The following is a 122,800-nucleotide window of genomic DNA, read 5'->3' on the forward strand; positions in this document are numbered from 1 at the left end:
ACAAAACAATCCTGCGTTTCAAATCTGGATCTGTCTTTTATCACTTACATAGCACTGGACAAGCTATGCAAGCAACTGATACGTGCTGCTTCACTATCTTATGTAATAATATTACAGTTTTTACATGTGAGCTTCCATCTTTCCTATCTCAAAAAGATTTTAGTTTCCCTTTCTAATTATTCGAATAAATCCAAGAGCTTCAGGGGCCTATTTGTTCAAGTTGCTCCTTGCGATAAATGCCTTAGAGAGAAAAATGAAAAAATTAACTGAGGCCCTGGAAGGCCCTATTCTCTACTACCCTTACTGCTCTCGAACCATGTATATTTCCCTTTATTATACCTCTTTAGTTTTCTTGCCTTCCCCTTCCTCTGCTTCCTCCTTCTCCTCATTCTCACAGTCTCAGACATTCATATCACACACACACACACACACACACACACCCCCCTCACTACCTAAAATGACCCACCCTCTGGATCTGGTATGAAGCCTGAATCACCACCCAGATTTCCCTTCCTTGAATAGTGAGTCCCGCTATTATTGGCTGCTGGTGTCTTCTGTGATAAGCACTTCAGTTAGGGTCTCTGCAGCCCACCAGAGATGTTCTAACAACATTAAACCTCAAAAGGGATCCATGAATCTACTATGAGAAAGCAATCAGATAAAGCCAGATTATGGAACATGGCATAACACAAAAGGCCTTGACTCCTCAAACCCATCAGTGCCATGAAAGACCAAAAACAAAGCAAAAACAAAACAAGGTAAAACAAAAGAACTCTTTTAAATTAAAAGAGATTAAAGATACATAAGAAATAAATGCAATGTGGTCCTCAGTTGGATCTTGGATTGGAAAAGAAAAAAGACAGCTATAATAACTCATCACTGGTGAAACCAGGAAACCGTGAACATGCACTATGTGTTATTATATCATCATTTGACTTCATGGGTGTGACCGTGGAATTGTGGTCATTGAGAAGAGTTATCTTCTCAATAGAAGATTAAGGTTATCTTCATAGAAGATAAAGGGGAGAAGTGTCTCAACGTCTGCAACTTATTTTCAATATGGCAAAAAAACAATTAAAAGAAAAAGAGATAAAGCCAATGTGGCAAAATGACATGTATTGGTGACTCTAACTGAAGAACAGTTAAGTGTTGATTATATTAGTCTTACAACTGTTTTTGCAATTCTAAAACTTTTTAAAAAATAAACAACCTACAGAATAGGAGAACATATTTGCTAATACATCCGATAAGGGGCTAATATTCAAAATTTATAAAGAACTTAAAAACTCAACACCAAAATAACTGAACAACCCAATTAACAAATAGGCAAAGGACCTGAATAGACACTTCTCCAAAAAGGAAATACAGATGGGCAATAAACATATAAAAAGATGCTCAACGTCACTGATCATCAGAGAAACACAAATTAAGAACACAATGAGATATCATCTCACTGTCATTATATCATCTGTCATCTGTCAGAATGGCTACCATCAATAAATTAACAAACAACAAGTGCTGGTGAGGATGTGGAGAAAGGGGAACCCTTTTGCACTGTTGGTGGGAATGCAAATTAGTGCAGCCACGGTGGAAAGCAGTGTGGAGATGCCTCGAAAAACTAAAAATGGATCTGCCTTTTGACCCAAGCATCCCACTTCTGGGAATAGATCTGAAGCAACCCAAGACACTAATATGAATGAATATAAGCACCCCTATGTTCATTATTTACAATCAGCAAGATTTGGAAGCAGCCCAAGTGTCTATCAGTAGATGAGTGGATAAAACAACTACGGGATATTTGTGCAATAAAATACTACTCAGCCATAAAAAGGAAGAAAAATTTACCCTTTGTGACAATGTGGATGGACATGGAGAATATTAAGCTAAATGAAATAAACCAGTCAGAGAAAGATAAATACCACACAATTTCACTCATACGTGGAATCTAATGACCCATCTGAACAAGGAAAATGGGCACGGACCCACAGATGGAGAGCAGGATGACAGCTGTGGCCATGGGGGGTGGTTAGTGGAGAGACTGAGCAAAAAGAAAAAAGGACTCCTCAACATTGTGGCGACTGCTGAGGGGGAGGGGAGCAAAAGGGGACTAAATGGTAATGAAAAAAATACAATAAAGATTAAATAAAAAATGTGATGTATAGGAAAACAGGTTCTATACAGTGCGGAGGAATGGTCTCTAAACCTCAATAATTTGGCTCCCAAGAGAGACAAGCACTCCTACTCTATCAAATTAATACTTCTTCCCATATTAGGTTTGGACTTTTCTATAAAGAAGGTGTTTGATGAAGATGCTACCCTTTCCAAACCCAAAAAATTCCTCCCCCTCGAACAAGAGCAGCCCGCCTGCCTTGTGGGGCCATCTGTAAGGGGACGAATGGAGACCGTGTTTCTAGAGCAGGTCATCTCTGTTCAGGAGACTTGGTAATCTCAGCAACCAGAAGCAGCAGCTGCTAGCAAACCTTCTCTGAATTAAAAAAAAATAAAGTTTACCATTCCATTGCACTATAGTTAAATGGAGTTCTGTTTTGTACCATAAAAGCAAGGGGGAAAACCTAGCTACCTCAAATAGTTCTTGTGACAACTCAGGGCCATCATACGAGGCAGCCTCCAGTACCGGGCTCACCAGAGGTGTGAGTCTTATCTTGGGCTCTCTTTTAAGAGTACAACAAAAATACCTCACTGAATATATTTAATAATCTGGTCTTTAACAAACAACCCCCTTGCCAATCCTCACTCCTGTAAATTATCATTTAAAATGGCAGAGAGATCCATCTCCTTTCCATCCCCAATACTCCTCGATAAGTGTGCTTCTTCTTCCAAAGAAGAGGGTGCTTCCCCTTGGGAAACACAGTGGCTCTGAAAGGACGTGTTACTTCCTCCATAAAAACACCTACAAAATTAAAGTTCTAAATTTTGATAAACAAAGAATGCTACACAGAGAACTTCAAAGACCTGCCCAATCACTTCTTGTTAGGCACAAAAGGTTGAGAGATCCGGACAGTCTTTCTTACTTAATAGCAGGGCTGAGACTGAGAAGTGCCCAGACACAGGGCAGCAACAACGTGACCCTTTCTCGCTTCTAAACTTGTGTACTGGTTTCAGTGCGCATTTCCCTGGCTCAGCCAGAGCAAGAGCTCCCTAAGAAAAAGGTTGCCCGTGGCAGGCACAGAAAGCCACCGGCCTGTAATAAAAGGGACGTGGCGCACAAGAGCTCCCCTAAATTTCCCCCATATGCCATGTCATGGACACCAGTATCAGTGGCTCTTCCTGTCCTCTGAGCTCACATCTTTCCACAATAAATACTGAAGCCATGGCTCATGGGGCGGCACCAGGCTTCAGCATCGCCTAGGAAACCGTGAGCTCCAGCAGAAGCTCTACTGGACAAAGCAGCTGAACTTTGTCTGTGACAGGTCGGAAATGACACGGAATGTTCACAAACCATGAGGCTGCCCACCACTACAGGCTGCATAGCATCCTAAGAAAAGGCAAATCAGCTTCAACACAACCCGAGCTCCTGGGGGCATTCACTTCCACTCTCACAGTGATCAAAATGTACAGGCTGATGGGCCAGAATCATATTATTCTTCTGCTCAGCAGTAGAAGGGACAGTGGGGAACATCTCACTGACCAAAACACACAAGAGGGAGAAATGTTTTCTCAAGGCATTCCACTTTGGAGGAGCGGGGGGGCATGCAGGGAGAACACAGAGCAAAATGAAAATAAGCAAGTTTTCGGAGGCAGCTGAGAGTACGGAAAAGGTAGGGGCGTACCTATGCCCCTTCGACTCGAAGAGTAGGTGGATAAACTTCACACAGCTTGTACTACCCACATCCCCATAAACCAACAGATGGAATCTCTCATTGCCAAGTTCTCATGCACTTAATGCTCATGCTAATCAGGATACTGGCTTTGCCAAATACCAATAAACTGCACATTACTGAGGTGAGTATTTAGAATCCAACGCCACACCTTCTGCCTCCCTTCAGCGAGGAAGGCACTTGTTCCACATTAGGTAAACTCCCACAAGAGGCAGCAGGTATGTGGTCCAGCTGCGTAAACGGAAGGTAACTAACTGGTGACCATGAGAAATACAGTCGTCACCCCTTATCCATGGGAGATACGTTCCAAAGCCCCCAGTGGATGCCTGAGACCCCAGACAGTACCAACCCTTACACACAGTTTTATCCTATACATATATATGAGAAAGTTTAATTTATAAATTAGGCACTGTAAGAGATTAACAATAGTAGCTAATAATAAAATAGGATGATTGTAACAATATACTGTAACAAAAGCTACGTGAATGTGGTCTCTCTCTCTCCAAATTTCTTACTGCGCTGTACTTGCCCTTCTTTGGATGGTGAGAGGATAAAAAGGCGTAAGTTGACCACTTCCAGCTTTTCACTGCAAGGTAGCACTTTACGGCTTCTTTTTGACCCACCTTCTTTTTGTCTCCTGCACTTTGGAGACATTAGTAACTAAAATAAGGGTGACTCGAATGCAAGCACCGTGACACCCCAACAGTCCATTTGAAAACCGAGCAGCTTTGGCTACGGCGTGAGTACTGACTAACCAAGCAGAGAGCGTCTACGGCGCAGAGATGCCGGGAAAAGGGGCGGGCGATTCGCATCCTCGACGGGACGTGGGACTCGCGAGATTTCATCCTGCTACTCAACACAGCGCGCAATTTAAAACTTAGAAACTGTTTATTTCTGGGTTTTCCAGTTAATTTTTTGGACTGTGCTGACCATGGGTAACTTAAACCGTGGAAAGCGAAACTACAGATAAAGGAGGACTACTGTATTTACCTTTCCTATACAAAAAAAAAATACAGAGGTGACCCCTGCGGGTCCTTCACATGTATTATTTCACAGGGTTCACAATGAGTACTGCAGCAACTCTCAACCTAAAGGTCAGTCAACAGAGTAGCTACTGTATCAAAATATTAAGGCAACCTAGAAGACAAACTTCAAGAACTCTGTAGGCTATATCATTCTGAAACTTTTCGAAATTAGTCCTTGAACACTAGGCCCCAGAAGTCTTGAGCTGAAAAGTTCTGATTCCTGTCGACCAGCCACCTCAGTGCCTGGGCTTCTTTCTTGGACTGTTCGAAGCTGGGGATCCACATCTCTCGCAAGGAGCTCCAACGTGGAGCCACGGGTGAGAATGCAAACACTGCAGGCTCCGGGCAACTCAGGTGGGTAACTTCCGCCTTCCATCTTTTGGGTGGTAAGCCCTGTATTGAGAGAAGAGGGAAGGAAGAATTGCAAGCACATGCTAAGGAAGCCAGACCCCCCGGTCCTACCCCGCAGTAACAGAACCCAGCATGCACTTTCCCTAAAGCACTTATTTCACTCCATGGAGTCTCCGTAGTTATATAATCAAATAGTTGAAGGAGAGAGAAAATATCTGACACTTATTGAGAATATTCTGTGCACTAGACGCCTTCCTAAGCACGTTACACAGATTGTCTCATATAATTCTCGTGGCAAACAAGTTAACTAGAACTACTACCCCATTTTACAGAGATGAAAACTAAGGCTCCAAAAGTTACATAACTTTATGCCTAAGATTGAAGGCAGTTCTCTCCAGATTCTAAAGCTGCCCCCTCCCTCTTGTGATTTGTTTAGTGATTTATTTCCTTTTCCCTTACATCACACTCCCACTACCATCCTCCCCAGACATTTTAATGTGTTTAATAGAGTTCTTTGCATTTAAATGTTTTTTTAAATTGTGGTTTCATTTTCTGGGCATTTATTGTTAATGTACTTATATGTTATCATGTCTCATTCTGTTTGCTACTTTCTCACCAAGTATTGTTTTTACATGTATTCACGTTGCCACATTTACATCTAATCCCTTGTTTTTAATGTATTTCCTCTGCACTCAACTGTCTCCTACACCAAGATGTGGGCACTAAACAACAACACCTGACATTCGCACAAGACCGTCCAGCCTTCGAAATGCTTTTACGAAGACCTGTAGCACAATGAGCTTGGTCCAAGCTCTTGGTTATTCCCATGGTCTCCTAGCTGGTCTTCCTGACTCCACCTTTGATCCAATGCAGGCTAAACTCAGCAGCTGTTTGCATTACAAGATAAAGTCAAAGTCCTTACAATGGCCTACAAGACCCTTTCAGGATCTGGCCCTCTGATGACTTTCTAAGAGAGGGGAGAAGGAAGGGCGAAAGGAAAGAAATGAGAGGAAGCAAGAGAGGAAGACAGACAAACTCCAGCAGACTGAACACACACATCTAATTTCATTCCCTCCTGAGACACCATTAAAATGAGAGTCAAAGAATTATTCTAAGAAAATACTAACCTGTCAGAACTAGGAGAATGGAAGAAGGCAGAAGAGTAACAAAATATCAGAGAATAGAAGGCAGGTAAAAAAATAGTAAATCACTTAACATATTTTAAAAATGAAACATCAGGCAGCAGTAGGATGAGCTGGAACTGGTCTGTTTTACACTGCAGAGCCCCAAAGGCTCGGAGGCACTGGGCACTCCTACCAGCGCGGCGGGGCCAGCGACGTAAGAAGAGTTCATAGAAAGTCTGCTTCCGAAGCAGTCGGGTGCTCAGATCCCTTCCACTCCCCCTGACCAGGTGTCTTCCTGTCCTTTATCTGACAAAAGACTACAGGCTTATTCCCCAGAGAAATAAAACACAAGATCTCTGACCTGGAGAACAGCAGGCAGAGTTGAGGGCAGCGGTGTGATGCTATACACAGAAGGATTCAGTGAGCATCTGAGTATCAGACACTGAGGGTCTCCGCAATGCTGGCAGCCAGGCCTCACAGCCCAGGCAGGAAAGTGAGTCGTCCTTCCCTGGGGAACGTGACAGGTCCAGAAGGACATAACTCAGATATTCTACAAGGAAACCACCTGCCAACTCACCCTACAACAAAGCTCACAGCCACTGAGCCCTCCCTAGTACTCAGAACTGCCAATCGAACGACACTAATATGGGCAGGTTGCCAAGATTACAAATCGTCCAAGGAAAGTTACTGAAATGAAAAACAGAGATAAAGCGCCAAGAAAATTGTAGAAAACTTCAAAAGAGAGAGAGAGAGACATAAAAGAAGATCAGTGAAAAAAAATCAACCCTGGCTGGTATAGCTCAGTGGATTGAGCATGGGCCTGTGAAGCAAAGGGTCGCTGGTTCGATTCCCAGTCAGGGCACATGCTTGTGTTGCAGGCCAGGTCCCCAGTAGGGGACACATGAGAGGCAACCACACATTGATGTTTCTCTTCCACTCTTTCTCCTTCCCTTCCCCTCTCTCTAAAAATAAATAAATAAAACAAAATAAAAAGAATGAGTACCAGCAAAGGAAATATTAAAATAAAACACAAAAATTAAACCTTAGAAATTAGATACATGATAGCAGAGTGAAAGAATTAATAGAAGGGTTGGAAGACAAAGTTGAGATATATTCCACCAATTAGAAGAAAAAGACAAAGAAATAGAAAAAGTATTTGCATATAGGACCACCTGATAGGTTACTTAACATGAGAGGACCAGTCTCAGAGGACCAATAGACAGATATTAAGAGTTTCAAAAAAGAGAAGGGAAAAAAATCAAATAACTTTTCAAGTTATTAATTTTCCCCAAATTGAAACTCCTAAATTCCATGGACAAACTTAGGCCCACTGAGAGCTCAGGCAAGAAGTCTCTGGCCAAAGTATGGTGCATTTTTATGAAATTTCAGAACAGAAGCAAGAAGGAAGAGATTCCACAGACTCCCTGAGAGGTAAAGTCCAATTCTTAGGATAGTTTTGGATTTCTTGACAGTAACATTGGAAGAGGAAAAACAAGGGTGAGATTCAGTGAAGAAGGTTAACATTAGTGAGTAAAACTTTAAGGAGAAAAAGAATATTTCCACAGCCTTAAAGTATCTCCCCCCCCCAAATATTTCTTAATTGCTGTGGTCATTTTAATATATGTTCCCAACTTATTTGATATTCCTCCTTCAAGGAGGTGAAGCTTAGTTCCCTCCTCCCCCCTTTGAGTGTGCACTGGACTCGGCGACTACCTTAGTAGGAAGGGAAATTAGGAACCTCACGGGGGAAAGCCTATCAGATACCAGCTCAGCCTAGAGATGGAGTCAGCATCACCAGTAATGGCATCGTGCATCTCCTGATACCATGGGAAGAGAAGGACCCTTTCTCCTCTGTGGTATCATTTCCCCAAATCCAAAACCCGTCTTAACATGAGAAAACATCAGACAAACCCTACGTAGAGGGCAGTACTCTTCAAAAGTGTCAACATTATTAAGAGTAAGTAAAGAATGGGCAGACTGGAAGAGACTAAGGAGAAGTGATTACTAAGTACAACCTGGTGTCCTGGAATTGATGCTGGGAGATAGATGTCAGTGGGAAAGCTGGTGAAATACTACTGGAGTCTGTTGTTCGGTCAACAGTAGTAGTTAACATTAGTTACTCACCAGTGTTCATTTCTTAGTGTTGACAAATGGGCCATGATTATGCAAATGTGTACAGTGGGGGAAGCTGGGTGAAGGGGATAGAGAAACTCTGTGCAATACGTGTAACACTTTGCCAGTCTAAAATCATTTCAAAATTAAAAGTTTTTTAAAAGATGATAAAAAACGCCTTCAAAATTCCTTAGAAAAACTGATGCCCATTTTAGTAGTTTACTTACAGCTAAACTATTGCTAAATGTGAGAGTAGAACGAAGGTATGATCTACCTTCAATGTACCCCCGATGTACCCCTCCTCAGGAAGCTGTATGGAGGTCTGGTCCACCCAAACGAGAGAAAACCAAGAAAAAGGGAGAAAAGCAGGCAAGAAACAAAGGTGTCACAACAGGAGGAAAAGACAAGAAAGGCAATTCCCAAAGGGTCGGGGGAGGGAGACCTCAGACTGACGCCCTACACTACCTGCGGAAGGCAGCTGGTACACCTGCGAGCAGGTCACAGCACTCCGCGGGAGACGGCTTCAGCAACTGCAATTGGATGACTGGTACATTTCAACATCTTCAAAGGAGATGGAAACGATCGCCACGAATTAAATTAGTAATAAGTCCACAGAGAAATGAGCAGACAAGAAGACAATCATCAACTAGGGGGAAACAAAAAGCTGTCCAGACAAGGGAAACAAATGATAATATAAAATAAGGTGCAACTCTGAATAACACTCCTAATTACATATACATTGAATATTAAAAAATAGTGCATGAACATGTTATTTAGAAACATTGAGTAAGCACCAAAATAATTAGCTAACTATGGATGTGAGTGCTTCCAGGGAGGGGAAAAAGCAGAAAGTAAAAGGCTACACTTATGTTTTTTTTATTATTTAACTATCACTGTATATAATGTTATATTGGTCCCAGGTGTACATAGAGCAATTCAACATTCACATGCCTTACAACATGATCACACTAGTCTAGCAATCATCCTGTCCTTTGAAAAAGAGCAGAATTGGAAGATTGACACTAGCTCATTTCAAGACTTACTATGAAGCTACAGTACTCAAATGCAGATGTATTGACCAATTCAGAAATTATATGTATTGGACAACTGATATATGAAAAAGAAGCCAAGGTAATTCAATCAGAAAAGAAGGTTCTTTCCAACAAACGATGGGGGTAATAATTGGGTATCCAAGTAAATAAAGCTCAACTCTTACATCATAAAACATTATAAAAATTAGCTCCAAGTAGATTATAGACTTAAATGAAAAGTTAAAACTATAAAATTTTTGGAAGAAAACAGAAGCAAATCTTAGTGACCTTGGGTTAAACAAAGATTTTAAACAGATCATAAAAAAGCATACACTATAAAAGAAAAGAATGACAAACTGGACTCCTCAGAATAAAGACTTTACACTTCAAAAGACACTGTTAATAAAAAAGATAATATTGAATGTAAATGGTAATTTTAAAATTAAAAAAGAAAATCCACAGTCTAGAAGACAACTTTTGTTAATTACAAAATTGACAAATAACTTGTATTCAAAATATAAAAAAAATTCTTACAACTCAAGATTATCAAAACAACTCGGTTCTCAAAAAAATGAGGAAAAGATTTAAAGAGACATTTCACCACCCTGGCTGGTGTAGCTCAGTGGATTGAGCACGGGCCTGTGAACCACACGATCGCAGTTCGATTCCCAGTCAGGGCACACGCCTGGGTTGCAGACCAGTTCCCAGCAGGGAACTCACGAGAGGCAACCATACATTGATATTTCTCTCCTTCTCTCCTCCCTTCCCCTCTAAAGATAAATAAAATCTTTTAAAAAAATTAAAAAAATAAAAATAAAAAATAAAGAGACATTTCACTGAAGAAGATATTGATAACAAATAAACCCTTAAAAGATACTCAACATCATTAGTTACCACAGAAATGTTAATTAAACCACCATGAGATACCCCTATACACCCATCAGAACAGCAAAAATTAAAAAACTGACCACACGCATTGTTATTGAATGCAACAATCATACAATGCTGGTGGGAAAGTAAGATAGCACTACTTTGGAAAACATTTTAGTAGTTTCTCAAAATGTTAAACATACATCTATCACATGATCTATCCATTCCACTTCCAGGTATTTACAGTGGAGAAATGAAAGCCTACATCCTTACAGAGACTTACACATAAATGTTCATACAGCTTTATTTCTAATAGCCAAAACCTGGACATAACCCAGACATCCGTCAACAGGTGAATGGCTAAGCAAATTTGGGGGTTTCCAAACTTCGGAATAAGGAGAAATGGATTACTAAAGCGTGTGTCAGCATTGTGGATGAATGTCAACATTGCCGTGCAGAGTGAGAGAAGCCAGATACGAAAGAGCACACATTACATGATTCCATTTATATAAACTTCTAGAAAACCGCCTAAGTTTTTGTCAAGAGTGACCAAAAGCAGGTGGGTGCCTGAGGACAGGGGTGGAGAGAGACATGAGGAAACTTGAAAGATGACAGAAATGTTTCTTTGTCATCGCAATTGTGGTGATAATGTCATAGGTATATGCCTATGTCATAGCTAATAACAATTGTACCCTCTAAATATATGCAGTTAGTCACACATCCATTACACCACAATAAAGCTATTTTTTTAGTTTACCCTAATTCCATACACTTACATTTCTCTTGACTGCATGCTGTCTCCTATTTTACCTTCTGAGAGGACAGGATCAATGAAAGTTCCTTATCTAACTAAAATTGACTCATGGAAGACTTTCTCCTGCATAAATAAAGCAAACACCGCCAAGAATAAGCCTGTCGCTGCCTTCTGGTTGCCATACCCTGTGTTATCCCTTCCCTTTGAACATAGGTGTCACTCGTTACTTGCTTCTAACCAACAGAATATGGCAAAGGTCCGAGGGTGTCTGTAATGACCGGTATGTCATCACACATTTAAGACTGTAGCACTGGTCTCGCTGGAATCTCAGTCCCTGGCTTGGGCCAGCCCACAGGACAAGAAACTGTGGGAGGCCTCTCTAAGCTGAGGGCAGCCTCGGGCCTACAACTTGCTGGAAACTGATGCCTCCAATCATACAACGTCCAGAAACTGAATCTGCCGACAGGCATGTGTGTTCAGAGCAGATCTGTCCCTAGCTGGGCCCCCAGGTGGAAACCCAGCCTGTCCGACACTTTGACTGCAGCCTTCCAGGGCACCCAGGGAAGCCACGCCCAGCACCCTGACCCACAGAAACTGTGATACAACCAGGACGTGTCGTTTCAAGCCATGACGTCTGTGGGACTATTGTTTACACAGCACGGGTGACACCCTGGGTTCATATATGTGTAAGAGGTGGGGGAGGGGAAAAGCCAAATAGACAAAGGCGAAATGTATCTGATATTCTACTAAGGTTTTCTACATCCAAGTACAAAGATTTAAACTATTTTCAACTGGAAGATAAAAAAAGAATCACAGAGGAAATCAAATTATTTCTTTCAGCTTTTCTTTGGCCGAAAGAGAAAAAGTGAAGAATATATATACTTAAATAGCTTCCTTTAAGGCATGTCTTATAGAAGCTGTAACAAGTCTTGTAAAGCAAATGCGAATGAAAGCAACTGGCCTAATACCCTTTCATTTACTTTCATGGTAAGTTTTGTTTTGTTTGTCAATAATGAGCACGTTAGCATTAGAGAGCTGTGCACAGAGTTCATCGAAATGCAAGCAAAGCCTTGTCATCGACTTCCCTGACCACCACACAGGGAAGAACGTGGAGGTGGGTCTATGCTGAGTGTTTCTACAAAGACCCGGGAGAGGAGGACGTTCAATCACACCCGCCTCAGGCACTCTGGAAATCAGTTAGCTGTTTCTGTTGGAAACACAATAATGTATATACTCTTATCTTTTAAAAAGCTATTTACCACTGTTGTTATACCCTCTTTTCCAGTCCCCAGTAATCATTCGGAAAGGGCTCCTGGGAGGGGCTGAGATAGCCAGGGTGTGTGAGGTTCTTTCAGTTTTCTGTGAATATAATTTCCAAACCTGGAAGGGACTGGAAATATCGAGCAGGCAAGTCATTACCCTCAGAGGTTGTTGCTGCCTTGACATATTTTGAAAATAAATAATTCGTACAGCATGGGCAATTAATACGGTCTCTACTTCCTCACGTGTTTTTGCAGTAGTATGTGTATTTTGCTTTTTGCTGTTATGTGGCCCCATAAATAAAGTCATAAAGGAAGTCATTGGAAATCAGGATGCATTCGCTGAAAAGAATGATGTAATATGAAGTGTTCCAGTTGCTGAACAAGCCACTCAGCTTAAAAGAAATGATTTTACGAGTAAAAATTTGTTTTCTAAAATCAGATAAAACAATTTAAATTTTGCAATCATTAAAATTAGGAAAATAATGTTTCCTAATTTTAAATTTGCCTAAACATCTACATATTTACTATATAAAAACCTTATATAGTATATACTACAATACATAAAAATAATTCCACGTACTGTTTTGATTTATTTTGATCTGAAATCAATATGCTAGTCAAAATAAACACTTAAATCTTTAACAAAATGGTTTGCCTTTGGAGAATTTATATAAAATATTACGTGTATGCAGTAGTCAGGCAAGGGACCAGTGGGCAATAGCCAAGTGCTATGTGGGGGCTGCTCATTTTCAAAAAGAGCTGTAGGCTTCCAGTCGAGAGGGAAGCATAGGTAAACACGGCTCACCTCCTCACACAACCACATCGAAATTACAACTAAACTACAGAACAACCATCACTCAGAACCATCAGAAATCGAGTTGAATGGAAGTCCGGCAACCATGGAGTTAAAGAATCCACATCCATCCAGACTCATAGGAGGGGCGGAGAAGTGGAGACCTAGAGACCTGGAGACGTGGGGATGGGGAGATGCAGAATGGGCTCGCCCCACATCCACCTATGATGAATGAAAATCAAGAGGGATATCCCTTGGGACCTCAGCCCCAAACCAGGCCCCCAGCCCAGGATTCCAGTGCCAGGAAGGCAAGTCCCCATAACTCTAGCTGTAAAAACCAGCAGGGATTGAGTTGGTGGGAGAATTACTTGATTCCCAAGCAATTTCTCTTAAAGGGCCCCCACACAGATTTTATTCAGACTCACTGCCTTGGAGAATCAGCTCAGAGTTGCACCTTGAAAGGCACTAATGGCATATGGGGAGGAACTAAAGTGTCTACATCAGGGCAAGAACTGGGGGGCAGCATTCTCCCAGGCAGAACTGTAGGCAGAGGCCATTGTCTTTTTTTCTGAACCCTCCCCCCACCGAGACCCACAGAGCTGGCAGGTGGGTGCTGTGTCTGAGACTCCATCAACTTATCTCACACTCTTTGCCTGGTCCTGGTGATTCCCTGAGGCTCTGCCCCACCCAACATACGGGCCTACCCAAGACAGTGGCTTTTCCATATGAATGACTTACTTTAACTCATGCTTCAGACCTTCCTAAATCCTCTCAAACAAGCAATGACTGGCCTCAGCAAGTCCCCATCCCCCCATACCTCTTACTAAGTGGCTCTAGGACCAGCACTAGCAGCAGCTGCCACTGGTTCACTGCCTAGCCTTATTTGGGCGCCTCCAAACTCAGCACAAGCAGCAGCCATCTTCCATCTTCAGATCGACTTATAGCTTATGCCAAGTGGCCCCAGACAGAACACAGGCAGTAGATGACATTGGCCTGTACCACATGGGAAACACCAGAAGGCTCTAGAACCCTGCTGAAGTAAGTTCTGCTCTGTGAAGTGGGCCCCTTCAGAGCTTATCCTCCATGGAGGGCAGTGGTCAGAGGATTGGTGGTCAGTGGTCAAAGCCAGTCCTTGTAGTGATTGGCCTGAGTAAATCTCTTTCATTGACCTACCAACAGCAATGAAGGCTCAACTACAAGAGAAAGGTATACTCAGCCCATACAGAGGGTGCATTTTGAGTACCTAGCTTGGGTAGGAGAGGCTGTGCCACTGGACCCTACAGGACACCTACTACATTAGGCCATGAAACCAATAATAGGGTGTCATAGCAGCTCTACCTAATACATAAGAACAAATACCAGGGGGGCTGCCAAAATAAGGAGACAAAGAAACATGGTCCAAATGAAAGAACAGGTCAAAAATCCAGAAAAAGAACTAAACAAAATAGAGGTACGCAATCTATTAGATGCAGAGTTCAAAACACTGATTAGAAGGATGCTCAAGGCACTTAGTGAGGACCTCAACAGCATAAAAAATACCCAGTCAGAAATGAAAGATACACTAGTTGAAGTAATAATTTACAGAGAATCAACAGTAGAATGGATCAATGATTTGTAACATAAGGAAGAAAAAAAACAACCAATCAGAACAACAAGAAAAAAGAATCCAAAAACATGAAGACATTATAAGCAGTCTCTCAGACAACTTCAAGCATTTCAACATTAGCATCACAGAGGTGCCAGAAGGAAAAGAGAAAGAGCAAGAAATTGGGAATCTATTTGAAAAAATAATGAAAGAAAACCTCCCTAATTTAGTGAAGAAAATCGACATGCAAGTCCAGGAAGCACAGAGAGTCCCAAACACGATGGATGCAAAGAGACCCACACTAAGACACATAATAATTAAAATGCCAAAGGTTAAAGATAAGGAGAGAATCTTAAAAGCAAGAGAAAAGCAGTTAGTTACCTACAGGGGAGTTTTCATGAGACTGTCAGCTGACTTTTCAAAAGAAACTTTGCAGGCTAGAAGGTATTGGCACAGCTACTCAAAATGATGAAAAGCAGGGACCTACAGCCAAGATTGCTCTATCCAGCAAAGGTATATCATTTAGAATCGAAGAGCAGATAAAGAGCTTCCCAGACAAGAAAAAACTAAAGGAGTTCATCATCAGCAAACCATTATTATATGAAATGTTAAAGGGACTTATTTAAGCAAAAGAAGATCAAAACTAGGAAAAACAAAATGGCAAAAAATACATATCTATCAACAACTGAATTAAAAAAACTAAGCAAACAAGAACACAGAGACAGAATCATGGATACAGAGAGTGTTTTGATGGTCACTGGACGGGAGTGGGGTTGGGGAGGATGGGCAAAGAGGTGAGAGGATTAAGAAGTACAAATAGGTAGTTACAGAAAAGCCATAGGGATGAAAAGTACAGTCTAGGAAATGGAGTAGCCAAAGAGCTTACAGGCATGACTCATGGACTTGAACCAAGAAGTGGGGATTGCCTGAGGGAGAGGAGAGTGCTGGGTGGAGGGGAGCAAAGGAGGGAAAACTGGGACAACTGTAATAGCATAATCAATAAAAAATAATTTTTAATAATAATAACAATAAATTCCAATGAAAATAAAAACTAATGGTTCTTTTTCTTTCAATAAATGACTTCATAAAAAATTCAGTTATATATAAGGTAGAACCATTCCTGGTACAAGTGGATAAAGTACGTAAATAAACAAATGTTAAAAGCATCTAGAACTTTGAAGACATTCCTAAGAACTGTATAATAACTTAAGAAAAAGAAGTGTTTCAAGGATTTTCCCCCTCATGACTTGAATATTCTCTGCACATTGAAGAGCATGATGAGAAGGAGCAAGAATCAAAGAGAGAGAGCAGTTCACTGATTGTGTCTATGAGCTGAAAAGTTCCCAAACAGCCTATGAGGCATTAGGGTGAAGGCTGTGGCAGAAACCACAGCGTTGATACAAAGGTTAATGGTTAAAGGATGAGATTCAAAACTTTGCATTTTTAAAAAATTTTTTGGCTTTCTTCCCTTTCCTGCAGCTTCCTGACTCACTCACCGCCCAACACCTGCAGCATGGTGTCTTCCGGAAGAGAAAATAAAAGAGTTTAAGGCCTTCGGGAAGGACATGACAGTGAACTTCATGGCAACCTCAAAGGAAGCAGAAGGACAGACCCCATCAAGATGGCTGCCCTAGCACCTTGATTCACTTACCTTTTCCTGAAGCCTAATATTGTCCCACACTTTGTTGCACACCATACACTCAAACGCATCGATGTAGTTGTCTTGGTTGATGTCTTGCACTCCCCATTTCCGTTCCCTGAGAGCTGTGACAAGTCGCTCGTTAGAGATCTCTCCCTTCAGCTTCCATTCCGTGTAGGCCTCGTACAGTCTGTCATCACGGTCCAGTCGTCTGATGTAACCTGCCAGTTCTCTGGGGTGGGAGAATTCTGATACGAGAATAGCACTTCTGTTACTAGGAAGCCAGTCCGTGATGCTGGGGGATCCATAGTACACAGGGACTACCCCCAGTTTCAGGGGTCTCCAGAACTTCTCTGTGATGTAGTCATCACACACTGCATTCTCAAAAGCAAGGATGAACTTGTATTGTGCAATGATCCTATAAAAGCCATCGGCCTCCATGGAGGCTGGGTTTTTCAGCTGCTGAGGGAGATCTTTGTTGTGTAAACACTCCCCATAGGAGTCGACCTCAATGTAAGTCATCAGCTCCCGAACATAGCTGTCCCTATCTGATGGGGGGTCACAGTCTGACTGTACATACACCAGTGGAGCGAGTCTCTTTCGAAGGTTGTTTTTGGACTGCAAAGGGACCAGGTATCGGTGTGACTTCAGGACTTCTATGCCCTCCAAGTACTGGGTAGTTAGTGGCAAGTGGGAATGCCGGCTGAATGTGGCAGTGTAGTTGAACAAAGTGATAACGGGCTGATGAAAGAGCTTGTAATTGTTTTTCGGGGATTCTTCATGAAAAAGGGCCCAGTCGTGATGGGATTTCCGAGGCAGAGGTAAGCTGTCTATGTTAAAGTCAGTACCTAGGAGAAGAAAAGAAACTATTAGTGCATCCAAAAGAATTGTGGTGTTTAAGGTGGAGTCCATCTGGTCAGATTAGAACTCAGAGCAGCTTGAGACTATAAATAAAAAGCATGGTACAGTGTCTGTAAAGGGCCAGGCAGTCAGTCATGAAGATTTCACCCCGGAAACTGCTCCGGGGGAGATTCACTAAGGACAGGTTGTGCGCTCTCACATAATGAAGAGGGAAATGGGAGTGATGTCTAGCCAGGATCTAAAGGGAGACTTTACCCCACCGCCTCCTACAATCGGCTTTTCCTCCTGCGGGTGTTGTCTCAGAGAGGACACAAGAAATAGACCGTTCTTTAAAAAGAAAAGAGAAAGGAAGCCAAAAAGGGAAACACAGTCAGCTTGGCAGATTGATTAACTGAAAAAAAGGTGAAATCATGCGAAAGTAGCCAGAACAAATATACAGGATAGATTTTTTAATCCAAATGATCGATTTCAACAAAGTGCAGTTCATCAATCTTAGTCAAAGTGGTAGACCAGAAGCTTTTAAAGACAAAGAGCTGATAATAGCACTATGTTACAGATCACTGCAGGATGGACATGAACTAACAAGCATATCAAGAAATAAAGAAGGCATAAAAGGATTATAATTATGAGTGACTCTAGCTTCCATGGGATTAATTGGGAAGCCCCTGAAACGTGATAACGTGCGGACAGAAGTGATGGATGTGGTAAGCAATTGTTTCCTGACTGCGCGGGTGGAGACCCGATCAGGAAGAATTTATTTCCATAACTGAGAAAGAAGGATTAAGACAATATCACAATACATAAAGACAGAATTTCTGAAGTGTTCCTGACATGGATACTTGTGTGGCCCCTGCTTTATGTTTTTGAAATGTAAGGAAAGGGTAAAAAACCCATCTTCCAGGGCCCACTAGGAAGAAAAGCACCAAATAAATGCTTCCAGTGAAGCAGTAATAATAATAATATTACCAGTAATAATAAAACATATTACCCAGTAGAATTCATAAAAATTATTTGATACCAGAGTACACTCTCAAATAAATGTATACTCTTTGGTGCCAACAGTACATCGGTGAGAAATCAATTAATCAGGACAAGATTGAAACAATGAAAGGTCAAATGAGATTGTGTTAGAAGACATATGAGTGTATACTGAGCACAAAGAAATTGCTGAAGAAACTACTACTATCTTGATAACAGGCTTTTTCCTCAATCATCAAGAATAAAAGATTAATACCTAAAAATGGTTTTTGTTTACTTGGCATTTGCTATATTTGACCTTTAGCATCAAAAAGAGTTTTCATCCTCACCACTGAGATTGAACGGCACGTGGGGTTGGATGGTCAGCAGAGGTTAAGAGAGAAACATGAGGACATGACAGAGAAGAGAATTTTATCAACCCCACTGGCAATTTATTACATCGAAGTGGTTACTGCTCAAAAAGGTTCTAGCCTGGTCCTGGCCAGTATGGCTTAGTTGGTTGGAGCAACATCTCTTAAACTGACAAGTTGTGGGTTCAATTCCTGGTCCGGGCACAGGCCTGGGTTGCGGGTTTGGTCCCCAGTCACAGTGCATGCAAGATGCAACCGATGTTTCTCTCTAACATCACTGTTTCCTCTGTTTCCCTCCATCCCCCTCTCTCTGAAATCAATGAGCACGTCCTCAGGTGAGGACAAAAAATTTTTTTTTAAGTTTCTAAGTTGCTCAAATAGGCAATGATGAGAACTTGGACCCCTAAAACCTGAGTTAGAACATAACGTTTCCACTGATGGCACAAGTCAGAATCAAGGCCATCGGCCTAGGAGAACAAGGACTGCAACCCAATCCCTGCAAGTCAGAGGCAAGGCTCTAACTGTAAGGTTAGAGACTAGAGGGGATACGCTCGAAATGAAGCTGGGTCTGGAGTTACCTGGGCAATCTGATACAGACGTCCTGAGTGACTGGCTCAAACCCCAATGGCCGTCTGTTACTAACAGTTATGTGGCACCCGGGTGTGCCCCAGGAAAGATCCAAAGTGCAGGGAAACACACCAAAAGGCTGCCTCCGATGATGCTTCAGGTGAGGGAGGGGGCCTGAATTTTGTCTCTGCTTGCCTCTGTCGGTAAAGTACAGGAGCAACTACAAACAGCTCTGTCTAGACCTTTTCATGGCCACTGCCTAGACCCACTTGGGCTGTGCTGGTAGTAGGAATCTAACCTGAAACAGCTGCCAGTTATGATGAGCCTCATTCATTATAACTAGGAGATGAAGGCTTACAAGCTCATTATACCTTTACCCAAGCTGCTAATGAAACCTTGACGTTGGAAGGACGGGAGAAGAGCGTTGAGTCCCTCCCATCTGCAATCTGGGGTAGCAAAAAAGCCTGCCGAATCTAAACAAGAAACACTGATTTATATTCACACACTAAAAAGCAACGCAGCTCTTCTACGAGTGTGCAGTTCTCGTACATCCATCAGAATTCTGTTTAATTTGTAGGAGTGGGGCTTTATATCTTTGGTAGTGGGGGAATGCCTCTTTAATAGAGAGGAAAGTTAAAAGAAATTGACTTTCCAGAAACACGTCCCATTATTTGCCATCTTTAAAAAAACTTCCTAGTTGCACAGCACATACACACATATATAACCATTAAAATGGGCTTTCTATATTCTTACAAACTAAGATTCTCTGGGGAAGGATTTTTCTGAAAAGTCATTTTGCCTAGTGAATTCCTCCCCTTAACCTAGAGTTTCAGGTGACAAATACTCAAGAATACTGATATTAGACCCATAACAGACCTAGAATACTTCACCGAGGATGTCACGGTCTGGGATATGAGTATGAATAATGAGCAATTCCTAAAAGGTACAGGATGTAGCTCAGGAAACAATATTTAGCTCTTTCTGACTCCAGGGAAATGCCCACAATAATAAGAATTGGAACTCAGGTCTTTAAAGAAATGAGAATCAACTAACTTATGGTAAGTACCAAAAAAAATGTGATAACTTGCATCTGATTGGTTTACCAGTCACCTTCACTTCTTACCTTTAATAAATTCAGATTCAGACTTTCTTTTCTCTGGGTCATTTGTGTTCATTCATGACCAACAAATTTACTTCTTCCTTTAAACTACAGCTGACAAATAGATCTTAAGCACTAAAGTGCATCGTAAAGGAAACCGCCATGGCATACAACTGGGATAAAATTCATGCTGGCAAAGGATGCTGGACCGCTGACTGCGGAGACTGAACGTGAAACAGCAGGTAAGCGGAAGAGCACCGACGCCCGATGACACGCGTTCCTGCGCTCCTTCTCTTCTGCGGGATTATACCCTCTTCTTCTGTGACTTCAAGACAGGCCGGTCAAAACAGAGGGCAACGCATGCCATCAACCCCACTGGGCCAATGACGTTGGAGCCATTTACCTGGAGCTCAGAACCCCTGGTGGGGACCAGAACTTTCAGACAGACTAGTGGTGAAGGACCTGCTACGATGCTGAGTCTGTTGAATAACTCACCCCTTGGCACTCCCAAGAACACCCACAAAAATAACACCCAGCTGAAACCCAGTCCCTTGGGAAGGCAGCACGCCTTAACTGGGGGAAAAGCGCTCCCACAAAATGGCCTTCGAAGGTAATTTCTGTTTTTAAAAAGAATCTCTACAACAAAACTGTGTCCCACCAAACAACTCCCAATAGAGGGAACTAAAATTTTTGAGGGAAGAAAAAAAAACATTTTAAGGCAAGCAGCTGCCTCCTACCTTATCAACTAGCATTGCCATAGTTCGCTGCTATTTTTAAAGCCATTTCACACGAATTCTCTCAGCTTTCCCTCATAGCCCCACGAGATCGTTTATTTTCTCCAAAGTTCTGAGGGCTAACTAAGGGAAAGGCTCCTGCTCCCTCAGGCTAAACTCTAGCCGAGGGCGCTAGAGGTTCGTGCTGCACACGGGCCCAGGAGGGGCTGCCTCTAACCAGCGCGAAGCGACTCTGGCAGGCCTCGCCACTCCGAGCGCTCATACCAACGCCCAGTCCCGTGCTCTTTCTCCTCTCTCTGCCCTCGTCTCTCTTCATGAGTCCTTCTATCTCCCTCGCAATCAATTCTGTGTCCCATAGGCCTCTCTCAATTATCCATGCTACAGCCCTCTATCCATCATGCATGTTCAATTAGGCATCTGTCCGTCCTAGCCCTGGGCCTGGAAATTTCTCAAGCCCCCTGACTGAGCCTGTGCTATAGGCCAGTCAATAACAGTCTGCTACCACACAGGGCCTGAGGCGCGAGTACAAATAGAGCCCCACGTACCCTGAGCCTAAACATTTAAAAGCTATAAATCAACGTAACAAGCTATAAATCAATGTAATAAGCTGTTAAATGTTTTATCTTTCCACCTTAACATATATACATCATGATTTTATTTGAAAGTGCAAATGGCTAACACCGAATAGGGTTAACATATATTCAAGACTAACACTGTTTTGTGACATAATTCATAATTTGGGGGGGACCTGGTATGGGGTGAAAAGGGGAGAAGGAAGAGGATTCTCCTTCACTTGCCCACTGACCCTCCCTTTCCACTCGCTGCAGGTGAAACACCCATTTTCTTCTCCTCTTGGGATGAGGGTGGATGTTGAGCTCAGTTCTATACTGAAGTCTCTCTCCTCTGTTGCAGTAGCTCAAACAAAATCCAGCTGTTTTTAACAAGTTTCCAGTGAGATACTTTTCATGTACTGTTCACGCCTTTGAGGTCACCCCTGGACAACCTTTAAACCCACCTACCCTTGGGAAGATAAACCAGAGATTCACTGGTTCTCTGGGGTGGGCTCCAATCTGACCTCTGGGGAAGGGAATTTTGGGGTTCTGGTACTTGGAAGTGGAGGGCATAGGCCCTGTGGCCACGAGTGGCCATGTGACCATGGCCTATAAACTCCTCACAGCTGGAGGAAGGCCAAAGTAGACAGAACCCTCTTGGCCAAGTCTAAGGGTTCCATTGTTCTAATTTAAGTTGCCACTCACCCTCCCCAAGCATGGTTGGTGACCGGAAGTCATGCTCTCCACTAAACAAGGGCCTGATGTACCTTTTGTGATTCCTTAAGCAAAGCGCACAAATTCAGCTGGTTTTTTGTGTGTTATATTCTGTATCACACAAGGCCTGTAAACAGTATTTCTCAGGATCCCTTGCCAACTGGCTTGCCATTAGGCCCCACCAATGGGAGCACCACGGGGAGACTGGAAGGCTGGAGGGGAGAAGGAACACCTTCCTAACGCCTTCTCGTGTAGCAGAGAGAGTCACAGCTCTGGAGGCTGTGATCATGTAGTGGAGACACGGGTCATGTGGACAGTGCTGACAGCCACCGCGGCAGGGACCAGGAGTGCTGGCCCATGGGTTCCTGCTCACCTCCAACAGGGGCACCTTGGAGACCAGCCATCCTGCACTTCGAGTAAAGTGATAGCCCTGAGATGTTTCCTGTTATTCATTTTGCATAACCTTTCCCCTCCCTCTTCTGCTCCAACTAGCCCTTCAACTCCCTTGTCATCAATTCCCATGATAAATTTCCACTATTTGAAATACCTAAAATAATTTGTTTTCCTATGAGACTGATTAATACAGAAGCGCATTTCAAAACTTCGGGACTGCCATCTGTTTGCAACTTATTATTTCAAGTTGTGTGGCAACTTTTCTCTTGCTCTTTTGCTCCTTGATTTTCTAAAAATGCTGTCTCATCACAATGAAGTGCTGTTTCATCCCCCTTGTTACCACCATCCAGGTCCCTATCTTCTCCTGAAAGAATCACCTTTCTGTTTATCTCTCCTAGTCCATCTGGTGAAAACGTGGAAGCAGAAACAATAGAAGGGAAAATATAAGACTGAAAAATGAGACTCCCTTTAAGAAAGGAACCATCAAATTACTTGAAACCAATAGTACATTCCTCATTCAGGTACTATGTTATAAACTCCTTCTCTGAGCTGCTAATTAAAATATACGGAATAGTGATGACCCAGGCTGCACAAAGAATGATGAGGCAGAGGGGAAGGTCTTCAGAAAAACTACATTTGACCTCATTTGAAGTTTTACCACAAATTGCAAATCCTCTCCACTGTGTTTCTTGACATTTCATGTAAAAAGAGATAAAGACTTTCTTGTTGCTAAAAGATTCACTACAGAGCCTTTTATCCATTGGAAATGAAAATCTCTAAGACAAAAAGATGTTAAATCTTATGAAGCAATGGGCAAAACACCATTGAAGGGGACAGCAATAGTTCATAAATCACGTCTATTGTTAATCACCTCAGCTGGAGCTAAACTCATAGTGACCTCACTGCGTTTGTTTTAATTTCCTGTCTTGGATTAAATTCTTTGTTTCATAAAGCTCAAAGAACTTTCAGTGTTCGAGATAACTGTTACAACGGCTACCTCCCTGCTATAAGCATAACAGTATATTCAAGTTCCCTGACAGTGTCTAAATCCAAACCCAAAAGGAAATTCTATTGCTTTGCCAGTAATAATCAGAAAAAGTGAGGATTAGGTGTTGTGAAGACCAAGAAGGAAGGAGCAGCGGCAACAGTTTGCAATGCAGCCTAAGGCACTCCCCTCCCCCAAAGGCCCGGGAGCTGATGCCACCAAGGACCTTGGGCCTTCGCAAAGCCACACTTCAGAGCCCTAGAACACTCGCTGAACTCTGGTATAAAACTTTCACGGCCGAGCTCCATAACCCTGGGTTAGGGTTTGTGATCTCTCTCAAGGCACAGGAAGAATTTATTCTTCGTTTTCAAAAGCCGCCTTAGGGTGCTTCCCATCTCGAGTTCTGATTCTCTCCATTGCAGCCAACACACTGGGACACAGGAGCCACAGCTGTGAACACCGAGAAGCACAGCCACTGCTACAAAGCAAGTCTTTAATTGATCTGCTACTGGGAAGCATTAAGCTGGGGACTCTGGGGCTTTAAACATGAACAAAATAAGCCCCAGAGATGTTATGACTGCGAATGTCAATGTTAAACCATCAGCTGAAGTTCAAAGTGGAGTAACACAAATACAATTAGCTGTGGCAGGAGAAAAGAAGGAATCATTATTTATGACTGGTCAAAGAGTGTGGGGCTGAATTTCTGATGAGTACATAGAAAAAACAAGCAATTAAAGAAAATAAATATGACCCAATTATTAACTCCGGGCAAACAAGAAAAGTAATCAGTGTACTTAATCTGTTTCATCTGTGAGTGTCATTTGCATAATTATAATAATGTACAGTAAATATTGATCTATCAAATATGGTGATACAAGTGCAAGGTGGAGGTACAGGAGGGTGAGTGTGTGTTGACAAGGACAGGGTAAGAGAGTAAACACTCATCTTCCAAGACTGAGTCAACAGATAACACCTAATAATGAAAAATCATGAAATATCACCATGTTACTTGGAGATCTGTTGATATCAAACAAAGAGATCAATAAAAGGCTTGCAAGTGGTAACCTTGGGGGGTAACTTTGCTATTTAAACTAAGAATATGTATAGTTCTGATAAAAATAAAAATAAAGTGAGAAAAAGGTCATATGGGAAAAGTGTCCCCATGCACCAGAACCCAGGTCCCTCCCCTCTGTTAACAGTCTCTTGTATGTTCTGCATTTTCTAAAAAAATGAATGGCCTGGCTGGTGTAGCTCAGTGGATTGAGCGCAGGCCTGCGAACCAGAGGATCGCGGTTCGATTCCCAGTCGGGGCACATGCCTGGGTTGCAGGCCGGTTCCCTGCAGGCCAACTCCCAGCAGGGGACTCACGAAAGGCAACCATACATTGATGTTTCTCTCCCTCTCCTTCCCCTCTAAAGATAAATAAATAAATGAAATCTAAAAAAAATGAATGGATGGAAGAAGGAAATCATATTTAATTAAATCTAAGAAAAATAAATTATAAGATGTCCCATTATTTTTCGTGTCACTAAGAAAAGTATTTCCAACTGAACTATGATATAATACTTTCTTATACTTAGAATTTTTACTTATACTTATTTGCTTATAGATTTTTCTTATTTATCACTTTCATGAGTGCTTAGAAAAATATGTTACATTGTTAAAGTTTCTAAAATGTCTTCACGGTCAGAGTCCACCTGTTCTGAATCACTTTTGAATCTTCAATGTCAGTGATTTTAATACAATATTTTGCTCTGTGCCCTTAAGACTGTGTAGCAACACAGCATTGCTTAGAAGACTGCCCCGCTCTGCCTCTGAGACTTCCCTCCAAACCTCTCACGCCATCTTCAAGCACCGATGCCCATGTTCTCCTGGCATTACCAGGTGTCGAAGAGCTTCCGGACACCAACTTGACTCATATTCTTTCCTCAGATGGTCTTTAAATGGTTTGCTGATGGCAACATCAAAGGGCTGCCCTTGCCCCATCGTGCCAGATGGAAGGACTGCCCAGCCTGGCCCCCCCCCCAGGCTGTCACCCCCAGCCTGGCCAGATGGAAGGACTGCCCAGCCTGGCCCCCACGGCTGGGCACAACGGCCTCACTGCTGCCGCCCGGCTGGCGGTGACTGAGGGAAGCTATCAACTGTACCCTACACGCCGACTTCAGAGCTGTTAACATTTGGGGGAAAAATGCTTTTCAGAATTAAAGAAAAATGTTCACATCAATGAAAACACAGGACACATGCTGTCTTGAGCCTCGCATTCTCTGTGAAGGGACACGTCCACAGAGAGAGATGTCCACATCAGCACACACAGACCTGCCCTCTTCTCTCCAATGATCATGTAGTTACTCCATCGAGTGCACGCAGTCACTTCAACATCCTCCCAGTTTTTCCACTTTGTGGGACAAATCTAAACTCTGACAAGGAGCTCAAGAAAGAGCATTGTGTCCGAAGGCACTCGATACAGCTGGCATCTTCAGTAACAAGTAAAACTTCAGCGCACACTACCCAGGTGCCTGTCTTAGACTCTCGGCTGGAGGCATGTGCTACAGACGTTAATCCTGAATACAGCAGTCCGGCTCCAAGTTAATTATATCCTCTGAATGATCAATACCAAATGAGTGCTATTTGCAAAGCGAGTCTACCCACCAGGTGGACACAGAACTGCCAAATCATTCATTCTATTCCATTAGCCTCTGGGCCACATTTGGCTTTAGTTGGAAGCTATGACCTGGAAAAATAAAATCTTGTTCTCAAAAACCTCCAGAGTCCTGTTCCATGGAATCATCTTAGAATCTCTCTCCCCAAGAGAGAAACGATGAAGAACAGAGCACTGTCCCCCAAAACTAACCATGTCAAGGCTACTCCCAGCTTGATCTCCTAATGCATATGTGTCTCATCACAGAAATAACAAAACAACAACGAATTTGGCCAAGGATTGTGGGTCCCCACTAACAATCCTTAGTAACAGAATTACAAATTGTAGGTTATAGGCCCAGGTGTGATATTATAAAAAAAATAAGATGCATCCACCTCTCCTCCGGCAGTCCAAAAGAGCAAGACAGTAAACACATGAAGCAAAGGACACAAACAATTTTCTATCCACTTGTACTTCATTTAATGTTTACCAAATGTCTAGTATGATACATGCTCAGTACAAAAACTAGTATTGCACCAAAAACATAAAAGAGGGAGAAGAAGCCAGAGGACGGAAGGAAGAGGAGGAGATACATCATCCAGGTTCCCAAAGAAGCCATGTGAACATGGGGTGTGTGTCAGTGCCTTGGCGTGGGAGTGTGTGTGTGTGTGAGGGTCAAAAGAGAACATGGGAGACCTCTTCAGCACAGTCACTGCTGCTGTCTTTAAAAAAAGACTTTATAGGGATATTAGTTTATCCTGTACTGTTCATACTCAAAGACAGATGACATTTGTCCCAAAACACCTCATCAAGCAGAGACAGTGGGTCAAAGAAAGAAGAGAATGAGCCCCAGTGAAAACTGCCTCATACACTCTGACAAGGGAGGCCTACGGGACAAGGCAGACAAATTGAGGTCCACCGTATTCCTGCCTTCCAACGCTGCAGCCCATGCAAGCAGACAGCCTAGCCTGCAAGGGACAAAAGTGGAAGCTGAGAGTGAGAAAATGAGGGTGCTCAGAGAGAGATATCATCGCACAACATCTGAGAGCTGCCGGGTGTGGTCAGGTAGGTGAGTCACAGAGCTTTCAGCCATCACAGCCCTCGGAGGACGGTGTGGAGAAACGGCCGAGTCAGAGGATGTCTGTGGTGACCTGTTGAACTGCTGAGCAAAACAGGTCTGCCCACCCAGACTTCTGGCTGAGTCAGTAAATAAGTACCTGGATTACTCAGCCACCTCGGGTCTGCTTTTCATGCCTGCAGCCTAACGCTGCATCTCAAGGATGACGGCACTGGTCTGGGGCCTCATGTCTGGGAAGTCTGCAGGTGGCTGCATTAAAAAGCCGGCCTGTAGGTGAGGCCTTTCCTGCTCTTTTTCTAGAACAGGCTACATTGCTATTGACTCCGAATCTTCAGAAGGTGAATGCTTTTGCAGGAAGAGCTTTCCAGGTTGCCTGACTCCTCATTTTGGTTGTTCCCTATTCAGTGATCTTGTGACTCTTGGTAGAGAACTAACTACAGCATTGATCACACTCAGTCGCAATTATGTGCGGACCCGCCTGGCCCCCCTTCCAGGACCTATAGCTTGTTAATCTTTGCCTGTAGAATCTGACCTAGAGCCTGGAATACAGTAGGTACTCAAAGATATTTGGAGAATAAATAAATGCAATTTTAAATTTTATTGTGCAGAAGTCAGGCCTTAGTTTATTTTGGCAATAAGAGGTAGATGACAAGAAGGGAAAGCAGAAGTTGGGTGCCAACACAAGTATCTCTCGAGGGGACAGAGCTCAAAGGTGGAATCACTGGACATTCTAAAAACATCTTAAGATTGAGACAAGGTATCGAAAGTCCTTTATACAACCGTCATCTGCAGATTACAACAGTCCCATCAAAAGCAAACCGGGACTTCATTTCGCATTGCTAGCTGTTCATTTCAGGACGCGAATCTCCACCCACTGAAGCTAAAAAGGTTCTGTGGACATAACAGGATATGTGAAGTCAGGGAGAAATAGGTAAAGTGCATTGATGAGAATATCACTACCTCATCTTATGAACTTTCTCTGGCCTCATTTACTCTGGCAAGTAATTGTATTTTAAGTACTTATGATAACACTTCATGGTAGACGAGTAATACTACTACCTTGTAACAAATAATGAAATCTTAGCAACACTGTGGCACTTAGTATTCCAGTTAATTATTTGCAAAATTTTTTTTAACAGAATCAATGATTTGAGAAGGAATTAGCGACTTGTGAATATTAAAAAACTGATTATTAAGAAAATGCTAAAAAAATCAAACCCTTAACCTGAGCTTTGTTATAGAAGATTTTTAGATGTAGGTGATTTCTTAACTACTCCATGCTGGCCTCATTTTCACTAGTGTTTCTTAGCAGTCAGTCAGAAAAAAAAGAAAATTAAAATTATGCTAATCCTGAGCTCATGTGAAGTCCAAGAAACTATAACTAAGAAATAAACCAATAAGCCAAGCATCTTAAATTTCTCTGAGAGGTTTGATACAAATCAAATGTATAAGTAAGCAATAAAAAGATTTACTGAAAGCAGAGAAAATTATAAACTTGCTGCCTGAGCTTGCAAAATTTAATTACCCATTTTTATTCTGTTTTAAATTTTTCACATGTTAATAAAAATTCAAAACTTGAAGGGAAGTCAGTACATTCTCTTCAAGGCCAAATTGGCAGCATGTACCCAAAGTTTTATTTAATTTATCCACTGACACAGGGACACCATTCTCAGACATCCAGAGAAATAGCAGCACATGGAAGCAGAAACATACAAGCATATTCATAACAAAAGAACAGCCATAGCCTAAATAATCATGGGCAGGAATGGTTAAATAAATGTAGGTACCTTCCTACCACTGAATCTGCATAGCTGTAAAAATAATGAAGTAAATTTATATAGTCTAATCTGAAAAATCTCCAAATTAAATGTTTAAATGAAAAAGTTGCATTTCTATGGTATGATTCAGTTTAAGAAAAAAAGGCAAAACTGTAGGCTGAATTCAATTTTACATAAAACTTCTGAAAAAAAATAGGCATTCATCTGACTGGAACAAGGATTGAGAAAGAAAAGATGAAATTTCACTATTGTTGCTTGCCAGGCTTCTTTGCTATTTAAATTTTGCCTTAATAATAACTCATACAGCCGTTATATAGGTTTTGAGAATCAAAAAAATTAAAGGAAAAAGGAAACACTTCTCTGAAGAGAAGCATAAAAAAGTCTCACAGACTTTGTATAATACGTGGAGGCTCACAGATACGCTCCAAAAGTACTGAATCATCCCCAGTGCTACTTAGGAAACACTGCCTTTGGAATACCACGTGCATATAAATACAACATTTCAGAATTCATGTGGAAAATTACACGGTATAGTTAACTTCCAGGGATTGCATATGCCCCCAAAGAAACCCGACAGGTAATAGGTTGCATGAACATCAACAGGCGAATGTATTCTAACATCCAGTTAATGAATCATTGCAGATTAACATGACAAATTAGCACACATCCTCTGGGAAGCCGTGTTAGAACAACAACTCCTAATTCAGTTGAAAAAATCGGCTAGACTTTTAAAAATTAAGCACATCACAATAATCAAGCCGGAGCCCATCAAACCAAACATCTGAAAGTATAATAATGACTAATTTAATATGTTAATCATAGCGCTTTCAAATATATCCTTCACAATCCTGATTCCATTTCAAAGTATCACGTGTTGGCAATGTCAGAGCTCTTAAAATGGTATTCTGGAGAGCAGAAAAGTAAGAAAACATAATATGTCCTTAATGAAATAGGAAACCCAACTACACGAAACATTTCTGAAAACCTCAGCTGAAATCAGGGAAGCGATGCCTGTGAGCCCAGCTGGAGAACGCATCCAGAGGACCCTCCTGGAAGCGGGTCTCTGTTGCCGAAGGCCTCCAGCTGAAGACCCATCACTGCCCTGTTCTCCTGCCCGTCCTCTACAGGTGAGAAGCTCACACCCTTCGTGCCCTAATGTTCTTTGTGGAGCCTGTAGAGGGGTTAGGTTGACTAACGCCTCTCAATTTGCCTGAGACTTGTCCAGTTTAACCACCGACCAGGGACAAACCCCTGTGTCCCAGGAACTCCCTGAGTTCTGAGCACCTCAGGACAGTTGGTCCCTTCCCAGACCACACTCCCATCAAATCCAAAAAATGACCCGACCCTCAACAGTCTCCGCATGGACAAAAGAGGTGTGAATTATGTTCCATCAAGTCTTGTTTCTGGTCGTGTCAGTTTACAGTGTGAGCTAAGAAAGTCAGAGTTTCGTCTCTTGATCAGAAAATAAAGGGAACTCAAAACATACTGTGCAACAAAAGCCAGACCAAAAAAAAAGAATACACAGTACACAATTCAATTTATATGAACTCTTTCAACTGGCAAGACTAGCCTATTGTAAAAGAAATCAGATCCACGGTTTCCTGGGGCATGGCTGGAGGGTGGGGGTGAAGTGGTGTAGGGTGGGGAGGTGGGGGAGATTGACTGACCTACAGGGGGCCACAAGGGTCCTTCTGCTCTCCCAAAATGCTCCACATCTTCATTGGTAAGTTGTCACCAACTGGGAACTGCAAATGTGTGCATCCGTAATACATAAACCTTACCTTCCGGGAGTTTTTTTTAAAAGAAATTTTTAAAACTGAGCTCTTGCATGCCCCTACAGATTCAGGACAGGTTGGAACACCATCTTTTAGGGATGCTATTGAAGCATCCCTGAAGGATGCTTTGGTCACTTTCAACTCTACGACCTAACGGGACTCTGGGAGAGCAGCACGTCGCCTCAGCTCCCTAAGTACCATCAGCTCGAGATTCACTCACCGCTTGGACAGTCCTTCCTCACAGGAAATTGTACAGATTCCTTCTCTGGAAATGAAGAGAGAAAAGCCTCGCTAATGTTCTCCCGCCGTACATTATTTTGCTGTTACAACTATGAACTCCTCAAAAGACCAGAAGAGCAGAGGTACCACAGAGAGGAAGGCAGTGTGGACTTTGGTGCCTCTAAATCACGCAATAGAGCGGCCCAACACAAACAGCTCCTAGTACAGCGATAATCCGCGCTGCGGAGCCTAATCTAATAAAAACGTGTGAAGTGGCTTTGGTGCAGGAGGTGGTCTCCGTGCTGACCTTGATGCCGTATTTACTCACTCCAAGGTAAGTAACATCTGAGAGCTGGCTAGACACTAGGGAACAGAGACACGGGCTTCCAAGATGGAAGTGCCTGGAAGGGGACCGGAGAACCCAAACAGATGTCCTTCAATGCACCAGTAAGTGATCTTTCCACTGAGAAATAGTCCTTGCGTATTGGATTCTGAGGTGTTTTCTTGCCCTGATCCAAGAAAACCACCCCTTTTCAGTTTCCTGCTTTTGTGAGATTCTGACACTGCCCAGAGGACTGGTATACACTGCAAAGAGTCGACATCTGAGGCTGGAACGGAAGGAATCTGTTTTGTTGCTAAACAGCCCCGAGACAGAGGAACGAAGTACCCAGTACCCACAGGAGGGAGGTGCCACCTGCTGGTGGTGACTGGGGGAGGAGAATGCAGTCCAGCCTTTGAAAGGCCTGGAGGGAAGCATCCATGAACTTGCACCAGAAATTTCTCAAGTGAAAAGCCAGTCTCTCACTTGATACAGACCTGGTGAGGTCTAGGACTCATGAGCCTTTGTGTGTGTGTGTGTGTGTGTACGCCTGCATACTTCCACATGCCAAGTGTGTGCTGATCCCTATCAGCCAGTGAAGTGGCTCTTTGCTCTGCACCAGGAGGGCCAAACATCGCCGTAGAATTACTTCCCAGTTGGGAAATAGAAAGTTATTGGGTTGACTCTCCCAGCTGATGGTATGTAATGAAGTCTGGCACATAGCTGGGATCCAGGCCCAGTGAAACAGCAGAGCCAGCTCCATCCTCTGCAACCCCAGAGCTGAGCTGGCATGCAGGGTCCCCCATGCAGCACCGTCTGCCCACCCCACATCCTTCGGGCAAGCTGCCTGTCACTGATGGCCACCTAACAGCCATTTCCCTTCCGTTTCCTACTACGTTGTCAAGTCCCCTGTGTCTAATAATGAGCAGGCGATAGCTGTTGGGTGTTATGGTCCAGGCCATTTAGATGCCAAGCCCTGAAAATAAATCCTCCCCCAGTAACTTGGAGCCAGTGCTCAGGAAAAATAATGGCACCTCGGAGATCTTAGGGCTTGCATGAAAGGAATTAGAGGATTAGAACTGGTGAATGACGTTATGAGAAAAACAGCATGTCCCCTGATCCAAGGTACATAAGAAAATTAAGACATGACACTGCCAAATCAGGATGGAGGGAGCAGGACAGGGAAATGCTGAAGTGGCTTTAAGCTCCAGAACAGCTGGCACTTGGCCACGGTGAGCCGGAGAACAGTGTTTTTATTTTCTGTTCATCTGTTCACTAGCAGATACACTGAAGAGGATATGCTGGCTTCAACTCTGCTCCGTGGCTCTACCTCAAAATGAGAAACTGCACAGTACCATGAGTTAATTAGAAAAATCTCCGTTTGGGATTTCAAACAATAGGCCATACTGCGAGGGAGTAACCCAGAACACCACTGCAGGACACACTCGAAATGAAGCACATGAGAGCACCCCTGGGTCCCGCCAGAGCTCTGGAACTCCAACACCCCGCACCGCACCTGCCAAGGCGCTCAGCGTCTGCAGCTCGGGACAGGCGCTGGAGTGGACTCCATCCCCTACATGCACTTCAAGAGTCACGTCTCCACATGGGCATCACGTGGGCAACACAAACCATTTTAACAGAGTCGACGTAGCAGCAGTGCATTGTATTAAAACTCATTACCACCTTTGGTCCAAAACCCTGGGAGAGTAAAATCCTCAACAGTAGAGAAGCTCACAACCTTTGAAATCATTACCAAAATACTTTTTACAGATAAAGCCTCAAAATGTGCTCAAAGGCATTGCATAGAGGGCCAAGGACAACAAGAGTTAAGCCCTGGGAATAAATTGTAAGCCTGTGTGGAATCCTCGAACGGCCTCAAAAACTGACCTTGGGCAGTAACTGTACAACTGGAACTGCGGTTGGATCCAGTCAGTTCGCTCCTCAACGGCAGAGCCGTGCGCAGAAAGGGTCTGAGAACACGGGGAGTGCGGTTCATTCGCAGGCATCAGACTCGCTGCCGAGCCCAGCAGGGGGCGCAGCTCCAGCCTGGCCATTACCTTCGCTCTGGCCTGAGTGGATCCACTGGGTGGAAGGCACTGAGATAACCTGCTCCAGATAGAACCATCTCTCGCATCACCCGTCACATCTCCAGGGAGACGCAGGGCACCGTGGCCTGGAGCAAGGGGTCTACACACAGCAGGGGAATGGAAAAGCACAGAACAACATCTCACCTCTCAGGGTATAAGACCATGGCTGTCTGGTTTATTTTATTTATTCATTTGTTTAGTCATTCATATATGAGGGGGCACCAAAGAAAATAATTTATTTATAAAAATTGTAGTTATTCTTACATGTTTAAACTTTAGTCACCTTCAAAGTGCTCTCCATTTGATGCAATACACCTATCAAGACTTTTTCCCCCTGCTCAAAACAGTTTTTGAACTCGTTGATTGAGGATGCCTTTCCCACTCCCACCTCTCCCGCACTGTCAAAACATTGTCCTTTGAGGACTTTTTTCATCAGGGGAAACACAAAAAGTCTCTCAGGATGAGATCAGGTGAATAGGGAGGGCGGGGCACAGGGGTCATACCATTTTTGGTCAAAGACTACTGAACACTCAGCACAGTGTGGGCAGGGGTGTGTTCTTAAATTATCCATCATGAATGGACAAACGCATTGAAAGAGTCTTCAAAAAAATTCACTGAATCTGAGCGCAGCCTCTCACAACAACTCCAGCTGGTACGGTGATGCTAACGGGTTCCGAGAACACTCACCTAGTGGGGCTAGTTCTCCAGAAGACAGTTCTTGGTTTTGGGGGGTTCATCCAATAAATTTTTATTTGTTTATTTTAGAGAGAGGGGAAGGAAGAGAAAAACATTGATTGCTCCATTTACTGACGCCTTCACTGGTTGATTCTTGTATATGCCCTGACCGGGGATCAATCCTACAACCTTGGCGTATGAGGACAATGATCTAGCCTATGAGCTACCCATCCAGGACTTAGTTATATATTTCTAAGTGTTGGTACTCATATCTTGGAAAACAATCAAACTGTCTCTCTTCTCCTCCATCTCTGTCCTTCTCTAGTCAACTCTGGCAAATATGTGTCAAATAAGTCAGAGAGGATTTAAGTGACCAGTGTCACAGCGATACTGTTCAAAGGCACTGGTACACTCTGCCAGAATAGCCCATCAAAATAAAGCAGGTCCTAATGCAGTAATCACCCACATAGAGTGCACCCTCTAAAATGAGCTAAACAGAGTAACCTGACCTATCTGTATGGGTCGTTCCTTCAAAGGGCAAAGGCTCTATAGTTATTACACTAAAACGAATCTTCCTTAATTTAGCTACACGCTGCCTTCTTTTATTCCCAAACGATGCATGCCTTATTTCCTTCTCTATTTATTTTTTATTCCTCAAAAGTTGACTTGGATGATGACAAAGATTCTTTCCTTGACCAAACTCTCGCCAGGCTTCTCTGAGCTCTTTTTGAAATTGGGCCCTGGCCCTTGATTTTCCGTCTTTGTCTCACACTGTCCAGTGCTGGCAAAAACCCAGAGTCAGTTCAGCCAGAAGCCTTCATCTCCCATATTTATGACCCTTAATATCTGATTGGGCTTCTCATTGTCCACGCCACCCCCCAGGTGAGGTCCAAACACCTTGGCCTGCCTTGAGCAAGAACCCTTTTAAGGTAGGTTCAGCCAGAACCGCGCCCCCCTCTACAGCCTCTGGTGTTTCCCGGTTGGCGATTCTCCATCCGCCAGCCCAACGCTGTTGCTCAGCTCTGACGTCCCACTTGCCCCGGCTGTCTCTCCATCGCTCCTCCTCCCGGCAAGGCCCCATTGCCACCTGCCCTGCATCTATCTCAGCAGTCTTCCCTTGAGTGAAGTCTTCCTTCCTGCCTGTAGCAAGAGTCGTGAACAATCTTGGATTTCTCAGGAAGGCTTAGCCTCACAGACCGGCTAAGTAACGCCTAGAGCTCTGCGCCTGGCTCACTATGGGGACTGAGCACCCTGACCTCCTGGTTCAGCACAAGCTCATCTCCGCCCCCTCCTCAAACCCCACTAAAGAAAACACGCATTAAAAAAATGAAGCCTACAAGATCATTGCTAAAAAATGATGAAACCGATAAGGACAAAGAACTGCGAAAAGGCTGAGTGACACGAGGAATTCGAAGGCCTTTTTAAAAGATGTGCAGCTGGTGAACTCGTGCAGGAAGGTGCTCTGGACGAGGGGGTAGAGCTGACTGAGCCCAGGAGGCTCAAAACGGGACTAGGAAGTGACAGGGACTGTGGAAGGCAGGCCTGAAGGATGAAAAAATTAGGGCTCATGAAAGACCTAATTACGAAGCAGTAAAACCCCAGGTCCCCGTCCTTTTACACAGAGCCCGTGACAGATGCACTCCCAGCCAGCACGCTGGTGGTGTGTCCTCTCAGTGTTTTTAAATGAGTATCCGCACCTGGTTGCATTGAGTAAGTAGAGGGCAGGGTAGCTTTCAGAGGTATAAACAGGAAAATTAGAGGAAAACAGGAAGAACAGAGGCCCCGGACCGATCCCACCAGCTCCCAGAATACTGACTCCTCAAATGTTTCCCTGCAGAAACGGAGCAGCTCCTGAAAACTGACCCCCACTTACTGTCCTCACATTTACTGATCCCCCAAAGGGGAGAAGCAGTTCAATCACCCTCCTTCAAAACCATCATGTCTTTCTTATAAGCATCTCCCAAACTTTCCAATCAGCTCTTTCACGCTTGATTCCAAAACAAAAGCATCGTCAAACAAAGATCTTCAGACAATGTATAAGAAACCTCAAACATTCTCTTAATGAGAATTAAATAAAAGTGAAACCTGAAAAAATGGGAAATACAGGAAATCATCTTAAAGCATTATTATTTATTTAATCAAAGAGATGTTACATTCTTCCACCCACAAAACAAAAATAGTAAAAGAGAAAATATTTAAAGTAGAGAAAATTAATCTAAGAGAGCCAATATCCACTTAACAGTTTTAAAATAGGGATCGGAAAAGATGACGTGACTAGTAAATAGTACGAGATAACGTTTTCAAAGCTCAGAGATCAGCCTCCAAACTGAGAGTTCGTCCCACTGAAGAGAAGGGCACCCATCCAGCACGTCATGAATCACGAGTGTGCAGGTGTAGATGTGAACAGGACCGACTCCATCTCTTGTCCCTGGTTCCTTTTTGATAAAGTTTTTCATGCCGTGAACTCTGACTAACTCTAACTATTCTTAACCAGCATCCAGAAGCCTTATAGCTAATGATCATCTGTGTTGCGTAAGCTCACACAACGTAACCATAAAGATTCTTGCCAGTAACAGCCGGCATAGCACGACAACTAAGATAAACATCGTAAGGGTGTTAGCATCAATTCTAAGCAATTTCCCCCATAAGAACACCAGGATGTATGTGGTTCCTGGCACATACCGCACGCTCTGTCCCTTTGTCTGGTCATTAGTGCCTTAGCTATACTATATAAGATCTATTGTAACAACTGTTTGGTAGCAAAGTTTATCTCTACAGCCTGGACTTCTGAATCACCTTCAGCTCTGACCCTATCCCTATAAGTCACTTGCCCCACAATAAATTCTGGTTTATTCTATGGACTTGCCTGTCTCGTTTTTCTGTCTCAAGATATCTCCCTTTAGGTGAGATAGGGAGCTATCTACCATCAGACAATGAAATTTTAGAAAACTGGTTATTTGTAAAGAAACAGGAAGTAAAATGCCAGCAGATACAAAGAGTAATCACCTGATACGAAGAGGAACTGAATTCCAGATACCAGTACCCTCACGCTAGTATTGACGGCATCTTTCCTCCAAAGACAGAAAGCCCTAGAGTCACTAAGCAAAATGTGCAAGCCCATGTCCCCTCATTAAGTTGGCCTGTGGGACTGACTGCTCATCAAGTTCACTTACAAAGGAAAAGGAATCAGACTGACATCAGAAATCTAGAGACTACGGAGCAAACCTTCAAAATTCTGTGGGAGGAAGATGCCCAGCCTCAAATCCCAAACTTCCTTATGCTCTTCTTAGGAAACAGTTAGAAACTGGGCTGCAGCCACTTGAGGGAGTAAATCAAGAAAGTGGAAAACAGACCTAAGAGACAGGAAATCCATCATAAAACAGGAAAAAAAAACCCTCTTAGGATGCGTGAAATTGCAGGATAGGACTATTCAGCAAGGTTAGGAAATAAATCCAATTTAAAGCAGGAGAGGGGACTGCAGAAAAAAATGTTCCCTGAGAAGAAATAATATTGATAGATTATCCGACCACTCATTCAAATTTTATTTATGCACCTAAAACTTATTTATACACTTAAAAATGCTACACACATATACAGATATTTGATATATCTGATGAAACACTGTTAAACTAAATTAATGATAAGTAATCAAAACTAAGCAGACTTTAAAAACACAAGTATGAGCTCTAGGTAAATAAAATATCAAAAAAGGAAATGTAACTCTTGCTCTATGTTGAGCAAGATTTCATAGTCATGAAATTGCTTTGAATAATTAGGAGGGAGAAGAGGAATGTGGAGATAAACACACACAAGAAAAGACTGATAGTTGTTGAAGCTGGGTGAAAAGTATTGTAAAGAAAATTTGAAATTATGAGTCATATAGCCAATAGTGATTTCTGATATAACAAAATTTGACTACATTAGGTAGATTTGGGGGAGGTATAAATATGTATGTCTGGGGAAATTCATTAAAATTAAACCACATAGCCCTGGTGGGTGTGGCTTAGTTGGTTGGAACACTGCCCCGTAAACCAAAAGATTGCCTGTTCAATTCCCAGTCAAGGCACAAGCCTGGGTTACACATTCAGTCCCTAGTCAGGGCACAGACGGGAGGCAACCAACTGATATTTCTCTCTCACATCAATGTTTCTCTCCCTCTCTCTCCCCCTCCCTTCCCTTCTCTCTAAAGTCAATAAGCATGTCCTTGGGTGAGGATAAAAAAATAAACAAATAAATAAATACCAAATAACCATTTGTCTCAAGAAACATAATTATGCACATATTATTTAGAAATGAACAAAAATTCACAAGAAGCTACAGGAGAGATAGAACAGAGGAAAGGAGAACTTCTTTTTTAATCAAAAAACCTTTTAATACTATATTATTTTTAAGTTAAATGTATTACTTTGCTAAAAATTAAATTAACAATCTTCAGTTCTTTAAGATATTTTTGTTATAGTGGTGTATAATTTAAACATCTTTCCCCTTTATTTGTTTAATGTAATAAAAAGAATTAAGAGGTGATATTTGAACCTAAATAAAAAGTGTAACTGGAAAGGGTAAGAATTCCATAGCCAGTTCCATGATGAAGTTTGGCTGCACATACTGCCCTCTAGTGTCACTTTATGAAAAAGCATCCTAAATTTTATAAACTCGAAATTTACTTAAATCTTCAAACACCACATTTCTTTCTTTATCTTGGGTCTTCTATCCTCTCCAGGTTCCATCTCTTATTTCTGTGGCCCAGAATTCAGGATTAATCTATTTGTTTTTACTATGGTTTCATTATGGATTCAAAAGGTTTTGATGGGAAGGCCTTGGAACTTGGTCATGATTCAAGGGCTCTGAGTCCTAAACAATTGTTTATCCTCAAGGCAAAAAACCCATCTGGTTGCTGTGTCCTCCGTGCATTGAGGGCATATATGCCTACAGAATCCAATATGGTGCTAAATAGAAGATGGACAGGTAGACAGATGCTCACAAACACTGTGAGTCTGCAAGTGCCCGATTCCAGAACTCATTTTGGCATTTGTGGGCAATCTAAAGTGCTCTCTTAAGTGATGAAGTGTCACATAGAAAAATGGTAACTGTTGTTATTACTAACTGCTTAAACCAAATATTCATCAAATATGGACAAGGCAACACAGGTGATGTGATTTAAATCATTGTTGCAGGAGAAAATGGAGCGATTAGATGGCCACCGGCTTAAAGAGATTAAATAATGAAAGGTCCACCCTGATGCTTTCTCTCCTTCTGACAGGGGGAAAAAAAAAAAACCCTGACAACATCTCTTTTCAACTCACTCCTTTCTTTGCAATGAGAAGAATGTATTTTTTTTCCTAAGCATTATTTACTATTTGATAAAATCACACATTTCTCCCTGCCAAAACTTTTGTAACGTTCAGCTCCAAGATTTTTTTTCCTCTGCTGTTAGGTAACAGGGAGAGTGCCCTGTGCTTCCCCTGACTTCACAGTTTTTATTTCTCCTGGACCGGGAGGCCCAGTGCCCCCACCCCACCCTGGCTTTGCTAATCACGAAGAGATGGCCGATGGACTGCGGCATTCAAGTCAAGCTAGAGTCAATACCTGAAACACCATGGATTGTGTTCTACTGAGGGTTTCTCCTCTCTCAAAGGGTTTCATAAGAATTTTCCTTCTCTGGTCAAAATTCCTTAACTAAGTTTCATAAGTTCATTCTGACTTTGGTTCAGGATCTGTTAGCAGAGACCCTAGTTCCTACGTTAGCATTCCCTTGATTAACACCAAGGAAACCTCATGATTAGCTTGCATCCTTCCGTACAGAATCAGGACAACAATCCTTGCAATTTTTGCCCTCACAAACATGCCACGTGGAACTGGGACACCTCAGATTCTGAGACTGCTGGCAGTCAGAGACTACGAACTGTCCATCAAAATGCAATCTTTTATGTTTAAGACACAATTCCCCAGGAGCCAGCAAGTCCCTAACCAGGGACAATTGTTGCTGGTATAAATTCTGAATCTACGAACAAGGCACATAACTGAAATGGGCGTACTCCCTTTAGTCACAGCAAGTAAAAAGAGCCATTAACAAAATCTTTAAGAAGTCACCGGAGTCTCTGAGAAAGAGCAACGGATTTTTGAGCCAAGGGAGTCAGGACTAAAAACTCAGTTTATCCGTGTGACTTGCAGCATATTATTGTAACCCTGAGCCACAGCACTCTCACCTCCTGAATGAGGAAACTATGGACCTTACAGGACTGGTCGTGCCTGTAACACAGCAGGTGCTTAAGTTATGTGAGTCTCCTCTTCTCCCAATGTCCCCTGCCCCACCTGCGAGTCCCAACCCCACCAAAGGCTTGAACCACCACTGCTAGCCATGCCCTAAGCGTCCACAACAGTTGTGGCCAGCAAGAAGAAGCTGGCTTCTCTCCTTCCTTTACTACCCCACCTGCATACTCAGGGCCTTCCCATCGGGCTCCTGCCAACACTAAAGAGGCCTCGTGAGAAGCAATAACAGGCCCAAGTCACATGGAGATCCCTTTCCAGTCTCTGCTACCTAACTCCAGTGACTCATTCTGGCTCCATTTTCCTTCCGGATTATCTGTTCTTTTGCTTCTCAGTTTCCACTTGGATGTTTCTCTCACCCTTTCTCCACTCTTGATTAAAGAGCCTGACAAACTGGATTTTTCTAACTTAAAAAACAAGGGGCCAGGCCGCTACTCCGGCAGCTCTCTGCTGCCCCCTCTTGTCGTAAAATGGAACAGATTCTTGCTGGGTACACAAAAATCTCTTCTCAGGTTCCAGGAATTCTCAGCAGTTATTGAGGGCCTACTGTGTACCAGGCACTGTGCTAGGTATGGGAGATACCATCGTGAGTAAAATCAGAAAATTTTCCAACTCTGATGGAATTTATAGCACAGGGGGAAAGGCAGGCATTAAGCAACAATCATATAAGTACATGTAATGCCAGAACTCAAACGTGTTGTGAAATGACACGTGCAATGCAATGACAGCCTATAACAAGGGATTTGAGCTTGTCAAAGAGGTCGAGGAAGGCTTCCTGGAGGTGGTGACACAGGCTAAGATTGAAGGATGAGTGGAATAAACAGAATAAAGAGGGAAGAGCAACCCAGGGAACTGAGTGCCTGCAGACCGGTCTATAGCGCAGGCTCTGCACAGGGAACACCCACATTCCCCATGGACGGTCCCGCACAGAGGGGCAGCATTCAGCTGCCTCGCCATGCTCTCTACGTGGCCAAGCACCCACGTGTGAAAATACCTACTACCTATAAATTATTTCCATTTACATGATAGATAGGGCATTATATGTTTTTTTAATTACCTATTGTTCCAAAAAGGGGGCATTTAGGCTGATAGAACTATGAACCACTAGCCCAGAGAGACAAAGAAGGAGAAAAACCAGAAATGCTGGATGGGAAAAGCAAAGAAAAGAGACTATCTAGGGAAAGAATAATAGGTCACCGTGTCAACTGTTACCGAGAAGTCACATGGAATGAGGACGAGAAAATGCTTTCATCTTCCTCAGCAATCTGCAGGATTTGGTGGCAAGGATGCCACCACCAAAATTGGGGGTTTACAAGGGAAATTATAAAACACTTGTCACTACCTGCCTCCTCTTCTCTCTCTTAATTATTTTTCCACCAACACCTAGGACAAGAGCGCACAAGGCCTTCTCCCCTTCCTTCTACCAGGGAGCAGCAGGCCGGTGACCAAGCTGTCACCGCCAGAAGCAGAATCTTCTCAGCAGGAGCAATCTGTGAGCTGAGCACTCACCTTAATCTTGGTTACGTTAAAGTGGGAGCTAGAGAAATTCAGCAAATACCCTTCCCAGAACAGTCCGATCTTAGAAGGCTGTTCTTATCTTACAGAAAATATCTTATCATGAATGTCAATGTTGAATATGAATGTCAAACTTTTCTTCTGTAATAGTCCTTCAAAACAGGTAGGTGCCCTCAACCGGCAAGGAACAAATCCTTTCTACCCCTCCAAAATCTGTTAGTTCAGTTTTTAAATCTGTTATAACCCTATTATAGTTGTGCTTTAACTTTATATTAGCTCATCTGGATATAACAATGATAACAACCCTAATATCAAAAGACTAACATCAAAAGACTGTCAAACTACAAGAGGCAAAACTGAGAGATTGCAAAGAGGAACAGATGAATCCACTATTACAGCCGGAGACATCAGCCCCTCCTCTGTCGGAAATGGAAGAACCCATCAGGCAGAAAATCAGTGAGAACATAGTTGAACTCAACAGCGCCATCAATCAACTGGACATAATTGACATCTACACCCTACTTCATCCAACTACAACAGAATGCACATTCATTTCAAGCTCACAGGACACATTCATCAAGACAGACCACATTCTGGTCATAAAACACACCTTAAATTTTTTTTAAAATAGAAAGCATACAATATTTGCTCTTAAACCACAATGGACTTAAACTGCAAATCAAGAACAGAAGAGTAACTAGCTACAACATCCCAAAATATGTGGAGATTAAACATCACACTTCTAAATAACGTAAGTCAAAGAAGAAACCTCAAGGTCAATTTTAAAATATTTTGAACTAAATGAAAATGAAAACCCAACTTGTCAATATTTGTGATATAGAGAAAAAGCCATTCTTAGAGGTGAACTTACAGCATTGAATGCCTGCCTATATTAGAAAAGAAGGAAGATCTAAAATCAATAACCCAAGTCTCCACCTTAGGAAAATAGAAAAAGAAGAGCAAGTTAAGTCCAAAGTAGGCAGAAGAAACAAAATAATAAGAACTAGAGCAGAAGTCAATGACATTGAAAATAGAAAATCAATGAGAAAAATCAATGAACCCAAAAGCTGGTTCTCAGAAAATATCAACAAAATCAATAAGCCTCTAGTGAGGCTAAGAAAAAAGGAGACAGGACACAAATTATTGATATCAGAAATGAAAGCAGGGACCTCACTATAGATCTCACAGACATCAAAATGATAATAAGGGAATACTATCACCATAAAAAAATATTTTGCTAATTCTGTCATTATTTATTGGCAGTCTACCATGCTGCAGGCAATACACTGTGCACTCTACACTAGTTCTCCTTAAACATCACAAAAGCCTGCCATAAAATGGAATTACTATCTCCACATGACAAATGAGAAAGAAGCCCACAGAGGTGCGGTGATGGGTATCGCAGATGCAGTCCGTGGTGGGGATGAATTCAGCCTTTCTCCTACCGACTCCCAATCCCCAGTCTTTCCCATCACGCCACGGAGTTTCTCAAGTAACCCAGGGTACACAGTGTGGTTACAGCATAGAGCACCCCTCCCTCTCCCCACCAGAAAATACCACCTTTATCTCTGCAAGGTTAATAAAATAGAGTTTGATGGGGTGTCACAAGGAAGATACGTTCTTTCTATAACTGATGACAGTCACGCACGAAGCAATTGAGGAGAAGGAGGAGATGCTGACCAGTAAGTCAGTCAGAGGAGGCACGAGTATAGGCAACAAGAAGAAGAGACACTTGGTCTTCATGAAAAACAAAAATAATATAGTTCCTATTTAAGCCTAGCAAATTTTTCCCATGCGCCAGAACTCACCACCCCCTACACCACCAACACCATTACCAGCCACCTCTGCATATACGGAGCACGACTGAAAGGGCCAACTGCCGGGAGTAGCCTAACGGTGTCCTGGCACCAACGCCAACACCACCCTTGGAGAGACAGCGCTGATCAAGGGGTCAAAGCTCTAGGAATGTGCAAACGCAGCTTGGTTGCCGTGAAAAACAAAGTGCTCTTTTCATCTTTATGCCTTGAACTCTTCTCCAGGCATTGGTGACCCAACCTAAGAGTGTTTGGAAAATTGGATTTAGGGCTAAAGTAGGAAATATAGTTAATTAGAGCGTGAGTATCTGTGTTCATTTAAAACTATGGAACAACATAACTAGGGAGCTTGCAAACTGCTTACTGTCAGTTTAATGACCATTAAAACTAGAATTTAGTTGCCTTAAGAATAAAGAGAATAGGGGCCACTCAAGCCAATGAGTCTGAAACTAGGAGCGTTAGAGTCATTGATCAAAGGGGGATTGAAAGGGACCCTTTTAAAGGGGTCTGGGAAGGCGTGCACTGCACTCACACTAACTCAAACGACCCTGAATCCCCCTTCAGCCGCCATAGGTTTACACTTTTATGGCAACCCATGCGACTCCCCCAGAAAACGTGTGTGCTGGGCCTGCGCACTGCTTAGTGGAGGCAGCGGAGAAGAATTTCTGTCCTCCGGGATCCAGGCTTTTCTCAGCATCAGCTAAGTCATAAGAATCTTCTAAGCAGAGGTCCCTGGCCCGGACACTTTCAGACGTCACAAGATGCTGTATTCGTCCAATACCCGAGTGCTGGAAGACTAACTCATGCCTGGTGGCTAAAAGAACACTCTAATTGCATAATTCCTGTGAACAAATGATCAAAATTCACATTTTTTAATTACAAACAGTTTTCCGATTTTAACATAAAACATTCTCAGAAACTGTCACAAGGCAGATGTCATAAAGAGGATTCTATTTTCCCAAAGGCATAAAGTTATAATGGGATATTCTGTGATCGATGACTAAGCACCTTATAACTCATAGGCATCCAGGAGAAACAACAGGACAAAAAAACAGAAATACATCTATGAATTTCCATGATGGAACTTAGAGACTTCGTATTAAGTCATAAAACACTGGTGGTGGAGGCCACCTAAGAGACCGTCTAGGGTGTAGGAACTGTGCCCATCAGCCACCTCCCCGACCCGACAACCACACACAGACACTGGCCACATCCTTCTTTCTTGGGAAGCTTGATAAAGAGCCCTGAACCTCATTTCCAGAAATGTTCATTTGTCATGGGGTGGGAAACAAAATGCCATATTTTTCTTCTAACTTTTCCAGGTGATTCAGATGTCCATTTAGGTTGGAGTACCACTACCAGTGAAAGACAGGGAGGGGACAGGCAGGAACCCGGAAACAACCTTTTCTCCCTCCTTCCTGCCAGTTCTCCCACGTGTTTCCCCTGGCGCCTCCAGGGACGCCTCCTAGTGGTGTTTCCTGGTGAAACCGCACTGCCCTGGCATCACTACCCTTTCCCCCTCACCCAGGTTGACCCGGGACTGTACCCCCAGGAAAGCTCTAGTTTCTAGGGAACCCCAGCTCAGACACAGAGTGAACTGAAATATCAGCGACCACCGCACCACCAAGTAAGGAGCTGCCATTAAAAACGAGAGAGAGAGAGAGAGAGAGAGAGAGAGAATCTCTTGCTTTCAAAAGACTCTTGCGGCAGGGGTGATGGGGGGTGACCAATATAAATGACACTGGATATTTTTTCTCCTAGATTTTCTGATTAAATGTCCCTGGTTTCATCAGTAAATGAATGAGTCTAGGGAAATCTGTGTTTACCTTTTAAGCCATTAACATCTTTAGCAGTGAATTACGTGATTACCATCTACACACTAAGATTTTAATTACTGCTCCTCACATGCAAATGAACTATATAGAGTTACCAGTGATTTGGATATCAAATGTAGATGTCTGCACTCAGGAAAGTAAAATATGCGGATGTCAATAACCTGAAGGATTAAATATTTATATTCCCGTGGAAGCGAAATATTTAGTAATCAATAATCTACTGACATATTTTCTTCACCCATCAGGAAGGAAATGAATAGCTGCATTTATGTTCTTTATGCATCACAGTTGTGGTAAGTTGATAACAGGAGGTTGAGCAAAGTGTCTGAGAGGCCAAGGAATTAAATGAATACGCACAGTTAATTCTTCTCTTTGGACAGCTGCCTCTGTGAAAATAGATACCGCGAAGACATCAACTCTACCTTTAAACCGCATCTCGAATCTACCCGTTTCTTTGTTTCTCCACTGTTTCGCTCCCTAATCCAGGGTTTCATTTCTGCTTATTTAATAGAACCTGTGTCTTGCTTCCACTTTCACATTTAAATTCATTCTTGAAGGAGAAGCTAGAGGGATCTTTTTAAAACATAAATGAGAACGGAACGGAACACGCACCAGATCATAGCACCCTTGCTTAAAAACTCCTGATGTTTTCCCACTGCACGTGGAATGTACCCAAACCTCTTGCCCTGTCCTGTGCCCTTCACTACTGGGCTCCTATCGCCCACGCGAATCTCATCGCAGGCTGCCTTCCTTCCCCCCCAAGGTGTTCTGCCACAGTGACCTTCCTGCTGACCCTCCTGCTCATCGAACTCCACCCCAGTCTCATTTGTCTCCAAGGGCCCTTATACCGGACAGTAATTCCCTCTACCTTCACAGGACTGTCTCCTCCCACCGTCCGTCTCAGCCTCAAACGTTCCACCCTCAGAGAGGCCTCCCTGGTGATGCTGCCTAAAGCGGAAATGCGTTTCCCTACCTGGTAGCACCCTGTTGACACATTTCATGGCCTTCCTGAGGGCAGAACCGTTGTCGTGTTTACCACTATAGCCCTGGCAACTAGCACACGGCTACACAGACGCCTGAACCCATGAGTCAAGGGCAGACCCCGACAGCTGCCAGGGACATATCCTGGGCTCAGATTCTCTCACATCACAAATGCTGCAGCACAGGATTTCCTTTGGCATGTGGAGCCGGGTGGCCCGGTGCGCACGGATCCAAACCATGAGCTCATCCAAGGTGCTACTCTATTTAAATAGCCATCTTCTGCCTAGTAACCACTGTTTCATAAAACACTTCCCTCTGTCTTCATTTCCCGGTCATCACTAGTAGTTGACGTCCTTCAGAGAGGTCTTTTCCACCAAGAAACAAAATGTTTACTATTTCAAGAGATGCCCAGCACACGCAACAAGTCTGTAACACGAAGCCAGTAGAGAGAAGGACGCTGCTCCTTCCTGCCCAGCAGGTACATGACCCTCCTTAGCAGCCCCATCCATCTCTCAAAGGCCAGAGAACTCCAACCCGTGCCCCAGAACTATCTGGATGAGACAAACGTCAAATCTGTGAAAACAATGGGTCTGCTATGCTTACTCCCCAGTTTAAGTTGTTTTTATTTTATGTTGTTTTTTTTTTTTATTTAATTATTTAGAGGGGAAGGGAAGGAGAGAGGGAGAGAAACGTCAATGTATGGTTGCCTTTCCCGCATCCCCTGCTGGGAGTTGGCCTGCAGGGAACTGGCCTGCAACCCAGGCATGTGCCCTGACTGGGAATCAAACCACGATCGTGTGGATCACAGGCCCGTGCTCAATCCACTGAGCTACACCAGCCAGGGCTATTTTATGTTGTTTTAATTTTTAAGAACAAAGAGAAACAAGTCAATTAAAGCCGCATAGTTTTATTCTGAGTGCCCAAACGTTGTGGTTGCCGTCACTAAATAATGGAGTGGCCAGCTTGTCTCAAAGGATTCCTGGGTGTCGGAGAATCTACCTAGACCTGGACCAGAGCCAGCATACACATTGGCCCAAAGAGCTGCAACTACAGTAATGAAATCTGCCCCCGCCTCCCGATGCCAGCCGGAAGGAAAGTGCCTGACATTCGCTAGTCACCTCTGGGCTGCTTTTCACATCTTTTAGGTTAACCTGAGAAATGCTTCCAGGTTCCCAGCCCCTTTTGCTCTCCCTTTCATCTTTACATTAACCGATGCTGTTGAAGAACAGAGTGTCTTGAAAAGGATGGGAGCGACAGAAGCAGAAACAAGGCGAAGAGGATTGCTAGTCCTCACCAGACAGTCCTTAAAAGCAAACATTATGAAGATTACTAAAGCCTTTGTCCTTAAACCTAACTACATCTAGCACAAGTTAGTCCATTTATTTTTTCAACTGGCAAGATTTAAAATCAAGTAATATGAATATGCAATTTTCTCATAGAAGGAAATGAGCACCTTAGCTAAAAGAAATATGAATGTCTCTGTATAATTAACATTCTTCCCAAAAGGGATCTTGGTAAAGGAAAAAAAATCTGGAAATTGGATAAATTATTAATAACTGTGCTTACTGTGTTTGTACTTAACTATCTCTTCCGACAAAATGTCTTTGCTAATTAAGTCTTTATTTACATCATATTAATACTGCATATAGCTTGAAAAGTGAAATCGTTTTATCGGACCAACAATGCTGGATGGCAGTGCCCTGCCCACCCCACTCCCTATTTTCACACGCCACAAGTCACTGCTCCAGTTCCTTGAGGTGTTTCTTCTGTATATACACAGAAGAACAGACCTGAACAAGCTTAACATGCTATTTTCTGATTTTCCAGTGTTAGATAATTGCTATTGTCTTGCTGCTATGAAAGACGTAGATTTAACTCCCCTCTATCAGCCTTTCCCCACACGTCTGTCTTCTCCCTCATCATTTTGGATCACGTGTATAACCAGGGCTCTCATTACTACAAGTATAATTACTATTTACTGCTGTACCAAACCAGGGCCTTATAGGTACATTTTTTCTGGTTGTTTTGTTTTGTTTTCAAACCTCTGTTCGTTTCACTCCATGCATCATGTTTGTTCATCATGCAGACCATGAATAAGTGAATAGACAAATGAATGGATGACTGAACACACAAATGAAATGTCTAGCCTGGAATGAGTGAACAGAAGAGTACATGCCGGAATGAAACCTGGAAGAGGGAGAGATGAATGGTAACAGGATTCACTGTGTATCTAGCATTTCCAAAAGAGGAAGATGCTTGATCTAGCCATGTGTGCTTAGAGCTTCTGGTGCAGACAGTGAGGCAAATGCCAATAACAGATGTTCAGGCTTGGGTGCGTGCTCAGGCACTTACCATCTATCTATGTGACCTTGGGCAAATCAGTTCCATTCTCTGGGTCTGTTTCCTCATTCCTAAAACACCTAAGGTAACACACAGTCTTGTAACGATTTTAAATAAGGGAACACATGGAGAGTGTCCCTCTGGTGCCTGGCACAGAGTGGGTACTGATAACGACAGCGATCGTTACTACAGTCTCTTAGTCATGGAGGCAGTTCATCAGGGTATCTCTCCCAGCCCTCAAGACCATCAAAGTGTTCACTGCAGTTCTAAGCTCACTGAGCAAACTTGATTCTCACTCCATTCTTTTAGCCCATGGTGTCTGGACGGAGGCACCCCGAGTAATGAACAGTAGTGCTCCTGTTACTATGAAGATACTCTAAATAAATCAGCTTTTTGGAATAAGCACAAATCTCCTATTCAGATAGACACCATTTAGTTCCTTAGTCTGACCAATGCTTGGTGAACCGAAAAAACGGACTAGACGGTGAAGGATGAGGATTCCACCTGAGGACTGAGGCTTGAGAGGCCCTGACCAGACAGCCGGGCCCCCACTCCAACATCCCTCTCTTTTCAATTACATGTGATCACCCTAAGACACTGAGAAATCCCAGTGTCCTCTGAAACAAAGAAAGTGTCTACTGCCTTTGCGATCACTTGTTCTAAATGTATTGCATTACAAATCTCTAAGAACTGGCAATCCACAGATAACGTGTCTCCTTGTCTCTCGGGAGACCTTTTGAAAACCAGAGCACCTTGTTCGCGAACGTGCCGGGCCCCAGAGGTACTATAGCACTGATTCCGGTTGCTTTGCTCACGGCGCTCATGCGTCCACGCTCTCCTCTTACACCCACAACCTCTTTTCTAAACACCTCCCCCATAACTCATGGCTTCCAAGAAGTCTTCCAGGATGATACTACCCATGGCCGATTCCTTTACTCTAAGTCTTCTCCAAGCTTGGAAATATAATTTGGGCTGTATTATCTCCCACTTTTTCCATTAAGCGGAAGTTCTGGTTCCTACCACCCAAGTAAGTGTGGCCTATGACAAGCTCTTTAACTCTGTGCTTTCATTTCCTCTTCATCAAAATAGGCATAATTCGTACCTATGTAGCTGATTTGAAAAGTAAATGAAATCGAATTCAAGAAAGTGCTTGGAAAACCATGGGGATGGGGACCAAGGAGGCTGCTCCTAGGGCTGGCGGAACTGGGACTCCCACCAGTCATGTGGGACTCGGTCCTCCAGAGCTGTTTTGTGGTTGTCCCTTGAAAAAGACCAGTGATGTCCTTCTTCATAACCTCCAGACCTCGTCAAGTTGTGCCAACATCCATGTTCCTAAGGAAGTAAAACATTTCAGTAGCCACTTTCTTTCTCTCCGCAAGCCGGTATGTGATAAAATTTCTACTCAGAAGCTCACCTAAAACATAGGCAGTTCCCCACCCTGACCAGCCATTCTCATCAAGGGCACTCCGTGAAGGAGGGGCTCTCCTTCGAGACAGGCAGGTTTCCGGAGAACTGCTTAAAAACACAGAGTTGTATTTCGAAATCACAACAGTGACGGCGTCCAACACCAACTTCGGTAGCTCTGTGGACTTTTGGGTTCAAAAATAACTTATTCCTTTGTGCCTGCTTAATTTTTGAGAAAACTGTTAATGTAGCTAAAGCCTTGCATTTCACAAATGGCTCAAACAAAACTCAGCATTCGTCGCATTTCACTGGGGAGGGTCTTTATTCCCTCCAGATGTGTTCCTATTAAGTAAACGAATCATCTCTAGGAAGAAGAAAAATAAAGTAGGCTACAAGGCAAACAAACACACTAAAAATACTCTGGTTTACAAAAGCTTCGAGGCCACATAACCCTCTGAGCTTCCATTTCCCTTAATTAGGTCAGCTTTTGACACCTGGACCATTTCCCCTGCCTTTTCCTTTTCAACCCTGCAGCACCAGTATCCCATGTGCAGCTTCAAGTGACCTACTTAATTAGAATGTGGAGCCCTCAGACAGGAAAGCATGTTGTCTTCCTTCTCCTGTGCTCAACAGACCTCATTAATGAACTAAATTCCTAATTCGGTTTGTTAGGAAAAGAATCCATACACCTTAAGCAGTTTTGAAAGCCAAATGTCTAGGCTAAATTAGACTCATGAGTGTACATTCAACTATGGTGTAGGCAGAGTACTGGATCAGGTAGCGGGGAGCCTCGGTTCTCTGTCCAGCGCTGCTGCCTGGTCCCCTGTGGTCCTGACACATCCCTAACCTCCCTGAGCCTTGGTCTTCTCACCTTGACACAGAGGGGTTTAGACCCTCTCTCAGGTCCTCCACGGCTCTGCGTCTCTATGACTACTTCCCGCGTACCGAGCGTGTACAAGGCAGTCTGCTAGATACAGAAAGCAGAGGAGGTACTAAGGTGTACTGATGCTGCCCCATCTTTAAGAACCTTATACACCACAGGGGAAGAGAAACCAAATACCATAGTCACCTTATTTGTGATTGCTATTGCACCTGGAAGTAGATGCTCAACTTAGTGATATAAAAAGAGATAAAATGCTCTGTGGCCGTTTAGAGAAGAGAGGCTGTACCTAATGGAGGTGGATCAGGGATGGTTCGTAGGTATATTTGAGTTGGGTATTTATTTATCTTCATGAAATTTGTTGAGTTTTTTAATGGTTCATTTTTTATCGTTTTTCCATTATCATTTATCCCCCTATACCATGGGGGGCAAACACAAGGCCTGCAGGCTGAATCTGGCCCTCTACCTTGTGTTATCCAGCCTGGCGCCTGTTTCTCCCCGGCGGCAGCGCCACGCTGTCGCTTAACTGTTAAGGAGTAGTTACATCTATACAGTCCTAAAATTACATCTGGTCCCTTGAAGGCAACCGTGAGGCTGACATGGCCCCCGGTGAAAACGAGTTTGACCCCCCTGCCCTATACCCTCTTTGACCTCCACCCACCTCCTCCACAGTCACCGCCCTGTTGTCTGTGACCGTGCGTTCTTTTTCCTTTTTGTTTGACCCCTCCATCCCCCAAATCCTCCCCGCACCGCAGGGCTGCCATTCTGCTCTCCATCTAGGAGTCAGTCTCTGTTTTGCTTGTTAACTCACTTTGCTCATGAGATTCCACACACGGGTGAAATCATATGGTATTTGTCTGTCTCTGACTGGCTCGTTTCACTTCGTATAATGCTCTCCAGGTCCACATCTTAGCTGTCGCCAAGGGTAAAATTTTCTTCTTGTTTATGGCTGGGCTTTTAAAAGTCCATTCAACTTCCAGCCGCTCCCTGATACCATCCCCTAATCTGATACAAAATCTTAAGCCAGCGTTTGACATTCTCCCTGCTGTGGTACCAATACATCCTTCAATCTCTGTCTCTTACACCCAACTGCGCTGCAGCCTTACCGCACCTCTGATAACACCCATAAATTTCTACCTCCAGGGCCCCACGCGTGCAGTTCTTCATACGAAAATCTCCCCCAGTCACAGCATGACCCCATTCCATTAGCCCTCAAGCCCACTGCAAATTTCTCCTTTTTCAGGAAGGAGGTCTCAAGAAGCCTTTCCAGATCCCTGCAATCACCTGGGCTCTCTCCCTTCTTTGAAATCCCACGAGATTTGCTGGCAGTTCTCCTATGGCGTTCCTGCCAGTTAGCCCTGCATGACAGTTGGGTAATGTCTTCGTCTCAAGATGCTCACCTGCGGCATCAGACACTGTATTATTCATCCACATTGGCAAACGTACGGTAGGCATTAATAGACTACTTTGACAGGACGAATCTAAAAAGGACACTCGGGGGCACAGAAATGGAATAGGCGGTGGTGCTGAGGCAGCAACACTTGTGGCTTATGCCTAAAGCGGCGACTATTCCACATTGACTTTTGAGCGTAGGTTTTAGTTGACAGAATTAACGGGACCCCGTTGAGGAGGTGGCTGGGTCAGACCGCGCACAGCCTTGACAGCCAGCGCAATAAAAATGGCACATGTTCGGTTCCCGCTGAGAGTCGTGGCTGGGGAAGGAGCAGAGAGTAACACAATCCAAGCTATGACAGCAGAACCAGAAGCAATCTGGTTAGCACATTAGTCTTCTGAGGGTTTGGTTGGAGGCTGGTCCCTCCCTGGGAGAACCGAATCTTACTGTGCTAATAAAATTAAGTGTGTGAACCTGTAGATCTGTGAGCCCTGGAAAATCCACTAAGCTCAATACTGCTTTGTAGACTTCCTGGCAACCGGATACTCAAGCACTTACTTTAATAAAGGGAAACGGACACACACCAAAGCAATCGTTACCAAACCTCCACACTGGTGAAAAAGAGCAAATTCTGTATTTTTCCAGAGAAGGAGGGGGAAACAAAAAAGCACACTATACAAGGGATGGGAAATAAAAACAGCTTTGGATTTCTCAGCACTAACACTGGAAGCTAGAAGACAGTGGGAAAAATATTTTTAAAAGTTAGAAAAGAAAAGAATTTCCAACCTAGAATTCTGCGCTGAGCCAAACCATCAATGAAAATAATAGTAAAATGAACACATTGTCACAAATACAAAGTCCCCCAAAACTTGCCTTCCCTGAACCTTTCTCACATTAAGGTTCACTGGTTCACTGTGACTACATCATGATAAAAACATGAATATTAATCCATCTAAAGGCATGACTTTTTTGAAAGGATATGGAGATGAGAACTGAGCATGAGTAGGGGACTGGGGTGAGGAAGGAAACCTAAATACTCATCTAGAAAGTACGAATCAGGCCCTGGCTGGTGTAGCTCAGTGGATTGAGCACGGGCCTGTGAACCACACGATCGTGGTTCGATTCCCAGTCAGGGCACATGCCTGGGTTGCAGACCAGTTCCCAGCAGGGGACGCACGAGAGGCAACCATACATTGATGTTTCTCTCCTTCCCTCCTTCCCTTCCCCTCTAAAGATAAATAAATAAAATCTTTATTAAAAAAAAGTAAGAATCAATATTTAATGTCTAAAACTGAAAAATCAAGAAGTAACAACCTAAGCACATTATTCATTAATATAGAAGCTTTATGTACATGTTTTAAAAGTTTTAAATGTTTAAAAGATAGCGACAGCGATATGACCACTTTGGATATTTGTTTGGCAATCACTAATAAACATAAATTCCACTGCTGGGGATAAAACTCACAACATCCACACATGCACATGGGTTGTTTGTTGCAGCACTGTTTGTCATACTCAAGGCTTGTAAAATAACCTGTGTCCAACAAGAAAATGATTTAATGGAATGTGATATGTGAATACAATGGATACTATACAACAGTGAAATGGATGCACTGGAGTCGTAAGCAATCAATACCAATCAATCTCAAAAACTGTGTAAGAGAAAAAATGAGTGAGGGAACGTCAACATATTACACTGTTGGGTTGGCCAAGAAGTTCATCTGGTTTTTTTCGTAAGACGACTTGAGTAGCACTTAATGGTCCTGCACTTCATGAAAAATAATTTTATTAGATTGTATTGTGACAGTTGTCATTATCAGTGTGCATTTTTTAAAAACATCAAAATTGGTGACTTTTTGTATAGCTATTTTAATATTACAGATGGAAGAAAATATACAATATTTTAGCACATTATGCTTTATTATTTCAAGAAAGGTAAAGACACAACAGGAACACACAAAAAAGGATTTCTGCAGTGTATGGAGAAGGTGCTATTTCGGATCGAAGGTGACAAAAATGGTTTACAAAGTTTCATGCTGGAGATTTCTCGCTGGACTCCATGGTCAGCAGACCCGTTGAAGTTGACAGCGATCAAACTGAGACATTCACTGAGAACCATCAACATTATACCACGAGGGAGAGAGCCGCCACACTCAAAAGATCCAAGTCAACAAAGTTATTGGTGCAAATGAAAAATGTATCTTTTATTTTACAGAAAAAAAACTAAGCAAACATTTTGACCAACCCGATACTTACAAAAATTTTTAGAAAAATTATATATAGTTCATCTGATTGGGTATGTCTACACACACACGCGCACACACACCAACTTCGGGATCACGATTCCGTCTGGGGCAGTGAGTGGGGGAGGGAATGGGATGAGGTCAGGGAGGGGCTCACAGGGCATTTCCGTTTTACTGGTACTACTTTATTTTTTAAGCTGTCACAGGTTACATAAGTACCCATTATATTATCTACACTTTTTTATGTGTAACTGAAATATTTCTAGGAGCTTCTGTCAAAGTTTGGGAAACTAAAGTCATACATTTAATCTGGCGTCATCTCAAAACACAGCCAGAGAACCATAATCCCTTATGCAAATTCTCAGAGCTTTATGTTCCAGAATTCAGAATTCTTTAGGTTTTAGAAAGGTACTATGATACAATTCCATATATTACATTACACCTTCCATGGGACCTGGAATCAAATGATGTTCAAAATAAGCATTTGTGACAAGACTCAGGTCGTTGTCCTACCCTCGGGACAAATCAGCCATCAGCCTGGCCCTTTACAAATAGCCCTCAACTCCTCCAAACTGTGCTGATTCCCTTTTAAGGGTGGAGGTGGAAAGGAAGTGGATGGGACATTAGCTGACCTTCGGGGAGGACCTGTGCATCTGTATGTCTTCGTTTGTAAGCACCTGGCATTTCCCTGGCTCCTTACCTACACCCCAGGGCACTGCTGCCCCTTGCTCTGCAACCCTGACCGACTGCAGGGCACACTCATACATCTCACCTTATTTCTGGCTCCTATTGAACCCATTTTCTGCTTTATTCAAGTGCTTCTTAAGTAGAACACCAAGAATGACTCAGCTCTACATCCCAGTCTCAGTCCTGCCTCTCCAAGGCCAACACTATACTTACACACTTACACACACACACACATTTTGGATATTTGATATACACATCAGTATAGAGCAGATTTCCTTTCAATGACTTCCCGACGAAACTGACTAGCCTTGCCTACACTTGCTCAAATTTGCTAATGTGTATTCATCCCCCTTCTGCCTACCACGTATTACCAAGGAGCCCTGTATTTTTATTTCTTTAAAGATTTTACTTATTTATGTTTAGAGAGAGGGGAAGAGAGGAAGAAAGAGAGGGAGAGAAACATCAGTGTGTGGTTGCCTCTCAAGCACCCCCTGCTGGGAACTGGCCAAACAGGCATGTGCCCTGGTTGGGAATTGAACCCTTTGGTTCACAGGCCAGCACTCAATCCACTGAGCCACACCCGCCAGAGTAGAGCTCCGTAGTTTTAACAGCTGCTGGAATTTCACTAACTTCACCTCGCTGGGCTTGGGTGCCCTCGGATTCCAGCATCACACGCAATCAGCCTCAAGAAGGGATGGCTACCAAGTTACTCTTGAAAGCTGACGCTGGGCAATCTTTTTGTTTTTATTTCTGAATAATCTGAATAATGACATTTCAAAAAATTGTGTTTAGTTTATGTCCAATTAACCACCTGTTATGGCCATCAAAATCTCCTGGCAATTATCACGTGACATTCTGAATTAGAATCAGCAATGTCACCAACCTAATCCCCTGAATACGAAATTCAGTGAGCACAGAACCCAGCTGCAAAAGGGTGAGAAGAAACATCTCTTCTCCTCAATAGATACCAGTGGCCCAGCCAACCACCTCGACATTGGGAAAGGTTACTTGTTTTTCCTATTTCCTAAACGCTCAGGCCTTCCACAGTGTGAATGCCGAGGAAGTGAGGTATGCTGACATGTTTTCAGGGGGAGTCCACCACCTCTTCCTTGGTGAGTGAGCAGTAATTCGGCTTTAGAGAAGGATGCCAGCAAACAAGAGTTTCACAGAGGGAGAAAGGCAAAAGCGCTACCTACCGTAGAAGAGGAACGCCTTGGTCCTGGGGTGGTGCAGGTAGGTGCGGTTGATGGTGAAGAAACACGCATCCGCTCCACACTGGCCCAGCCTTCCAGTCTCCCCAGTCAGTGGGGACCACCAGAGCATGACGGGGTAGCTTTCGGTTTCCAGGTTTTTCTTCCTGTTCAAGGTCAGAGCTTCCTTCTTAGGGAATGAGTAGAGGTGTGTAGGCTCTTCCCCCATTTTTGCATGCCCATCTCGCAAATTGGAATTTTTAAGCTTCTTCTTTTCAAATTTTCCCAGCTCAATCACTACCTGAAAGAAAAGACAATTATTACCAGAGTAAGACAGTTGAACTTCCTTTCGCATACTTCCCATTCATCTTGACGAGTTTGGTGTCTCTTATTAGGTTTCTGTTGCTGCTGTAACATATTACCACAAACTTAGCAATTAAAGCAATACACATGAATTATCATATGGTTCTGGACGTCAGTCTGCTGGCTCAGTCATTTTGAATGTGACAGCCACACAGTACACAAGCTCACTCAATGGCATCTACCGCTCCCACTGACCAGTACAGTGAAGTCATCATTGTTCACACATGCACATTCCAGCGCACTCTCCTTGGCTGCCAGGTCACATCGATCTCACACAAACTGTTTTCGTTACACTAACAACGAAATGGCTGGACTTTTTTCAGGCAGACGTCGATTATATATTTTCCTTTTTTTCTTTTTTTTTTTATAGTGTGCTGACTTTCTGAATACATTTAAAAGGCTAAATAGACCTTTCAATGCAGAGGAAAAGGACAGACGTTTCTCTAGCACAGAGTCAAAGCCAAGGGAACTATAAGGCACACTTGGGTGTTCACTGTGCCATATTTTCTTTTTTTTAATTGTTGTTCAAGTACAGTTTTCTGCCTTTTCACCCCAGCCCAACACCCCAGCCGTCCCCACCTCCCTCCTGTTTCCACCACCCCCTGTTAGTGTCTAAGTGTCCTTTATAATTGTTTCTGCAAACCCTTCACCCTTTCCCTCCCAAATTCCCTCCCCTCTCCCCTCTGGTCTTGATCACCAACTTACACCATACATAAAAATAAATTCAAGGTGGATAAAAGATTTAAATATAAATCGTGACACCATTAAAGTACGAGAGGAGAACATAAACAGAAAAATCTCAGATATTTCACACAGCAGTATTTTTGCTGATATGTCCCCTAGAGCAAGGGACATAAAGGAAAGAATAAACAAATAGGATCTCATCAAAATAAAAAGCTTCTGTGCGGCGAGAGAAAACAATATTAAAATGAAAAGAGAACAAACTGTAGGGGAAAACATATTTGCCAATGATGCCTCAGACAAGGGTTTAATCTCCAAAACATATCAAGAACTCACACGATCATACATTTTCATTTTCAGTGTTTAACAAAACAGCATTCCTGAATCTCTGAACACTGAAGCAGCCAACGTATCAGTGCAAACCGGAAACACCCCAACCATCCTGTGGATGCCAAACTGACACCGAGACCCAGATAAAGGGTTAGACCTAGCAACCATACCTGTCCTCATATTCCGGAAGCTTAGAAATGACATGCATACCAAATACACGGCGATTTATTCTAACATCAAAAGGAAAGCTCTCGGCTTAGACCCAGGCATTCCTCATAACTGCGAAAAGTACTAAAGTTAGTAGTATCTGGGAAGATCAACGCTCTCTCATAACTTCCCGTAGAAAAAAGCAGAAAACTCCAGTCCCTCCTGCTCAAGCAGGTCCTACCTAGTCCCTCCAAGACAGATGAGAAGGGTCGAGTGTTTCCTCTGACCAGAACCCTGACCCAGCAGCAGCAGGTGGCAAAAGCAAAGAGTCAGACTGTCTGTTACGAGCATCCTCTCATTCAGTCCTAACCAAGAAGGGAGGCAGACCCGCGAAAAAGCCCAGAGAGCAACTTCGTCCCCATCAGCCCCACACCTGAACTACTCATACCCACACATAATCTTGAAAAGTCATGAAATGGACATGAATGGGTGCTAAATATGTATGAATCCATATGTACACTTTTAATAACACTGTGCATTTTTCACTTTGAACTGAAATCAGCAAATGAAGATCAAAGTATCTAAATAAGAGAAATAAATGGGAGGACTAAAGAAATGTTTTAGGTCATCCTCCTCGATACAGTTCTTGGTCTCATACAGCAATTTTCAATCAGTGTGCTGCAAGAATTTTTAAAACGTGCAATACCTGGCTGTTTAGTCAGGGGCACTAAATCTTTTCCCTTCGATTGTCAAATACAAAATGACAGCCCTGGCTCGTGTGGCTCCATGGATTGAGCGCTGGCCTGCGAACCAAAGAGTTGCTGTCAGGACACATGTCTGGGTTGTAGCCAGGTCCCTGGTTGGGGACGTGCGAGAGGCAGACAACCAATGTACCTCTCGAGAATCGATGTTTCTCTTCTCTCTCTCTTTTTTCCCCTCTCTTTAAAAGTGAATAAATAAAAACTTAAAAGAAAAAGACAACAACCAACACAACAATAGCCATAGATGCGAACGCCCTCTCTTGAACCATAAATATATGGGCCCTATAATAAGGTTGCATCTGATTGGTTAGTATTTGGTACCAGAAATCCTTATATACAAGTATAGGCACCTGATTTTTTTCAAAAGACACTTTGAAGGAAAAAGACTAGGTAATTACTATTATTATATTTTTGTAAATCAATCAAAATTATACCTGTTTTCATCCAATCAGCAAAATATATACATTTTTTGGTGTGCCACGTAACTTTTGTAATTAGTGTATGTGTGCCATGAGATGAACAAGGTTGAAAATCGCTGGTCTAGTAGTACATGCCAACAATGGCAAATTTATTGATGCAGATGTTTGTGTTCCGCAGAGCAGGCTACCTTGTTCTCAAAATAGGCATTGCCTCCTCAAGGACACCATCTTCCGGAAGCGATCACAACAGGGGGCTTGGAGCAAGCCACCCAACGCTGCCCCTGTAAGACAGACTGAGCTCTACTTTCCTCTAATACCAAGACCCTACGAGGAGTCACAAACCGATCCCCTAGTCACTGATTTTGTTTCTACTTGACATATCCACTCACTAAGCCTCGCTTTCATTCTGTTATAAAAGAATGTCCAGTGCCTTAGACAGGGAATCCCAGATCCTAAGATATGAAGCAAAAAGGAAAGTACTTGAAGAGAACGGGGTGGCGCAGGAATAGCGCGAAGGCCCGGGAATCAACGCGCGCTACCCGAGTCCTCGGTACCTGGAGTGTGACGAGCAGGAAGACGGTAGCTGTGATGCACAGGCAAGATGCCAAAAGCTTCCTCCGCTGAATCCGCACCATGCTGCCCTCCCCTGGGTGACTGACAGCCAGCGAGCCCGGTTACCAGGTGTTGTCGAGGCGGCCCATAGCCTGAGACAATTTCACAGGGAGGAGCCATCTGGACGCCAATTGCCTCCACTGCCGTTCCTGCTGCGACCTGGTCTCCATGAAGGACTGAGCTCCGAGGGACCGAGTGGGCCTGGCCTGGCATTGAGAGGGAGCAGCACGCGGTCTTCTCAGGCTACCATCGGAGCAGCTGGAGACGCTTCAGAGCAGAAGGCATTGAAAAACTCTGCAGTAAATGAAAAATCTCTTAGCCGTGGTGCGGATTTAATACACGTAGGTTTCCAGGGTACAAATCAGTTTTTCATGTACAAATTCACAACTTTAAAACTAAAAGGAGCCTTTGAGATCGTGGAGTCCTCGCTCACGGATAGGGAAACCAAGCCCAGAAAGGTGAAGCGACTTGGTTAAGGTCATACGGCCCCCTGGAGCAGAGTGGCAGACCCACAGTCAGCTCTGGAGGCTAAAATGCTACTTCCCCTCAATTTCCTCTGCCCCCAGAGACTGAATTCCAGGAGTCGTCTGCATGCAGTCACTTCCTTCTATCCAGCTCTCAAAGAAGCAGAGAAGTGGAGTAAAAGCTACCAGGACTAAGGACCATCCACCTACTCCTGTAAAAATTAGGAAAAAATAAATAAAAGACTTTGATCAAAGATAGTGTGGAATAGTTCTGTCGGCTGGTATACCGGGGGGAGGAAAGTAATAAAAGTCTGTAAAAACTAAAAAGCGCCTCTCCGCTTCAGTAGGCCCCAGTAGCTATTAACTGCATAAAAGGTGGAGCTAGTTCTTCGGGTTTCAGTCGTGGCTTTGTCGTTTTACGGAGCATAAATTTGGACAAGTTATTATGTGTTCCTAAGCCTCCGTTTCTTCGTAGGAAACAAGAAATGCTGCTCATCATTATTTTGTGCTCGCTTTGGCAGGATATATTGTCAAAGTGAACAAATACGGAGATTAGCATTGCCCCTACGTAGTGTTACTTTCCTCGAATAACAGAAAGATCAGCCCTGGCTGGTGTACTTCAGTGGACTGAGCGTGCGCTGTGAACCAAAGAGTCACTAGTTTAATTCCCAGTCAGGGCACACGCCTGGGTTGTGGGCCAGTTTCCAGTAGGGGGCATGTGAGGGGCAACCACACATTGATGTTTCTCTCCCTCTCCTTCTATCTCCCTTCCCCGTCTCTAAAAATAAATAAAACTTTTTAAAAAATCAGAAAGATCAAATTATCATTTTATATGCAAAAGCAATTTATTATAGCTACAATTAATGTAACCCAGATTAGGTAATGAAATACTCTTACCACCTCGGGTGGGTATAAAACTATGATTTTAACAGATTTTTAGGTATATCACTCCCCTGGAGTTTACTGGTAGTCATATTGCAAAGTAGGCAAGGTAGGCATTATTCTCAGTTCCCGCACACAAGGAAACCGAGCCTCAGCAGGTTTAAGTGATTTGTCCAAGATCAGAGTTTTTAAAGGTGGAAGTGGAGCTAGAAATCAGGTCATCTGACTGCAAGATCAGTGGAACACAAAGAAGCAGGAAAAACACTGCTGGCTTGTTAGGGGTATACAAGCGCCAGGAATACAGGAAAACAAAAGACAAAGAGTAAATGTCAGGACACAGGTTGGGACTCTTTTACAGCTACCACATAGCTCAGGCCTATCCTAGGGCCTTTTAAAGTCTTTACATGGCTGTACAAACTACGACAGAAGAATTTAAAGAATTTAAATTTAAAGAATTCCATCCAAAGAATCTCAGTTGAGGTCATATTCCTAAAGCCTGGGGTGTCAGGGACCAAGCTGTGGTTCAGTACCCACTACCATAGAGCCAGCTAGTGTAGATGGGGTTCCGATGGACAGCGTGCAGCCATGAACCAGGCCTTGGGGCATCTCAGTCTCATGTATGGTATTAGTTACTCAGGAGCTTGTAATCAAGTCAGCAGCCCCCCAACTGGTGGGACAGATGGGCTTGCAGAGAAGACTGTGAAGGCCAAAATGAGCTCCCATGCAATGGGACTCCAAGAGGAAAGCTCCCTTCTGTCTCATTACTGCCTGTAGGGTGACTCTCAGAGTCCTCCAGGAGGCGGCCCCAGAACACTCCTTTCCAGGATGGAGCAGTGTGTGTGTGTGTTCAACCATGCAGAGGGCATGTGAGATGGATTCTCAGTAACCAACCCTCTTGACCCTGGAGGTGACCTCCTAAAATGCATTGTGCAGCTGGCGTGCTCGGCCTGGGGCGGGCCATCTGCTGCCCAGACAGATCTGGAGCTGAGCATGACTACCTCACACTCCTACAAGTGCTAGTCCTTCCAAACCAGCAACACTTTCCCCCTAAAATAATCAAATTTCTCCACTTTACTTTGAAGTCAAGTGGACAGAAGGGACGAAATATTTGAAAGGGAATGAGAAGCCTGAGGATGGCCAGCTTCAAATGGCAACCACGCTGGGCCAGTCTGAGGTGTGGGTGGAGGGGCACAGACCAGGTCAGAGATGATTTCTGCCTGGCACCACCTTCGAGGGTAAAGTGAGAAACCAGCCCTAGCTGATGCGAGTTTTCCTGCTGCGACTGTTTGTGTGTCACAGAGGCGGGCAGGAGGCACAGAGCTCAGAGGAGACTCTGAGCTCTCCTCTAGCAACTTCTGAGTCGATTGGGTTAACAAGCGACTGTCTTAACTGAGCTTAAGGTGCCCCCGGGTAGTCTTTAAAGGAACTGTATCTGACTACGAAACTTAAACTATTCAAACTAAAGTATAATTTCTTAAGTAGGTTTGATCCCCCAAATATGTTCTCATGTTATCAAGTATAAACCCTCAGAACACCGTTGAAATGGTGGCTGTCTGGGGAAGACAGATGATGAGGAGGGCTTGATGGAAGAGTCTTTGGACAACTCTCCGAGCACTTGTTAACTACCACCCTTCAGTTCTACCTGTCCTCATCTACGCTCCTCCTTTATTCCTGCCCAGTGGCTCCGAAAGTCTGATAACTTAGGTTCCCACCAGTCTGAGCCCTGGCACTCACCACTTAGCTGCGGAGTTGTTTCTGGAAGGTAGACTGGCCAGCTCTCCTCTGATTAAAATCCTTCATAGGTTTCCAAAGATTTCAAGATACAGACAAATCTCACTAGCTTAAGAACACTTCCTGGGCAGACCCTACTTCCCCAGCGTCCTTGTCTCTTTCTCCACCACAGAGCCTTTGTTTTTGCTATTCTGGGAATGTAGCTTCCGGTTCCGGGGCTCTGGTCCCGACCTACAACACCCACACTTCTTTCACTGTCCTACCTGGGCTCCAAGACCTTCCAGGCTGCCGTCTTCGGGCAGCCTTACTCCTCCCCAACGCCATGCCAGGGGATCCAGATCCCTATCGTTGTGCGCCTGTTCCCACTGCAGCAGTGGACAGACGCAGCAGCTGCAGGACTTCAGGACGCTTTCTAAAGCTGCTTAATTGGGGGCATATAAACTAACTGTTGAACACCAGGAAATGGACCTATTCTGTTCGTTTGCAGACTTCTTTGGTGCTGCGACGACCTGTCCCTTGGGTACCTGACAAACATGTGACGATTCGAAAATTTCCACGTTCACCCAATTTCCTTTATTAACATTTATTTGTGTTCATGTGTTCCTCACTCTTCTTTAGTGGCTTTCACATTTAGCTGAGCATTTATTTTTTTATGTAAAGAGTGCTTTGGGTTGCAGACTTCTATCGGGGAAGGTGGTCCTACTCAGCCAGGTACACATTTCAGGCAAGACAAATAGAGAATAATGGGCGAGAAAAGAATACAGGTAAACAGGTGATTGGTGGGGGGACAGAAGTTGTAGCTGAAACACTTTCACAATTTCTATCCCAGAATGGAAGGTGGCACCGTTCTTAACTTCTAGACACAGAGCATACAACTCAAATTATGCATTACTAACACAATCACACTTAGTAGATCTACTTAATATAGAAACTAAATAAAAATATATGCCCACATTAAAAAGGAGACTGATATAAAGCCCCGAATAGAAGTATTCAAAAGCAATAGGTTTTTTAAAATGAGGTAGGGGCACAAGACAGAAGATTCTGTACCACAAGAAAACCTGAGCCAGCTCCTCAAGCACAGAGCTTTCTCATTGTTCTCCTTTCAGGGACTTCGTAATTACTCTTCTTTCTCCAACACAGGCTTACTGGTTACTCTGTAACAATTTTCCTCCCTGACCCATCTAAATTAAAATCCCTCATCTGCTTTGATCATCTACGTGGTCATGAATGAGGAATAGTTAAATACCACTGACAAACGTGGCTGACACTTTACACGCCTGAAGACAAAGGGCTGGACCGGATGATCCTCTCAGGCTTCACCCCGAACTTAAGCTCTCTGATCCCATAAACCGTGTCCAGGAGCAAAACTCTCCACAGAGGGAAGACTGATCGAGTAGAGACACTAATCAAAACAGCTTGTGTCAACACAAACTAGGATTTCTGGAAATACAAAACAAGAAATAGTTCTATATAACAAGTTTAGGATTACTTGATGTTTATTCTCCTTTTTTAATAATTCAACATTAACTCTCGAAAACTCAAATTTTATTCTCAAAGAAATAAATATATGAAAAATATTGCAAATAAAAAGCTAGTTTTTTAAAAAATTTTAAAAACCCATGTTCAGGAATCGTACCAAGTGTTTATCTTAGTAACAAACTATAGAAATGATCCCTGAAAGTATAGTCTTTTATTTTAGAATGTTGGTAATTGTATTACATTTCTTGCTAAAATCAACCCCTTACATCTCAAACTTAGAAAGCATTGAAATATGTGTTGAAAATGTCTGCATAATGAACAGTACTTATACATATATCAATCACATTACTTTTTGTCCAAACTGTTTTTGTTATTTCCTAAATTTAACCATAATTTGGATTTTTTTTGACGGTGTTGTTTGTAAGACAAAACTTGAAAACGTATTACTTGTTTTAAATTGACGAATAAAAGACCAGCCATAATAAGAGTAACAGCTGAGACTGTGGATTTAATCCACTATCAGACACCGACATTGAGCAGGAAGCAGCCAATGGAGAGTGACTACAGAGATTTCAGGATGAACCAGACCCTAATGATGTTCTGATGCTATGGCCTCTGGTTTGCAGACAAAGGGGGAAAGTTCTGGAGCTGCGGCTAGGGTGCTGTCCGGGTGGGTGGTTCTGCCACTTTAGTGTGCAAATACCTGGGCTGCTTATTCAGTGCAGAGGGGCTGGGCCTCAGAGAGAGCCCTCCTCTGGGAGACCACGGAGCGCCATGGAGGAACAATGTGCTCATTGTATGTAGTGTGACATCACCAGAAAGCCCAAGATGGGCCATGAGCTTCAGGGGGGGGTCTCACCTTGAGAGAAGGAAGGAGGTATAAGGGGAACGAGGTCCTAAAGACCAACTTGTCACATTCAAAACTGCACCCAGCCAGGGTGTATTTAACGCACGCCACAAATGAAATTCACAGTCCAAGCCCCGACCTATATCACACTCTGCCTAGCTGTTTCAGAGAGCTGTGGCAGTGCGTAGGGAGCAGGCTGTTGGAGCTGTGCTGTTAAGACAGTCATTTTGCATGATATTTGACACATATTGAAAAATCATTAAAGGATCCCCAGAAAGCGTCTTAAAATTGCACCAATGTGACTTGCACAAAATGAGGTCTATCCTGAGGCACTAACTGCATACAAAATACCCAGGAAATGGCTCCAATACAGATAACTAGAGCCTGCGGTTCCCTGGGCTCTCCCTGCGCATTTTCTCCATTAAATGCACAGTGTTCTGCACAGCTGGACGGTCAGAATCACTCCTTCACACAATTCTAGCAACAAGTGATTCTCAGTGAAGATGTGACGGGAAGCGGTGCACAATGGTGGGGCTGGGGAGATCGTGCGTGCACACTGGAGGTACCAGAAAACCTTCGTTACCAGGAGTTGGAACTGGGCCTCCCTGGCCTCCACCGGGGGCTCCAGCTCATCACCTGCCTCCCACCCGGGCTTTTTCAGCAGCCAGATACGTTTAAGCCTCAGGCAGGGTTTCTGGAAAGCACTGCCCAAGGCTTCCTAGAACAGACTTGGTTTGTTTTTCAGCACACAACCCTGCCTTTCTCTTACACACAATCTGTCTGGGCACAAGGAGGTTTCCTTCTGCTGTGAGTCCTGTGGGCAGCGTCCCATCTTCCACAGGCACCAGGAAAGTCTCTCCGCTTCTCGGCACCAAGATCCTGCCCCCAGCAAGCCAGCACTCCAGCCCGACCCAGTGGGCACACACACTCACCTCTTCAAGGGAAAGGAGGCCCGCTCTGCCCACTGCAGCCCCGGGTTTTCCACTTTCAGTTTACAACCCCCGGAGCTCAGGGGAAGACTCGGAAAGGAGATTTGGGAAGGCGGGATAACTCTCAGCGCATCCAGGCCCAGCAATCCTGGGTCCGGGTTTTCACTGATGCCACTTATTTAAAAGCAAGTGGGACCTCAGTTCCAGGGACTCCCTGCCCTGCCGCTCAGCACAAACCTCCTTGAAAGTTCCTGGGAGGCTCCTGAGACCCTATACTAAAGCAAGTCCCAGGTCACTTTCTGTTTCTTAAACTCAAGTCAGACTGGGCACGTCCAGTCACCTATTGAGGAGAAGTGAGAGACTCCTAAGCCAAGCAGAAGCCTGGGTGCCTTAGCCTGCTACCAGTGTTTGGTGGACTGAGCGTGATGATCTTTGGGTTTCATTTACTGGTGAAGTTAAACTGACTTCAAACTGAGTTCCATATGCACGTGACCCAATTAAAATTATTTCGCACTAGTCTAGACAGGAGGTGATAAAGCTAGGGAAGTAATTCAAGACCCTAGGGGGACTGGGACTAGACTCAGGGCAAGTAGAGCGTCTAGGGCTCAACATTTGAGGAGGCCCTGACTCCAAGAGTCACGCAGTTGCTGGGCGCACCTGCAGAACTGAGAGTGACTGCTGCCTAGGCCTGCCTCACTCTGGCCCGAGCCTGCGGAGCTCCACTGCCCAGGACCTCAACTACCCTCTCTGTAAAAATGGGCTGATGACAATGGCAACAACTTCTAGAAAAACACACATACCAAGGAAAACATTGATAAATCAGATATTGTTAAAAGTACATTCTGTTCCTCAAAAGCATGATTAAGAGAATGAAATGCAGTTCACCAAGTTACAAGATATTTGCAATAGATTTATCTAACAAAGAATTTGTATCCAGCCTGGCTGGTGTAGCTCAGTGGATTGAGCACGGGCGTGGGAACCAAAAGACTGAAGTTCGATTCCCAGTCAGGACACATGCCTGAGTTGCAGGCCAGTTCCCAGCAGGGGACTCACGAGAGGCAACCATACATTGATATTTCTCTCCCTCTCTCCTTCCCTTCCCATCTAAAGATAAATAAATAAAATTTTTAAAAAAAGAATTCGTATCCAGAATATCTCAAGAAGTTCTACAATGAAATAACAGAAGAATCCAAGAAAATTCGTATCCAGAATATCTCAAGAAGTTCTACAATGAAATAACAGAAGAATCCAAGAAAAAGCAGAAAGGAAGGGGCCAAAGACTTACACAGCCTTTCACGGAGAAGGAATCTGAAGAGCCAATGAGTATGTGAAAAGATGCTTAATTTCTTTAGCCACCAGGGAAATGCAAATTAACAAGACAATAATATGCTACTCAGCACCCATCAAAATGGCTACAAACTTTAAACTTTACAATGCAGACTCCTGCTGTTGGTGAGAGCGGAATTGCTACAGCCACTTTGGACAGCTGTCAATCAGCACCTCCTGGAGCCGAACAGATGCATGTCCTATGACCCACAAGTGCCACTCGTAGGCGTTTGCCTAATAAACATACATGCATACGCACATCAAAAGGCAGGTATACTAGACCATAATACAAGTTTAAAACAATAGACATCATACAAAATACGCCCAGACCACAATGAAATTAAACTGATTAAATCAATACCAGAGCTATCCCAAAATATTTGAGAATATTCCAAAATATTTGGAGATTAAAGAACACACCTCTAAATAACACATAGGTCAGAAAGGAATCCTAAAAAGAAATAACAAATATTTTGAATGAAATAAAAATGAAAATACAACCTTTCAAGATTTGTGGGACGCAGTAAAACAATGCTTAGAGGGAAAATTAGAGCATTGAATGTGAGAAAGGAAGACAGATCTAAAATCAATAATCTAAGTTTCCACTGTAGGAAACTAGAGAAAGAGGACCAAATTAAATCGAAAGCAAACAGAAGGGAAGAAATCATAAAACTTAGAACGGCAATCAATAAAATTGAAAGCAGGCAATTATAGAAAATTAATGAAACCAAAAGCTGGTTCTTTGAAAAAAATTAATAAAATTGATAAGTGCTTACCTAAGCTAACCAATAAAAAGGTCAGAAGACACAAACTACTAACATAAGAAATAAAAGAGGGTGCATCACCAATGATCCCTGGACATTAAAAGAATAATAAAAGTCAAGAGAATGAGACTACAAGCCACAGACCGGGACAAAATACCTGCAAAAGAAACATCTGATAAAGGCCTATTATCCAAAATACACAAAGAACTCTTAAAACTCAACAATACGAAAGCAAACAACCCAATTTTTAAAAAACCGAGCAAAAGACCTGAACAGACACTTCACCAAACAAGATACAAAGATGGCAAATAAACACATGAAAAGATGCAAATTAAGACAAGCTTGAAAAAAATCATAAAACAACCCTGAGACGCCACCACACCCCTACTAGAAGGGCCAAAATGCATAACAAGACAACACCAAGTGTGGATGCGCAGGGCCGTGGACCGGCAGAGGGACGTGGAACGACGGAGACTCTCATTCACTGCTGGTGGGAATGCAAATTGTACACCACTTTGGGAGGCAGTTGACACCTCTGGGTTTCTCTCACAGGGAATCGCTCCATTAACATATCTATATTTGGCTGATTACACGTGTGAAAACAGAAAGCAAGAGTAATAGTTTCTTTGACACTAGATTATTTTTACCAGAAGCTGGATGGCTCGTTATTGTGAATGTTGGAAAATTCCTTCACGCACAAGGTCACACAGGGCTGCAAATTCCTAAGTGCTCCCCAACTGCTCATCTATGATTCAACCAAGGGACTTAGTTAAAAACACACGGTTTCTTGAGTTATATCTATTGATTACAGCAATGGCGCTAATTTTCCATCTGCCTCTGTGTCCACTCTCTTGGCGATGCGTCTTCGAAACTCCCATTGAGAAGTAGAGTTTACTTGCCTACCCCTGAATCCAGGCTGGCTTTGTGACTTGCTCTGACCACACACTGTGTGTGGCCAGAGGGACGGGGTGCGAGTTCTGAGCCTGCGTCTGAAGAGGCTTTGTGTGCTTCCACAACTTTTATTGGAATCCTGCCAGGTAACAACAGGGCAATCCCGAGATGGATAACGAGCTAACCACCTGAACAGACACTCCTATTGCTCCAGCTAATAGCCACTCAACTGTCAGATATGTCAAGCAACTCTAGAAAAGTCAGCCACAAGCCAATCCACCAGCCGACAGCAGACAGGTGAGCAAGCCCAGGTCAGATCAGCCTAGTCTAGCCGGGGTCCGCGGAACTCCCCATCCGACTTGTAGAGCCATGAACGATTACAAATGCTTGCTTTTTAACCAGTGAGTTTCACAGAGGTGTGTTACACAGCAAAAGCCAGCTGATACAGAAACTAATATCTGGAACTGGGCTGCTGCCGTAAAAAAAAAAAAATCCTGAAACACGTGACATTGGCCTTGGGACCAGGTGGTGATCAAAGACTGAAAAAGCAATGAGAGTCACCACAGCAAACTAGAAAAAAAAAAGGTGACACATTTTATGTAGTAGTAAAATATTTCATAAAAGTGTCACCTACGGTAATTTGGAGGATATAAAACATGACTCATGAACTTGTGTATCTGCATAAAATAATTTCTAGGCAGAATGCCAACAGAGTCAGTTTGCATCTTTAAGCTCATATTCAAAGGTACCGTGAGGAAGAAATCAGTTAAAAAGGAGGAAAAAAGATCACTTTATAGGCAGGAATTAGGGGGAATATAAAGGAATCCAAATTTACCAGACTGGAAAATAAAACTGGTTCTCACCTCCAGTTTCCCCAACCAGTAAAAGATCCTCAAGGTGAGGCTGGATGACCTTTAGGTAAGACCTGTCTCTAAAAGAGTTAAGATATGGCCTAGTAAATCATTTCAGCCAGAGGAAGGAGCCAGGAGTGATCATAAAAATGTCTTTCTATAGCAAGCAGCACGATACACCCAAAGTAGCCACAATCAAGGCTGAAGAGATGTTTTTCTGAAAAAAAAATTTTATGGTTTTGTCCAATGGAGTGAACTTAGATTCCACATAGAGAGGTCACAAAGGTTTTTAAATTTTTAAAACATGGTGAAAGTCCTCCCCATTTAAACTAGAAAGGACTGAAATTGTTCTAATTGCAAACATGCTTCTTAGCCCCCAGGCTTCTTCAAATGAATGGATAAAGCAAATGGAATATCACTCAGCCATAAAAAAACAATGACATCTTGCCATCTGTAACAACATGGATGAAGCTGGGGGGCATTATGCTAACTGAACTAAGTCACACAGAGAGAGAGAGACAAATACCATATGATCTCAGTTACGTGTGGAACCTAACAAACAAAAAGCAATGATCCAAGATATAGAGAAGAGATTTGGGGGAAGGTGGCAAGCACAAAAAGGGTGAAGGGGTCAAAAGATACAAGTTTCTAGTTACAGAAAAATAAACCATGGAAATGTAATGTACAGCCCGGGGACTACAGTTAATATTGTACTGCATATTTCAAAGTTGCCAAGGGAGTAAATCTTAAAAGTTCTCATCACAAGAAAATCGTAAATAACTATCTATGACAACGGATGTTAGCTAGACTTATTGTGCTAAACCTTTTGTAATAATGCAAGTGTCGTCGCCTCGAGCTGTATACCTGAATCGAATATAAAGTTGTCTCTGGGCCACACATCAAATACATTGTGACACATAATCACAGAAAAACCTCATAATGTTGTAAGTAAATTTATGAATTTGTGTTGGGCCACACTCATGGCCACCCTGGGCCATGCCGCGGGTTGGACACCCCTGCTGTATGTCAGTTGTACCTCAGTTAAAAATAAAAAAAGATTACTCACATGACTCACTTGGTGGTGGTGAGCAGGGAGAGCTATCATCCCAAACCAGACTGAAACAATACATCGCTTCCCCTCCTCGAAACTGTTCCCCGAACGTGGTGTGGTGCAGAGTGTTGTCCAGCTTTCTATTTCTCCCACATTGTTTTAAATTTGATTTTTCTAACATGGAAAGGCTTCTGTGTGCATAACTTTAGGTCTCAAAACCAGCCTTGTCTAGGTCCCTGGGCTAGTGACAACAATCACCATTTTTTATGAATTAATGTAAACTACGCATTTAGCATACCGCTAGTCCTCACATAGTCCCATTGTTCAAATGAAAAAGTTTGATAAAAGTTAAGTGACTCACCCAAAGATTAGTAAATGGCAATTGGTTTTTGTTTTGTTTTGTTTTTTAATATGTTTGGCTCCAAAAACTAGTGCTAAAACAACACTTTAATTAGGGTGGTTCTAATTCAGTTTTCACCTGCATGCAACAAAATTACACTATTTATTTGATACAATGACTTATTTTATGTAGTTTGCAAAGGGCTCATTCTTATTTTAAGATTGTGCCTTTCTTACTCTTGGAATTAAATGGCCTTTCTTTTGAAAAACGGTATGATGAGTTCATAAAGGGTTTTCTTTTCTCCTGCCAAAATAAAAAGCTGAAAAAGTTATTCCTTCAACAACTATTTTAAATATTATCTGATCCATGAATTGCTAAAGTAAGGCCCCAAAGCCGCCCAAACAAGTGTCTGCGGGGTGAGGGAGGGAAGGGTGTGCGCGCGAGCGAGAGTCTCTAGTTTAACAAGACGGGGTTTGAGATCCTCGTATTGGACGAAGGGGTAAAAACAACGCAGCTCTGACCGCGGGCACCACGGCGGCCCGCGCCCCTCCCGAGCGCAGCGTTCGGCAGACAGAAAGCCTGGTGGGCTGCTGGCCGAGGTCATAAACTGCGCGCTGGGCAAGGCAGAGTCGGACGTTCTCGGCCTCCGCGCCGAAGAGACCACCGACCACTGCACGGCGCTGCACCGGTTCGTTCCCCTCGCTCACATCTGCTGTTACCGGGTGAGACAGGGGCGGGACCCACCCGATCGAGCAAGCGAGGCTTCGGGGTCGTTCAAGGCGACCGCGAGTTAGACCGCCAGGCGGCGCTGCGTACAAGTCTGAGAGATCGGAACTCTCGCGGTAGGTGAGACTAAGACTTCCGGAAGTGATTCGCCGGAAGTTGCATGGCTGCTTCCGGGGTCCAGGTTCCCACGCTGAATTGCCGACACCATGCAGTGCGATGATGTGAGTCTTCCCCGTTGGTGTGCCACCCGGGGTTTACGCGGGTTGTCTTACCTTCTCTGGCGACTCAGAGCCATACACTCAGCCGGCCCATGTGCCTCATGTGGCTCCGGGAGCGAGGCTTCCACAGCCCTGGCTTTCGTGCGTGGGCTGTCACGTGCCTTCCCTGGGCCTCCAGCCCGCTGCCCCACCGGGATTAAGGAGCCTGAAACCCACCTTGTCGGTCTAGAGGGTCATCTTATCTAGTCCCTGGTGACAAGCCCTGACGGAGTCTGCGTGTGGTCTTGAAGGATTTAGAGCTGGGCGGGGGCCTCGGGGAGGAGGGGAGCGATATGGCCGAGCTTAGACAACCAGTTTAAGGATCCTTTTCATTCATGTGTACGTTACTTCCAATCAGCTCTTCCTGTGTTTCGGTTTTTCTTTACATTTATCCCACTAAGTGCCTAAGTCATGATTTTGGAAGCATCCTACATTCCTTCATTAGTAATCTGTAGGAGAAACACTTAAGTGCTTACTGCGTGCTGGGCGTTGTGGTAGTTACTGGAGATTTGGTTGTTAAAAAGCCAGACAAAAGACCTCTGCTTTCCTGAACACTGGTGGGAGAGACACTGAGCAAGTGAACAAATAGAAACAGTTGCACTGTGTAACAATACTGGAAAACAGACTAGAGGTGATGGAGTGAAGAGTAATTAGGAGAGACCACTTCAGAGGGGCCTGATCAGGAAAGGTTTCTCTGAGTGGAAGACAACTGAGCTGAGATCTAAAGAATGAACTGCCACCGAGGAGAGAAGGGGAAAGCAGTGGGTCCAGGCATTGGGAACAGTAAGGTACAAAGATCTGGAGGTTAGAGAGGAGGAATATATTCTAGGACCCCGAGGTCGTGTGAAGTCCTGTAAGGGTTTAGGGCTTTCAGTGGGAAATGACATGATTTCCGTGTGTGAAAAGTTCTGTCGTGTGATAGGGTTTTGGAGGAGAGCAAGAGCAAAAGCAAGGAGATTAGAATATAATGAAAGGAGCTTCAACTAAGGTGGTCATGGTGGATGTGATAGGAAATGGATAAAATGGAGATGATTTATCATTTTTAATTGACTTGGTAAATAAAGAAAAGGGACGGATGGAGGGTTTGGGGAGTCGAACAGCTAGTTCAGTGGTGATTGTATTCTGGAGGTGGGGTCCTAGAGAAGGAGTACTGGGCTCTTCTGAGAGGTGTGGAATGGAGAGCTCCATCTGGACATGTTGATGTGTGCGATGCCTTTAGACAGCCAGGTGGAGGTGCCCCGTAGGCAGCTGGGTGTACATACAAGTCTGGTGCTCAGGCGAGAAGCTTGACCAGAAAAACAGCAATTTAGGAGTCATCAATTAGAGGTGATGTATAAATCCAGCAGCCACATGGAGCTCCTTTTCCAGTTTCATTTCCTCTGACCTCTTTCCTAACATCCCCTGCCAGACACATCCTATAAAATTGCAAAAATGTTGTTCCATTCTTTTACATGTATGCTTTCCCTTTAACTGTTTTAAGCCTTTCCCCATTCCTCCAGGCAGCGCATTCAGAGCCTGTCATACTCGCACACACCTTGTTGTACTTAGACACCTGCTTTGTGACGCTCTGTGTCTCCCTGCCTAGATGGATAACACTCTGAGGACTCTGGCTTCTTGCACTGACAAGTACTCGAGTGCCTTCTGTGTGTCAGTGCCTTCCCTTCATTAAGTGTGCAGTGCAGATGAATGAGTAAAGAACATGTTAGTGCAGGACACCGTAGATGATTTCCCTTGCCCTCAGTGAGTTAAATTATGGTGCATATACCCAAAAGCCCAGTACTGTGCACCTTTTTACCATGGATAGTGAACATTTTAGGTAGAAAGGGGAGGTTACAAAGTATATAATATAGTCTAATTTTGTTGAAAACACAGATATAGGCATGCTAGTTCTTGATACGTACATACATATAGAAAAGCCTGAAAATATTTACAAATATTAATGAAATTGCATTTCTGGGTAATGAGGTTGTGGCTATTGCTAATTCGTACTTACTTTTTCTATAAGAATGTCAGTTGTGTAATGAAAAGTCAGACCATTTTACAAAGCACTTTTTCTTCCTCTCATTTGTTAAAGACCCCTTTCCCCAGTAAAGCGGGCATGCCCCAGGGCATTTTCTGAGATTCATGCCATCTCTTGGGTCTGAGCAATTGAAACAGGTTTATACTTTGTCCTGCAGGTTATCTGGGACACACTGGGAAACAGGCAATTTTGTTCCTTCAAAATAAGGTGAGTCTAGATTCGCAACTTGGACAAAGATCCCTTTAGTTATCCCTTTGGTAACCCATCTTAAAATGCTTGCCATTCCTCCCATTCTAGAACGAAGACACAGGGCTTTTGCAGAAATGAATACAGCCTGACTGGACTGTGTAACCGGTCATCCTGTCCCCTGGCAAACAGTCAGTATGCCACTATCAAAGAAGAGAAAGGTAACTCCCCAGTTTCAGATGCCGTGGGAACTACTACCCAGCTCTCAAAGCATGCTCTTGGGTCCCTCTAAGTAATATAAAGGCGTTTCCTTTACCCTGCAGGACAGTGCTACCTGTACATGAAGGTCATAGAGAGAGCAGCCTTTCCTAGACGTCTCTGGGAACGGGTAAGACTTGGAACAGAAAATTACAGTACCCATTGGTCTAGAGCAAAAATGCCAAGTTTTCCTTTCTTCCTGGACCGTATCTGGATTAGACCTTTGAAGCCATCCTCGGTAGTTCCCATGGGTGTTGTTACCAGGAAAGACCTAATCTTGTACCCTTGCTCTTCAAGCTTCCTATTTCTGTTTTAGGTCCGTCTTCATAAAAACTATGAGAAGGCACTGGAGCAAATAGATCAGAACCTGATTTACTGGCCCCGTTTCATCCGACACAAGTGTAAGCAGAGATTCACCAAGATCACCCAGTACCTAATTAGAATTCGAAAACTCACATTAAAGCGACAGTAAGTATTCAAGTTCCTTATTTATTTCTAAATCTGTTTTCTCATGAATTGTGTTACAAAACTGAGAAATGATGACACCCCTAGAAATGCCTTCTATGAAATTCAACTTTGGGTACCCTTTTGTGATATGCTAAAAAGACTTTATCTCAGATTGAAGGTGGGCCCTTTGGCTTTGCAGGATTTTAAAAACAGTCTAGTACAACTCAGTTATTCCCTCCCTGTTTGAAAGTCAGCTTCAGAAAATATTGTTCATAACTCCCTGAGGGAATCTTAAAATTAATTAGGGATTTAAAAATGACCTAAAAATGTGAGTAAACAAGAAGGTAAGGAAGGACTTGACTCTCATTTCAATGAAAACTAGTTTTTAAAAGGAATATGCAATCCACACTTAATTGAGTTGTGACTTGCACAGGATACTAAAGATGCCAGTCTTCTACAGAAAATTCCCTTTTCTTAGTTCACCGAAGAGTTGTTAGCATAGAGAATGTCCTCAGAAGTCTCAGAATGCCTGTAGCAAACAAAAGCAGCCACATTAAAATATACGTAAAAATGTCCGATTTTTTATAGTATTTATCTAGAAAATTTGCTGAATTGAGCTGAACCCTACAAATGAATTCCAGTCCTTTTTTCCTTCTCATTTTTGTTAGCACATGTACTTGGGTTTTCTGATAATATGCTTTATTTCCCCTAGGAAGAAGCTTGTTCCTTTGAGCAAAAAAGTGGAGCGGAGGGAAAAAAGAAGAGAGGTAACTTACTGCTCTGATATTCGTGCATCTTTATTTTCACTGAGGGTAGGGCTGTGGAGGTGGGCCTCACGAAAAAGGTTTAGTCACCACTGCCCACGAACTGTTCAGGCCCTGGAGAGTGGTTCACTAATGTATGACAGGACTTACGTGAGGTAGCTGACATTCCGTATTTTAAGATCATGACTTTGAGAGCAGGTAAGATGGGAGTGCTTCAAGGATGTATGTAGTGGAGAACAAGCAGAAGACCTCAAATAGAGATCTACATTTCCTTGTCTGAAACTCTTGAGGCTGAATGTTTCAGAAATCAGAATTTTGGTACGTTGCTCATCTTACCTCTTACCCTCATCAGGGTTTGAGCATTCTAATCAATACACTAGTAGTTTTGCAGTGAAATATAAGGATGTTCATTCACACTATTAATTTTTTTAATGTGATTGCAATTTTTAGAGAAGACATTTTCAGCACTGTCACATATAGATGTAATCCTTTTCTTCTTAAGATGTTCCATTCTCAGAAGTTTCTTTTTTTCTTTTTAAATCACTGGTAAAATATTCCCTTTCTCTTGTAAAAACAGATATATATATATTTTTTAATTTATTTTAGTAGTATATTTACTTTTTAAAACTCCTGCTACGTTATATATAACTGACAGCCATCTTTAAGTTCTACAACTTAACAGAGAGAGAAACATCTATTCTTCTAGTTTATGCATTCGTGTATGTGCCCTGACCAGGGATTGAACCTGTAACCTTGGTGTGTCAGGACTGTGCAACCAGGCCAGGGCTCTACAACTATTTTTAGGTACCAAACCATCAGATAATCACACCTTTAAAACTACTCCTTATCTTACTGCAAACAATTCATCTACAAACGCACTTACCCAATCAGAATACAGGAATAAGACCACCACGTTCACACTCTTTGTGCAGTATTTTCCCCTCGGAATGTCTTGTTCACTATATTTGACACACAACTCTTTGCTTTATGGACACAGGTCAACGTACCACTTTCAGTACACCTAAAAAGTAACGTGTTCTGAAAATTCTCTCCCTACATCTCAGTGACTCACTTTTGAGGCATAAGCACCCTCTTTAGAGAGTAATGTAGGGCATCACAGTAGACTTAGCTCATCCGTGTGCCCAGTCTTCCTGCATTGTGATGTATCATTCTCACACAGCTTCGGTATGTAATGCTTTGAAATCCTCTGTGATTTTACTATCAAATTAACTAATACACAGTCTTAGACTAGAAAGGTAGATTGAGTTTAGACTTTTGTTTTCATTGTGGGTGGTACAGGTTGATGCCACGTGTTATTTCCTATGAGGGATCGTTGAAGGGAGTTTTTGAAATTTGTTTTTCTATACTGGGATCTAACGTGGTTTTAGAAACTGTGAGTGAGGCTCTCTGTTCCCCTTTCTTTAAGTCTGCTTCAGGTTGCTAATTTTCTAAGACACTTAAATGTAGGTAGACCTACCTGCTTTTCATATCTATCAAAAGCTTTGTTAGAATTTGAGAGTGTCACTTATAAAAACTCTAGAAATTTTTGTAATTGAACACTTCCCAAGATTTGAGAGGTAAAGAAGAAATATGTCTGGTTGGAGAGACAGAAGCCCCCGTGACACCCTGTCTGGTGTGACTCAGTGGGTTGGGTGCCCTGTGAACCAGGTCTCAGGTTAAGATTCCCGGTCAGGGCACATGCCCGGTTGTGGGCCAGGTCCCCGGATGGAGGCACGCTGGAGGCAACCAGTCAGTTTTTCTCCTTCTTTGTCCCTCCCGGCCCCTCTTTCTAAAAATAAATAAAATCTTTTTTCTTTTTTTTTTAAAGGAGCCCCATAATAGCAAGTGGGAGAAGTGATTATTACATCTTCTTTGTGATAAAAGCCTCAGTTTCTTCTACAGGTTGGAAAGTGAATACTAATGAAGTAAATGGGATTTGCTCCTTCTCTTACAGGAAAAGGCATTAATAGCTGCTCAGCTGGACAATGCCATTGAGAAGGAATTGCTGGAGAGACTTAAACAGGATACGGTGAGTAAGCTAGAACTTAGGGTACAAATTTTATTTTTTTAGCTGCGATTAGGAAACGTGGAAAATGGGTTTTACTTTTGAACATGCTAGACATCCACCTGGATTTTATTCCTGGACTAATACAGACCCTGGCTTCCTCGCTGAAGTTCCGTGATGCAAGCACATAAATGCTAACGTGGTCCTCGGTACTCCGTGCAGTCCGAGGGCCCTTCCCCTGTCGCCATCACTCCCAGCTCCTGCTCCCAGACGCACGGTCCCAGGTCTCTGTAGAAGAGCCTCCTGCCTGTTACCCTCTTTCAAGGTTCTTCTAAGTTAACTTCTATTCTCTTTTTAAAGTAATGTCATAGAAACAACATGAATAAAAACTCTTTTTCCTTGTTATTTCCCCCTTTATCATGAAAATCACACTTGTTCTAACCCATAGGTTTTATAGACTACCGAGTTTTCAGTGATCTGCTTCCATCCTTCATTGAATTTACCAGTTTGATGATTTTATGTTAAAATGGGCTTTTTAAAGACACTGCCAGGTCTAGCCTTGAAAACAGTAGAGAGATGACTCCTTGAATTGAGTGTTCTCATTTCACTGAGGAACAAAATAACCAGCTTGTGGGTCAGTGGACTTCAGGTGTAAGACGCAGGTACAGTTAAAGCCGATCCTTCGTGTCCTTCGTGTTCTGCAGTACGGCGACATCTACAACTTCCCCATCCATGCCTTCGACAAGGCCCTGGAACAGCAGGAGGCGGAGAGCGACTCCTCAGATGTGGAGGAAAAAGACGATGAAGAGGATGAGGAAGTAAGCCTTGTTTGTATTTTTGTTTTGGACCACATTTATTTTAATGTAATTAAGAGACAGGATGCCCTTGTTAGTCCCCTAACCAAAAGTAATCATTGATCGCATTGTCCACCACGAGACTAACCCGGGTTCCTGGGTGGCTGCGGGGGTCTCCGGGGTCTCTGCACTGGCAGTTTTAATCTTACTGATGAGCCTGCTGACACTGTTCCCTGCAAGACGGCAAATGAAGAATCCCTGTCAGCTGATAGAGTAGAGTATCCCTTTAAGGAACCTACAGAAATTTTTGCAAGGATTTAATCTTACTATTAACATAGGAGAGGTACTTAAGTGGTAGTATTTTTAGGAAAAGGGCAGATTCAGCTAGTAGCTGTTTAGTCACACAGTTCACTTTCGTAGGTACAGAAGCATACATTTCCGAAAACTATTTTTATTTAAAATTAATAATTTTAGTTAAATATATAAAGAATTGCTTATAAATCTTACATACTGATTTCAGAAGTATTAAACTTGGAAACAGGTAGATTTCAGGTGCCTAGTTCAGTAGATTTGGATTGTTATTTTATGTATGTATCTCCCCCAAATAAAGTAGGCGTCTAAGTTAAGTTTTCCTGATGTACTTTGAACCTAACAGTTATGTTTTATTTTTAGGACGTGGGAAAAAGAGAATTTGTGGAAGATGATGAGGTGGATGAGAGTGACATAAGTGATTTTGAGGTGAGATTTATGGGTAAGAGAAAGGCTTTCCAAATACACAGGGGTAAACGCTCTACTTTGTTCTAAGGTGAGATGACAACGGAATTTGGGGCCTAAATCCAGCGTCTTCTCTTAATTTTTCCCCTCCCTGTGTTAGGAAATGGATAGACTGGATGCCAGCAGTGATGAAGAGCAGGATGAGAAGTCCTCCGGTGAGGAAGAAGAAAAAGCCTTTAACACCAAACACAAAGGCAAAACACCCTTGAAAGGCCCTTTGCAGAGGAAACGAGCATATGTGGAAATAGAGTACGAGCAGGAAACAGAGCCAGTGGCCAAGGCCAAGGCCACGTGATTTCCATTTGGACATTCATAACAGAACTGAACATGTTGAACTTTATCCTCATCACATCACACCTCCAGCTTTTATTCCTTATGTTGTATTCAACACAATATTTGTGTTTTTGATATTTATACCACTTCTGTGGGGCAAGAAGTCGGGGTGGGGACTGGTGGAAAAATTGTAAACAGAGTATTTTTATAGCTTTGACATGTGTTGAAGTAACACTTGAGCCCAAGAAGCTTAACAGAAGAGTTTGTGGCTGTAAATATTTCTTAATTTTAAATGCACACCCTTGGTTACTATCCCCAACTTTAATTCAGAAATGTCCAGACTTTTGCCCTCGCTGGTGTGGTTCAGTGGATTAAGTGCAGCCCTGTAAACCTGAAGGTCACCAGTCTGATTCCCAGTTAGGGCACATGCCTGGGTTGCAGCCAGGGCCCCAGTTGGGGACGTGCAAGAGGCAACGGATTGATGTATCTCTCATACATCCTTGTTTCTCCTCTCTCCCTTCCCCTATCTCTAAAAATAAATAAATAAAATCTTTAAAAAAGAAAGAAATGTCCAGACTTCAGTTTTTCTTGTTCTTTCCATACGTCTATTGGAGTAAAAGGAAAGAAAAGGATGGTCTAAATCATAATGCCTAGTACAAAAATACCTTTTTTCTTTAAATAACTGCATTTATACAAAGAGAAAATCCTGTGCTCTGTAGGGAAATCATACAAATCTCAAGTCCTGCCATGGGGAGCATCCCCGGAAACCTGCTGCACCTTCCGCATGCAGCTCACAACCTCACTGTCCTCGCAGCTTTGCAGACTCTTGGCCAGGAGACCCTGAAACGTGAAACCAAACAGACGTTGGTTGGTTACTTCTTTCCCTCTCACCTGGGCTCTTCTTTCTTGGCACCATGCTCAGGAGGAAAGGATGGGTGACACTAGGGGACAGTTGACAGAACACGTGTAGCTGTAAACAATGTTGGCACACTTGGAAATGTCCTGCTGGCTCATGAAGAAGCAGCTTAATACCAGCCAAGGCGAATTAGATTGGATCTAGGGCTTGACAACTGAGATCACAGAGCCAAGGTGAAGTTTAATCTGAATGGGCTAATAAAACAACAAACCAGTCTACTTCTAAATGTTTTCAGGGTATGAATTTTTCATGCTGCCTTACATCACTTCGATTGAAGATTTCTAAATGGGATAAAAATGAGGCAACAGTTTATTAAATATATAAATATGCACACAGCTATTACATGCTATGCCTTTGAGAAGTTAACTTGTGGAATGTGAAACCAAAGAGAATTCCCACATGGATAAACAAGAATATGGGAAACCACAGTTGCCCCTGAAAAGTGGGGAACATTTCTGGGATCTGAATTACTCTACCTATATGATTATTTCTTGGTAACTAACAGCCCATTAGTTCACCTTTTTTTTTCCCCAACAGGAACAGAACTTAAATTTTACAAACTCTTGATCACGGCCCTTTCGCCTAATCTTTGTCCTAGCCCCAGAGATACTTCCTAACCCTCCTGCCTTTCGGACGGAACGCTTCTAAATACCTTTGCTCGAACTCTCTTGAAGTCTAGAGGGTTCCAGAGGTGGAGCCCTGATGCCTCCACATTCATTCATAGGCGTGGGCAGGCCCATGAGTAATGAATTATAATCAACTGTGACAATGACTTGGGGGTAATGAGGCCTAGCCTAAAGCAAGTTGCAGGCTGCCCCTTACCTTCACTTGTCCCTGAGAGCAGTGGTCCAGGAGAATCAGGCAGTCCGTGGCCGCCTCTAACAAGGCACTCTTCACAGGCTCAGGTGTAAGGCTGCGATCCCTTGCCACATCACACACCAGTTTCAAGAGAGCCTTCAGTAATACCACGAGTCTACAGGAAACCCTGGAATCCAGAGGAAAAACCATGTTCATACTCTAAACCTGGGTGTTAAACTGGAGACTTCAAAGACCCTCTAGTATATAAAGCCCTCATTTCGTAAGTGAAGAAACTGAAGTCAAATGTGTTGGACCACAGAGCTGGAAGCAGAACTAGAGACCAGACTCCAGATTAACTTCAAGGCCAATTATTTTTCTCCAGCATATTGCCCTATACACACACTGGCTAGCCTAAGAAAGACGTGTTCCCTTCAGAAGCCTGGTTCCACTCTGGAAGGAAGGAGCCCTTTCTGAACAGGGAGGGCTGGGGTTTCCCCTGTACTTTTTGGCCAGAGAACAGGAGCTGGCCCATAGTCCTTTAACTTTTAAGCAGTCTCAGGCCAGGAAAATAAGATGAGGGAAATTAGCTTGGCTTCTGGGACTTAGGTGTCAATTTACATTTTCTGTCACTTAATTCCAGATCCTAGCTTACCAATAGTTCAGCCCAATCTATCACTAGCCCTTCTACTAAAAGACTCTGGACACAAAAAAGTAAGTCCTGAAAATGGATAGTTGTGATGGTTGCACAAAACCTGGAATGTACTTAATGCCACTGAACAGTTATTTTAAAAATAGTAATTTTTTTACCCCAATGAAAACCAAAAAGCCGTAATGGAAGCTGGAAAGTAACTTTAACTTGTAGTGTGAAAATATGCAAAGTAAACCGTATTTCTGGACAGAAATATAACTGGGGGAACTTTGCATCCCCTGAAAAACATTAAGTGCTTTCCTGTAACCTACTGCTTAGCCTCCCATATGTCATCATTCAGTATTCAGCCCCCAAGCCCCACCCTCCACAGCGAGTCACACTCATTTTCTACCCTTCTAACCCCAACATCTGCTTGCCAGTCTCTCCCTGGAATCTTGGTCTCTGCTCTTTAAAGGCCTGGCACATTAATTTGATTCAGCTTCGTTGATCCACCCATTCATTCTATCTTAGTCCACTCATCTTCAGAGTTGGAATGCTTTCTAGGCCATCACATCCTGAATTAGTACTCTACTGATCACTGTTCAGGCACGTGGTATGAAGTGTTCTGCTCTCAACTGGGTTTAAAAAACAGGAGGAGGAACAAAGTTAGGCATGTCTTTATTACATATAGCATTTCTAAATGACCTTTTAAAATGTAATGTGCATTATTAATCTAAAGAGACAGACACCCAAAACAACAATGGGTGCATTTTATCTTTCGAATGCTATTTTCTCAGTTCAGACTTCAACAGGTGTGTAAAACTGGGAGTGTTCCAATCCTCCGCGTGGCCTTAATCCTTAGGATGACATGGACACCTGCGCAGCTTCTGAAGGGAAAGTCTGGGTTCCACCCCGCTTACCACACTTGTCTGCTGGCTGCTGTACCTTGGCCAAGCGTACTGCATGAGAAGTTTCAGGGTTTCCAATGTCTCCAATCTCGCCTCCTCCTCTGGTCCATCATAAACTTCCAGATAACTGAGGATGACTCGCTCCAGCCTCTTCATGTGCCGGACACTTAGGATCCCCAACCTACAAACGAAAGAGAAAACGTTGATACCAAAGAGCCGAAGCCGGAGTTGGCCGGGCCAGCAGCCCAGGCACTCGCCTGCTCACAAAGGCTGGCAGGTGTCTCGCGTAGGTCCTGCGTAAGAGGATGCGGTGCTCTGGCTCCATGTGGGTCAGGATCAGCTGCAGCACCTCGTCACAGTGCGTGGTGGGGCGCGCGGCGTCTCCCTTCCAGTGCAGGGCTTTCTCCAGGACTGGAAATAAGTCCAACAGACACAGCAGCACGGCCTGGAGGAAGAAGGAAAAGAACTAGTCATCCGTTCCCACTCACAAGGCTCACTGAGGTTTCTAAGCAACTTCATGCATCTGTTCTTGGGGTCCATGTCACAGATTTCTAAAACACACTACTATGTACGTGCATGTTACTTTGTATTTTCTAACTTCTTTTTCTTTTTACATTATCTCCATCTGACAGTCTCTAAGTTAACAGCTTCTCCTCCCTGTGCTTTGCTAAGCTGTAAAATGGGAAGAAATGCAGAGCTGGGGCTTAAACCCAAATTTCTGGAGTCTGAGTCTATTGTCACTAAGTTACTAAATCCAAGCAACAAGTACATGTACTTCCAGTAAAACTGCTCCTAAAGAGAACCTAAGGATTTGTGTCCAGCGGAACCACCCTCCCTGAACTTTCAGTCCAGGCAACCCCTTCTAGCTCTCCTGGGCCCTTTGGTTTCCTGGGGGTTTTTTGGTAGGGTTTTTTTTTTTTTTAAAATTCTTAAACACCATCTCAAGAGTTCTAACCCTTTTGACTATTAGTACCTGGATTCTCAATGCCTAAAATAATACTTTAAAAAAAGGTAGCAAGGTGAAGGGTTAAGGGCGGATAGGCATAAAATAAGAAACCTGGTTATTTCTACCTCTAATTTTATATAACTTGTTTCTACTGTCTTGAGAATACCGTTCCCCTGCCTAAGAAACTCCTACTTATCCTTCATAAATAAATACCACCTCCTCTGGATTCCCCCTAAAACGACCCAAGACCACCAAACCTGGTTAAGTTGCCTATTGGTGCATGCCCACTGAGCTGCATACAAACCTCTTTCAATCAATGTATCACTCTGTACTGTGGACCTATGTATAAACATCCATATATTTACATAAATACCTCCCAAATCGTTTCTTAAAGCCAGAAAGCTTGTCTGACTCATTCGCTCCTGGAACCTACAATGGTTACTAGCACACAGTAGGTACTCAATGTCCATTGGATGAAAGAAATAACAACACTAACATACCCAACACACGAGGTATTAATGTGTGTTGATACTAAAGCAGCACAGGAAAAAGTTCTCATAAAAAGAGAACTTTTTCCCGACATAAATCTGTCCCCAAGAGATACGTAACTGACCCAGAGGACGACCAAACGCTGGCTTCCTGCGGCTCCTGAAAATGCAGATGCTGCCTGGCGTCCAGGTGTTTTCCCCGGTCACTGCTGCCTCCATTTCCAGCTTGGCAATGGCTCTTAGTTACCACCCTCACTTTCCAAGAGAAGACAATGTCTCAACTATTCTTATTCATGTAATGCCACCTTCCACTCAGATTCGCAAACTGAGACTCACGGTTACCCACAAACCTCACGGTTACCTGAACGAGGCGGTGCTCTGGCGTGTACAGGTGGTTGAAAAGGGCGTGGTACAGGACCTGGGCCCTGTTATACTGGAGCAAATCAGCAGCAGGCTGCAATCAGACAAATCACCCAATTAAAAGAAAAGTGAGCCAACGCTGGCAAAATGTTGATAATTGTAAAAACTGAATTATGGGCATATGCAATCCACTATACCCCTCTCTGCTTCTTTGTATATTTTTAAAGTTCCGTGATACATAGTTAAGAAACAAACAAACAAACTTCCTCGAGTAATAGATTGCACATTTTGGTATAATCCCTCTCAGTTTGACTTTTTTTGCTCCTTGGAAGTCAACTGCTAATTATTATTCAGTTTGACAATGGCCTATGTTTTATGTGCATAATAGTAGTCCATGTTACATATTTATATATATATATATATATATATAACCTATCAGATATAGCTTCTACTAGGTTAGCAAATGGAATGACTACAAAGAGAAAAAAAAATACAGTACGTGAATTTAGTCACATAACAGCACCAGCAGAAAGGCAGCTAATAAAACATGTAAACATAGGCAGCAGTACCATCGTGACAGCAAGAACGAGGTACAACCGTATGACTCCGTCTCTCCCGTCACCACAGATGACCGGGCAGGGGCTGCTTACCACGTTGAGCACAATGTGATGAAGGCAGTGCACCCCCAGGACTTTGTTCTCGGTTTGGTAGTCATCTGAGATGAGCAATGATGGGGGGAGGATCCCTTCAAGATGCTGGTTCAGCCAGGGTCGAGTGACCTGGTGCAGAGTCCACGAGAAAACATGTTTGGTGGCAGGGTTCTTCTTCCAGGATTCCCTAAACCGGAATGTGAAACCAAATTAGGTAAAGTGACATGGTAGTAGTTCGCAAGGAAAATTAAGATAAATACAATATTCCTTGTCCTTGAAAAAATAAAAACAAAACAAAACAAAAAACATCCCCTGTAAGGTAACTCCTGACGCTATAACATACATTTTAAGATTTCGATCAAAATAACTTACAGAACTGACACTAAATACATTTAACATTCCCCCAGAGCTCTGGCTCTAAGGCTTATCCAATGAGAAGTAGTCATTCATAACCGCAGCAAAGCCAAGCATCTGGGGTGATGGTGGAGGTGGTTACAGCGAGTAACAAAAATGTCTTCAGATTATCGTTATTATAAAGGAACAAATGAATTGATATTTGAACAGTATTTGTAGCTTATGAGTTTACACACATTACTCAACTAATCTTCAAAATAACTGTAATAGGTAGTACTATCTTTTTATTACAAATAATAGCACTGAGGTTCAGAGAGACAATATGACCTGGTCCTACTCAGAAGCAATAAAAGGAGACAACATCCACCTAACAACTAAGCCTTTTAGTTCCAAGTCCCTAGGAAAATGACAGTTATGTGCACATTTTTTTGTATCACTAGTATTACAGAGACCCTTGCAGGGCATTTGGTCCTGCCAGACACACCCATGGAGACCACCCATCCCCACCAAAAGGTCCATGAAATGTGGTCCCATCCAACACATCCATAAGTGCACTTGATCCCAACAAATGGTCCCTGACATGGGGTCTTGCCCAAAATGTCCAAGCTTCAGAAATGTCCCTGGTTCAAAGAGCGCATAACATTTATTTATACTGCTGGTTTACAGGATTAATGCATACAATATTATCCCATTTTATTGGTATAATAATTGGGCTGTGACTGTACTGCCAATAATAACCTTTCTAAATGGGATGGTCTCGCTGGTCACAGCACATGGGGTTGGGTGGATGGGTTGGCACAGACTAAATGTCTTTGTGTGGGTTTCAGACAGGACCAGATTTCAAGGACATTTTGGCTGAATGAATCAAATGACCCCATGGTAGTTGAGGACAACGAATGTCCCCAATCCCAAAAACTAACATACAAAGAAGTGGAAACTCAAAGAATACTTTATCTAATAACAGTCTAAAGCTTTTATTTTCATCCCAAATGCTGCTTCTATATCTAATAACTATCCATATCTACCAGTGATGAGTTTCAAGATCCCTGAATTTAAGTTCAAACCTTAAGTTTAAATCCTCTCCAAACTCCTACACCCACCTAACTTAAGAAAGTTAAGTCTAAATGAGACAGAACTTCCAATTTTCAGGGCAGTCGTCCTGAGGACTGGAAAAAGTACTAGAAAACGGAATCGGAAGACCTGGGTGCTGTCAACTTTACCTAACTTTGCTTAACTATCTAGTTAAGTCGTTTATAGCAAATCCCAACCTTTCTGGGCCTTCGGCGATCTGCTATTAAAACGCTTTCATCCTACTGATGAAGAACCCAAGGTCCCGTTGAGCTCCAGCACTCCAGGACAGGCTGAAGCTCAATTCGTCGGCCCTTTCTGCAGGGTTACTCACTTATTCAAGTCGGGCTTGAGAAGCCTCAGTACCACAGTAAATCTCCCTTTTTCGTCTTCATTTTCTCCGTGGAGGAATCCTGCCACAGAACCACACTCAGTAACTTGAAGCAATAAGGCGAGCACCTCTCCAGCAACGTCCTGAGATGTCGGCCTGGTCCACGGTTGTTCCAGGCTGTGTGTGACGGCAAAAATATAGATGGGTCCTGCTAAGTGACGCAGGGCCGTCTTCCTTACGAGGCAAACCAAGGAATTCTTGGCAGACTCAACTTTCCTCAAGAGCTTGAGAAACAATAAGCCAACGGCCGCCGCTCTCTCGGCCACTGCTGAGAAACCATCCTCTCTACCTTCCTGCTCCACGGCTGGGGCTGCATACTTCTCCAGGGCTTTGGCCACCTTCCCCACCATCTCGGGCATTCCACCGGGCGAGGTCTCACAGCCCTCAAATAACTTATCACACTCTGTGGCTTCTAGGAGAGCATCGAGGTCTTGAAGAGCTGCATTTCTGGCCTTGCTCCGTCGGGGCTCCTGGCCGGTAAGACGGTGCAAAATCTGGGAGAAGGCCTGTCCGAGAGCGGAGGAAGGGCACTCTCCAGGCAAGGAAGAGCCCTCCCGCGCCGAGGATTCCCGAGAGCTGTCAGGCTCCATTCCTGACTGCTGCAGCTCACGGCGGGAGGGGATCCGCTAAAGAGGGCAGGAAGGATCACCGGAAGCTGGGCTTCTCCCAGAGAAGGTCTAAAGCCAAATGGAACGGCGACACATTGAGGCGAAAGGAGAGCGAGTCTAACCAGCTTAAGAGTAAAGTGTGCATTCACGAAATGATGCAGGAAAAGGAAAGGGACCTCTCCGGTAGTAACACAATCTCAGACTCCCAGGAGTGCAGTATAGAATTACTCCTGCCTACCCGAAGACTCAGAACAAAACATAAAAAGTTCCAGGAACGAACCCTAAAACACGATAGGAAAAAGACTCCAGGTACCTGCTGCCCGTCCTATACATTCTGAGCCTATCAGGATTCGGACCTAGCTGACGTCATTGCCGCAAAGCACAACAATAGCTTCCGCCAATACAGCCTCAACTCTTCGCCGTTTCACGACCTGCTGTCGTAAAGCAATCAAGATTCAGGTCTTATTAAAGGGTGGAACTATGGCAAAAATTTGCATAGAGAATAATCCGCTCGCTAATTTTGTTGCTGTTTTCCCTTACTAAGTAGAAGCAAGAGAAAAGTCCAAAACTGTCGGCGATGTTTAAAAAACATACAGGATTTTGTGTGTCAATACTGATACATACGGATTATGTCACCCTTTCTAAGAAGTTAGCGCGTCATATTCGAGAATCCTTAACTTTTTACTGTTACTGATCCTTTTGTAGTTCATAAGCGTGATGATTGGGTGTTCATGCATTTGTGTGTGACATGTGCCTCCCACAAACCTTGTTACGACATCGGCACATTACCCGTCTGACATGAACTCTGAGGATCCACTTAAACTTGGACTTTTCAAGGGGTTTTTTTCTTCTGTAATTTTTCTTAACTGACGTTGTTTGAAGTTAGCTATGACTTAGTTAACCATGACTTAGCTACGAGCTAGGGTTATTTCTCGTGCCGACGTCTAGTTCTACAGGAAATTATTTATACTGTCCGATTAGTGTTTTAGGATGAAAGGGTCGAACGCCACGGTTTGATACCCCCGTCTGACGCCCCCCGCAACCCCTGGAACTAGGGCTGATGAGCCGAGAAGTCTGGCTCCCCGCGGCTCCGCCCCGGGTGGTTGCCACGTGCTTGCGGGCAGCTGCGCGCGGTGCTGCGTCTGGGCGGCAGGCGGCGCCTGGACCCAGACAGAGCAGGAGAGCCGCTCTGCCGCGCAGCAAGTAGGTTGGTACGTTTTGAATGCTGTGGCTCTGGGCGACTCCTTTGTCTTAGTGGGTCTCGCGCGGCGTCGCAAAGGCTTGTTCCCCTGCTGTGGGTTCTCAGAGGATAGAATTGTGTCCAAGGGCCGGTCACAGTAGTTGGCCAACCTTGGAAATTCGTCTGTGTTTTCATATAGTTTCCTATTTCCTGCGGTAGCCAAGGATTCGAGGCGTGGGCGGGGAGCACTGAGAGATAAGCGTCCGACACCGGGCGGGGTCGGAGAGCCGGCTAGGTAGCCGCGGCGGTTGAGAGTGGGGTTTGAAGAAGCAGCCGCTGCTTAGATGTGCTGGTGGGCAGTCGGGCAGGCTCAGCCAACGCCACGCTCCCAGCAGGTCGCCTCCTGGCTTTGGGATTCCACCCTTGAGCAAAGTACTTGTCTTGCAGAGGTCTCACTGCTACTTTCAGAGTTTCCTGGGACCCGAGACCATGTATTTACCCTCAGTGCCTGGCACAAGTTAAGTCACGCAATAAATGTTCGTTGAACCTTACACGTCCACTCACAGAGGATTGCCTGAATAAACCACGGTGCATCTACACAATGTACTTCTGTGCAGTCTCTGAGCCCACAGGAATCCAGAGAAAGCCCTGCGGGATGTGTAGGGAAGGAAGAGTCTCGAGTAGGTTCTCCCCAGGGAGTGGTTGCGGCGCGGAGACGCCGGACTCCAGGCCCGCCTTGGAGAGGACGCTGCTTGCAAGTATCCTACCTGTGATTCCTTCCTTGCTCCCTTCCTCCCTCCCTGTGCGACGTCTCCGAACCCTAATTTCTTTAATTGTAAAATGTGGGTAGTAATAGTCCCTACTTTTTAGGCTTGTTATGACAAATAAAGAAGTTAAATATATACGTAAGTAGCTTAGAGCACTCTGTGCAGTGAGTTCCATACAAGTGTTAGCGCTCGTTAAAACCACCGCTTCTGTATTTTTAACTTACTTTTCCTCTTTGGGGGGATTTTTGTGGTTTGGACTCTTTCATTTGGTTTTGCCTTTTCTGACCAATTGGAGGCACTCATGATTTTCTAAGCAATTTCAAACAGACTACAAATCATTTTCTCCCAAGTGGATTCTCCCCTGCTAAGGTCCGTGTGCCCAGCGAGACGCCAATCCACAGAGAGTTGTATTCCTGCCATGGAGGAGCTTGTCTTCCCTATCCCAGCGGCTCTCGTTCCCTCGTGAGCAAAGTACTTACTTGTCTTGCAGAGGTCTTCCCCCCTACGCTCAGTTTCTTGGGGCCTGAGACCATGTATTTATCCTCAGTGCCTGGCACAATTTAAGTCACGCAACGAACATTCATTGCACCCCACGTGTCCATACACAGAGGATTGGCTGGATAAACCAGGCTGCATCCACACAATGCAGTTCTGTGCAGCTGTACAAAGGAATGAAGACCATCTCTGTGGAGGCCATGGAACTCTGGTATGTATTAAGTAATAAAAAGCAGGGTGGAGACCATGGATTGGTGCCTTTCTTTTTAGAAAGACCAACGTGTTTGCTTACATTTTAAAGAAGCAGTGGAAGTATAAATTACAAAGTAATAAAAATGGTTAACTTCATATACTGTGTTGTATTGTTTGTCTTTGGAATCCTGTGCATGTTTTACATAATTTTAAAAGAAAATAACAAAGCATTTTCTAAAAGAAAAAAAAGGCCATCAAAGCATATGTGGAGTTACTCCTTTATCCCATGGGATAGTAAGAATCTGACTTTAACTTGTTTTCACTGTGCATCCTCACTGTGATACATCCTAAAGATAAAAAGAAATGGCAAAGAGACCGAACTGCCTTTAGGTATAGTATTTGTTAGTAATAGTACTGGTCTTGTTATTTAAATGCTATTGTGTACTTTATATGTTTACATATATGTATATAAAATAGCAAATGTGTATCTTTTTATTTTCATTTTTTAAAGGTTTTATTTATTTTTAGAGAGGGGAAGGAAGAGAGAGAGAGGAGAGAAACATCAATGTGTGGTTGCTTCTCACGGCCCCCTACTGGGGATCCAGGTATGTGCCCTGACTGAGAATCAAACCTGCAACCCTTTGGTTCACAGGCCAGTGCTCAATCCACTGAGCCACGCCAGCTAGGGCGCTAAGTATCTTAATATTGTTAGAAACCAAGGTCTTCAGTAAAAGACACAAGAGATACAAGTATCAAATCAGTAAAGTAAGGTATAACTTCTGTAAGAGAAAATTTGAAGTGACAAGAAGCAATGGCAATCCAATGGCTGTGTGTTCAAATTCATAACCTGAATGCCATTAACCACTAAGAGGAACCAGGACTTCTTTAGGAGATGACTGGTTTTAGAACTGGGGTAACTGCATGTAGTGTTATTATGCCAGAAAGCAAGGTAGCGATCAAATACTACTGAGGTTATGTCAAAAAGACCCAAGATCAAAGACGAAGGGGTACCATTTGGCCAAAGATGGAACAACTTGGGTTTAAAAAAAAAAGAATAATGACTAATGGATAGAAATATGTCAAATATATACAAATCCATGAAAAAAATTAAAAGCACACATTCATACAAAAACTTGGACACAAAGGTTCACAGCATCATTATTCATAATAGCCCAAAGTGGAAATAATGTGAAAGTCTACCAGCTGATGAACAGATAAAGAGAATGGGCTATCTGGGTACAATGGACTACTCTTTATCCATAAAAAGGAATGGGGTTCTCCTATTACAAGATGGATGAACTTGGAAGGCATTATGGTCAATGAAATAAGCCGGACACAAAAGATCCCACTTACATGAAATGTCCTCAGTAGACCCATGAGAGACAGAAAGTAGATTGGTGGTTGTCAGGGAACGGGGCGAAGGAGATTTCGAAATGGCAGCCAATGGGCCTGGGCTTTCCACGTAGGGTGATGAGAATGTTCCTGTGTTAGCTGGTGGTGATGGTCACCCCACCTTGTCATTATACTCAAACTTACCGAATTATGTACTTTCAAATGATTAATCCTATAGTATGTGAATTAAATCTCAACTTAAAAACTAGCATAAGAAAGTATGGAGAGCCTCAAAGAGCTTTGCTTCATGGAAGATACATGTTTTCTTTACATTAGAAATTAAAATTGAAAAACTTTTAAAATATCCATTTAATTATTTTAAAAAATAGGACAATGAACCCATTATGTGTTAAGCACTTATTTTTAGGAAAAATAACTATATTTCTTCAAACAAAAAAAAACAGAGAAGAGTAGCATTGTGTTACACTTTTGTAAACAGACCTGTAAAACATTGCAGCCCCCTTCACATCCGCTCTCATAGGAGACAGCTGGGTCCTTGGATCTGCTGCAGCCTCCAGCCTGTGTTGAAAAACTGCACTGTGCATCCATAAGAGAATGAGAGTGAAAAGGACAAGCAACATATTACTATTATTATAAAAATAGTTTTGACCTGGCTGGTGTAGCTCAGTGGATTGAGCACAGGCCTGCGAACTAGAGGATCGCGGTTCGATTCCCAGGCACATGCCTGGGTTGCAGGCCAGTTCCCTGCAGGCCAACTCCCAGCAGGGGACACACAAAAGGCAACCATACATTGATGTTTCTCTCCCTCTCTCCTTCCCCTCTAAAGATAAATAAATAAATAAAATATTTAAAAAAAAAATAGTTCTGACCTGGCAGACCTCCAAATAGGGTCTGGGAAGCCCTCAGGAGTTTCCAGCTCATACTTTGAGATCTGCTACTAGAAATATACAAATATTGCCCTGGCCAGGATAGCTCAGTGGACTGAGTGCCAACCTGTGAACCAAAGGGTAACCAGTTCAATTCCCCGTCAGGGCACATGCCTGGGTTGTGGGCCAGGTCCCTGGTGGGGGCGTGCAAGAGACAACCAATTGATATTTCTCCTGTGCATCAATATTTCTCTACCTCTTCTCCCTTCTTTCTCCTCTCAAAATAAGTGAACTCTTTGTTTAAAAAATGCATGAATATTAATAATATCTGGGATTCACTTTAAAATACTCCATGGGAGGGGTGGTGGGAAGGAGTGATTGCGAAATGGGTGAAAAAGATGATCATCTCTTGGCAATGTTGAATCTGAGTAGTGGACCATGGTTGTTCTTTGCGGTATTATTGTATTTTAGTTTAAGTCCCAAACTTTCCATAATGACAAATTCTTGTTATTGCTCTTATTTTTAATCAGTGTTGGTTTAACTGAGTAAAAGACCCTGAGGGGGCAGGAGGTAAAACCAAAATTAGAGTTTGGGTATCTAATGATGCAAAAATAGATTTCATACAGTTCTCGCCCTCAACAGGTTTTCATCTGCCGGGGGACACAGGGACAGGCAGATGTGGGAGAGAGTTTGAATGAAGGCATCTGAGAAACAATCTGTCCCTTTTAAATGAATGTCAGGCACTCTGCTCACAGCCACCCTCTCAGGCTGGTGTCCTTGTCTCCATACTGCAGATGAGGAAACTGAGGTGTGGAAAGTTGAGTCACCTGCCTAAGGTGTCACAGCAGAAAGTGGTATAGCTGTGACTAAAAGCTAGGTCCCTTTGACTCTCAAACCCGATGCTCTTCACAGCCTTACTCTTCATTTCTAATCCGGCCAGGTACAGTCCTGTAATGTCATCCAGTGTTTCCCTCGTGAATGGCCCCCCCAAAGAGGCCCAGGCAGTGACCCAGGGAGTCTTTAGGAGAATTCATAATAATGTCTGCAGGGTTGGTCTTTGCATTGCACTGTCCCCTCATTCAATCTGCACAATTTGAATTCAGGGAGGGAAGCCCTTCATTCACGTTCATCTTTCTCCTCTTGACTTTATCTTCCTCTAGATTTTTTTAATCTTCACTCAAGGATATGTTTATTGATTTTAAACAGACAGGAAGGGAGAAGGGGGAGGGAAACATTGGTCTGTCGCCTCCCTAGGTGCCCTGACTGGGAATCAAACCCACAGCCTCTCGGTGTACAGGATAACACTCCAGCCAGCTGAGCCACCCGACAGGGCTTCTCCCTCCAGTTTGGGGAAAGCACTCCGACACCTGTCAGAAGGGTAGATGAATTTAGCAGCAGCTCTACTCCTGAGGAATTGATCAAATGTGAATAACCATGTGTACGGATATGGGTTCAAGACCACCAGGATAAATCAGGAGGTTCACTGTGGGACTATTCATCCAGCAAAAATCTGAACAAACTGAGAGCTCATCGGCACTGGGGCACGTCCTCACTGGGGGATTCTCCAGCCATTTACTAAAAGAAGTGGCGCTAAATCAAAGGACAGGAGGGGTTCCCACAAGGTGCTGTTCCCTAATGAATGTGAGATACAAGAGATGCTATGATGCCCTGTTTATAAGACCACGTTTAAAAAAAATGAATGCCTATATATGTAAATACATACATACGTGTAGGTCTCAAAATACTTAAGTAAGGAGAGAATTCGGGAGGTTGTCCCAGGTTCCGATGAGAGATGACCCTGGGTGCTAATGTGAGGAGAAGAAAGGAAGATGGAGGAGCCAAGCAGAACGAAAAGAATGGAAAGAAAAAGATGGCCACACCTTCTTACGAAGCGTATATGTGACTGTATATATGTACCCATGTAAAATTGTGTATGAATGTGGTTATGCATAATGAGATGAAACTGTAAAGTATTTCCGTTAGAAGAAATGGAAGAATGCAATAAATTCCAGAGATTTTGTGGCTAAGCATTTAGCACTGCCTCTCAGTTTTCCAAAGACCATAGGATTAACGATCGGGGTTGAAAACCTCTTCACGAGGAAAAGCGAAAGTGAGGGAAAGTAAGAAAGAAGTGTTTGCTGTCCCTCCTCCTAATGAGAGTAACAAATGGTGTGATCACAGCGTGACAGTTTGCCAACTCGTCTTTCAAGGTTCATATGGTCTAAATGCGGTTAATAATAGGATTTTGAAACACTCTGTCAGATAATTACTGCTTGCAACAGAGCTACTTTTCTGATTATGGGCCAAATGGAAAAATGATAGTACAATATTTACAACCCTGGAATGCCTGTGGAGAATGAGGCACCACTACGTTCATTTACAGACAAAACAACAACATTTTAAACATTTATGATGAAGACTGGCTTGGGCTAAAGAGACTACGAATTATTGTGAAGAATCACGTGTTTATAAGATGTGCAGAATATGCGCCACGTGGTCCTTAATGAGCCAAAATCACTTGCCACAATGTAAAGAGAGCTATAAGCAAAAGAATCTCCCAAACGTGCACTATCCATCAGCATTTTTTAAAAGTCCCGGCACTGTTGGAAGTTGAACTGAGGCATCTTTCGCTATGGCCCCGAGGGTACCACAATGCCTATATACCTTCCTCCCCACCTGAAAGTCTGTGTTTGCTCAGCTTCCTGTTCACGTCTGTGCCGCCGGTTTAATTCATTGCAAGTATTTTTGATCAAGGCGGCGTATGATCTGAGAGCATCTTCCTTCCACAAGGGGCGTGGGGCCTGCTGACGTTTCCCCTCGAGGACCTCATTCCAGCGGCATCCGCTCTCGTGCTCTCTGCCCAAGGACTCCCATCAGTGCTCCAAAATGCTCACTCTAGTCCATGAATAAAACGTCCTTGCTGATTCCATAAGCCTCCTCAGCAGCCGCTGTCTTTCTCTGCGCAGTAAAACGTCTCCACACAAGCTGCAAGACCACAAACCCGCACATGTCCTCAGTTCCCCACCTGCCGTTCACCTAGTATCCCTTAGAACTTTTTTTTTATTATGGAAAGTTCGCACTTGGTTATATCTTTTCAGACTTTAGAACTTGATAATAGCCCGCCCCCATCCCCCTTTTAAATGCCATTGAAGACACCAGGCCGTTTGTGCTCTAAAAGGACTGCAACTCTGACTTTGGCCCATGGCTTCTTCCTGATGTCATTTAATTTGTTTCTGTATCTCCCCCATTTCCCATAAATAGCTAGTTAGATCTGGAGGCAGCATTAAATTCAGGATCCTTCCGCTTGAGGGTGGGCCTGTGCACTCCTGATGGTATCACGGGAGGCACCGCGTGTCCCACTTTTACTGGTGATAAGAGAGATTTATCTGATATAAAATTCCCCGTCAATTTTTCCCCTGGTGACTTAGCAGCCATAGGTAATCATTGCTTAATTCTTGTAGGTCATTAAGGATTGCTCAATGGCAGTGTTGTAATTCTGTTATTTTCCTTTGCATGTTTTACCTGGAACTTTGCTTTAAATAGAACTTTCCTAGTTATTCAATCACCCTGAAATACAGTGTGTACAGGAAAAACAGAGTAAGTGCCTGATCCTGCCCCTTGACCAATTTTTAGAATGACAAATTTAGTGTCCTAGCAGCCTTCAATGAATACCTACTTATTGTTCTTAGATCTCAAAGAATTTTATATTTTGGATGAGTTTTATTTTCTTGTCATTATTCTATTGTCAAACGGTCCTATCTTTTTTTAAGTATTGCATTAATTTTTGTAGAGATCGGAGAAACAAGGTAGAAAGAGAGGGAGAGAAACACCAATGTGCAAGAGATACATCTATCAGTTGCCTCTCCCACGCCCCTGACTGAGGACCTGGCCTGCAACCCAGGCATGTGACCTGACTGGGAATCGAACCAGGGACCCTTTGGTTTGCAAGCTGGCACTTACTTAATCCACTGAGCAACACCAGCCAGGGCTCATTTTGGCTCCTGTGTCTTTTTGACATGACTCAATAGTCTTGGAATTTTCCCTTGCTGCTTTCTAGAATGACAAGATTGAATCATTTTTCCCAAGATGGTTCCTTCTAAGGAAAAATGCTATTTAAAGGCTGGAGCCCAAACAGTGGGACGCCATTGCCCCTGGGTTTTTATTAATTTTAGGTGCCCAGGCTTAGAAGACACATCTAGGGGGAAATGTCTTTTAGAAAGAGAAAATAAATCATAAATTGATATTGATGTTTGCAATTTAAATGGGAGATTCCAGGCTTCCACTTTTTAAATGTGAGACACATATCTCTTCTTTTTCACTGAAAATATTATTTCCTAATAACATTAACATTACTATTTATTTGCTTTGTCCTAAATATATACATAACGGTATTAAAATAGCAACAGTTTAAGATTTCTTTCCTCATTTTTTCCTTTTTGTCTTTAGAAATATCTGGTAGTTACAGATTTTATGTATTGAGTCACTTAAAAACATTTTTGTGGCTGTGGGACCAACTTGATACATAGTTAGATGATTCACCTATTTTTCCTTTCGGCCTTTCAGGAATGGCTTCTTCTTGTTCACGTTTCAACACAACTCTGCCTCCATCCACCATCAGCAAAACTGCTCTTTTTCACCCTGCCAATAGCCCTTCGACTGCTAAATTCAGAGGACATGTTTATATCCCTCTTATTTGATCATCTTCTCTCTTTTTTTAGATTGTATTTATTTATTTATTGAGGGAGGGGAAGGGAGAGAAAAAGAGAGGAAGAGAAACATCAATGTGCAGGAGAAACATCACCTGGTTGCCTCTCGCACATCACCAGTTGGGGACCTGGCCCCGCAACCCAGGTGTGTGCCCTGACTGGGAATTGAACCAGTGACCCTTTGGTTCTCAGACTGGCGTCCAATCCACTGAGCTACACCAGCCAGAGCTGGGCCATCTGACTCTTGGTCTTTCTTTCCCTGTAACCTTCTTCTCTTCCTTGTGGAGAGCTCATCCCTCCTGGTTGCCCTTCCCCTCCCTGTCACTCCGCCTCCTTTCCCACTTTCTCTGCTTTCACTTGGTCCCGAAAGTTTTCGTTCCTCAGGACTTGTCGAGGATCCGTTCTCGTGGCCATCCCTCCTTCCGAGGTAATCTCACGCTCCCCATAGCCTCCGCTACCACGTGCATGTTCGACCCTCGCGGTGGGCCTCCTGCCTGTACCCATGGCTGAGCGCCAGACTCAGACCCTCAAATTCCTATCCGGTATCTTCTTACGTTCACCTTATGAGTACGTTTTATATTTCTGAGCTGCAATGTGAATCTTTACAAAATTTCCAAAACTTTTCTTCTATAATTTTCACTGTTATAGAATAACCGTTCTTACTGAATCCCATCTACCAAGTCCTTCCCTCCTTCCCCACATGTAACCTATTAACAAGTTCTGCTGGTTTTCTCTCCTCCAAATATCTTGAACTCATCGATTTTTCTTTGCTGCCACTATTACAATCTCAGTCCAAGTCCTCTTCACCCCAACCAATCTAATAGCCTTCCACCTGGCCTCTTGCTTCCCTCGTTGTTCTCCCTCCCATCGCCTTTAAATATTTAACTCACACAACATCACTGCCCTGCTTAAATCCCTTCGTCATAAATTAAAACTCCTTGCTGTGGGCTGCTTGGATCAACACGGCCTGATCCCTGGGTCCCCTTAACCCCATCTTGTCCCTCTGTGGCCATGCTCCAGCCGCACCGGATTTACTCTCCAACAATCCAGTCTCCGTTTGGCCTCAAAGTTCTCACATACACTCTTTTGTCTGGTCTTTCTGCAGCTCTTGTCGTTCTGGTCTCAGCTTCAAGGCCTCTTGCTCAGAAAGGCCTATCTCGCCTCTATCTTCTTATCCTCCAAGTTTGACTTAGGCGGGCACTACCCATTTTTTCCTGGTTGGCACCCGTATAAGTTATGTTTGTATCTCTCTGCCCCATTAGACAATAAATACTTTGGGAATAGGGACCCTTCTGGTTTTTGTTCATCGGCACAGTGGCTGGCATGTGGCAGGCACTCAATACACATTGGCTGTTGAATAAATACGAAAAAATCAGATCTTTGTATTGATTTTCCTCAATATTTGACTCTAAGTGCAATTATTCACACCAGACTTGTATACAAACAGCATATTGGGTGGATATCAGCTATGCCCGACGAAGTAAAGCAAATCAAATTCTGCGTGCAGCCCCTGGGACTATGTGTGTTCAATAAAGGGCACTGTACGAATTAGGGTGATTAGGGGAAATACAGAAGCTTTACTTAGAGACTTTTCACTTAGCCCTCCTATTTAGGGGGAGGGACTAAATTTCGATGACTTCAGAAATAAAAATGGCTTATATTTGAAAATCACTTTGAATCCTTTAAAAACATTCTCTCGTGTGTTGGTCGATTTTTTAAACCACACTCTGGGGCAGTCCCCGAGTCTCCATTTAAGAGAGGAGAAAAGCGAGGCACAGAGAGATGAGGGAACAAGGCTCATTAGAGGCAGAGCTGGGCTTCAGACCCATTCCCTGAACTCCAGTGCTGGTTTTGTTTATCCCACTCTACCAATTAACCTCAGGACGAGGGGCAGAAGAGAAAGGAACCACGATTTCCTAAAACAGGACCCCGGCTCCTCACTGACTCACTGGTCAACCTTTTTCAGATACTGAGCTCTTCCCCTTTTTAAAAGGAACAAAACCGTTCAAAACTGCTCTTTCTTCCTCGGTGCTAGCGTCATGCATTTCTCTTTTTAAGCTAGACTTTAAAGAAATGACTTCCATTGTATCCTCTACGAATGTCTTACTTTAAGAAAGACCGAGTTTTTAGGAAAAGTGAAAAAGTCCTTAGATCTCATACAAAGACTCAACATACAATTCTCTGAAATGATGAAATCTGCCTGGCTCCGGAGGCAGTTGCACCACTCGCTGTTCACAATGGCCAGGACCCTGGAAGCAGGGACAGCTGTGATGCAGTGCCCAACTCTCAGTCTGAATATAAGGTTCTACTATAACACGGTGTGATGGATTTCCCAGGCTACTGGCTTTGCTATGTCCTCAACATCTAATGAAGGAAGAATGTGCTGCTTTGCAGAATAATTAAGTTGAGGACATTGCTTTCTAACCTCAAAGTAATGCAGGTTTCTCGCTGTAGGCATTTTTTCTTTCAAAAGGGTTACTTAAAGTGGTTCTTAGAAGATAATTCCAGCTTGCTAAATTTAGGGTGTGAAAGAGGCCAAAATTAGAATGTTCTGTGGCTAACTGTGCAAGAAATATTAGTGTGTGCAGTAAAGGTAGGGCATCCTACACTTGGCGACTCTTTCTCTCTCCCTTTCTCTCTCCCTCTTTCTCCACCTTGACATCCAACATATAATTTATCGAGGTGAAAAGTTACTGGAGGCAGTGAAGAACACTTTACCACCATCACCACATGTTAAATGAAAATGATTTCATATCTGAGTTATTTCTAAAACCACCCTGAAGTCAGAGCTACTTCTCAAAATTTATCAGCAAGCCATCAGAAAATGCTTATCTTCATATTCAAGGCAGATTTTTGGTCAGTCAGTCTCCATTCACTTGCAAAACAAGACGTTAGCTGTAAAATTTCACATCAAAGTGGAAGGAGTACTGGTATCTGGAGCTTTGAAATGCATGGAAAAATGCGTGGATTAAAGCTAGATGGATAGATACAGAATAACATAAATATAGCAAAATGTTCATCGTAGAATGCAGGTGGTTCACTCTACTAACTCTTCAACCTGAAAAGAATAAAGGTGGCAGGTCCCAAGGTTAGTGGGGACCTGCACTGTAGGTCCCAGGTATTGTTCTGAGATGGTGTCAGTGGAGACAACTGTGTCGTATCTGATCAGCCTAGGCCCTTGACACCTAGCTGAGCTTCCCCTCCCCTCCCCACACCTCCCCTCACACACCGAAGTGGGTGGGGTGATAGGTGCAGAGTCTTGGGGGGCTCAGAGAACAGACAGCTCAGTAGTTAAATAGAGTGTACAAAGGGGTGGGAGGGGAGAGTGGATCTATGTGACTCGGAGACTCCTGAATTATTGAGAGGAAAGAAGGCTCTGGGGATGGGGAGAGAGTTGGTGGCTCAAGGAACAAGGGAAATTTACAGGGAAGAAGACAACACATTTCTGGAATGTTTGAGTTTGTCATGGAGATTCATGCAACACATGACTACAACATAATATTGAAGACCACCACTAAGTTGTTTGCCCCTTGGTCTTGATCATCCAGATTTAAAATACTCCAAGGACTTTTTATAGCTTGTCTTTTTCTCTGCAGGGATGAAATCTAAGTAAAATCATTCGGCGGGGATTTGGTCAAAGCTGAAGAAAGCAGAGGATGACTCTCTGGCTAGACACAGTCACCAATCCAACTCTTGTATGTTGGATTTGTTTGGATTATTTTCTGACCGAAGCCTAACTTGATGTTCACTCTGCTTCCAGGTCAGTTTCTCCCGCACTCAAGCAAATCTGTTTTTTTCTTCTTTTGGGTTAGGATTTATGGGCCTTGCTCACATTGCATTGTGTATTGAATGCATCAGTCACTGTGTTTTCTATTCCTGGCTTTGAGGACATGAGCCACCTTCTCACTTAGAAACTCAGAGCTGCTCCTTGGGGGAGCTCACCGCATTGTTTGGATAGAAACCCTTAGTAATTGGCACCTCTCTTGAACCATTCATAACATTAAAAGCCCATCAGGAAGGTTCTGCAATGGTCTTGGTGCTCTCTGTAATATTAGAGGACAGGCTGGAATAACGAAAAAGAGGGTAAAGACATTAAGAGGGAGGAAAAAGGAATGGGAAAGAGAAGATGATGGATAAGAACACTGTGTCCCCAAACAGCACCGGTGAGGAGGTAGGTGGTGAAGACTCTGAAAAAGGCTCAGAAGCCATTGAACTGTGTCCGTACGCCTGCTGATGCCGTCAGATTTCCCCTTCATCTACAGAGCAGTTTGTTGTTGAGACTCTCACATAAGGGACAGAATCAGAAGCCATGGCAAGGCACAGGTGGCATTGGTCACATCCTGTCTATACATTATGCTAGTTTATCAGAAGAGGAATTAAATGGGCATTTTTAAAAAATAGAGGATCTGTAAGAATCCAATGCTGTCGATGGTCTGAGGCACAGCGAGCAAGTTTCACGTGTTTTCATGAGTGGCATTGGTTGTAGGAGCCTGCACCACTGGTCATCAGTTTGTCCTGGCTTCCAATTTGGTGGCATCTTGGGCCCTGAATGTATGCACGTGGTTTTAAAAGATTCACCTCTAAATGAGTAATATGGTCAAGGTCCTCTGAGATACTATGCCACCAAGCCAAAAGAGGGTGGTAGAATGGAGGGCTTGGGGGCTGAATCATGGCAAAACTGGGGAGGCATCCCAGGCCCTACTGAGAATGGGAAAAGCCCCGGTGAGGGGTGGGTGACTTCAAGTTGGATGAGAGAAAGGGGGTGGGAGGGCACAAGTCTCCAAGGCACCCATTGTCCCAATCTGTCAAAGTCGGTGATTTTCAAATTCTGCTCTGAGTTTCACACCTTCACTTCAACTACCAATTTTGTCAATGGTTGATCCACATAAGTTTCTTTAAAAGAAGTAATCCACCATGGAGTTAAAACACACACACACACACACACACACACACTCTCTGTGGTCCTAGATAATGAATGGCAAGCATGAAAGTCATTGGACAGTAATCTGGGGTTTTTGTCTTCCACGACTGCATCGGCCCAGGAGCTTGATCTGCCTCCGAAGGAATTGTGGGTCAGTGAGGCCGACATTGACCCTCAGTCTGCACAATCTGGGTTTGTGCCTTGGGCCTAATGCTTATCTGCGTAATTATGAGTAAACCATTTATTTGCTTCTGTCAACACTCTTCTCCTAATTTCAGACTCAGAGCTATTTACAGAAAGGAAAGCAAATTATATTTTATGAAAGAAGTCGGTGGCTAAGTGCTCACTATCTTTTGATTGACTGGTGTTTGCCATAGGTCACTGGAATCTTGGTGCATATGATTATCCACTACTTTCCTTCGGTTTTTTCCCCTATGAAACACATTTGCGGTGCAAATTCTTTTTCAGTCATGGGAATAGTACTGGGTATACTGTAGTTGCCCATGAATGGTTTGTGCAGAGAAAGGCATTGGCTTACCTCCCAAATGGCACCCACATCTTTTAAAAGCCTGATCTAGCTGTGGCTGGTGCGGCTCATGGATTGAGAGCTGCTCTGCAAACCAAACGGTAGCCAGTTTGATTCCCGGTCAGGTCACATGCTTGGGTTGCAGGCTAGATCCCCAGTCAGGGACGTGCGAGAGGCAACTGATCCAAGTGTCTCTCTCACGCATCGATGTTTCTCTCCCTCCCTTCCCCTCTCTAGAAGTAAATAAAAATTTCAAAACAAAAGCTCTATTGAAAGAAACTTTAGGATTCTGTCTCCCAAGCCCCACACCTGGCAGCACCCAGGACCGGCTGACCTCAGCCTCCCCCAACTTCTCACTGAATCCTTTGCATTCTCCCACACACAACGGGGCCGCTTAATCCTGAAGTCCTTTTGTCTGTCGCTCACTGGAAACTCAGCTCAGGTGTCATTTCCCTGCAGGCACCCCTACTGTCACTTCCACACAAGTTGAGGGGAGGATTCCTCTGCCACCAGGAGCTTGCAAACCCGAGACAGTGTGCCACACCCTTTTCCCCCGGGCGAGGATTAGCCCGTCTCCCCGTGCCTGGTCGGGTGGCAGCCGCTCTAGGGAAGCTGACAGGAGGAATAAGTCCACAGGAATGATGACAAATGCGGGACTTCTGACTCTTTAACTTGGGATCGGCTACCAACAGTTCACATCAGAGCAGGAGAAAAAGAAAATAGATTTTTCCCTCCTTGGTGCTGTGTAGCATCTAGCTGGATTGGAGCACGGAAAGGGAAACACAAGGCACTTCGCCCTGTCGTTCCTACTCCGGGACAATGCTGTTCAAATCTGCAGACAGTCTAGTGCCAGCGTTTCAGCGCTAGCACGCCAACACTGGCAAGCTGTCCGTGAGAGGAAGGGGGGTGGGGGAGGAGCACGCAGATGTCGAGCCAACCTGCAGACCACTGGATTCCCGCCCTCAGCAGGAGCTGGAGGGAGGGCTCTTTGTTTAGCTTAGGAAATGCCTACCCCTCCCCACACTAAGGCAAGCTGGCAGGACTAGAGGAAGAAGTGGTGTCCCAAGGAGGAAAAGACCAGACTCTATAGGGTTGGCAGCAGCTAGCAGGGGTATAGAGGCGTTAAGGCAGGTAGGGATTACCCCTGAAAGTACGAAGGAGGTGTCGAAAACAGGCACATCCTCAGGCCAAGGAACCCCAAGACAGGTGCCCCAGCTGCACCTCGGGTCTGTCCAGCGTGAGCACCAACCATGCTGAGCCCCCACGGCACGATTGCGGGGTGAGAGCATCACCCACACCTTGGGCCTGGCTCCTCTGGGGGACAAGTCCTGCCTGCCTGTGACCTACCACAAGTGCTCTGCCTGTGCACAGCCCCTGGGGATGACCTTGGCACTGCTCTCTTCCACCAACACAGCCAGCCGTTCCTGGCACCCTCAGCCCATTTTGCACATCCATGATCGATTCCGCAAGCCCTTGGGACATTGACAGAGCCAAGATGGAGGACTGGGGTCCACGATCCGAACACACACAGGGTCAGAAAACGCTAGTCTCACTCCCACGTGTGGCGTAGGAGGGTAGGGTGGGTCAGTGGTGGTCAGCTGGGAGGTAAGGAAAACAGAGATCAAGGCCCTCTGGTAGCAACCTAGATCTTTTTACTTGTACTGAGAGCACAACTGATTGAAAGACAAGTACAATTCTATTAATTCTTAGTAGACAGAATGCTGTGGCAGCACATGTCAACTTTCTTTTAAGATATTCCGGCTCTGGCCAATGTGGCTTGGTTGGTTGGAGTGTCGTCCCATAAACTGCAAAGTTGTGGGTTCTAGTCCCAGTCAGGGCACATGCAAGAGGCAGCCCCTCGATGCTTCTCACATGGCTATCTCCCTCCCTCCCTTCCTTCTAAAATCAATGATCATGTCCTTGGGTGAGGATTTTAAAAAAAAATTCTAGAAATCCAATGACTGAACCTGAGTCAGATATGAAAGTACACTGACATTAGCTACTAACCTACATTTGTATAGGCAATACACTCTCACCAATACTTCTCAAGGGTCAGGAAACTCTGTGCTGGTGTGCTCGATTTGAATGTGGGGAAGTGAGCAGACGGCAGCGACAGAACTTGGTTCTGTGCTGGTGGAAAAGAGCCAACAGACGCAGGCCACAACCACAGGCAAAAGGTTAGAGAAACTTGTTATTAAATTTAATTTTCTTTAAATACATACCGTCTCCCACCCTCACCCACTTAGGGGAAGGACGGAAACCCCCACCCCCTCCATTCCCTATATAAATCCCGAGATGGTGGGGATGAAGTATAAAAATACTATTCACAAAGAGGAAGAAGGTGTCTGTTGCTAACTTGAGTTGAAGAGACCCTCACCCCCAGGCCCCCTTTGCTCCTTTAGAAAAAGCCCCTGGAAACCCCTTTGAGTGTAGAACGAGCCCTTCCCCTGGAGGGGGCACCCAGACCCCAACAGGGAAGAGGAAGCTCTGAGATTGAGGGAGAGAGTGAATGAATAGCACCTCAAATCCTAGCAGGGGGAGGGGACTGGCCCTCCATTACCCTGTAGCCAGCAGGCTGGCCAGCCAGCCTGTTTCCATAGGTCCCACGTAAACATTGACTTAGTTTTGTATGTCCCTGCTCTTCCTAATTTCTGACAGAGTCTCCCTGAATTCCACTGGAGGGACTTGTTTGCTTCATCTTTTCTTCCTTTTTTCCCTTTTAACCTTCCTATGGAAAGAGTGGGGAGGAGGGCAAGACAGAGACCACCTCATCCCTTCTTCCAGGACTCTGTGGGTCACACAGCCTCTATCTCTCTGTGTGCTCCCACATTCTTGGCCAGACAGGAGTGGGTTTCTTTCCCCGGAGCAGGGGCAAGGCAGAGAGATCATCCAGTACCAGGATGCACTGGTCTCGATGGGCGATGCTTCCAGTACTGAGTAGCAGAAAAGGAGACTTCAGGAGGCAGGAATGTGGGGCAAATCTGCTGGTCTCCTGCTGGCGGGGGAGACCAGCCCTGTACTTCAGGGAAGCACGACCATTATTACCACCCAACAGTCTTGTTCACTGAAGCTACACAGAGGGACCCGGCACCCGTGAGGCAAGAGGTCTTCTCCAGGCTTTGACATAAAGGCAGCATTCACACCAGCTCATCCAATAGGATCCCAATGCTCTGGCTGGCCTCTGAGGGACCAGCGATGGGCTTGTTACACATAGGGCAGACACAGCGCACTTCCAGCCACTTCACCAGACACCTGTGGGCAAAAGAAGACCTGAGATATCCCAGCCTGCTCTGGCGGGCATTCCTTCATAGAGCCCAGCTGCTTCTCAGAGCAAGACCCAATGCCCCCATCTAAGCCATCCAGCTCGCTGCTGTCCTGATAGGGTGTGGGACATCACTGACAAGGGGTAGATGGGAGGGGGAAGGGTCGAAGGTTCTAGAAACTGCTTTCTGCTTATTGCTTTCAAAAGGCACCTCTGGGCACATGTGTGCACTGTGGACACTTACTTCCGATGAAAAGCATGTTGGCACGGGAGCACACCTAACTCATCCTTCCCCTTGAAGTCTTCCAGACAGACTGCACAGGTCTGCTGTGGAAAGAAAGGGGGAAGCGTGAGAGGAGAAAGGGCCAGAGCCCGCGTTCTGAACACATATTATCTCGACCTCATCCAAGAAAGCTAAGTTCTAGCAGTTTCCTTATCCTCTGGGAACACACTAGTCACATTTTATTAAAATATGACAGTATGATAGCCATTAACCAGATGTGACTATGTTTCTTAATTAATTTATTTTAAATCTCCTGATGTTTAAAGAAGATTTTACTTATTTATTTTTAGAGACAGAGGAAGGGAGGGAGAAAGAAAGGGAGAGAAGCATCGATGCTCGAGAGAAACAATCTGTTGCCTCTCATGCACCCCCAGGATTAAATTTAAATTAACCAAAATAAGATGAAATTTAAAATTTCGTTCCTCAGTTCCACTAGCCACACTTCAAATGTGCAATGGCCGCAGAATGCCTAGCAGCTCCCACACTGGACAGAGTAGACACAGAATATTTCTATAATCACAGAAGCGTCTTTTGGGCAGTGCTGTTCCAAAAGGAAAATTTCTAACTGTTCGAGCCTAGTACATTTGCCAAAGGGACCTGTGCCAATCACTAGAGGTAAGGATGAGAGTGCGGTGTTTGTGGCCAGGTACATTCGTTCTTTAAGTCTAGTTGTACGTCCCGATATATTAACGCCCTCAATCTCAGCTGAATCACTCTTCCAGAGGAAGGCGTAGGAACTTGCTGTGAGGCAGTAACACCTATCAAGCACAGAAACGAAATGCAGCCATTTCTAGGCAGTCTTGTGTCTGGAGGTACCTATGATCCTGCCTGCTTTAGACAACCACAAACACACCATGCAGGAGTGTCTGCGGTCATGGAAGGAAGCCTAAGCAATGCATTAGGTCATCTTAAAGGCGCAGGTGGGGAAAACTAGGAATGGCCTATTCCTAAAGAGTCAGTGTTGAGAGGAACCCAAGGAACTGGTGGGAGGGTGAAGTGCTGGTGGGGGACAAAGAACCACGGAAATCCACATCCTAGTCAGACCCACAATCTGCTAGGACGGAGTGTGTATCTACAAGAGTAAGAAGACCTTCTTTTCTTTAGTGAAAAAATGAGACATAGGATCTGAGCATGGGAAAGGTAGCTGGAATGTGGCATAGCGTGGTGTGACCATCCTCCCCTTGAAGATCATGCCTAGCAGGCTTCCTGGGGCCACGTGTCACCATTTATCCAAACCCTTTGGTGCTCCCTTTGTTTTCTGCCTGCGCTGGTTCCAGACCTGATGAATTTCGTATGTCGATGACATGCTGGGATGAGTGACTTTTATCTGGCCCAAGCAGACATGAAGGCAGGGACTACAAAGGTCCCTCACAGGGTCCTGGCTGAAAACTGGAGAAGGTATGGTTTGCTTCAACCCCCGGGGCCCTCCCACGTGCTGTCCCAGTACACTCACCCCATATAATTGTAACTTCTTGGCATCACCTTTAAGCACCACCTGGGAAGAAAAGAGGCATGGTGTCAGAAGAAACCAACCACAGGGGCCAGGTGGTATCAACCAACGAAGGAAGTCTCCAGCTCTGCACGGGATCACCTCCCTCTCCCTCCCTCCTCCCTCTCATAAAGGGGAGGGGCTCTGGGCACTACCTGGGCCAACCAGACTGGAGGTCAGTGAGAGGAGTTATCCCCAGAGAGGGCCAGAGGGGAAGCTGAGGGGGAATTCTAGACGGGGGCAGCTTAAGCTTCTTCTCCTTTCCTATCTCTAGCAGGACAAGTGGGACGTCTTGGGGAAAGATGTGGTGTTTTACCTCCTTATATCCGTATTGTTCACTCTGGGCCTGGTTCCGCAGTTTGCTGGGGAAATGAAGGGGGGAGAAGCCATCACTATGCCTTGCACAAACAAAGTCACTCAAAGTGGGAAAGGTGGGTTGGCTGCCTGGCACTCTTCTGGGGGTGGAACGGGGTGTTCCCCAAGGGGGTAGCTCATCCTATAAAGGCCATAGGGTACGGTACAGACCTATGCAGGTCACCCAGAATCTTTTAAGGATGCAGGCATGCCGGCTGCAAAATTTACTGCCAGGTCCTGCAGACTGGGGGTCTGGCAGAGCACCCCGACTAAGCCCTTCACTCTCCCTGCCAATTCCCAGGAGGTGAATTCCTATAGGCTCCCAAAGTATATAGATCAACAACTGCTTGCTGAGTATACAAAAGTTAGATACTCTTAAAAGGGCTTTTTTCCCATTAAGCCCCTTTAAGAACACAGGGTAAATAAGTCTCTGACCCGGAGAACACAAGTATTCTGGAACCAAAGCACACTCTTCCTCACAGTGCCAAGAAAACACAGGAGAGCCCTTCTTTGTTTTCTCCTTTTCGCTTCTAGCTGGTGGCCTGCATGCAGCCCAGCTCTCAATAGCCGAAGCCTGGCATGCTGTAACTAAAGGCAACAGCACAGGCATTACGGAGGACTTGCTATGCATTGATCCATGCACTAACAGGTTCACAGACGTGCTCGGAGACTTCAACTTTAGGAGACGCTGTCTTTTTTACCAATGAGGAAATAATGAAGTCCAGAGATGTTAACTGACTTGCCCAAACTTCAGAGGTAGTTGGCGGCAGCATCCAGATTTGAACCAAAGTCTCCCTGGTCACACAGCCCGAGTTCTTTCAACACAAAACAGGGCCTGTTTCACCCACTGGGTGAACACACCCAAGCTGGGGGGCCTGGCCAGGCTGCACGTGCCTGGGGCCTCGGAGGAACTCCAGTCCTAGGCCGCCATGGGCAGCACACGATGGCCCCTTTCTCTTTCTTCTTCGGAGGGTTTCTGGCCAGTGGAAGGTTGGGCTGAAGGCCCAACCAGGGCTCCCACGGTCCCATCTTTCACTTTGAGCTTTCATATACTCACACGCATTACTGTCCTCACTTCCAAGTGAGAGGGGCAGGAGGGATACACCCAAAACTTACGTGAACTGTCACCTCACTGACATTGAGTTAAGCTGGGGAAGGAAAAAGTGCTTAAGCAGTGCTTATAGCCACCTTCGGAGGGAGACATGTCACTCTTACCAGGTATGAGCAGAGTAAATAAGGAAGCAGTGAGGAACCTGCTTCTTATCTCAGAGAATGAGGGGATGCCGCGTGTCCTGGGATCCTCAACTACAACATGGCTATTATGCAGTGTGTGCAGAGCTGGACTGCAGGATGCCTGGAGTGCCCTCCCTCCACCCTCCCCTCCCTCCTCCCTGCTGTCTCCTCTGAATGGCCTTATCTAAGGAAACTCCGGAAGCCCGACTCTAAGCCTAGAATGCTCATCAGAACGCTGGAGGGCTTTAGAGCTGCACCTTCTCCCTGTAGGTAGACTGATGGACCAGGAAGGTGCAGACTGTGATGAAATCAGGCCAAAAAGGTTGCAATGGAAGCAAAGCAAAAAACAAAGACCGTGTGGGCCATCCCAGCAGGGAATACAGTGCCAGCAACTTTGGACAGGTGGCCTTCTCAGCTGTTGGGTGAGGAAAGCCACTAAAAATACCCTGATCTCAATGACACCATTTCTAGCCACAACCCGTAGGCTCTCCCATTGCGTCTTTTCCCTTTTGGAACAAACAATGCAGCCAGGTCCTGAAAATAATTGTTCCTTTCCTGCCTATTTGTACTTCACTGGCCCCTCCATCCTGTGTAGGGCAGAAGTCAGCCCTTTGGGGCTGCGGGGGAGAATGAGCGAGGGGGAGCGGAGAGTGGAGGCGGGCCTTGGCCAATGAGCTCACCAGGTTGGGAGCTGGGGGGCATGGGCCTATTTTGGCTAAGGAGGAAACCGAGAAGCAGGGAGAGGAAGTGGCTTCTGTGCTTGTGTGTCTTTCTATATATAGACACCCACAGGCTGCCACACACCAGTGAGCCTCTGGAACCATGAAACTGCAGGGTCCACTGGCTCCAGGCAGGCTGCCGAGCAGACAGTGCAGTGGTGAAGGGGCAGATCACCGCCGAAGGGACAGGTGGCGCCGAGCAGCCCCGCAATAGGAAAAGCTTTTGGTTTCACGTGGTGCTGATGCTCTGTTCTTTCAATCCAGCCAAACAGAAAGTAATCAGCCGTCCCCAGCCCCCCAGCCTGTCCCTCTGCAGGAACCCAATCTCTAGCTGTAAGGGAGTGGCCACAGATATCACAGCTGCCTCTCCACTTCCCATCCGAGGTATAAGAATCAGACACATAGAGGCAAACATACGGAATCTGAAAGACGCTAGTTAATTGCCACCAGACTAGCCTATCTCTATATATTCCTCTATATATGGCCTTGGACAAGTTCTTAACTGCCCGAGCATGAACTCCCTCACTTATGAAGTGGGCTGCTAATACCTAAACGGGACAGATGTTCTGTAGAGCCAAATATTTTACCAAGTGTTACCCACGGTGACTGCCACACAGATGGCACCTGATGGCAGAATCAGGAAATGAAACCTGGCCGCCCACTTACTGGCCCCGAGTAATTTTCTAGGATTTCTTCACATGGCCACGTTTGCAGCGTGGCGTGTGTGAAGGAACCAAATAGCGCTGGCTTTACAGACTCCTCTAAGCATTGCACACAGGTCTTTGGTATTTCAAATGTCTCCATCTTCAGTCTCCGGAAACTGCATAAATTGCTTGATAGAAGGAGATGCAGGTGGATGACAGTCAGGAACGCAAAAGAATTCGAGGAACAAAACTTGGGCTTGGGGAAAGGTGAGGGATGGGGAAATTACCAGAAACCTACACTCGCTTACACCTAATTAGATGCAAATGTCAGACTCAATTGTATAGGAGGGGAAAATAAGTCCTTACAGAAGCTAGTGGCAAGCTCTAGTTCTAGGGACTTTTAAAGTTCTGAGAAAGAGCTGAAGGTGGGGGCAGGGGCCACACCAGGGCCCGAGGGCACTTCCTCTTCTCAGAGGGAGCTCGTGCAGCCTTCAGCATGGGAACCAGCACTCTCTAGCATCCTTCAGGTGAGTCAGCCCCCTAGGGCATCTCAGCAGGGAACCAGAGCCCCCTTCCTCCACCTTAACTTAACCTCCTCAAATGATCTGATCAGACACCAGCCTAGACCCCAGCTGATGTCTCCTCAGGCATCTGGTAAAATATGGGCATGGGGGCTGGGGTGGCGGGGAGGGTTTGGTTACTGCATGGCTCTAAGGACCACTAGTATGCTCTGCTGGTCAGAGGTGCTCCACACTCCCCAGTGCGCAGTGAAGAATTGTTAATCCCCAAAGTGAGCTCTGGTCAGGAATGCCACTCTCATTTCCAGTGTACATTCTGGTTCTGCCCCCAATGTTTTGGTGGGAAATAGCCACCAGTTGCCATGTCTTATCACCAGGAGAAGAAACAGTTCCTGTTCCAGTCCTTCTGTGGGTCCCTGTGCAGTCAGTGAGGTTAAGTTTTTTTCACTTGCAAAAATAAGAGCTTCCAAGGCAGAATAAACAAGCAGCTCTCCAGACATCAGCCTGCTAATATTAGCATCTGATGGGCTGACAACAGGATTTCCCAGGGGCCCAGAGGTACACGCTACTGGAGTAACGCAGGCCTACTTATCCCCAGCTACCCAGAAGGTGTGAGCGGGGAATAGAGAGACAGGTAAGGGACCATTCAATGATGTGACTTGGTCAGACAGTAATTCCGGGGAACCTTAGCACAAGTAGCCAAGAGGCAGGATGCAGCCCAACCCACGGTGACCTTATATGCTCTGGGAAGACAACTTGATAGGGTGATGTAAATAGAAACACCAGGCCTCAGGGGCCCAGTAAAGGTCTGGCTAAGCCCTGCCTTCAAAGCAGGGGCACCAGCTGGGGGCTAATGACTGTTGTGGGAGCTTTGCCCCACCCACCTTACCCCTGGCCTCCTTGTCTCTGCTTCCCCGTTCCAGGGAGCCAGTCAGCCAGGGAGCCACCTACCTGATGAAATAACAGCAGAAGATGAGGCTGAGCATGAAGATAAAGATGCCTGTGCCAAAGATGACCATGTAGATGTTGAGAGGAAGGTCTTGAAAACTGATGGGTGGCATTGAGCAGGACTTGTTAGTACTAACCAGCCCCAAGCCGCAGAAACACCCTGCAGGAGAAATGAGAAGAAAAATAATATTAAAGTTAGAAAATTACCACCAGTACGCTGTGTGAGCACGGCTGAAGGGAGATCTGGCAGGTTCTGGGCTCTAAATCTCGAATTCAGGCACATAAGTTTATATCCGAGCTCTAATACCTACTAGCTATGTGACTGGGGGTAAATCAACCAATCCGTGAAATGGACTACTGCATACAGTACTTAAAACAACATCCTCATGTAGGAAATCAAGGCTTCAGGCAATAAGCGAAATATGGAAATACTTCCATCAAGTAGAGCCCACATGGTGCAGTCGCAAAATGAAGAACCTTAGCTGTGCCCTGGCTGGTGTAGCTCAGTGGATTGAGTGTGGGCCTGTGAACCACAGGATCACGGTTCAATTCCCAGTCAGGGCACATGCCTGGGTTGCAGGCCAGTTCCCAGCAGGGGATGCTCGAGAGACAACCATACACTGATATTTCTCTCCCTCTCTCCTTCCCTTCCCCTCTAAAGATAAATAAAATCAACACAAAACCTTAGCCCTGACCTTAGCCCTGACTGGTGTGGCTCGGTTGGTTGGGTGTCTTCCAGCAAAGCGAGAAGCCACCAGTTTAATTCCTGGGCGGGGCACATGCCTCGGTTGTGGACTGGTTCCTGGTTGGGGCAAGTGTGAGAGGAAACCAATTGATGTTTCTCTCTCTTTCTCCCTCCCTTCCCCTTTCTCTAATAAAGTAAAATCTTACAAAAAGCAAGAAGAACCTGTGTATCTGGGTTCCAACTCCATCTCTCCCCGGCTATGTGACCTTTACAAAGTTACTTCTCTAAGCTTATATGAAAACAAGGAAAACACAGAGAGGCCTAAAAATGTATTAAGAAACATGTTTTGTACATTGAAAAGTGGAATTGCAAAGGTTATCTGTCATTATTAAGCCACCTGCTCCAGGACATAAGCTGTAATGGGACCAGAATAGAAATTACCCATTCCAAGGCCAGCGTTCCAGAAAGTGGGGGCAGAGAGTTGCAGTTTACCGCTACTGGCCACCGTCCCTCTTTCTACTCCAAGCCTCACTGTTTGGTCTCACAATAGTGATGATATTCCCGGGAGCTTATGCGCAAAGCAGAGTATCAGGCCCGCCCCAGAAGAAATGCATCAGCATCTACATGCTCACAAGGTCGTCAAAGATGCTTATGCACTTGGTGTGGGAAGCACTGGCTAGCCACTAGACGCTTGCCTTTTTCTCACATGACTTTAGAGGTAAATCCTGATTGGCTCACCCGTCAGGCAAGGTTTGGTGTTGAGGTAGGTGTGTGACAGGGTTCTGGCCATTGAAACAAAGAGAGCGTTTGCTGAAAAAGGAAACGTTTCTCTCTTGATTTTGTCATGCCTGCTCAAAACACCTGTAGTGTGGTGGCAGCCAAGCTGTGGCTGGAAAGAGCAGTTCATTGCGAAGCCTTCAGGGAGGGAACAGGGAAAGAGGAAAGATCGTATCAGTGAGTTGCTACATGAACTAATCCTGGAGCCACTATCTTGGGAGGACTGGTTCTGACAGTGAGTAAATTTTCTGTAATGTTTAACCATAAGAAAAAAAAAAAACCAGATGGGACGTAAGCAATAAGCCAATTGTTTATTACCGCTGGCAGGGAAAAGTACCACAGGGATATAAAAGATAAGAATAAAATTCTTGTGTTTCAGAAAGTGGTGAGACAAGAAGGCTGGAATTTACCATATACCTGCTACATCCCAAGCACATTGTGTGATGCCAGTTTAATCTTAAAGACTCACTCATTAAATTGTCTGTAGTCCAACAGTTAACAGGCCCTGCTCCAAAGGCCTCCATACTCAAGCCTCCAACATGGGTTTTCAAAACTTTTCTGACATCTTGGTGAGAAGCCAGAATCCATTAAAATATGCTTCAGAGTTCCACCTTGTAATTACCTGTCCCACCACAACTCAGCAGAAGTCTGGCTTGAAAGACCAAGTCATCTTTGACGTCACACTTCTCATAACTCTTCACCCCTAGACTGATCTAGTGACCATAAAATGAACCTCCCTCCAAACTTCTTTTGTCTTTTGGGGCCAGTTCTGTTGCCAAGTGCCTATTCCCAACAGATTTTTAGGTCCCATTCTATTCCAAGTCCCTATCCCAGACACCTAATTCATGTCCAGGGCCTCCTCTAATGTAGCCCCCACATGTCCGTCAACCCTCCTACTCGGTTTCTATCATGTATTTCCCAGACTCATGACTGGCTCCACGTCTTCCTAAACATGTACGCACTGGGGCGCCCCCCAACCTCCCCAGCCGATGTCCGCCAGCACTACCCCGTGTGGGCCCGTCTCCTCATTATTTCTCGCCCAACTTTGTACTCATACCTCCATATCTTTGTTCGTTCACCTCTCCCTGCCCAAAACCCCCTTCCTTCCTGCCGTGCACCAAGCCTGGTCGTTGTGATATTTCAGTGACCCTTCTCTTCCCAGAATCCCATGCACTCACAACTCTATTGCATCTTCTGGCTCTTGCATAGCCAGCAATTGTCTTCCATTGCCCTGTTGTTCCTCACATCAACTTAGCTCAAACAGATATTAAGCAGGAATTATATGACAAGTACCATGACAGACCCTGAGGATAAAATCAAAGAACGACTCGATGGTCTCACCTCCTAGGGAAGAAGACACACACAAAAGCAAACTGAGGCACCCCAACAGAGGTGCAGCTATAACCCTAAGACCAGAGATGAGAGGCCTAACGCCCCGAATGCTCCTAGGTCTGAGCACCGCGATTTGGACATTCTCCAGTGCCTAGTCTAGTGTTTGGCTTGTTCTCAATAACTAGTTAACAGATAAATGGGCCCAATTTTCTCAAAACCTGGTACCCTTGGCAAAAGCTCACACTCCAAAGGAAGTAGACTGACGTGTGGGAAAATAGCCCAGAAAGTGCCCTCAGCTAATGGATGACCAGTCAATCAGCAAGTATTGTTGGGGGCCTGATTTATGCATTGACCTACACCGTGTGGGGAAACAAAAAGTAAAAGAAGTAATTCTTGTCCTGAAAGAGGTTTTGATTAAGCTGAAAACAATTAAATAATTAGCTACGAAAGGTTGCTATGCCCCGAAGGAAGCCCTTGCTTCTAGGCTGCAGCAGGGACTAGAAAGTCTTCCACACCCCTCCGCCACCCACTCAAACACTGGCTCTCTGAGGCCCAAAGGAGATCCAGTTCTCATCAATGCATCATGGTGGACTTGGTCCACTCTGGCAACGGGCCTTGGAACTTCCCTTCCAGGAAACTGAGTCCTCCATGCCAGCAGAGCCTTCCTCCTCACCAGGGGCATCTCCACAGCCCCCGTCAGCAATATTTGATGCTGTAAGAGGCTCTAACCCCCATCTGCCTTGGTGCTCCACACATTTTTGTATGGGGTGGATCCTGGTATCTTTGGGGCCCCAAAGAAAATCATTTGGTTTCCTACTCTTGGAAGCTGCAGAGGGGTGACAGAGCTATTGTGGACGGAATGTGTGTGCACTCTGTAGGCACCTGGGTCTATGCAGTCTTCCCACCAGTTTACCTTGACCTAATCAGCCAGGATTGAGTCACTGAGCTTAGGACTCTGTGATAGAGGCGCAGATGAGAAGAGCTTCAGAGAGCCAAAGGGATGGTCTGCTTGCTTGTATGACAATGAAAAAGAAATGAAAAATACGATGGTGGGGAAGTTTTCCCTCTAAAAGTTGGAAGGATGGAATATCAACCCCGGGGAAGGGGGGCTCCAGACATTCTTCACAAAAGGGTGAGGAGAGGGACTGCTTCCTCACTGGAGTCAAAGAACAGAATCTCTCAGCCACTTTTGAGAAGTGAACGGATAAAGCAACTTCTCCTCTGCTGGTCTAAAAATCTCCTAATGAAGGAGGGCTGCCCGAGAAAGGTGACTGACAACCCCGGGCTCTTCTCCTAAAGTTCCTGTGTCATCGTCTCAGCTGACCTACGAAAGCTCTGACGTGAGAACGTTTCTTCTACGTCTTGGGGCCCGGGAGTGGGAATGACGTCAGGGGGAGGGCTGGCCAAGAAAGACCGGTGAATCTGGGAAATGCCTCTCCTTCTCAGCCAACGGGAATCTCTCCCAGATGCTGGGATGCACTGTCTTGCCTCACCCCCACCTTCCGCCCCCTCTCCCTCTATGCCATCTTGGTTCACTTTCAGGAAATTACATACTACTAGCAAGAGGAAGAGGGGGTGGGAGGCACTCTTACACATGCTGCCCAAACCTTGCCTTAAAACCTCTTGAAATAATTAATCCAAGGTCTGGCAGGAGTCTGCTCTGAAGAATGAAGTTTTCCCAACTAACCGGCTCCCCGCCCTCAGAGATAAGACGAGCTGTTCACCCACTCCTACTCTGCGGAGTTAGAGCTCTGCGGTCAGCACTCGAGGGCCATTGGAGAGAATTAGTACCCAAGGCTTGGAACTGACAGCCCAGAAAGGCCCTCAGTTCAGTAGTTCGGATGAGGAATCAGTCCCCAGCCCAACCTGTTATCACCTGAACCGCAAAAAAAAAAAAAAAAAAAAGCCTCAGGTGAGATAAATTTAGCATTACCCAGACGGGAGGGGGAAGGTAGTGACTGGGGCGGGAGGAGTGGTTGGGTCTTGGAGGTGCGGCTCCACCACCGAGGCTCGGGAGCTGGCGTCACAGTCGGGCCTTGGGACCAGAGAGCACGGCTCCTTCCAAGCTAGCCTGCACCCAAGAGTAGCCGAGCGCCGAGATATCTGCAAGGCTTTATCAATTCAAGAAGGCCGTGCTCTCGAATCCGGCGTCTTCCGTAGGCACGAAGCGCCCTAGCAGCCGGTGCGAAGCCAACAAAGACTCAGGGGAGGTCACCTCTGGGCCCGTCCCGCACGCTACATTGTATGCATATTTAAAATAGCCTGCAAAGTTTCAGGCCGGGAACTTGAGCTCCCTCTAGGAGCTCCTAGCCCGAGCGCGGATTTAATTCTCCTCGGATAACCACAACAAAGAACAGAGTTAGAAGCGCACAAAGACAGGGGAAGGGGTAGAGGAGCGAAGCCGCCACACAAAGGCCGCGAACCCCTCGGCTCCCACGCCCCGCTGCACGTCCAGAGACTCTTCCCGGCCCTCGAGTTAAACCCGGATTTTTTTTTTCAAATTCCGCGCTGTGCAGAAGAGTTTGGCTCCAAGATGCCTTCTCGCCCGCCCCGTTTCTAGAGAAACTTAGCTCGAGCGAGAGAGAGAAAGAGCCTCTGCCTGATCTTGAGTCTCGCGCCCCCCTCCTCGTCCCCGGCGAGCCCAGTGCCCTCCCGCCCCGGAGACTCACCGTTACACCACTGGAATGGGTGCATCAATGAACCCGCGGCTGGCTTCCTAGGGCGAACGAACGCGGGCGGCGGGAGAGGCAGGCAGGTGGGCGCACCGGCTCGCTGGTCCGCAGGAGGGGCCGGCGCACTCCGCGGCAGCAGCTGTTCTCGAGAAGTGGAACTCCCTTCGAGGCGAGGGGCTTCGGCGAGGCCGGTCTTGGAGCAAGAGAGGCAAGAGGAGAAAACAAACAGCAAGTCCCCCGGATCAAAGCACCACCGAGGAAATGCAGGAAGAGCCCCGAGGTTGGGGGAGATTCGGAGGGCCGCAGAGCGGGGTGGGGAAGCTCAGGCGGCAGCTTCTCGGCCGGCAGGAGAGGGAAAAGCCTCTGCCGGAGACGGCTCGGGTCGCAAAACGCGAGAAAAGAAGGCAGCCGACCCTCCGAAACTGACACAGGTTGTGCACACCCCCTCCCTTAAATACCCCCTGGAAACTCCGCCCCCATCCCGTCACCGCCTCCGACCAATAGGAGTCTTTCTCTTGGCCCTGGTATTATTTGCAGGCCCGCCCCCACGCCCCTTCCAGGGCGGAGTGTCTTTCCAAGGTAGGGCACCCACTCTTTCACCTTCCCAGTCCTGGGAAAACTTAAATCTTAAGGAGGAGCGCGTTCTGCCCTGAGGTGGCCCAAGCCGAAGGAAGTAGCCTCCTCCGCCCGGGATCTGGAAGAAGCGGAACAATTAGTGCCACATTGTTTTCTGCCTCCAGATCTAGCTTGGTTTCTGCAGCACTTTGAGAAAACAGTTCTGGGGAGTGGTTACATTTCTGCCCCGTGGGCAAGGATTGCGTCGTGAGTAGCCGCTAGCACGTTCTTTTGTTTACTGTTAAAGTGAGGAACTGAAGCAANCCAAGCCGAAGGAAGTAGCCTCCTCCGCCCGGGATCTGGAAGAAGCGGAACAATTAGTGCCACATTGTTTTCTGCCTCCAGATCTAGCTTGGTTTCTGCAGCACTTTGAGAAAACAGTTCTGGGGAGTGGTTACATTTCTGCCCCGTGGGCAAGGATTGCGTCGTGAGTAGCCGTTCTTTTGTTTACTGTTAAAGTGAGGAACTGAAGCAAGAAGGTAAAGATGAGTTAACAAGTGAGACCTGGAAAGAACTTTAGTTGCCATCTCATTTTTTGGCCAAACCCTCATTTTACCAAGGAGGTAAGGCTTGAAAATTAAGCTTAATATTGTCCGTGTAAGCAACGTTCAAACCTGCAGAGAATTTTTATTAGTCTATTTGAGACAAAACTCAGGACAGTTGCCAGGGAGCAAGAGCTAAAATGCGCAGAGAATAACAGTTTTTGCTGTTTCTTTTGTGCATTTGAAATTAAGGAGGGGACGGGAGGAAGATTACCTGGAAGTGGGAGAAAGCGAAGTGGGATTTAGATTACAGGATTAACTGCTCTCTGGAGGGAATTTACGGTTTAGAAGGTGGAACCTGAAGGAGGTAGTTCAAATTCAAAAATGCACAGAAACAATGAGCATGGCTTGCTTAAAGCAAAGATAAACCATTTACTAAAAAGTTACATGCCTGGGGCTTGACTACCGATCAGACGTGTGCAGCTAAGAATTCAGGATTTATCCCAGCATTCCTTTTTTCATCCACAGTGTAGATGTGTAAAGGCTCCATGTCCTAAGTAGCAAGATCAAACCCAGGAATGGACGTTGGCAATACATTTAGGGCAAGATCTTCAGCATCTAGCACTGTGAAGGTGTTGCATTAATAGTAATTGAATAAAAGAGCAAATTTCTTAATTCCTCTCCAATATGCTCTTTTGCCTGATGATGCAGCATTTTCTTCTTAAAAAAAAAATTCGTGGCTGGTGTGGCTCAGGGATTGAGCACAGGCCTGCAAACCAAAGGGTTGCTAGTTAGATTCCCAGTCAGGGCACATGCCTGGGTTATGGGCCAGGTCCTCAGCTGGGGGTGTGCAAGAGGCAACCACACATTGATGTTTCTCCTTCTCTTTCTTCCTCCCTTCCCCACTCCCTAAAAATAAATAAATAAAATCTTTTTTAAAATAACAAAAAATTAAAATATTTATTGTTTATTCTATTAGTTGTCCCAATTTTCCTCATTTGCCCCCCGTGTAGCCCACCACACCTTCCCACAGTCAGTCCTTGCACCAATGTCCATGTCCATGGGGCACAATATATACATATATGTTCTTTGACTAATCCCTCCACCTTTTTACAACCAGTCCCTACCTGCAGAATTTCCTTTTTTTTGGCGGGGGGGGGGGGTGTCTTTTTGCTGTCTTTCATTTATTCAAAAGGTATTTACATTTGCTTTGTGCCCACGCTGTTGTATCAGAAGCCCATCAATGTCAACAAGGTTTCTACTTTCCTGGGAGTTACTGGGGAGTGCGCAGAGGCAGTAAACTAGCAAGCAAAGAAGAATGACTTCACCTAACCTTCCTATCCAACTTAATCTGTTAGTTGAAGGCAATAAATACTTTGCCTATTTCTTGGGAATTTGTGACACTCAAATAAGATTTGCATATCAGTGTTTTGTCATGTAAATGCAAGATGCTTTAAGGTATCAAATAACTTGGCCAAGATCACGTGGCTGTCTGCAACAAATGTTTAGCACTTAATCACAGAATTGTCTTAACAATTGTTTTTCTTTTTTTTTGTTTGCTTAGTTTGTCTTTTTATTTTTTTTTTCCAATTTTTTTATTTAATTATTTTTCAAGTACAGTTTTCTGTCTATTACTCCTATCCCATCCCACCCCCCAACAATTGTTTTTCTTTATGAACTAGTGTGGAAGGGTATCTGTTGGGAACTGCTCTTCCTGGTTTCAGGAGTTGTAACTGCCCCCCATGGCTAAGACTGAGTGAGCACCTCCAGAATGCAAGCCACTTAGGAGACAAAGCTTGTCTCTGGCAGCAACGCTGCTTCTGCTTCATCCCCCTGCCTCCAATGCTTGGTCAGTTAGTCCATGATGGGTAAGACCCCTCAGAGGGGGGCAACCTAAGCCAGACACAATCACTTGGGAGGCCATCATGGAAGGATTTGGGGGGCTGCAACAAAGAGGGAGTGATGGACCCTCGCCCCCTGGCTATTCTGACATAGCCCGAGTTCCCCTGTCCTCTGGGAGAAATGCTTCCTGGCTCTAATCCACTTAAGCCTGAAAACCTGTGATGGGGGAGGCAGTGCAGCCCCTTGCTGGCTAGAGTGGGATCCAGGGTGATCAAGCATAAATAAGAATTCACAAAGTCCTGTGAAGCCTGCTTTGCTAAGAGTGCTTTCATTCACATGATAAGGGTCCGAGCAGAAAATGAGTATGTCTCCCAAAGTTCCTGCAACCCCCTTCCCTGACAGACACTGACTCAGACTAAGCCCTCAGATTTCTTTGAAATGTTATTTACTGTTTGATCCTTACCGCCTGTATTCCTGTGTATTACAACCCAATAAAAGCCACCGAGGAAGGGGCCCCTGGCCCTTCTCCTCTGAGAGATTGGTCACCTCTCCTCCCCAAGCAGATCATGTCTTGGTAGTGTTCACTTTCATCCGTGGCGGACGGGGGGACTTGCTGGCAAAGTGGCCCCCACAGGTATCATGAACAGATCTACCTCAGTTCACCCCTGAAATGGACAGTCGTGAAAGCTTTCTAAGTGGCCTCTCTGACTCTATGTCTTAGGCTTGGAGGGACACAAGAAAAAGTTACATTAGAGATGTTATATATGCCGGCTCCCAGGCCTGGAGCTCAGAGATGTTGATTCAGTAAAGAGCAGGCCTCAGAGATATTTAATTCACTTCCCTCGTCCCCCAAAATGTTCATGTAGTTAGGCTGAGAAAAATAATGCTCCGATCTCACTCTCAAATTCATCCTCTCTGCTGGCCCCCTTTCTAAAATGTAAATCTAATCATTTATTCCTCGAACGTAATCCCTTTTACTGGTCCCTGGTGTTTACAAGATAAAGTAGGCCTCCAGAGTATGGCCTTCAGAGCGTTTCAGTCTGGCTCTGCCTGTTTCCTGACTCCAAATGCACTCCCCTTTCCCACACACTTTCCATCAGCCGTGAAGCCTTTGTCGTTGCTCCTTGAACACAGTACATTCTTTCTTGACTAATTTGGGACAAGGGATGGCTTATGTTTGGAATGCCCTTTTTCTTTCTGTGCCTGACATTTCGTAAGATTTGGCTAAACATTCATCTCTTTCGTGACCTACCAGCCTCATTTTTTTCCCCTGTCTGCCTCTCTTTCAACATTTTGCATGTACAAGGAACATAGTATGTGATTGGGTTTTCAGGAAAATCGTGTCATTTCCCGAATTTGATTCCTTCCTGAGCCTTCCTTATAACAGATTTTTCAAGTGCACGAATCATTTTCGTGGTGGTTCCAGGGTCTGGTTCAATGAATATTTTTGGAATGGATGTGTGTGTGTGCAGGCGTGTGTATAGATTGCTATATTCTAGGCACAGTGTACAGGATTAAAAAAAAACATAATTGTTATTTACCCAATCTTTTTTTTTTAATTCATTGGCTCAGAGGAAAGGTGTCTATGTAATTGCACTAAAGATTCCTGCTAGGTGTCCCCTGGCGGGAGAGCCTTTGAAGGGAAATCGATATGAAGTGAGGAATGCACTTCCCCCAACCCCCGCTAGACTAAGGAGATGGGAAGAGGAAGGTC

The 122,800-nt window shown here is 44.4% G+C and overlaps 4 protein-coding genes and 2 non-coding genes across 9 annotated transcripts; 2 read left to right on the forward strand and 4 right to left on the reverse strand.

The window, feature by feature from the left end:
- Positions 1-4,708: 4,708 nt before the first annotated feature.
- POFUT3 (protein O-fucosyltransferase 3) lies at positions 4,709-66,583 on the reverse strand. 2 transcript variants are annotated; one of them, XM_037055341.1, is made up of 5 exons: positions 66,387-66,583; positions 59,991-60,342; positions 56,742-57,036; positions 16,398-17,233; positions 4,709-5,257 (listed from the first exon to the last, which is right to left on the reverse strand). In XM_037055341.1, exons 2-5 carry the CDS (start codon positions 60,069-60,071, stop codon positions 5,033-5,035), a joined length of 1,437 nt encoding a protein of 478 aa, XP_036911236.1. In that variant the 5' UTR covers positions 60,072-60,342; positions 66,387-66,583; the 3' UTR covers positions 4,709-5,032. The 2 variants fall into 2 exon arrangements, with proteins under 2 accessions (XP_036911236.1, XP_036911237.1); XM_037055342.1 differs by lacking the exon at positions 66,387-66,583 and adding an exon at positions 65,311-65,337.
- LOC118993271 (small nucleolar RNA SNORA22) lies at positions 57,466-57,599 on the reverse strand. Its single transcript, XR_005067824.1, has one exon. It is a non-coding gene; the product is annotated as a small nucleolar RNA SNORA22 (small nucleolar RNA).
- A 5,899-nt stretch (positions 66,584-72,482) lies between the features above and the next one.
- MAK16 (MAK16 homolog) lies at positions 72,483-80,511 on the forward strand. Its single transcript, XM_037055344.1, has 10 exons — positions 72,483-72,553; positions 74,767-74,816; positions 74,907-75,016; positions 75,119-75,183; positions 75,370-75,521; positions 76,213-76,267; positions 78,219-78,293; positions 78,974-79,087; positions 79,736-79,801; positions 79,938-80,511. Exons 1-10 carry the CDS (start codon positions 72,539-72,541, stop codon positions 80,130-80,132), a joined length of 897 nt encoding a protein of 298 aa, XP_036911239.1. The 5' UTR covers positions 72,483-72,538; the 3' UTR covers positions 80,133-80,511.
- A 240-nt stretch (positions 80,512-80,751) lies between these two features.
- TTI2 (TELO2 interacting protein 2) lies at positions 80,752-88,779 on the reverse strand. 2 transcript variants are annotated; one of them, XM_037055339.1, is made up of 7 exons: positions 87,561-88,776; positions 85,805-85,991; positions 85,156-85,248; positions 83,618-83,805; positions 83,398-83,541; positions 81,849-82,011; positions 80,752-80,950 (listed from the first exon to the last, which is right to left on the reverse strand). In XM_037055339.1, the coding sequence occupies exons 1-7, from the start codon at positions 88,205-88,207 to the stop codon at positions 80,846-80,848; spliced, it is 1,527 nt and encodes a 508-aa protein (XP_036911234.1). In that variant the 5' UTR covers positions 88,208-88,776; the 3' UTR covers positions 80,752-80,845. The 2 variants fall into 2 exon arrangements, with proteins under 2 accessions (XP_036911234.1, XP_036911235.1); XM_037055340.1 differs by lacking the exon at positions 80,752-80,950 and having other exon boundaries at positions 81,904-82,011; positions 83,373-83,541; positions 87,561-88,779.
- A 139-nt stretch (positions 88,780-88,918) lies between these two features.
- On the forward strand, positions 88,919-89,024 carry LOC118993275 (small nucleolar RNA U13). The gene has a single exon (XR_005067827.1). It is a non-coding gene; the product is annotated as a small nucleolar RNA U13 (small nucleolar RNA).
- Positions 89,025-105,403: 16,379 nt separating this feature from the next.
- On the reverse strand, positions 105,404-118,584 carry RNF122 (ring finger protein 122). 2 transcript variants are annotated; one of them, XM_037055346.1, is made up of 6 exons: positions 118,145-118,584; positions 112,685-112,841; positions 108,582-108,627; positions 108,230-108,271; positions 106,738-106,817; positions 105,404-106,483 (listed from the first exon to the last, which is right to left on the reverse strand). In XM_037055346.1, the coding sequence occupies exons 1-6, from the start codon at positions 118,167-118,169 to the stop codon at positions 106,369-106,371; spliced, it is 465 nt and encodes a 154-aa protein (XP_036911241.1). In that variant the 5' UTR covers positions 118,170-118,584; the 3' UTR covers positions 105,404-106,368. The 2 variants fall into 2 exon arrangements, with proteins under 2 accessions (XP_036911241.1, XP_036911240.1); XM_037055345.1 differs by having other exon boundaries at positions 106,049-106,483; positions 106,738-106,820.
- Positions 118,585-122,800: the final 4,216 nt, after the last annotated feature.

The sequence above is a fragment of the Sturnira hondurensis genome, unplaced genomic scaffold, assembly GCF_014824575.4.
Source record: "Sturnira hondurensis isolate 20B ecotype Veracruz unplaced genomic scaffold, ASM1482457v3 Scaffold0008640, whole genome shotgun sequence".
In the NCBI taxonomy this organism is placed as follows: Eukaryota; Metazoa; Chordata; class Mammalia; order Chiroptera; family Phyllostomidae; genus Sturnira; species Sturnira hondurensis.

What these genes read in the sequence shown, in the direction of transcription:
- POFUT3 (XM_037055341.1), bottom strand. Translation starts at nt 60,071, where the DNA reads ATGGTGCGGATTCAGCGGAGGAAGCTTTTGGCATCTTGCCTGTGCATC. An exon ending in CAAGGCGTTCCTCTTCTACG is followed by an intron (nt 17,234 to 56,741) that starts GTAGGTAGCGCT and finishes TTCTTCTCCTAG; the next exon opens with GTACTGACTTTAACATAGAC. An exon ending in ATATTAGGCTTCAGGAAAAG is followed by an intron (nt 5,258 to 16,397) that starts GTAAGTGAATCA and finishes CTCTCAATACAG; the next exon opens with GGCTTACCACCCAAAAGATG.
- MAK16 (XM_037055344.1), top strand. An exon ending in CTAGACGTCTCTGGGAACGG is followed by an intron (nt 75,184 to 75,369) that starts GTAAGACTTGGA and finishes TTTCTGTTTTAG; the next exon opens with GTCCGTCTTCATAAAAACTA. An exon ending in AAACTCACATTAAAGCGACA is followed by an intron (nt 75,522 to 76,212) that starts GTAAGTATTCAA and finishes TATTTCCCCTAG; the next exon opens with GAAGAAGCTTGTTCCTTTGA.
- TTI2 (XM_037055339.1), bottom strand. Translation starts at nt 88,207, where the DNA reads ATGGAGCCTGACAGCTCTCGGGAATCCTCGGCGCGGGAGGGCTCTTCC. An exon ending in CAGAGCACCGCCTCGTTCAG is followed by an intron (nt 83,806 to 85,155) that starts GTAACCGTGAGG and finishes TTCTTCCTCCAG; the next exon opens with GCCGTGCTGCTGTGTCTGTT. An exon ending in ATGCAGTACGCTTGGCCAAG is followed by an intron (nt 82,012 to 83,397) that starts GTACAGCAGCCA and finishes TCTGGATTCCAG; the next exon opens with GGTTTCCTGTAGACTCGTGG.
- RNF122 (XM_037055345.1), bottom strand. Translation starts at nt 118,169, where the DNA reads ATGCACCCATTCCAGTGGTGTAACG. An exon ending in TTCTGCTGTTATTTCATCAG is followed by an intron (nt 108,628 to 112,684) that starts GTAGGTGGCTCC and finishes TCATTTCCCCAG; the next exon opens with CAAACTGCGGAACCAGGCCC. An exon ending in AACAATACGGATATAAGGAG is followed by an intron (nt 108,272 to 108,581) that starts GTAAAACACCAC and finishes TTTTCTTCCCAG; the next exon opens with GTGGTGCTTAAAGGTGATGC.